The following is a 119,752-nucleotide window of genomic DNA, read 5'->3' on the forward strand; positions in this document are numbered from 1 at the left end:
GCCAGCAGCAAGGTTCAATTCCAGTACCAGCCTCCCCGAACAAGTGGCGGCTAGGGGATTTTCACAGTAACTTCATTGAAGCCTCCTTGTGACAATAAGTGATTTTCATTTCATTTTCATTTCACCTGAAACACTGGTTTGTGTGGTGGCTTGTCTTTTTGGATACTAGTGAGACAGGTCTGTGGAAACAGTGAGAACTCAACCCTCTTTCATTAAACAACAATAAAAGTCTTCAGTAAAGTAGATGAAAGATAATGAAACATTACAAAGAACAATCTTATACTTCGGCACATTAACAGTAAGCACTTAGTCTCTCAAAGACGGGGAACACAAAGGCATCTATTTCCCACATAATCCTCAACTCTACCGAGACCCCTCCTTTTACCAAACAACAACCATAAATCCATTGGTCAAATCTAGCCAGTAACTACCACACGGTACGGCCTAAGTGACCAGGACTTGGGAATGGTCATCGGTTTAGCAAAGAAAATGATCTTTTGCACAAACTGGCCTTTTGTCTTCAGCACTTCATCTGTAGCTGAGCTGTTTCCCTGGGGACGGCTTCCCCTCACTCTCTCTCTTACTTGTTTCTTCAACACCTCATCTGTGACCAGCCTGCTTCCTGGCTCACAGCGCTCTGCAATTGAGACATTTAATAGTCAAAGAACAGCCTGTTCCCTAATCTTTCCTGTTCCTTCTGCTCTCTTAGTTGCTGCCCAGACATGGTTTACAAAGTACTTGGCTGTTTGATTTTACTTGTGCAAAAAAACAAGACATTCATTTTAATAGCATCCTACCATCCAGATCTCAGAATGAGCAGAAAGGGTTAATGACCATTAACACGGAACTAAATGGTCCTGTTAGTGAGATACAGGATACAGCTGAAAAAAATCCAATCCACTGGACTGAGATCAAAAGACCAGTCACAACCTCAGAACGATTGGTGTAAACTGATTGGTGAAATGTGTGGAAGATTCAAAGTATCAGAAAGAAAATGCAAGATCCAAAACGAAGAGGCTGTTGATGTTGCTCAGAAATAATTCAATGGAATCCAATCTAAATGGGATCAGGAGAAACTGACAGATTGAGAATTGTTTAAAGCTCAGACCAAACGAGAATATCAAACCTTTCTGCTTGAGCAGAAACAGCATCTGGATGATGTTCTTAAAGTGGCCCAAGGAAGATCTTGGCCAAATAAAGAACCAGTTCTTGGTTCAAAACGCAGCCATTTTGAACTTATCTCAAAAAGAGAATTTAAGGGCGGCATGTGGCTAAGTGGTTAGCACTGGGACTGTGGCGCCGAGGTCCCAGGTTCGATCCCAGCTCTGGGTCACTGTCCGTGTGGAGTTTGCACATTCTCCCCATGTCTGTGTGGGTTTTAATCCCACAACCCAAAGATGTGCAGGTTAGGTGGATTGGCCACGCTAAATTGCCCCTTAATTGGAAAAAATGAATTGGGTACTCTAAATTTTTTTTTTAAAAGCCAATTTTAAATGTTTAAGGCTGGAAAATGAACTTTAATCTGAGACTATGAATTAGGAACAGCAGCCGGCCATTCGGCCCCTCAAGCCTGCTCCGCCATTTGATAAAATTATGACTGATCCGATTGTACTTCAAGCTCCACATTTCCCCTGTAACATTTGATTCTCTTACCTAACAAGAATCTAACTACCTCTTGTTAAAAATATTCAGTGACCCGTCTTCAGCGGCAGAGCGTTCCAAAGTCACACATCCCTCTGAGGGACAAAAATTCTTGGCCAAGTCCTAAAAGGGTGACCCCCTAATTTTAAAACAATGCCCCCTATTTCAGGACAGACACACAAGAGGAAACATCCTTTCCACGTCCACTTTGTCAATACCGTTCAGGATCTTATTTACTTCAATCAGATCAACCCCTCACTCTCCTAAACTCCAGCAGAAACAATCCCAGTCTGTCTATATGACTGTACGACAACAGGTAACGAAGAGAGGGAGAGACAAGTTAACTATGGAATTAACGAAGATGTTTTTTGTCGAGTTGAAAGATGAGGACGTGTGAGATAGGAGCAGAAATAGGCCATTCAGCCCCTCGAGCCTGTTCCACTTTTCATTGAGATCATGGCTGACCTGGTACTACCCAATGACCTTTGATTCTCATGCCTAATAAATATCTAGCTACCTCCTAAAAAATATTTAATGAACCTGCCTCTACCTTCTGAGGCAGAGAGGACCAAAGTTGCACAACCCTCTGAGAGAAAAGGGACAATAAAGTTCAAATCTGAAATCAGCAGAGTCTGTTTTGAAGACTGAGATTCACCTGTGCAGAACAACGAGGAATGTTCAGTTGCACTCGGACCTTTGACTGGATTGACTGGAAGTAGCAAACTCTCAGAAACCAGGTGAAAAGTGACATTTTTCATCTTAAACTGGACGTGGAACTCAGCAGAGAGCTGGAAGATGAGTGAATTTCATTGGACAATGGAGGAATGACCAATGTGTATTTAATGCTGTTTCTCTCTGATTCGTATCACCCGATGCCATTAATCCTTCTCAAACACTCTGATTAGAAACATCAGGTATTGTTCAGGGGATACAATAATGTCCTGATTGAGTGAACTACACATCCACTGAATTGTAAACCAATTGCTTTGTTTTGCTCCCTATCCAGTTGTATTTGTGCATTTTTTTGGAAGGTTTACCCCACATAAAGGATATCTCACCAGAGACTACAGTCCCGATAAAGTGACTGACTCCAGCTATGCTGCATGGAACCCCCACTCTTTTTAATGACTTCAATGTGTTGATATCACAAAACTGAAACAAGAAGAATTTTATACTCCTGAACCTTGTGTCGATCTTCACCATGAGGTGAATCTGGTTAACATTTCCAACAATCTGATCCACATACTGTTGAGGTGCAGCCACCGTCTAACACAGCACAGTTGAATGAGTCTGTGTCAACACACTCATCACTGGATCACATCATGCTGACCTTTCAGAAGGCCTTTGACAAGGTGTCACATGGCAGATTACTGTGTAAAGTTAAAGCACAGGGGATTACGGGTAGTGTTTTGAGATGGATAGAAAACAGGAAGCAAAAAGTTGGAATAAATGGGTCTTTTTCCGATTGGCAGGCAGTGACAATGGGGTACCGCAGGGATGTGTGCAAGGACCCCAACTGTCCACATTATATATTAATGATTTGGACGAGGGAACTAAATGTATTATCTCCAAATTTGAAGATGGTACAAAGTTGGATGGGAGGGTGAGCTGTGAGGAAGATGCAGAGATGCTTCAGTGGGATTTGGACAGACTGAGTAAGTGGGCATGTGCATGATATGTGCAGTATAATGTAGATAAATGTGAGATTATCTGCTTTAGTAGCAAAAATGGGAAGGGCAGATTATTATTTGAATGGATGTTAATTGAAAGAGGTGAATGCTCAGCAAGACCTTGGTGACCTCATACATCAGTTATTGAAAGTAAGCGCGCAGGTACAGCAAGCAGGCAGTAAAGAAGGCAAATGTACGTTGGCCGTCATAGCAACAGGATTTGAGTATAGGAATAGAAATGGTTTACTGCAATTGTATAGGGCACTGGTGAGGCCACACCTGGAGTATTGTGTGCAGTTTTGGTTTCCTTATCTGAGGAAGGATGTTATTGCTCTGGAGGGGAAGGTTTACCAGGCCAATTCTATTCATTGGAGTTTAGAAGAGTGAGAGGGGATCTCATCGAAACTTACAAAATTCTAACAGGATTAGACAGGGTAGATTCAGAAAGAACGTTCCCGATGGTGGGCGAGTCCAGAACTATGGGTCATAATTGGAGGATAAGGGGAGGATAAGACCTTTTAGGACTGAGGTGAGGGGTAATTTCTTCACCCAGAGAGTGGTGAATCTTTGCAATTCACGATCACAGAAAATAGTTGAGGCCCAAACGTTGTGTAATTTCAAAAAGGAATTAGATACAGCTCTTGGGGCTAAAGGGATCAGTGGATATGGAGGGAAGGCTCAGGGTATTGAACTTGATAATCAGTCATGATCATAGACATCCAATAGATCATCTTTCTTGTAAACCTCATCAATGAAACCCTAATGGAAAATCCAAACTTTAATCAGGATCCAACTGACGGGAGCCCAGCTCCCAGAATACTTTGCTTCTGATTTGCCTTTTATTAGGAAGTGAGAATGCCGAGGCCAGACCTTGTTTCCTCCTTGGTGGGGACGTAACCAATGTCCACATCTCCACTTCATTCTTCCACTGGTCGTATGGCTCAGATTCCGAGAACATCGGCGAGCAATCAGACCCTGACAATTTCCACTTGCTTCAGTTATTTCTCACAAAAACCACTGGGATTAGAACATAAGAACTAGGAACAGGAGTAGGCCACCTGGCCCCCCGAGCCTGCTCCGCCATTCAATGAGATCATGGCTGATCTTTGTGGACTCAGCTCCACTCTCCGGCCCATGCTCTCCGACCCATGCTCTCCGATTGTGGGATTCTGTCTGAACTACTATTTTTCAACCTTCACCATCCGGCAAGCGTTCTGTGTTCCCATGTTATAATCCTGAGAGCTTTATGGTGAAGGAAGAAACTGGAGCCAATCTGTACTTGGTATGCATTTATTCACAGAGTGAAACATTACAGGTAGATACCTCCTGACCCCACTCCACTCCATGTCAGTCAGTGTTTCTTGTTACAGAAAGGAGGGGAATTAATTTAAACAGCCCTGATTTCTCCTCTCTCTACTGGTCAGTAAACAGAATGGAGGTTTTGATTCCTGATTTCCCCCTTTATAAGTGGTGGCATATTTTTCTTCACCTCGAACCTCCATTAATAATCCAGCCTTAGGGTGGACTCAATCTCTATTTGGTGTGGATTTGTTCAGAGTGAAATGTTCCATTTATACACCACCTGACACCACCTGATGTCAGTCAGCGTCTCTTTCTGCGCCTTTAAAACAAACAATAACATTGACTGGGCAGTGAAACAAAAATCAAATTACCAAAGTAAAGTTATAAAACTTGAAACTAAAATGTTATCTTGTGAGTCAATGATGCAGCCCAACCCCCGCAGTGCCCACCGGGCAAGAAGAATGGCTCTTTATATTTGCTCAAGTAACCATCCAATCAATACTGTGGATACTGAAACCCAACAGATACAATTAACACCACAGTCAGAGCATCGAAAATGTCTCTAATCAGTGTGACTGCCCCGGTGTCTCAGCAGCTCAGATGAACAAATAAATCCCATCCCACACACAGAACAGGTGAACGGCCTCGCTCCACTGTGAACTCACTGGTGTGTCTGCAGATGGGATGACTGAGTGAATCCCTTCCCACACGCGGGGCAGGTAAAAGGCCGCTCCCCGGTGTGAATTCGCTGGTGAGCCTGCAGGTGGTAAGACTGAGCGAATCCCTTCCCAAACTCAGAGCAGGTGAACGGCCTCTCCCCGGTGTAAACTCTCTGGTGTCTCTGCAGAGTGGATGAATCAATGAATCCTTTCCCACACATGGAACATGTGAAAGGACTCTCCCCACTGTGAACCCACTGGTGTGACAGCAGGTTGGATAACTGAGCTAATCCCTTCCCACACGCAGAGCAAGTAAAAGGCCGCTCCACATTGTGAATTCGCTGATGTGTCTGTAGGTGGAATGGCGGAGTGAATCCCTTCCCACACTCAGAGCAGGAGAACGGCTTTTCCCTGGTGTGAATTTGCTGATGGTTCTGTGGAGTGGATGACTCAATGAATCCCTTCGCACACTGAGAGCAGGTGTATGGCCTCTCTCCAGTGCGAACTCTCTGGTGTAACTTCAGGTTGGATGACTTAGTGAATCCTTTCCCACACTCAAAGCAGGTGAATGGCCTCTCCCGGGTGTGAGTTCGCTGGTGTAACAAGGTTAAGTAACCGAGCAAATCCCTTCCCACACTCTGGGCAGGTGAATGGCCTCTCCCCAGTGTGGCTGCGTCGATGACTTTCCAGCTCGGATGGGGCTTTGTATCCCTTCCCACAGTCCCCACATTTCCATGGTTTCTCCATTCGGCAGGTGTTTACGTGACTCGCCAGGTCTGGCAATCAGTTGACGGCTTGACTCACACACACAGAACACGTATGGTCTCTCCCTGCTATGAATGGTGTGATGTTTTTTTCAGGCTGTTAAGTTATTTCCACAGTCAGTTAACTGGAACACTCTCACTTCGGTGTGTGTCTCAGTGCTCTTTCAGTCACACTGATGATTAAAATCTTTTGAAGTAGTCAAAACAAACATTTCTCCCTCGAGACTCAAAGACCAATGACATTCAGGCTCTGTGAATCTGAATGTCTTTGGCAGATGCTGACATGATGTCTGGTTTGAGATTTCTGTCTGTAAATCCTCCTCTTTAAACATCCTGTAAAAGGAGTTTGCAGGAGACAGGAGGAGGTTTCAGTCTGTGTGAAGCTCAATCATTCACACAAAGCCCGCGCGCTGATTGGCTGGAAGACGAGAGTCCTTCCGGTTCCACAACTCTTTCCAATGGTCTAAACCTCAGAAGGAAGGTCAGGAGGCGGGCTCTCCCCTGCACCTGTGCAACTTCCCCTCTTCCTTGGGACATGCGCAGGCCCGGGCCAGGTTGAGCTCACCGAGCTGCTTCTCGTTCTGGCTGGAGCCGTCAGCCGGTTTCTTGGAAACCTTTGTCTCGAGGAGGTACAGGAGGGAAACTGGTGGGGGTGGGGCTCCCGTGTCCGCGTGCCGAGCCTGCGCACTGAGACCCCAAAACGTCACAGTGATTCTTATTGGCTGATTCACAGGGTTCTCGTGACGTTACAAAGCGGAAGTTCGATGAAATCTCCGCCTGTCTCCAACATCTGTGAGTAAAACACTTTCCTTTCTCCCCCTTTCCATTTCTTTTCTCATGCTGACCTTCAATTGGTCACTTGCAGCAACTGAAGGGAAAGGAAGTGAATCCAGGGAGGGTGCAGACCCTGGAAAGCTAGGCCCACGTCTCTCTGAAAGAGATTGACATTCTTTGCTCCCAGAGCTTGACACATTTATTTGTCCGGCTAGAAATCATAAGTCTGCACTGACCCTCAGAAAAATCACTCACAGAGGCAGACTCCCCACCCTATCCCCATAATCCGGTGTATTGATTATCGTCAACCCACCTAACCTAACACCTTTGGACACTAAGAGGCAATTTAGCATGACCAATCCACTTAACCTGCACATTTTTGGACTGTGGGAGGAAACCACGCACACACGGGGAGAACGCGCATCTCCACACAGACAGCCACTCAAGGAATCGAACCTGTGACCCTGGCTCTGTGCGGCAGCAGTGCTAACCACTGTGCCTTACTCTGGGCTCAGTTGAATTGAATTCACTGATGGAAAGTCCTGGAGGAGCAAGTCAGCCAGATTGGAGCACATGTATTTGAGATAGGGGTCTCATAATTTAACATGCATCAGACTTAGAATGAAGTAGACATTAAAAATTGCAATGGGATACATTCCGTAATCAGTCTATGCCAGTTTTGGATCGAGGGAGAACTGATTGGCCTGCTTCCATATCAAGCCTGATGGATGTTGAGCCTATCCTAACCAAATTCCGTGTGAACCTAAGATGAGAGGCCAATTGATAAAGCCTGATATTCGGGAGACACAACCTCCCTTAGCTCCTTAACAAACTTGAGGTGAGGTTTCTTTTTGTTGTAGATAAATGTTCTAATCATTCCATTAATTTCCTTAATGACTCTGGTTGACAGCAGTATCAGCAGCATTTGCAGAGGGTACAACAGTCTGAGCAGCACATTCATTTTAATTAAGGCGATCCTCCCTCGCCATGAAATCGGAAGAGCCGACCACCGGGCAAGGTCCCACCTAATAGTCACCATCAGCTGTGGAAAGGTGGCCCCATATAGCTGTCTGAAAGAGGGGTCATTGACATTCCCAGACATTTAAATCCCAAGAGGGGAGCACCTGATTGGAAACTTAGCAAGAGGAGGGGGCTTACACTTCAACACCACCCTCCCCCCACCAGCATGACCTCTGACTCAGTAAAATTCACCTTCTCACCAGAGAAGTCACTAAATCTATCCATAATCGGGTACAGCTGGTTAAGATGAACATTTTGCTGTGGTTTTTATTTTTATCTCCATGCCTAATGGTCTTTTTGCTGAAATTGTTCTTTATGGGGGTGGATAGGTTGGTTTAATCGTTTGTGTGGGCAGATAAGGTGGCAAGCCTTATCGCCAAAACATAAGATCACAGTTTCAAGTCAACATTCAAAAGAGAGGGAACTTGTGACGGGGATGTGCTGAGTAGTCGCACATCAGGTGGCTCTCTTCCATACAACAGAATAATAGGCACTGTCGGCCGAATTTAGCCGCAAAATCAGACTCACCCATCCCCTCACCCTCAGCAATAGTGCGGACAACAAAATGCTAGGAAGCAACAGCTCGAAAGGCTGCAGGGTCACAGAAACTGCGACAAAGAACAAAGAAAAGTACAGCACAGGAACAGGCCCTTCGGCCCTCCAAGCCTGCGCCGACCATTCTGCCCATCTAAAATTGTTGACACTTCCGAGGTCCGTATCCCTCTATTCCCATCCTATTCATCTATTTGTCAAGATGCCCCTTAAACGTCACTATCGTCCCTGCTTCCACCACCTCCTCCGGCAGCGAGTTCCAGACACCCACTACCCTCTGTGTAAATCATTTCTGGAGATTCAGAGTTGATTTTTATAAAGAAACTTCAACCTTGTTGAATACATGTAAACTGCTGCCCGTCAATCTGCGGAGAGTACAGTATTCACACAGGAACTGAAAGAAATACAAAAAGGCGTCTTTTATTCAAGCCCAGATTTTATCAAGGTTTAAATCGGATTAGAAAATGCAATACTTTTGCACTTAAATCATGTGCCGCCATAATAACATTGGGAAATCTTATATACAGCTGTGGAAGGAAGAGCGACGATGTTCAGAACAGGTCAGCAGGTGGATTAAGGAACAGCAGATGCGAACCAGGGACAGAAGCGGCGAGCAAGCGGGTCGGAGTCCCCACGAGGTGAGTGGTCTCCAGTCTTCCCGAGAGAGGGAGACCGGCGACCCAGAAAACAAGCACCCCCTCCCCCCGACCAGGCGATGGATGGAGGATGCTCCGGACCAAGGAACTAAACGCAATGAAGGGTGACATTAAGGCTGAGATAAGGGTGACGGTCAAGCTGGCGGAGGTGCTAGCCGCCATGCAGAAGGTGCTCAATGGCATGTGGAGGAAATTGGAAGCGCAGGGGGGCACAGTTCGAGAGCTGGAAAAGGTTGTGGACCAGTAGAATCGGTCAAGGAGGCAGAACAGTCGGATAGTGGGCCTGCCAGAGGGGATCGAGGGCAGGGACCCAATCGACTACGTGGCCCAAATGCTGGGCAACCTGATTGGGAGGGACAGCTTCCCCAAACCGCCAGAGATCGACAGGGCTCACAGGTCGCTCCGACTGCGTCACCTCACAATGAACAGGGGAGCCAGCTCATAGGAGGGAGGGGGCGAGGGCAGCAGAGCGCAGGAGAGGGTGAGGAGGAGACAGCAGGGACACAAGCAGAGCGAGAGTAGGAGGGAGTCAGATCGATCCTGGGTGGGGGGGCCACACACCAGCGGGAAAGCTAATACCAGGAAGTATGGGAGAGAGCGGGACCGCGGCACATCTCCCACTGGGAAGAGATCATCTGGGAGGGGGGGGGGCAGATAGAGGAGCGGGATACGGTGGGGTGGGGTGGGGTGGGGGGAAGATAGAAGGGGGGGGAGATCTGGTGGGGTGGGCGGGAGATAGACAAGGGGGGATGCGGTCTGATCATGAGAGGGGGAACTTCACAACTGTTTACAGTATCCATTGACTGACAGATCAATCCCAGAACACGGAAAATGACAGGCACGGCGAGGGAACTGGGAACGTTCATGGAGCAGACGGGGCAGTGGATCCCTGGCAGTTCATGGAGCAGATGGGGGCAGTGGATCCCTGGCGGTTCATGGAGCAGACGGGGGCAGTGGATCCCTGGTGATTCTTACACCAGGATGAGAAGGAATTCCCGTTCTTCTCACCAGTACACAAGGTCTACACTCACATCGGCTTCTTTGTTGTGGGGAAATCGGTGCCTCCAGAAATAGTCAGAGTGGAATAATCCATGATTGTAATCTCAGACCACGCTCCACATTACATGGATGTGAGGTTGGAGACGGGACAAACCCAATGCCCCACATGGAGGTTGGACACGACGCTCTTGGCCGACAAGGTCTTCTGCCAGAAAACTTCACCGGCCATCGGCAAGTACATCACTAACAACCAGAACGGGGAAATCTCACCTTCCACGTTCTGGGAGGCACTGAAGGCTGTGATTAGGGGAGAAATAATCACCAAAAGGCTTGGAGAGACAGGGAAGAGAGAGCGGTTAGGCAGCAACTGATCGACTCCATTCTGGAGGTTGACAGACGATACTCCGAGGCCCTGACCATAGAGCTTCTGCTGGAGAGGAAGAAGCTGCAAAAGAATTTTCACCTGCTATCCACCAGGAAGGCAGTGACCAACTCCGCCAGACACGGGGGACCTTTTATGAGCACGGAGAGGGCTAGCCGCCTGCTGGTTCACCAGCTGAGAAAGAAGGCAGCCACGAGGGAAATAGCCCAGGTAAAGGATAACAGAGGCAGACTGGTATAATAATAATCTTTATTATTGTCACATGTAGGCTTACATTAACACTGCAATTAAGTTATTGTGAAAATCCCCTAGTCGCCACACTCCGGCGCCTGTTCGGGTACACTGAGGGAGAATTCAGAATATCCAATTCACCTAACAGTATGGCTTTCGGGACTTGTGTGAGGAAACCGGAGCTCCCGGAGGAAACCCTTGCAGACAAGGGGAGAACGTGCAGACTCCACACAGACAGTGACCCAAACCGGGAATCGAACCTGGGACCCTGGCGCTGTGAAGCAGAATTGTTGACCATTGTGCTACCGTGCTGCCCAACCATAGCCGTCCCGTAGCCCAACCAAAAAAGGTCAACCAAGCATTCGAGGCCTTCTACCGGGGACTGCACACCTCCAAGGACCCCCCTCCCTCCCTTCTCCCGGAGAGAATTCGGAATCTTCTTGGGCTACAAACTCAACCTGGGCAAAAACAAAGATTTCCCGGTGAGGCAGAGAGGGGGAGGGGCAGAGTGGAGGGCCTCCCAGTTAAAATAGCCCAAAACAAATTCCGCGACCTGGAGATCCAGGTTTCCCACGAGTGGACACGGATCCACAAGTGGAAGCTGACCAGTCTGGCGGAGGAAGTCAAAAACGACCCACAGAGATGGGATAGATTCCTGCTTTCCCTGGCGGGGAGGATGCAGACGATCAAGATGAACGTACTGCCCAGGTTCCTCTTCCTGTTTCGATCCTTACCGATCTACATCCCCAAGGCCTTTTTCCATTCAATAGATAAGGTGATTATGGCCTCTTTGTGGAGGGCAATCCAGGAATCCCTAAAACAGTACTACAATGGAGAAGAAACATGGGAGGCCTCCACCTCCCGAACTTGCAATACTATCACTGGGCAGCCACGGCCGAAAGAGTGAGGAGATGGGTAAAGGATCCAAACATGGAATGGGTGAGGATGGACGAGACCTCATGTACAGGAATGACCCTCCGGGCCCTCGTCACGGCAACACTCCCATCCCCGCCAGCACCGGTCCAGTGGTGGTAGCTACCCTGAGAACCTGGAACCAGATGTGGCAGCATTTCAGTCTGACCGATGTGTCCATCATGGCCCCCATCTGCGGCAACCAGATTTGCACCAGCCATTCTCGACACCACCTTCAAGAGATGGAGGCAGGACGGGGGAACCTGATGGTCAGGGACTTTTACACGGGAAATAGACTAGCGACCTTAGAGGAGCTGACGGAGAGACGGGACCTACCAAACAGGGATGAGCTCCAGGTCAAAAACTTTCTCCACAAGGAGACACCAGCACACCCAGGAACCCTGAGAAGCACAATGCAAGAGGGGTTACTGGACGCAGACAGTCTGGGGAATGGAAACTGTGGGGACCTGTACGGACAACTCTTAATAAGGATACGCTCCTTACTTGACCAAACCCAGGAAAAATGGGAGGAAGAGCGAGGGAGGGAAATAGGGTGGGGACTCTGGAGCGAAGCACTGAACGGGACCAATTCCACCTTCTCCTACGCAAGGCTAAGCTTCATGCAGCTGAATGTTGTGCACAGAGCACACCTGACACGAACCTGAATGAGCAGGTTCTTCCCGGAGATGGAGGACAAATGTGAATGGTGCCAGCGGGGCCCAGCAAACCATGCCCACATGTTCTGGGTATGCCCCAGACTTGTCGAATTCTGCACAGCCTATTTAAAGGCTGCAGACTGGCTGGCAGACTTATCGGAATTTCTCCACCTGGAGAAGATCAAGCTCACCGTCTGAGGGTCAGAGGATGGTTCCCACAAAGTGTGGAGACCATTCACCAACTTGTTCCAGGACCTGTTTGAAGCCAGCGGCCAATGAAACACTGGGGAGGGAGGTGGGCGTACGGGAGCCAACGGGATCACAGGGAGCAGGCAGGAAAGGGATGTGGGGAGGGGGGGTTGCTACTGGGAAAAGGAGGGAGAGGCCAGAAACCAACTGACACAGAGACCAGAGAGCACAGAACAAAAACACAAGAAGAGGAACCCCCAAGGGAAGGTTTAAAACAGGACAGGGAGTGCGTGGGGCGGAAGGGGGGAGGCCCATCAATGGGGGGAAAGGGAGGGCACCGTCCACTTGTAAATAACAGAACTCCCATTGTACAGTGAAGGGCCCAGGAAAGGACCCAGCAACGACGAGTGAAGGGGGCGGAGGGGAGGGACAGGAGATGGGGGGACCGGCACAAAGGAAATTGACATGCACATTGTAATCGGCAGAGTTAGCCTGACTGCTTGGATAGTGTATAATAAGCATTGCCACAACCCTGCTACTCGATGAAAAAGAGGTGAAAAAAACTGCCCCAACCAATCCCGCCTCAATTTAAAGTGTTCCTCATAATCCAGATGGGTTTCCTGTAATAAAGCTATGTCGACTTTCTCCTTAAGAAAGGAGACAATCTTTTTTCCTTCTGATAGGGTGATGGATGCCCCGTACATTCCCTGAGAAAATTTGCAGATTAACTGCCGCCATTAGTTAGGCGACAGAGAGAACAGGAACAGATTTTCACACCACAATCGGGCGTGCGCCATTACCCCCTCCTCCAACTCACTTTACACCAGAGGCACCAAAGTCTCCCCAAACAGCTCCTTTCACAGATAAAAGCCCCGTCTGTACCAGAGTAGGATAAAGTCAACAACACATAAACCCTCCCGTAATAACAAAAATACAAAAGAATCACCACCACAATAGATCCAAGGGGACATTCCTCAATAAGACTGAGGACCCGGAGGATTAACCCCACGGCCAGACTGTCGTTACCCTCAGGATACCTTCTCCAAAATGAGGAGAAAAGTAACTTTTGTAAATTGTTTTTACAGGATATTAGAAGAGGAGGAATTACAGACAGAAATCTCAAACATCACATCTCAATCTGACTGAGTCTCTCAATTCCTTGGAACTGAACATCACCGGACTTTGAATCTAGAAGGAGAAATGTTTGTCTTTTCTGTCCGCTTCAAAACATCAGTGTGACTGGAAAAGCCCCGAGAGACACACACCCGAGTGAGAGTGTTCCAGATCAGTGACTGTGGAAAGAGCTTTAACCAGTTACACAGCCTGAAAAAGCATCACACCATTCACAGCGGGGAGAGACCGTACACGTGTTCTGTGTGTGGACGAAGCTTCAACTGATCGACAAACCTGGAGAGACACGAGGACACCCCCACCCTGGAGAAACGATGGAAATGTGGGGACTGTGGGAAGGGATTCAGGGTTCCATCTGCACTGGAAGCTCATCGGCGCAGTCACACTGGGGAGAGGCCGTTCACCTGCTCTCAGTGTGAGAAGGGATTCATTCAGTTATCCGCCCTGCAGTCACACCAGCGAGCTCACACTGGGGAGAGGCCGTTCACCTGCTCTCAGTGTGAAAAGGGATTCACTCGGTTATCCAGCCTGAAGTCACACCAGCGAATTCACACGGGGGAGAGGCCGTTCACCTGCTCTCAGTGTGAGAAGAGATTCACTACATCATTGAGCCTGCGGATACATCAGCGAATTCACAGTGGGGAGAGGCCGTTCACCTGCTCTCAGTGTGGGAAGAGATTCACTCAGTTATCCAGCCTGCGGAGACATCAGCAAGTTCACACTGAGGAGAGGCCGTTCACCTGCTCTCAATGTGAGAAGGGATTCACTCACTTATCCAGCCTGCTGGCACACCAGCGAGTTCACACTGGGGAGAGACCGTTCATCTGCTCTCAGTGTGAGAAGAGATTCGCTCAGTTATCCAACCTGTGGATACATAAGCGAGTTCACACTGGGGAGAGGCCGTTCACCTGCTCTCAATGTGAGAAGGGATTCACTACTTCATCGAACCTGCTGGCACATGAGCGAGTTCACACTGAGGAGAGACCGTTCATCTGCTCTCAGTGTGAGAAGAGATTCACTTGGTTATCCACCCTGCGGAGACACCAGCGAGTTCACACAGGGGAGAAGGCGTTAACCTGCTCTTAGTGAGAGAAGGGATTCAGATTATCCATACACCCTGCGGGAACACGAGCGAGTTCACACCTGGAAGAGGCCATTCACCTGCTCTGAGCAGGGGAGACATTCAATGATCGGTGCCAACTGCGGAGACACTACCGAGTTAATTCTGGGGAGAGACCATTCATCTGCGCTCAATGTGGGGAGGGGTTTGGTGATTCATCACACCTGTTGTGACTCCAACAAGTTCACAATAAATTACAGATGTTGGCTCCGTTGTGATTGTTTCTGCTCTCACTGACATCCAGGACTGCATTTTGTTCATTCTGACATCTGGTGAATGGTGATGATTGGAGGGTTTCTTTCTGCTGGACTGGCCGGTCTAACACCTCTGCCTCCGGTGGGCTGACCATTTTTGAGCCTCGTTGCGATTACCTGGTTCCAAGTTTGATGAGGAGCACAGAATGAAAAGGTGTTTGCATGTTGAAAGATATTTAGTTCCCAAAGCAGCCATGTTGCCATGAAGATGGGCTATGGTGGTTACAGGGTTCTTCTGTCTAATTTATCTGGGTGTTTCACACTGAAGGAAACTGTCATGGTATGAGGGGCAAGTTGTCTGTGGTAGATTGGGAAATTACAATCAGCGTATCACTGAAAGTGGCAACGCAGGTGGATAAGGAGCTAAGGCGGCAGACGGCATGCTTGTCTTCATTGGTCGGGGCATTGAGTATAAAAATTGGCAAGTCATGCTGCAGCTGTACAGAACCTTAGTTAGGCCACACGTGGAATATTGCCTATAATTCTGGTCACCACATTACCAAAAGGATGTGGAGGCTTTGGAGAGCGTACAGAGGAGGTTTACCAGGATGTTTCCTGGCCTGGAGGGTATTAGCTATGAGGAGAGGTTGGGTAAATTTGGATTGTTTTCTCTCAAGCGACGGAGGTTGAGGGACAACCTGATAAAAGTTTACAAAATTACGAGTAGCATGGACAGAGTGGATCGTCAGAAGCTTTTTGCCAGGTTGGAAAAGTCAATTACCAGGTGCCATAGGTTTCAGGTGCCAGGGGCAAAGTTTAGAGGAGATGTGCAAGGGAGGTTTTTTTTTACACAGAGGGTGTTGAATGCCTTGAACTCGCTGCGGGAGGAGGTGGTGGAAGCATGTACGATAGTGACGTTTAAAAGGCAACTTGACGAATACATGAATAGGATGGGAATAGACGGATACAGACACTGGAAGCACAGAAGGTTTTAGTTTAGTCAGACATCATGATCCGAGCAGGCTTGGTGGGCCGAAGGGCCTGTTCCTGTGCTGTACTGTCCTTTGTTCTTTGTATGACGATAGACAATAGACAGGCAACCACTCGCATTTTATTTACATAAAATATAGATTCCTTTAAGAAGCAAAAATTAAACCTCAAAAGTGAAGACATCGTGGCTGACAAGAAAAGTTAAAGATTCCATTAGATCAATGGAGGAGACTCATAAAGTGGCCCAAATAGTAGTGAGCCTGAGGATTGGGAACTTCAGCAAAGGACCAAGAAACTGCTAAAGAAAAAATAGAATATGAGAACAAACTGGGGAGAACTGGAAAAGCTCCTATAGGAATGTGAAAAGGAAAAGATTAGCAAAGACCAATGTGGGTCCATTCCAGGCAGAGACAGGAGAGTTTATAATGGGGAATAAGGAAATGGCAGAGAAACTAAACAATGTGTGTCTGTATTCACTGAGGAAGATACAGAAATTGTCCTAAAAACACGAGAGAACCAAGAGACTAGTGAGCACGAGGAACTGCAAGAGATTAGTATTAGTGAAAAAGCAGCACTGGAGAAATTAAGGTGATTGAAAGTTAATAAATCCCCAAAAGCTGCTGCTCTACATCCCAGAGTGTTGAAAGAGGTGGCCGTAGTGATAGTGGATACATTGATGATCAACTTTCAAAATTCTATAGATTCTGGAATGGTTCCTGCAGATTGGAAGGTGGTAAATGTAACCCCAATATTAAAGGAGGGTGAGAGAAAACAGGGAACCACAGACCCATTAGCCTGACATCAGTAGGAGGGAAAATGCTACAATCTATTATAAAGGATGTGATAACATACGAATTAGGAGCAGGAGTAGGCCACTCAGCCCCTCGAGCCTGCTCCACCATTCAATAAGTTCCCGGCTGATCTGATTGAAACCTTAACTCCAAAGAGGCTCCTTAGAAAAGAAATCTTGGGAGAGCGTAATTATATTCTTTATTATAATCATCTTTATTATTTTCACAAGTAGGCTTACATTAACACTGTAATGAAGTTACTGTGAAAAGCCCCTAGTCGCCACACTCTGGCACCTGTTCGGGTACACAAAGGGAGAATTCAGAATGTCTGATTCACCTAACAAGCACGTCTTTTGGGACTTGTGGGAGGAAACCGAAGCACCCGGAGGAAACTCACACAGACACGGGGAGAACGTGCAGACTCCTCACAGACAGTGACCCAAACCGAGAATTGAACCCGGGTCCCTGGAGCTGTGAAACAACAGTGCTAACCACTGTGCCTCCATGCCACTGTGTCAGTTATGGAGAACAAAGAAATGGCAGAGGAGTTAAACAGATATTTTGCGTCAGTCTTTATGATGTAAGATAAATCGAATATCCCATTAATACTAAAGAATACGGAGGGAACAATTAAACACCATCACTGGAGAAGTCATTTTGGACAAACCGATGGGAATAAGATAAGTCCCCTGGATGGCTGCATCCTAGGATCCTAAAAGAAATGTCTACAGAGATAGTGGATGCATTGATTGTAATTTTCCAAAAATCCTTGGATTCTGGAGAAGTACCAGAGGATTGGAAAACTGCCAATGTGACAACCCTCCGATTCAGAATGGGAGGGAGGAAAAAAATGAGACACTATAGGACAATTAGACTAACATTTATTGTTGAAAAAAATGTTGGAATCAATTATTAGGAAGTAATAGGAGCACATTGAGAAAATCATTATCTAATCAAGCAGAGTCAGCATGACTTTGTGAAAGGGAAACCGTGTCTGACTAATTTATCAGAGTGTTTCGAGGAAGTTTCAACCAGAGTGGATAGAGGGGGACCAGTAGATGTGTTGTATTTAAACGTCCAGAACACCTTTCACAAGGTACCTCACAAAACGTTAAGTCATGAAATAAGAACCCATGGTGTTGGCATGGATAGAGAATTGGCTAATGAGCAGGAAACAGCGAGTGGGGATAAGGGATTCTTTTTCAGGTTGGTGACCTGTAACCAGTGGGGTTCCACAGGGATCAGTCCTGGGATCACAACTGTGTACAATTTATATTAATGACTTGGAGGAAGGAAGTGAACGTACTGTGCCCAAATTTGCAGACAACACAAAAATAGATGGAAAGGCAAGTTGCGAGGGGGTACAAACAGTTTGCAAAGAGATTGAGAGGTTAAGCAAGTGGACAAAAAGTTGCCACATGGAGCATAATGTGGGAAAATGTGAAGTTCATTTTGGAAGGGAGAACAAAAGAACAGTATTATTTAAATGGAGAAAAACTGCAGAAAGCTGCAACACAAAGGGACTTGGGGGGAACTTGTGCACGAAACACAGAAAGCTCACAGACAGGTGCAGCAGGTAATCAGGAAGGCTAATGGAATGTTGGCCCAGATTCCAAGGGGGTTGGAGTATAAGAGTCGGGAAGTCTTGCTGCAGCTGTACAAGGTGCTGGTGAGACCACGTCTGGAGAACTGAGAGCAGTTTTGGTCCCCTTATGTCACAAAATATATTATTTCATTGGAGGAGGTTTAGAGAAGGTTCACGAGGATGATCCAAGGTATGGAGGTGTCTGAGGAGCAAAAGGTAAACAGGTTGGGACTCTACTCATTGAAATTTAGAACAATGAGAGGTGATCTCATTGAAACATGCAGGATTCTGAAGGAGCTTCACCAGGTAAATGCTGAGAGGATGTTTCCCCTCATGGGAGAATCCAGGACCAGAGGGCATCGTCTCAGAATAAAGAGATGTCAATTTAAGACTGAGATGAGGAGGAACTTCTTCTGAGTCTTTGGAACAGTGAGAGTTGAGGGAACAGAGTCCTTGTGTATATTTAAGGCTGAGATAGATTCTTGATCATGGAGGTAACCGAGAATTACAGGGAAAGGGCAGGAAAGTGAACGTGTGAAATGTCAGATCAGCTGTGATCCAATGGAAAGATGGACCAGGCTGGAAAGGCCAAATGGCCTACTCCTGTTTCTATTCCGTCTGGTCTTAGTATGGTCTTATTCCCGCCTACCCACCCGATAACCTTTCACCCCCTTGCTTTTCAAGAATCTATCCAGCCTGCCTTCAAAATATTCAAAGTCTGCTTCCACTTGCTCTTTGAGAAAGAGAGTTCCAAAGACTCCAAACCCTCTGCCTTAAATGGGCAAGTTGTTACTTTTAAAATGACTCCAATTTCTAGATCCTCCCACGAGAGGAAACATCCTTTCCACATCCACCCTGTCAAGGCCCCTCAGGATCTTATACACTTCAATCAAGTCACCTAAACTTCGTCGGACACAAGCCGAGCGTGTCCAATCATTCCTCATAAGATCAGCCTCCAATTCCAGATATGAGTCCAGTAAACCTTCTCTGAACTGCTTCCAACACATTGACATCATTCCTTAAATGAGAGCAATACTGTACACAGTGCTCCAGATGTGGTCTCACCAATGTCCTGTATAACTGAAGCATAACCTCCCTACTTTTGTATTCAATTCCCCTCACAATAAACAATAACATTCTATTAGTTTTCCTAATTACTTGCTGTACCTGTATACTCACCTTTTGTGATTCATGCTCTTGGACACCCAGATCCCTCTGAATCTCAGAGCTCTGCAATCTCTCACCATTTAGATCATAAGCTTTTTTATTCTTCAGGCCAACATGCACAATTACACATTTTCCCACGTTCTCCATTTGGCAGATCTTATTCCACTCATTTAAAATATACCTTTTTAACCTCCTTATGTCCTCATCACAATTTACTTTCCTGCTTATCATTGGAACATCTGAGCAGGAGTTTGCCATTCAGCCCGTCGAGCCTGCTCCACCATTCAATACGATCATGGCTGATCATCCACTGCAATGCCTTTTCCCCCACACTATCCCCATATCCCTTTGTGTTATTGGGATTTAGAAATCTGTCAGTCTCTGCTTTAAACACACTCAATGACTGAGCTCCCACAGCCCTCTGGGGTAGAGAATTCAAAGAATTACAACTTGTCGATCTCTGTAGATGCCCCGTTCTATCCCCATATTCCTGTCAGTTTATTTCCCTCAAAGGCCCTTCCAATTTCCCTTTGGAAACAGTCCAACATCTCTGCTTCTACCCGCATCTCAGGAAGTGGCTACCAGGTATTTCCCACTTCCTTCAAATGCAAATGAATCTCAGAGAGCCCAGAAAGAGGCCATTCTGTCCACCGTTCCCATGCTAGCTCTTTGAATGAACTATCTAATTAATCCCATCGCCCGGCAAGTTTCTTTTTCTACAGAATCTGTCCAGTTCCCTTGTTAAAGTTATAGTTGAATTTACTTCCTGCACCTTTGTCAGGCAGTGAATCCCAACAACTCGTTCTGTTTTAAATCTAATACTTTCATGATATGCTGTGTTTGGATTTTCACAGGGGATTTGAAATGGAAAGAAAGATATGGTTGTTGCACAAAATCAAGACTCAGTCTTTATGAGTGATCTTCATGAATGGGCAGAGTGTGAAATACCCAGGTTTGCAGTGCCAGTCTGGCAGTGCCAAGGTGCACACGTTCCAGGGGCTGGACCGGGGAACCACCCTGCCCTATCCCTGACCACTCGGGGGGGGCCTCCAATGGCCTGGGAACCCCTCGGGTACCGTGACGCCTGGTCCTTGTCTGTGAGGGCCAATACTAATCGGCGTCCATGTGACCAACTGGGGAGTCGCTTAAATCAAGGGAGGCCTTGAGATAGGGGGTCCTTCCCGTTAATGGGATGGAGATCATCCTTAGTCCGGCCAATGGGAATAGGCCGGTTAGATCGGGAACCGATTGGCGCTTGGTGCCCAATTTCAGACTCTCCTGCGATCTAACTGGCGCACTTGGAATCGTGCCTTGCGCATCGTGGCCATTAGATCGTGCCCTGATTCTCATTTGCTGTAAAAATGTCAAAGGTTAATTGCTGTGTATAAAGAAAGTGCAATGAGGATAAATGTACTGACAAGAGAGACCTTCAAGCTCTGATTAGCCTCAACATTTGAATCTGTCTGAATACGGGATTGTATAGAATCAGATAAAGGGATAGTCTGAAACAGTTCTATTGTATTCCTGTCTAAGATAATGAGAGGTGGTGTCAGCAATTGGGGATCCAATTAAATAAATCTATTGTCCAAATTGACCAATGATCATATTACAACAGACCCAACTCTGATGTGAGGTATTGGTCACTTTTGGGATAAAAGTAGAGGTTCTGAAGGTCTTCCTTGCTGGCCAAGTACTGAAGACTCACGAGGCCGAGTTCCAAGGAAATTACTGTCAAAGAAGGAGCCAGACTCCCGAGGCTGAATTCCACAAGAATTACTGTCAAAGAAGGAGCCAGAGAGGGTTACACTTCTACAGACCGATCACCCACTTGAAGTTGTAAAAGTCAATGTCTTAAAGTTATTCAGTAAACCTTTTTGATTTAATAAACTTATTTTTAAATTTGCTATCCAGAGAATTCTGCCTTTGTCTGAATTGGTTAAAGTCTGGTCTGAACCAAAGTGAATTTATTAAATGGTAAGTTGGGAGTGGCTGAAATCAATTGAGTTCCAGATAACATCAGGTAACATAAACCTTCAATTTAAAACTAATTTGTATAGCACCTTTCACAACCACAGGATGTCCCAAAGTGCTTTACAGCCAATGAAGTACTTTTGAAGTGTAGTCACTGTTGTAATGTAGGAAACACAGCAGCCAAATTACACACAGCAAGATCCCACACACAGCAATGTGATAATGAGCAGATGATCTGTTTTTAGTGATTTTGATTGAGGATAAATATTGACCGGGACACCAGCGATAACTCCCCTGCTCTTCTTCAAAATAGTGGCTGTAGGAACCTTTACACCCACCTGAGAGGGGCAGACGGGGCCTCAGTTTAACATCTTATTTGAAAGAAGGCTGTTCTGACAGTGCAGCACTCCCTCGGTGCTGGGACGAGGAATGTTGGAACTGGTTTTTGTCCACAGGTCCCTGACTGGGATTTGATCCCACAACCTTCTGACAGGTGAGAGAGCTGCTTACTGAGTCACGGCTCACACGATAAACAATACAAAGTTAGAAAGGGAAAGTTACCTTTTAAATCCCCCACCCTTTGCCTCCAGTGCCTAAATCTAATAATAAACCCCCCAGTATAAATAGCATGACAAATGTTGAAGTGTTGATTTGGAGACACAAGTTTTAACTTCCCATTTGAGCCTCGGGCACTTCTCTGTGTCTATTGCCCATGTCAATGACAGGCAGGAGACGGAGCTGTGGGCTGAATTGGATTGGATTGGATTTGTTTATTGTCACGTGTACTGAGGTACAATGAAACGTATTTTTCTGCGAGCAGCTCAACAGATCATTAAGTACATGGGAAGAAACGGGAAGAAACAAAAAACATAATAGGGCAACACAAGGTATACAATGTAACTACATAAGCACTGGCATCGGATGAAGCATACAGGGTATAGTGTTAATGAGGTCAGTCAGAGGGTCATTTAGGAATCTGGCAACAGCGGGAAAGAAGCTGTTTTAGAGTCTGTCCGTGCGTGTTCTCAGACTTCTGTATCTCCTGCCCGATTTAGCTGAGAATAACGGGGCCTGCGCACCAATTGGGAAACTGCCATGGGCATCGCACTAATAGAGAGACAGGAAGGTGCTGGAGGACTGACTGGGAAATGGGTCTCCAACCAATTGTTATATCAGTCACTCAGAGCTGAAGAGAAACTTGTCCCTTTAAATACATATACAGGAAAGAGGCTGCAATGAAATCTGTCCCTTTTAACCTGCACAAAAGCAGCAGGCTCAGATTCACAGGCTGCAGGAGGAGACCATTCAGCCCATCGTGCCCCTGCTATCTCTTTAAAAGGATTCTCTGATTCATCCAACTGCTCTGCCCTTTCCCCACAGCCCTGCAAATTCTTCCTTTTCAAGTATTTACTCTTTGGAAAGATACAATTGAATCTGCTTTCAGGCAGATCAGAACAACTCGCTGTGTCAAAAAATAAAATAAAATCTCATCTCCCCCTCAGGCTACTTTGCCAATTATCTTCGAGGGACTCACTTTCTGTTGAAGAGCCTGTCAACCCCTCTCACCCACTTTCCTTAAAGTGCATCAATCTAATCATGAAAAGTCCAGAAAAATCAAATATTTTTCCTGATACAAGTTTATTAATGAAACCGAACATGGTTTAAAAAAAGCAGAAAATGGCTTGAGGATCAAAGACAACCAGAGTAAAAGGATGTTCACAATGTTCTGGACCCAACTGGGTTCTCTTTGGCTCCTCTGTACCCTGTTCCTGTGACTCCCCACTTTGGGCACCGGGGCACATTCAGCCTGTTTGGGGATCGATGAGTATGGAAGCTCTACGTGTTTAGGTTTGGTGATGTCAGTACATTGTAGTAACTAAAAAGAGCGGTGATTCCATGGAGAATAGCTGGAGTCAGCCATCAGGATCAGTTAGACATCACCTCATTAACACGTTTATGTAATTAATAAATTGTACTGTACGTAAGCTCGGTGATGAAATGTCTTCAGTGGCATGTCTCTTTAAGTGTCGAATACTGTACTGTAGCTTTAAGAATTAAAAAAAACTGGTATTAAGGTCAGGAAGGGGTCAGATTACCAGCTATTCCCGGACACCCTGTTTGATACAAGTTTTAGTTCATCGTTAGAAGAGGCTTCAAGCTGATTGCTTCAATTTGTTGTGGGGAAGCTGGTAACACTTTTCCCATTGGTCAAGAGTCAGAAATATTTGATGAAAAAGTTGTTTGTTTTGATCAACAGCTGCACAGATTCAGGTTCAATGTCACAAAGTTACCTTCAACAAGGTCTATTCAGTAACTGGTGTCCATGCTGACTGTAGAACAATCCAGTCAGTCCCATTCCCCCTCGATGTCCCCGTTCCCCTGCAAGTTTATTTCCTTCCAGTGCCCATCAATTTCATTTTGAAATTGGTCATTATCTCCAATTCCTCCACCCCCTTGGGCAGAGAGTTCCAGGTCATTACCACTCGCTGTGTAAAAATATTCTCCCTCACACAGGGTGCTCTCGGGGGGAGTGGGTGGGAGTGGGGAAGATCTTGGAAACTTACCAGGTGATGCAGGAGGAGGAGGAGGCCTCGGTGGTGGAGTTGAAAGGTAAGTGGGAGGAGGAGTTGGGAGAGGAGATCGAAGAGGGGACGTGGGCAGATGCCCTAGGGAGGGTGAACTCTTCCTCTTCATGCGCGAGGCTCAGCCTCATACAGTTTAAGGTGCTGCACAGGGTACACATGACCGGGACAAGGATGAGCAGGTTCTTTGGGGGTGAGGACAGGTGTGTTAGGGGCTCAGGGAGCCCAGCAAATCACACCCATATGTTCTGGGCATGCCCAGCGCTGGAGGAATTTTAGAAGGGCGTAGCGAGGACGGTGTCGAGGGTGGTAGGACCCAGGTCAAACCGGGCTGGGGGCTCGCAATATTTGGGGTGGCAGAGGAGCCGGGAGTGCAGGAGGCGAAAGAGGCCGGAATTCTGGCCTTTGCGTCCCTGGTAGCCCGCCGAAGGATTCTCCTTCAGTGGAAAGATACGAGGCCCCCAAGCGTGGAATCCTGGATCAGCGATATGGCAGGGTTCATTAAATTGGAGAGGTTGAAATTCGCCTTGAGGGTCGGTACAAGGGTTCTTTAGGCGGTGGCGACCGTTCTTAGACTTTCTGGCAGAACGCTAGACATTGGTCAATGGCAGCAGCAGCTCGGGGGGTGGGGGGGGGGGGGGTTACTTTATTTTTGTTTATGTTATTTACACTGGAAGGGTCTGAGGGATTGTATACACCTGTTGTCTTAAGTCGGGGTGTTAATGTTAATTTATTATTCAGGTACGGGGGGGGGGAGGGGTTTGGGGGGTTGCTTTTTTTAGATTGTGTTTTGTACTTAACCCTGTTGGGTTCTTTTTTCTTTCTCATTTTGTTCTGGATATTTTATGAAAACCTTTAATAAAAATTATTTTTAAAAAAAAATTTTTAAAAATATTCTCCCTCACATCCCCCTGAAACACTTACCCAAAACCTGAAATCTGTGTCCCCCTCATCCTTGTCCCATCAGCTAATGGGAATAGCTTTTCTTTATCCACCTTACCTAACTCTATCATAACCTTGTCCCCCTCTATCAAATCTCCCCACAACCTCCTTTGCTCCAAGGTGAACAACCCCTGCCTGACATCGATAATAAAGAATAAACAAACAGAATATGTTAATACCTGGGATCAGATGGGAATGTTTGATTGTCCTGGACAGAAAGGAATTGGAATAACTCACCTTGGATGTAGTTAACTGGAATGTAACAATCTGGTGTCCACCTATATTCCAGTGAGATTCAGGGACTTGTAGATGAGATGAATAAGTTGCCTTTTTCTTGATAATATTTTGATCATTTGCCTCTGAAACCTTAAAAGGAAAACCATGGGTGGGATTCTCTGTCCCGCTGCACCAGTTGTATATGCGCCGCCCCTGCTGGCAGCGGGATTGTCCGACCTGGGAGTCCCTGAATGAATAAGGAGAGATCACAAACAGCAGTTCTTAAAGATACACTGTTAACCCAGCAAATCAAAGTTCCAACTATCCCACATCAAGAACATGATACAGGGAGTTCAACGCAAATCTGGTTCATTGGACTTAAATCCAGAGCATTAAACTACAGCCCAGTTACAGTGGTCTCTAACATCAGCAAAAACGAGCCCCAACCTTTCAAATGAATAAGGTTTGGTCCTGAACAGCAGCAACAAGAGCAGAAACCTTCTCCCTCTTAACCAATAAATCTCTGTCACCCACACACTCGCTATTGATTGTGACACTAATTCATCCCACTATGTTATCTTACTTTTCCCCAATTCTCCTCCCCTAAAGGTGGTGACTCTCGGGTTCAGTTTCACATTCACCCATTGCCCTTCCCAATATGTCATCTAGGTATCTAAATCTTTACACCTGAAGTTAAGAAACTGTTTTACTAAGGGGGGCGTCACAATCAAATCCAGTGACCACCCATATGTACGTTGTGTCAGAGTGACGCTATTCATTCCAATCCCAGGAGACTGGGCTCCGGGTGAGCAATGGCGGACGGGCCTCCCACAATGCCGCACGATGGGTAAACCGCTCTATCCGCCGCACGGGCGGACAGCCCGGGACTGCATGAGGGGCAGCTGCGCATGTGCAGGATAGTGCTAATCCCATTGGCCAAATTGTCCGCGTTCCAAAGTCAAAAGTTCTTCCAGCGCCACGTGACATCGTTGCCCATTGTTTTCAGGCTGCCGGCAACCAATGGAAAATATTGGAGAACCGGAAGGACTCTGGTCCTCCAGCCAATCAGAGCGCGGTTTTGTTTGAACAAAGATTGACCTTCACACAGACTGAAACCTCCTTCTGTCTCCAACATCTGTGAGTAAAAGACTTTATTTTCTCTCCTTTCCATTCATTTTCTTATTCTGACCTTCAATTGGTGATTTGCAGCAATTGAAGGGGACGAAAGGGAATCGAGTCTGTATGTTAACCACATTTTTAGATGTGGAGATGCTGGCGTTGGACTGGGATGAGCACAGTAAGAAGTCTGGGACCTGGGATTCATGTCGCATTACATTCATCCCCCACCATCTGGCCTGCGAAATCCTACCAACTGTCGTGGCTTGAGACAATTCACACCTCTTTAACCTGGGGTTACCCCATCTCTGGATCTGTAAAGATTTAATCACCTGCTAATGCTCGTATTCCAAGCATTGTCTGGCACCTTTGAATCTGTCTATATATATATGTTTCTGGAACATACCTCTTCATTCACCTGAGGAAGGAGCAGCGCTCCGAAAGCTAGTGACATTGAAACAAACCTGTTGGACTTTAACCTGGTGTTGTCAGACTTCTTACTGCACATTTTTAGAGGCAGAACACATTTTTTAGAGGCAGTCTGGTAGCATAGTGGTTAGCATAGTTACTTCACAGCTCCAGGGTACCAGGTTCGATTCCCAGCTTAGGTTGCTGTCTGTGCGGAGTCCATACAGTCTCCCCGTTCCTGCGTGGGTTTCCTCTGGGTGCTCCGGTTTCCTCCCACAGTCCAAAGATGCAGAATCATAGAATTTACAGTCCAGAAGGAGGCCATTCAGCCCATCGAGTCTGCATCAGCCCTTGGAAAGGGGACCCTACCTAAGCCCACTCCTCCACCCTATCCCCGTAACCCAGTAATCGCATCAACTCTTTTTGGACACTAAGGGCAATTTATCATGGCCAATCCACCTAACCTGCACATCTTTGGACTGCGTGAGGAAACCGGAGCACCCGGAGGAAACCCACGCAGACACGGGGAGAACATGCAAACTCTGCACAGACAGTGACCCAAGCCAGGAATCGAACCTGGGACTCTGGAGTGGTGAAGCAATTGTGCTGACAACTGTGGTACCATGCTGCCGTGTCGGTTAGGTGGATTGGCCATGCTAAATTGCCCTTAGTGTCTAAAAAGATTAAGTGGGGGTTACTGGGTGACAGTTACGGGGACAGGGTAGAGACGTGGGCTTGAGTAGGGTGCTCTATGTAAGGACCGGTGCAGACTCGATGGGCCAAATGGCCTCCTTCTGCGCAGTAGATTCTATAGTTTTTAGTCCAGTAATATAGACATATATCTGTCTGAATCTCGATCCTGTACTGAAAGTGATAACTTTTGTACATTGTTTTTCCAGGATATTAGAAGAGGAAGAATTACAGACAGAAATCTCAAATGTCATGTCTCGATCTGATAAGATTCACTCGTTTCCTTGCGACCGGCATATCATCAGCCTTTGAAGGCGGGAAGGAGAAATGTTTTCTGTTCTGTCTGCTTCAAAAGATTTTAATCATCAGTGTGACTGGAAAAGCACCAAGACACACACACTCGAGTGAGTGTTCCAGTTCACTGACTGTGGAAAGAGCTTTAACTAATTAAAAAGCAGAAGAAATTTATCACATTCTTCACAGCGGGGAAAGACCGTACACGTGTTCTGTGTGTGGATGACATTTGAACTGATTGTCCAACCTGCAGAGTCACAAATGCATCCACATCATGAAGAAAGTGTGCAAATGTGGTGGCTGGGAAGGGTTTCAGATCTCCATCTGTGCTGGAAACGCATCGTCGCATTCACACCGGAGAGAGGCCGTTCACCTGCTCTCTATGTGGGAAGGGATTCACAGCCCCATCTAAGTTGGAAATTCTTTGCCGCAGTCACACTGGGGAAAGGCCGTTCACCTGTCCTCAATGTGGGAAGGGATCAGTCATTCATCCAACTTACAGACACACTGACGAGTTCATACTGGGGAGAGGCTCTTCACCTGCATTGAGTGTGGAAAAGAATTCAATCGGTCAACTTATCTACAGATACACAAGCGAGTTCACACCGGTGAGAGGCCATTCACCTGCTCAAGTTGTGGGCAGAGATTTAGGAATTCTTCCAACTTAGTTACACATCAGCGGGTACACACTGGGGAGGCCATCCGTCTGCTCTGAGTGTGGGAAGAGATTCAGTGATGTATCGGCCCTGCGGACACCAGCGAGTTCACACTGGGGAGGGGCCATTCACCTGCTCCATGTGTAAGCAGTGATTCACTCAGTCATCCAGCCTGCTTGTACACCAGGTCACTCACACTAATGAAAGACCCTTTAAATGCTCGGAATGTGGGAAGGGCTTCAAAAATGCTGCAGTTCTGAGGGTCCACCAGCGTATTCACACCGAGAACAAACCATTTAGCTGCTCTCACTGCGCAAAGAGATTTAAAATGTCGTCCGGCATTCTGAGACATCGGCGAGTTCACACCGGGGAGAGCCTGTTCACCTGCACGGAGTGTGGGAAGGGATTGACTCACTCACGCCACCTGCTGACACACCACGAGTTCACAAGTGATGACAATGGTTGGATTCAGATGCGCTTCTGCTTTCAATTGGAGAGACTGGAGGTGATGAAATTTCTCTCTTTAGTATGTAGGTTTATGAGGGTAGAGAATGGAGCCACTCGGAACCAGGCCATGCTGGCTCTGCGTAGAGTAAACCAGTCAGTTCTATTTCCACGTTCTATCCCTATATCTCTGCAGGTATATTTCCCTAAAGTACTGATCCAAGTTCCATTTATAACCATCCTGTCATCCAGGCTTCTCCCGGCCTCATAGGAAATGGGTTCCAGCTCATTACTACTCGGTTTAAATGCACACGAAGCTCAGAGTGCACAGGAGGCCATTCCGCCCAACCGGCTCATGCTTTGGCTGAGCTATCCAATTAAAACCATCACCCTGCAATTTTCCTGTCCGTTCAAGAATCTGTCCAGTTCCCTTTTGAAAGACAACAGTTGAAACTGCTTCTTGCGTTGTTTTCAGGCGCACATTCCAAATCACAACAACTCGCTGTGTTTTTAAGCAAATCATTCAGGACACAGTGTTTGGATTTTCACAAGAGTTTTCAAAATGGTGACAATTATATGGGTATCACAGAAATTGAAGAGTGAAATTTTATTAATCATCTTGATGAAGGAATTGAGTGTAATATATCTAATTCCTGGACAACTTAAAATTTTGCACATGACGTCCTAAAATGTTTCACAGCCAATGAAGTGTAATCACCGTTGTAATTTAGCAAACTGTATGTAGGCTTCGGTAATCAATCACTTAAATAACGTATTCGCTGTCATAAAGAACAAGGTCAAGGAAGCTAACATAGATGTATGTATTTTTAAAAATAATACCTAAATGTTCTGAGAAACAGCAGAGACACCAGATATTATTTAAACGAAGAGAATATTTCCTAATTTTAATAAACTGCATGACATCATATTCTGTCAAATTCTGTGTCAAGAATAAGGCTCATTGCTGAATCCATTCAAGATTAGTAAGAAAAAAAACTATTATTTTCCACAAATTGTTTTTTTGAACCATCGGATCTTATATTAACCAAATGTATTAATTGAAGATTAGTGTATTAATTAACTACTAGTCAACTCATCACCGCTCGTGGCTGTGCAGCCTCTATTGTGCCTGTAATGAAGCAGGACAGGACTATACGCATTTACAGAGATTTTAAAACAACCATCAATCCGTTTTTTTATGTGCGGATCAATACCTGCTACTGTTGATTGAGGTTTTGTTCATCGGCCTAGCAGGAGGACAGAAACTCAGTAAAATTTACCTATCGCAGGCTTACCTGCAAATGAATGTTGAGGCTGAATCTCCACATTTGCTCACCATTCTAAGAGAAGGCAGCTAAGAATGTGGAGGCTATCATGGAGGATCCATGATCAATGAATGTAACACAGTTAAGATCATTCCTCAGGTTAATTAACCAATATGAGAAATTTGATTCAAAACCCTGCTTAAACCATGACCTAATTTGTTGTGCATAAAACAGGCATAGCAATGGACAGCAGAGTGTGAAAAAGCACATCAGTCAGTTAAAGAAACACTGAAGTATTCAGGAGCGTTGGTCCATTTCAACCCAAAGTTACCACCACAACTTACCAATGATGTCTCGCCGTACGGTGTTGGGATGGTGGTGTCACACATACCACCTTCAGGGGAAGAAAGACCAATAGCTTCTGTCACATACCTTAACAAGTGCTGAATCAGATTACGTCCAGTTGGAGAAGGAGGCACTGAGTATTATTTATGGTGCGAGAAGATTTCACCAATATCTCTGTGGTCGTCACTTCACATTGCTAACGGCCCACAGGCCCTTAACTATTTTGGGCCACAAAAGGTTTTCCTTCATTAGCAGCAGGGAGACTTCAACCATGGTGTTACACATTGACTTTGCAGGGCCATACGAGGGGCACATGTTGATGGTTGTCATAGATACACACTCCAAATGGCCTGAGGTGGTCCTAATGAAATCAACTGCGGAACAAACCATCGAAAATCTCGATGTGATTTTCCCGCCAGATTTGGGACACTAGAACAAATTGTGAGTGATAATGGTCCACAATTCACAGCTCAGGAGTTTGAGAACTATCTAATGATGAGTGGTATCCAACGCTTAAAATCAGCACCTTACCACCCATCCACAAATGGTTCAGCCGAAAGGTTTGTCCAGTCCATGAAGATGCACTGAAAACCTTCAAGGACCAAGTTTCATTAAATTGCCGACTAAACAGTTTCTTGGCAACGTCTCGCAACACACACGACCACTCAGTTCCCCAGCTTTACTACGACTGAAGAGGAAGCTGAGAATGACATCTGATCAACATTTCCCCTGGAGACATCTGAGATAGTGGAACACAATCAGCAGTCACAAACCTGAAGAAGAGAAAGGAATCCCAAAAGATGCTTTTTTGGACAAGGAGAGCAGGTTTTGGTCTGCAGCTGCTCCACCAGCGAGAAGAGGGTCCCTGTAACTGTGTTGTCTGAAACTGGCCCTGTCTCCTACACTGTGCAAACTGAAGATGAGCGAGTGTGGAGACGACACAGATCAGTTGTTAGTGACACCCATCAATGTGCCAGTACCGTGTGAGCTAGAACTACCTCAGGATGAACCGCCATCCATACTACCCGATCATGTGACTGCGACTTCTGGTCAATCCGCAGAAACCGAGATTGCTGAAGAACCCCTTGCTGCTCCTAATCTTCTGTCTGCAAAAGAGACTATAACACCTTCCAGGGGATAGACATCTTCTGAAGACCAGGAGAGGACATCAAAGGGTCCGAAGAAACAAATCCCTTAAGTGAGCAGGCAACCAGTGCAGAATAGACACAGGCTAGATCGTCTTTTCTATTGACTGTATAATTCTTTGCCTGCCCTTGTGTATATGTTTTGATGATGATGTAAATGTAGTTTTTTTGATTGGATTGGATTTATTATTGTCACATGTATTAAGATACAGTGAAAAGTATTGTTTCTTGCATGCAGTATAAACAATGCATACCGTAAATAGGGAAGGAAGGAGAGACTGCAGAATATAATGTTACGTTGTCGCAAGATGTAGAGAAAAGATCAACTTAATACAGTGATGGGGCGTAACGTGGCCAAGTGGTTAGCACTGGGACTACGGCGCTGAGGACCCGGATTCGAATCCCGGCCCTGGGTCACTGTCCGTGTGGAGTTTGCACATTCTGTGCCTGCTTTGGTTTCACCCCCACAACCCAAAGATGTTCAGGTTAGGTGGATTGGCCACGCTAAATTGCCCCTTAATTGGAAAAATAAAATGGGGTACTCTAAATTTATTTAAAAAATTTTTTTTAAACGTAATACAGTGGTTGAAGCTTTCTTAACCGGCCGAATTTTACAGGGGTCGGTTCTACTCAGTTTTGTCCCGGGCGCTCAGACGTTCACTGAAGGCGCAGAATTTTAGGGCAGCCCGATTTTGTGTAGCAGCAAACACCAAAAGGTTCATAAGTGTAAATAGCATGTGGGATCAGCCAAACATGACCTCGGAAAAAGAGGAAAGAGAAAGGGAAGTGGAATGAGTCGGGTGATGGGTTAAATACATTCTGCATCCCAGTACCAAACTGTGGAGCAGGCTCCCCTCAATAAGTTCACAGCTGATCTGATTGTAACCTCAACTCCTCATTCCTACCGACCCCCCGATAACCTTTCACTCCCTTGCTTATCAAGAATCTATCCAGCACTGCCTTCAAGATGGTCAAATCGAGGATTTGGATTCTCACCAGCTGATTATGGGAGGGGGTGGTGTGGATTTCAATTGTATAAGGGAGCCAAGGTTGGATAGGTTCAGCCCTAATTTTCACAGTAACTTCATTGCAGCGTTAATGTCAGCCTACTTGTGACACTAATAAGACAGAGGAGCCGAATTAGGCCACTCGGCCCATCAAGTCTGCTCTGCCATTCAATCATGGCTGATATTTTCTCATCCCCATTCTCCTGCCTTCTCCCCATAACCCCTGATCCCCTTATTAATCAAGAACCTATCTATCTCTGTCTTAAAGACACTCAGTGATTTGGCTTTGATTGATAATGTCCAATTAAATTCGCTACCTTGATGGCGGGGCTTGTCCCAACCGGCCATGTCGTTGGTGTCCGAGGCACGTGGGCCTTCCCAAATGAGGAAAACTCAAATGCGGCAAAGAGTTCCACAGATTCACCACCTCTGGCTGAAGAAATTCCTCCCCACATTTGTTTTAAAGGATCGTCCCTTTAGTCTGAGATTGTGTCCTCTGGTTCTAGTTTTTCCTCCAAGTGGAAACATCCTCTCCATGTCCACTCTATCCAGGCCTCGCAGTATCCTGTACGTTTCAATAAGATCCCCCCTGATCCTTCCAAACTCCAATGAGTACAGACCCAGAGTCCTCAACTATTCCTCATTCGATAAATAAAGGGTTGAGCAAGGTAAATGGGCTAAATGGCCGACTGCAGCTCCTATTTGTTCTGATCTCTGTGTCCAGGACAGGAAGCAGTGAGCAGGGATCTGTCAATCAGCCTGAATCAGCACCTTCAGGAGAATTGGGAGGGTGAATATTAGATACAGTGAGTGGAGGGAGAGTGTGTGGGACGGAGATTTACAGCTTTTGGGGAATGAGATATAAGAATGTTCCAGAGAAACTAGAACTGTCTGTTCGGAGTTTCTCTCCTGTACTGACAGAGATGTATTTTGTAAATTGTTTTTCCAGGATATGAGAAAAGGAGGAATTACGGTCAGAAATCCCAAACATCACATCTTGATCTGACAGAGTCACTTGATTCTTTGGGCACACACACCCGAGTGAGAGTGTTCCAGAGCACTGACTGTGGAAAGAGCTTCAACCAGTTACAGAGCTTCACAGTGGGGAGGGACTGTACACGTGGTCTCTGTATGAGTAAGGCTTCAATTGTCTAACCTGGAGAGACACAAGGAGACCCAAAACATGGAGAAACAGTGGAAATGCCGGGACTGTGGGAAGGGATTCAAAGCCCCATCTGCACTGGAAGCTCATCGGCGCATTCACACTGGGGGAGGCCATTCAGCTGCTCTCAGTGTGGGAAGAGATTCAATCAATCAGCCAGCCTGACGTCCCACCGGCGAGTTCACACGGAGGAGAAGCCGTTCACCTGCTCTCAGTGTGGGAAGGGATTCAGACATTTATCCACCCTGCGGAGACATCAGCCAGTTCACCCCGGGGAGTGAGCATTCACCTGCACTCAATGTGGGAAGGGATTCTGTGTTCCCTTGTACCTGCTGAGACACCAACAAGGTCACAAGTGATTACAGGGGTTGGATTCTGCTGTTATTGTTGCTATTCTCAATTACACCCAGAACAGCATTGTGTTCATTCTGTCAGTTGGTCAATGGGGAGGGTCGGAGGGTTTCGTTCTGCTGGACTGGCCGGTCTCACGACTTTGCCTCCAGTGGGCTGATGCTCTTGAGCCTTGTGGCAAATATTTGGCTTCAAATTTCACAAGGATCACAGAGTGAAAGGGTGTTTGGAAGGTAGATGACAGATAGTTCCTGTTTCTATTTGGAACCCCAAAGCATGCAGGTTTAGATGAAGATAGGCTATGGTGGTTACATTGTGGTTACATGGTTCTGTCTCAGAAGGAAACGGTCAAGCTATGAGAGGCAAGTTGATTGGGAACTTACAATAAAATGTGTAATGATACATAGGCAATCGCATTTAAGGAATTATCACATATTTACATAAAATATAGATTCCTTTAAGAAACAAAAATCCAACAGGAATAGTGACGCAACCGTGGCTAACAAGAAAAATTAAAGATTCCATTAGGTCAAAGGAAGAGGCTCATTGATCGATTACAGATTTATTGCTTCACTGATTTATTGGTATCTTGAAGAATCGATGCAGTATAATTCTTAAATTCAGTATACATACAGACAGAAAATGGAATATTCACAATGCAAAGTCATTGTTTCAGATAAAAATATGAGAATTGCTGCACAGGAACTTAATATGTATCAGAATCTAACACGGTTTCTAGAAAAGTTGCATAAAAGCCCTCGTAATGAATAAAACATTGTTCTTCAAATACATCTAGTAATGAAAAAGTATCGCAGCCTGAGCAACAGAAACATTTACAAAATGTAGCAAAGGCTTAGCAACAAGCAATGTTATTGCAGAACACCTTATCTTCAGAGGATTGGTACACGTGGCGGGAGCATGTAGATATTTAATTAATTTGATAGACATTAATGAATCTTAAGTAATGACCATTGCCTGGATGACAAATCATGTTCCATGTGACAGAGAGTTTTTTAAATAAATCAGGAAGCCTCAGCTGAGAATTTGAAACCAATCGGGGTTAGACCATTGACAAGAATTTATTTAAGAATAAAGTTTCATGATTAAAGTTTGTTCTGTATTCATGCTTTAAGAAATTCTGAACCATCTATTGATTTCCTAATATTTTCTTATGTTTTTGTTCAACTATCTTTATTATGTTTTGATGTATTCCTTGATCTGAATTTGATTTATTTTTATAGAAGAGAATCAAGGGGGATAATTAGCAATAAAGTTGTATTTTTGGACACCTCCAATCAACCAGATCTTGGGGTCATTTTTGAAGATAAAATACGAGATCTTATCACTCATATAGTTGCCAAAATAACTGGAACCCAGAGGATTGGGAACTTGTTCTAGAATTCAGCAAAGGAGGATCAAGAAACTCAAAGAGAAAATAGAATATGAGAGCAAACTGGCGAGAAACATAAAAACGACTGGAAAAGCTCCGATAATGTTAATAAATCCCCAAAAGCTGATGCTCTACATCCCAGAGTGTTGAAAGAGGCGGCTGTCGAGATAGTGGATACATTGGTGATCATCTTTCACAATTCTATAGATTCTGGAATGGTTCCTGCAGATTGGAAGGTGGTAAACATAACCCCACTATTTAATGAGGGAGAGAGAAAACAGGGAACCACAGACCCATTAGCCTGACATCAGAAGGAGGGAAAATGCTAAAATCTATTATAAAGGATGTGATAACATACGAATTAGGAGCAGGAGTAGGCCACTCGGCCCCTCGAGCCTGCTCCGCCATTCAATAAGTTCCCGGCTGATCTGATTGTAACCTCAAATCCACATTCCCGCCGACCCCACGATAACCTTTCACCCCCTTGCTTATCAAGAATCTATCCAATTGTGTCTTGAAAATATTCAAAGACTCTGCTTCCACTGCCTTTTGAGGAAGAGAGTTCCAAAGACTCCCAACCCTCTGCGAGAATAAAGTTCTCCTCTGCCTTAAATGGACAAGTTGTTACTTTTAAAGTTACTCCAATTTCTAGATTTTCACACAAGAGGAAACATCCTTTCCACATCCACCCTGTCAAGGCCCCTCAGGATCTGATACGTTTCAATCAAGTCACCTAAATTCCATCGGACACAAGCCCAGCCTGTCCAATCATTCCTCATAAGACCAGCCTCCAATTCCAGGTATGAGTCAGTAAATCTTCTCTGAACTACTTCCAACACATTGACATCATTCCTTAAATGAGAGCAATACTGTACACAGTGCTCCAGATGTGGTCTCACCAATGTCCTGTATAACTGAAGCACCACCTCCCTACTTTTGTATTCAATTCCCTTTGTGATTCATGCTCTTGGACACCCAGATCCCTCCGAGTCTCAGAGCTCTACAATCACTTACTACTCAGATCAGAAACTTTTTTATTCTTCTGGCAACATGGACAATTTCTCATTTTCTCACATTATTCTCCATTTGGCAGATCTTTTCCCACTCACGTAACCTACCTCTATCCTTTGTAGTCTCCTTATGTCCTCTTCATAATTTACTTTCCTACCTATCTTTATACCATCAGAGCAGGAGTTGGCCATTCAGCCCATCGAGCCTGCGCTGCCATTCAATACGATCATGGCTGATCATCCACTTCACGGTAGCACAGTGGTTAGCACAGTTGCTTCACAGTTCCAGGGTACCAGGTTCGATTCCCGGCTTGGGTCACTGTCTGTGCGGAGTTTGCACTTTCTCCCCGAGTCCGAGTGGGTTTCCTCCGGTTTCCTCCCACAGTCCAAAGATGTGCAGGTTAGGTGGATTGGCCATGCTAAATTGCCCTCAGTGTCCAAAAAGGTTGGGTGGGGTTACTCTGATAGGGTGGGGGTGCTCTTTCCAAGGGCCGGTTCAGACTCAATGGGCTGAATGGCCTCCTTCTGCATTGTAAATTCTATGATTCTATGATTCAATGTCTTTTTCCCCACACTATCTCCATATCCATTTGTGTTATTTTAAAAAATATATATTTTAATAAAGTTTTTCGATCAAAATTTTTTCCATTTTTACAACTTAGTAACAAAATGTACATTGACCGTTATTTAAATAATATATTAAACTAACAACAAATGAAGAAAAAAATAATAATACAGAAGAAGTAAATATAAACAACTAGCATAAAAAGAAAAAGAACAAAAAACAAAACACAGAATAAACCCTCCCCCCTGGGTTGCTGCTGCTGTCTTTCCTGTTTTCCGTTATCGCTCCGCGAGATAGTCAAGGAACGGTTGCCACCGCCTGGTGAACCCCTGAGCCGATCCTCTTAGTGCATATTTTATTCGCTCCAGTTTTATGAACCCTGCCATGTTGTTTATCCAGGCCTCCACGCCCGGGGGCTTTGCTTCTTTCCACATAAGTAGAATCCTTTGTCGGGCTACTAGGGATGCAAAGACCAAAACGTCGGCCTCTCTCGCCTCCTGCACTCCCGGCTCTTCTGCAACCCCAAATATAGCTAACCCCCAGCCTGGTTTGACCCGGACCCCCACCACCTTTGAGATCACTCTTGCCACACCCACCCAGAACTCATGCAGTGCCGGACATGACCAGAACATGTGGGTGTGGTTCGCCGAGCTTCCCGAGCACCTCCCGCACCTATCCTCCACTCCAAAAAACCTGCTCAGTCTTGCTCCCCTCATATGCGCTCTGTGTAGAACCTTGAATTGGATCAGGCTAAGCCTGGCACACGAGGACGAGGAATTTACCCTACTTAGGGCATCTGCCCACAGCCCCTCCTCAATCTCTTCCCCCAGCTCCTCCTCCCATTTACCCTTCAGCTCCTCTACCATCGTCTCCCCCTCGTCTCTCATCTCCCTGTATATAATCGGACACTTTACCTTCACCAACCCATGCCCCCGAAATCACTCTATCCTGGATCCCTTGCGTCGGGAGCTGTGGAAATTCCCTCACCTGTTGCCTCGTAAATGCCCTCACTTGCATATATCAGAAAGCATTCCCTGGTGGCAACTTGTATTTTTCTACCAATGCTCCCAAACTCGCAAATGTCCCGTCCACAAACAAGTCCTTCAGCTTCCTAATTCCTGCTCGCTGCCAAGATTGAAATCCCCCATCTATCCTCCCCGGGACGAACCTGTGGTTGTTCCTTATCGGGGACCACACCGAGGCACCTGTCACTCCCCTATGTCGTCTCCACTGCCCCCAGATCTTCAAAGTCGCCACCACCACTGGGTTTGTGGTGTATCTTTTCGGGGAGAACGGTAACGGTGCCGTCGCCAGCGCTTTTAGACTTGTTCCCTTACAGGACGCCATCTCCAGCCTTTTCCACGCCGCCCCTTCTTCTTCCCTCATCCACTTACAAATCACAGACACATTGGCGGCCCAATAGTAGTCACTCAGACTCGGCAGTGCTAGTCCCCCTCTGTCCCTACTGCGCTGCAGGAACCCCTTCTTTACCCTCGGGGTCTTTCCAGCCCACACAAAGCTCATAATGCTCCTGTCTACTTTTTTGAAAAAGGCCTTTGTAATCAGGATGGGGAGGCACTGAAACTTAAAAAGAAACCTCGGGAGGACCACCATTTTAACCGCCTGTACCCTGCCCGCCAATGACAGGGGCACCATATCCCACCTCTTAAAGTCCTCCTCCATCTGCTCTACCAGTCGCGTCAAGTTAAGTTTATGCAAGGTTCCCCAGTTCCTGGCCACCTGAATCCCTAGGTATCGAAAATCCCTTGCTACTCTCCTCAGCGGCAGATCGTCTATCCCCCTGCCCTGTTCCCCGGGGTGCATCACAAAAAGTTCGCTCTTTCCCATATTTAATTTATATCCCGAGAACTCTCCAAACTCCCTGAGTATCTGCATTACCTCTGGCATCCCCTCTACTGGGTCCGCCACATATAGCAGCAAATCGTCTGCATATAATGACACCCGATGTTCCTCTCCTCCTCTGAGCACCCCCCTCCACTTCTTAGAGTCCCTCAGCGCTATGGCCAATGGCTCGATTGCCAATGCGAACAGTAATGGGGACAGGGGGCACCCCTGTCTTGTGCCCCTATGTAATCGGAAATAGTCCGACCGTTGCCTATTTGTAACCACGCTTGCCACCGGGGCCCCGTACAGGAGCTGAACCCATCTGATGAACCCCTCTCCAAACCCAAATCTCTTCAGCACCTCCCATAAGTAGTCCCACTCCACTCTATCAAATGCCTTCTCTGCATCCATCGCCACCACTATCTCCGCCTCCCCCTCCTGTGGGGGCATCATCACCCCCAGCAACCTTCGTATATTGGCATTCAATTGCCTCCCTTTAACAAACCCTGTCTGGTCGTCATGTACCACCCCTGGGACACAGTCCTCTATCCTTGTCGCCATCACTTTGGCCAGCAACTTGTCGTCTACACTTAGGAGAGAGATGGGCCTGTATGATCCGCACTGCAGCGGGTCTTTGTCTCGTTTCAGGATCAACGATATCGTCGCCTCCGACATTGTCGGGGGTAGTGTCCCCCTTTCCTTAGCCTCATTGAAGGTCCTCGTCAGAAGTGGGGCCAGTAGGTCCACATATTTCCTGTAAAATTTCACCGGGAACCCATCTGGTCCCGGGGCCTTTCCTGCTTGCATGTTCCCAATTCCTTTAATCACCTCCTCCACCTCAATCTGCGCCCCCAGACCTGCTACCTCCTGCTCCTCCACCCTCGGGAACTCCAGCTGGTCCAAAAGGTGTATCATTCCCTCTTTCCCCTCTGGGGGTTGGGACTTGTACAGCCTCTCATAAAATGACTTAAACACCTTGTTCACCCTCCCCGCTCTCTGCTCCATCCTTCCCGCCCCGTCTCTAACTCCTCCGATCTCTCTTGCCGCCCCCCTCTTCCTAAGTTGTTGGGCCAACAATCGGCTCGCCTTTTCCCCATATTCGTATTGTATCCCCTGTGCCTTCCTCCACTGCGTCTCCGCCTTACCCGTGGTCAGCAGGTCAAACTCCGTCTGTAGTCTCCGTCTTTCCCTGTATAGCCCTTCATCCGGGGCCTCCGCATATTGCCTATCCACCCTCAGAATCTCCCCAATCAGTCTCTCCCTTTCTTTACCCTCTTGTTTCCCCTTGTGGGCTCTTATGGAAATCAGCTCCCCCCTAACCACCGCCTTCATCGCCTCCCATACTACTCCCACCTGGACCGCTCCATCATCATTGACCTCTAGGTATCTTTCAATACATCCCCTCACCCTTCCACATACCCCCTCATCTGCCAGTAGTCCCATGTCTAGTCTCCAAAGTGGGCGCTGCTCCTTCTCCTCTCCTAGATCCAGATCCACCCAATGTGGGGCGTGATCTGAAATGGCTATAGCCGAGTATTCCGTTCCTGCCACTTTCGGGATCAGCGCCCTTCCCAGGACAAAAAAGTCTATCCGGGAGTATACTTTATGGACGTGGGAGAAGAAGGAAAACTCTTTACCCATTGGTCTGGCAAATCTCCACGGATCTGTTCCTCCCATCTGCTCCATAAATCCCTTAAGCACCTTGGCCGCTGCCGGCCTTCTTCCGGTCCTGGATCTGGACCGGTCCAGCCCTGGGTCCAGCACCGTGTTGAAGTCCCCCCCCCATTAACAAGTTTCCCATCTCCAGGTCCGGGATACGTCCCAACATACGCTTCATAAAACCCGCGTCATCCCAGTTCATGGCATATACGTTCACCAGCACCACCGCCTCACCTTGCAATCTGCACTCACCATCACGCACCTGCCCCCACTATCCACCACTATGGTCTTAGCCTCAAACGATACCCGTTTCCCCACCAGTATTGCCACCCCTCTATTTTTCGCATCTAAGCCTGAGTGGAATACCTGTCCCACCCATCCTTTCCTTAATCTGGCCTGATCCGCCAATTTCAGGTGCGTCTCCTGAAGCATAACCACATCCGCCTTCAGTCTCTTTAAGTGCGTAAATACCCTTGCTCTCTTAATCGGCCCATTCAAACCACTCACGTTCCACGTGATCAACCGGGTTGGGGGGCCCTTTACCCCCCCCCCCCCCTCGTCGACTAGCCATCCCCTTTTTTAAACCAGCTCCTCACCCGGGTCCCACGCACCCGTCTGTCCCCCAGACGGCGCCCTCCCGTCCCGACCACCCCATCTCGTATCAGCTCCCCCCTACCCTCAGCAGCAGCAACCCAGTTAATTCCCCCCCCCCTTGCCGGCTAGATTCCCCTCTAGCTTGATTGCTCCCCCCATATTGCTTCCGGGAGCCAGCAAACTCTGGCTGACCTCGGCTTCCCCCGTTTATCCTTGGCCTCCCTGCGTGTGAGGCCCCTTCCTTCCTGCGCCCATTTTGCCCGCCGCAATTTCCATATCGCGGGAAAAAACCCGCGCTTCCCTTGCGGCCCCGCCCCTAATGGCGCAGTTCCCTTGTTCCCCTTCCCCACCGGCACCCACATTTCTTCGTGTGTGTCCCCTCGGGGGGGGGGGGGGAAATTCCCCCGTCTAACATTGTTACAGATTAGCCCTCCCCTCTCCCCACTTTACATTTCTGTGCCACCACCTCGCTACCTCTTTCCAAACATCAATTCCTCAAGTCTAGTCCAATTTCTCTTCTTGAATAAATGTCCATGCCTCCTCTGCCGTCTCGAAGAAGTGGTGTTTGCCCTGGTGTGTGACCCACAGTCTTGCCAGTTGCAGCATTCCGAATTTTACTTTCTTCCTGTGGAGCACCGCCTTGGCCCGATTAAAACTCGCCCTCCTTCCCGCCACCTCCGCACTCCAATCTTGATATACGCGTATCACCGCGTTCTCCCACCTGCTACTCCGTGTCTTCTTAGCCCATCTCAGGACCATCTCCCTGTCCTTGTAGCGGTGGAACCTCACCATTATTGCTCGCGGTGTTTCCCCTGCCTTTGGTCTTCTCACGAGGACCCGGTACGCTCCCTCCACTTCCAGGGGGCCCGTCGGGGCCTCAGCTCCCATTAAAGTATGGAGCATCGTACTCACATACGCCCCAACATGAGCTCCCTCTGTCCCTTCGGGAAGACCCAAAATCCTTAGATTCTTCCTCCTCGAGCTGTTCTCCAGGGCTTCCAGCCTTTCTATGCATCTCTTGTGAAGTTCCTCGTGCGTCTCCGTCTTCACCACCAAACCCTGTATCTCGTCTTCGTTCTCGGCTGCCTTTGCCTTCACTCCACGGAGCTCCATCGCCTGGATCTTTTGTGTCTCCTTCAATCCCTCGATTGCCAGTAACATCGGCGCCAGCAGCTCTTTCTTGAGCTCCTCCACACATCGTCGGAGGAACTCCTGCTGTTCTGGGCCCCATACCATCTGGGCTCCCTCAGCCGCCATCTTGCTTCTCCCTTCTCTTCTCGGCCGCTGCTCCAGAGGATCCTCCGCAATCTGGCCACTACTGTTGTTTCTTTCCATCCACACCCGGGGGGGACTCCTTTCTTTGTCACCTCCATAAGACCATAAGACATAGGAGCGGAAGTAAGGCCATTCAGCCCATCGAGTCCACTCCGCCATTCAATCATGGCTGATTTCAACTCCATTTACCCGCTCTCTCTCCATAGCCCTTAATTCCTCGAGAAATCAAGAATTTATCAACTTCTGTCTTAAAGACACTCAACGTCCCGGCCTCCACCGCCCTCTGTGGCAATGAATTCCACAGACCCACCACTCTCTGGCTGAAGAAATTTCTCCTCATCTCTGTTCTAAAGTGACTCCCTTTTATTCTAAGGCTGTGCCCCCGGGTCCTAGTCTCCCTGCTAATGGAAACAACTTCCCTACGTCCACCCTATCTAAGCCATTCATTTTCTTGTAAGTTTCTATTAGATCGCCCCTCAACCACCTAAACTCCAATGAATATAATCCCAGGATCCTCAGGTGTTCATCATATGTTAGGCCTACCATTCCTGGGATCATCCGTGTGAATCTCCGCTGGACCCGCTCCAGTGCCAGTATGTCCTTCCTGAGGTGTGGGGCCCAAAATTGCTCACAGTATTCTAAATGGGGCCTAACTAATGCTTTATAAAGCTTCAGAAGTACATCCCTGCTTTTATATTCCAAGCCTCTTGAGCTGAATGACAACATTGCATTTGCTTTCTTAATTACGGACTCAACCTGCAACCTCACACTGGGTTTGGCCGTAAAGAATTTCCGTTGGGGCTCCCGATAGGAGCCCAAAAGTCCGTTAAAACGGGAGGTGCCGAAACGTGCGGCTTAGCTGGTCATCGCCGCAACCGGAAATCTCCATTTGTGTTATTGATATTTAGAAATCTGCCTTTGGGTGGCATGGTGGCCCAGTGGATAGCACTGTTGTCTCACGGCACCAAGAACCTGAGTTCGATCCTGGCCCCGGGTCACTGTCCATGTGGAGTTTGCACATTCTCCTAGTGACTTGTGGGTCTCAGATCCACAACCGAACTTGATGTGCAGCATTGGTGAATTGGCCACGCTCCACTGCCCCTTAATTAGAAAAAAATAATTTATTAAACAAAGAAACAGAAATCTGTCAGTCTCTGCTTTAAACACACTCAGTGACTGAGCTCCCACAGCCCTCTGGGGTAGAGAATTCCAAAGATTCACAACCCTCTGAGTAAAGAAATGTCTCCTCCGAGACCAATCCTAAGTGCATTCCCCCTTAGTTTGAAATTGTGTCCCCTGGTTCCAGATTCCCCAACCAGGGGAAACATCTCACCTGCATCTTCCCTGTCTATTTCTTTATGGATTTTGTAAGTTTCAATGAAATCCCCTCTCATTCCTTGAAACTCCAAAGAAAAGAGGCCTAGTTTCCCCAATCTCTCTTCATAGGACAGTCCTGCCAAACCCGGAACAAGTCTGGTGAAACTTTGTTGCTGTTCCACTGTGGCAATACCTTTCCTAAGGTAAGGGGAGTAAAACTGCACACATTACTCCAGCTGTGGTCTAAGCATTTCATAATGATCGATGTCATTGAGGCACATTGCCTGGTTCTTCTTTGGCACTGGTATGATGGTGGTCTTCTTGAAGCAGGTGGGAACCTCAGAACGGAGTAGGGAGAGGTTGAGGATGTCCGCGAACACACCCGCCAGTTGGTCCGCACAGGATCTGGGTGCATGGCAGGGATCCCGTCAGGACCTGTCGCTTTCCGAGGGTTCACTTTCAAGAAGGCCAATCTGACTTCGGAGGCTGTGAAGGTGGGCATGGGCGTGTCCAGGGCTGCTGGGGCAGATGACAGAGGTTTGTTGGTTTCCTGCTCGAAATAAGCATAGAATGCATTGCGTTTGTCAGGAAGGGGTGCACTGTTGCTAAAGATTCTACTCGGCTTTGCTTTTTAGCGCATTATGTTGTTTAAGCCTCGCCACAATCGATGAGAGTCCATGATTCTCGCTTAGTCTGGACAACTCTTCTGTTGTCGCTTGGCATCCCTGTTGGCTTTGCAGGGGTTCCTAGATCTTTTTGTATAGGTCACGGTTGCCTGACTTGAATGCCTCAGACGTGGCCTTCAGTCGGGAGTGAATCTCCCGATTAAACCATGGTTTCTGGTTGGGTAACGTACGTACTACCTTCTTTGACACACAATCCTCCACACACTTGCTGAAGTCTGTGATGGTGCTGGCATACTCGTTTAGGTTAACTGCCGAGTTCTTGAATATGGACCAGTCGCATCGGAGCTCTTCTGTTGCCTCAGACCAGCATTTGCACAACTTTCATAACCAGATTCTCCAGCTTAAGTTTCTGCTTGTACGCCAGGAGAAGGAGCACCATCTTGTGGTCCGATTTTCCAGCAGTGCAGTCAGGGGATGGATCATCAGGCGCCCTTGATGTTTGTGTGGCAGTGGTCAAGGATGTTGGGGCCCCTGTTGGGACAGGAGATGTGTTGGTGGAATTTTGGCAGTACACTCTTGAGGTTGGCCTGGTTAAAGTCCCCGGCCACGATGAACAAGGCCGCCGGGTATTCTGCTTCATTGTTATTTATAGCGGTTACAATTCATCAAGCGCCTTCTTCACTTCCGCCTGGGGTGGGATGTAGACCGCCGTGATGATGGCAGAAGTGAACTCCGTGGAAGGTAGTATGGACAGTACTTCACAGTCGGGTATTCCAGATCCGGGGAGCAGTAGTTCGTCAGGGTCGCCACATCCGAGCACCAGGAGTTGACGAGGAGACAAACCCCTCCACCCACTCCAGGTTTAGTCCTGGATGTGATTAACAGCAGGAATAACAGCAGAATCCAACCCGTCATCACTTGTGAACCCTTTGGTGTCTCAGCATGTTGGACGACTGAGTGAATCCCTCCCCACAGTGAGTGTAGGGGATTGGCTTCCTTTCAGTGTGAACTCGCTGGTGTCTCCGCAATGTGGGTGATGTTTGAAATCTCTTTGTGCAGTGAGAGCAGCTGAACAGTTTCTCCTCAGTGTGAATGCGCTGGTGCAACATCAGTACCCGAGAGCTTTTAAACCCACTCCCACAGTCGGAGCATTTAAAGGGTCTCTCATTGGTGTGAGTGACATTGTGTTTCAGCAGGTTGGATAATTGAGCAAATCCCTTATCACACACAGTGCAGATGAACGGCTTCTCCCCGGTGTGAACTCTCTGGTGTCTCTGCAGGCTGGACAACCGAGTGAATCCCTTCCCACAGTCAGAGCAGGTGAACGGCCTCTCCCCGGTGTGAACTCGTTCGTGTTGCCGGAGGCTGCCAATGTCAGTGAATCCCTTTTCACACTGAGAGCAAGTGAAAGACCTCTCTCCAGTGTGAACTCGTTCGTGTCTCCGCAGGCTGCCAATGTCACTGAATCTCTTTTCACACTGAAAGCAGGTGAAAGGCCTTTCTCCAGTGTGAACTCGTTCGTGTCTCCGCAGGCTGCCAATGTAATTGAATCTCTTTTTACACTGAGAGCAGGTGAAAGGCCTCTCCCCAGTGTGAACTCGTTCGTGTCTCCGCAGGCTGCCCATTTCAGTGAATCCCTTTTCACACTGAGGGCAGGTGAAAGGCCTTTCTCCAGTGTGAACTCGTTCGTGTCTCCGCAGGCTGCCAATGTAATTGAATCTCTTTTTACACTGAGAGCAGGTGAAAGGCCTCTCTCCAGTGTGAACTCGTTCGTGTTGCCGCATGTTGCCAATAACATTGAATCTCTTTTCACACTGAGGGCAGGTGAAAGGTCTCTCTCCAGTGTGAACTCGTTCGTGTTTCCGCAGGCTACTAATGGCAGTGAAATCCTTTTCACACTGAGAGCAGGTGAAAGGCCTCTCCCCAGTGTGAACTCGTTCGTGTTTCCGCAGGTTGCCAATGCCATTGAATCTCTTTTCACACTGAAAGCAGGTGAAAGGCCTCTCTCCAGTGTGAATTCGTTCGTGTGTCCGCAGATTGCTAATGTTAGTGAATCCCTTTTCACACTGAGAGCAAGTGAAAGGCCTCTCCCCAGTGTGAACTCGTTCGTGTCTCCGCAGGTTGCTAATGTCAGTGAATCCCTTTTCACACTGAAAGCAGGTGAACGGCCTCTCTCCGGTGTGACTGCGTTGATGCCTTTCCAGCCCGTACGAGCCTTTGAACCCCTTCCCACAATCCTCACATTTCCATGGTTTCTCCATGGTCCGGGTGATCTTGCATCTCACCACGTTGGACGATCAGTTGAAGCCTCGTCCACACACAGAACACCTATATAGTCTCTCCCTGCTGTGAATGGTGTAGTATTTTTTCAGGCTGTGTCACTGGTTAAAGCTCTTTCCACAGTCAGTGCTCTCTAACAGTCTTACACGGGTGTCTGTGTGTGTCTCAGTGCTTTTCCAGACACACTGATGTTTAAAATCTCTTGAAGCAGACAGAATAGACAAACATTTCTCCTTCTAGATTCAAAGGCCAATGATCCCAAGAATGGAGTGACTCAGTCAGTTCTTGACGTGATATTTAGTTTGAGATCTCGGCCTCAAACTCCTCTTGTTCGAACTTCCTGCAAACAGATTTTACAATAGTAATCATTGTTAGTACAGGACAGAAACTCAGAACAGACAATTCTAGTTTCTATCGAACATTCTTTCCTCTCTCTTTCCCTGAAATGCTCTAAATCTCAATCCCACACACTCTCCCTCCATTCTCACTCTGCTGTATCTAATATTCCCCCTCCCAATTCTCCTGAAGGTGCCGATTCAGGCTGATTGACAAATCCAAGCTCACTGCTTCCTACCCTGGACAGAGAGACCTATATTCACTTACTTTCCCTCCCAATTTTCCTGAAGGTGCTGATCAACAAATCTAAACTCACTAAAACCTGTACAAGAGTAGAGAATCTCCATATAAATACATTTACTGATTAGAGATAGGGAAATTCTGAGGAAGAACTTTATTTAGTCATGGAGTGGTCATGACAGGGAACTCACTACCCACAAGGGTTGTGGAAGTCGAGATGATCAATAATTCAAAATAATATATGAAGAAAATAAGCTTTCAGGGGAACAGGGATATCGAGGGGGAATGGGACTGACTGGATTGCTGTACAGAGAGTCAGCATTGACTTGAGTTCCCAAATGGATTCCATAAGTGCTGCAATGACTGTATGACTGGAAATATATAACGTAGGTAGAACTAATAATACATGTATTTCATTACAGAACCATCAATAATATATCTAATACATTCCATACAACACTAGATATATCTCTGTGCAATATAACATTTTTAAAAATTCATTTACGGGATGTGAGAGTCGCTGGTTCAGCCAGCATTTATTGCCCATCCCTAGTTGCCCTTCAGAAGGTGGTGATGAGTTGCCTTCTTGAACCGCTGCAGTCCTTGAGTTATAGGTACACACCCTGTGCTGTCAGGGAAGGAGTTACAGGATGTCGCCCCAGCAACAATGAAGGAAGGGCGATATATTTCCAAGTCTGTCTGGTGAGTGACTTGGAGGTGAACCTCCAGGTAGTGGGGTTCTCAACTATCTGCTGCTCTTGGCCTTCTAGATAGTAGTGGTTGTGGGTTTGGAAGGTGCTGTCGGAGGAACCTTGGTGACTTACTGCAGTGTATCTTGTCGATGGTATACACGGCTGCCACTGTTCGTCGGTGGTGGAGTGTTTGAATATTCATGGAATGTGGAGCAGTCAAGCGGGCTGCTTTGTTCTGGATGGTGTAGAGCAGCATGTTGGAGCTGCACTCAACCAGGCAAGTAGTGATTATTCTGTTACATGCCTGACTTGTGCCTTGTAGATGGTGGAGAGGCTTTGGGGGTCAGGAGGTGTGTTACTCGCTGTAGCCTTTGGCCTGCCCTGGTGGCCACCATATTAATATGGCTAGTCCAGTTCAGTTTCTGATCAATGATAACCCTCAGGATGTTGGTTGTGGAGGATTCACCAATGCTAATGTCAAGGGGCAGTGGTTAGATCCTCCTTCGTAGGAGATGGTCGTTGCCTGGCGCTTGTGTAGCACAAATGTGATTTGCCACTTATCAGCCAACATCTGGATACTGTGCAGGACATGCTGCATTTGGACATGGACTGCTTCATTATCTGAGGAGTCATGAATGGTGCTAAAGATTGTGCAGTCATCCACAAACATCCCCACTTCTGGCCTTATGATGAAAGGTAGGTCATTGATGAAGCAGCTAAAGATGGTTGGGCCTAGGAGTGTGCCCTGAGGAACTCCTGGAGCTGAGATGATTGACCTCCAACCACTACAACCATCTTTTTTTGTGCCAGGTATGACTCCAACCAGCGGAGAGTTTCCCCCGATTCCCACTGACTCCAGTTTAGCTGGGGCTCCTTGATGCCATAGTCGGTCAAATGCTGCCCTGATACCAAGGGCAGTCACTCTCACCTCTGGCATTCAGCTCTTTTGTCCATGATTGAACCAAGGCTGGAATGAGGACAGGAGCTGAGTGACCCTGGTGGAACCCAAACTGAGCGTCCGTGAGCAGGTTTTGCTGAGTAAGTACCACTTGATAGCGCTGTTAATGACCCCTTCCATCACTTTGCTGATGGTGGAGAGTATTCCGACAGGAAAGTAATTGGTTTGGTTTGTCCTGTTTACTGTTCCCTTTAATGTCAGCCATCTCCTGGGGAAACCAGCCCTTTAAATGTGAACATTAGGAAAGAGACCATCATTTTAGCCAGACAAATAAATGTGTCAAGCTGAGGGAGCAAAGGATGTCAATGTCTTTCAGAGAGAGAGACCTGGGCCAAGCTTTTCAGAGTCTGCACCCTCCCTGGATTGACTTCCTTTCCCTTCAGTTGCTGCAAGTGACCAATTGAAGGTCAGAATGAGACAAGAAATGGAAAGGGGGAGAAAAGAAAGTGTTTTACTCACAGATGTTGGAGACAGGAGGACATTTCAGTCTGTGTGAAGCCCAATCTCCTTTCACATGAAGCCCGCGCTGATTGGAGGACCAGCGTCCTTCCGGTCCTAACTCTATCCATTAGCCAACACCTCACAGGAAGGTCAGGGGCTGGGCTTTCCTCCACACATGCGCAGCTTCCCCTCACCCTTGGACATGCGCAGTACCTGATCACCCGCCCGTGCGGCGGATAGAGCGGGTTCCCCAGCGCGGGGGATTGTGGGAGCTACGGCCGACACTGTCCAAACTCCTGGGGTGAAAAGTGGAGGAGGCTTGGGCGGTTGTGTGCGAGCTTGGTGTCCGCCCCCGGGCCGATTCGAAAGGCAGGCCGCCTCTGGGAGCTTCCTGGATGGGGTGAAACAGCAACTCGGCGCCCATTGCTCCTGGTCCCCGAGGGAAGGGGAGAAGACCGGTTTTGGAGTACTGCGACCAGTCGTGTTTCAAGTCAGCGGTTGAGCTGCGGAGACGCTGCTTTGGACTGCGAGGTTTGCTGTCGGCGGGTTTGAGTTCGCCCAATGGAGGACAAAGGAATGGAGGAAGGATGGCAGCTGGATAGGCTGCTGGAAATGGCGGGTCAGAACCGGGAGTGGATACCCGATGGGCGGCCCGCGGCCTGCAGCCGGGGTGGGTTGCTGCCGTTCCTGGGGTCTCCAGGGGTTCGGCCCCCCTGGACGCCCTGTGGGCGGTTGGGACTGACTCTGGGACTTTCTTCCCTGTTGTCGACTGTTGCCAACATTGGAGCGACTCTGGCCGCTGCCATTGGAGGACTTTGAGGACATGTTGTTCCTTGTGAAATTTCGGCTGGAGCGCTGGGGTCATGATGTGGAACGTGCAAAATTAATGGACTCTTTTTTTATGGACTTTTCTATGAGTACTAAGGGATTTTGTTTTCATGTTTTCTTTGCTTTCGTTTTCTTTAGCAGCCTATGACATTCAACTCATTTCGGGTTTCCCTGAAATGGTAATTAGTAATTGTGGTGGAACGCTAGTTGGTGCAAAACTGCTCTCCCTCCGAATGGTCCCGAGCCTTTGGGCGGGGTCCACAGGAGGGGGGAACCCTCTCTCCTCCGCTGCGCCTGGGTCTGGCTCTCCGGTGGTCTGTGCTCTTAGCGAGGAGGGGCCTTTCCCCCGGGGTGTCGGCTGCAGGGCGGGGTGAACGGGGGTGGGTGAGCGGGGATTAGTGTTCGGTGATTGATTCTATCCTGTTAAATCTTTTCTGGGGTGAATTGAGGCCTGGTGCCTGATGATTGGGTTTGATATGACACTGTTAAAATGTATCGAGGCCCTGTGGGTCATACTTGTTTCCGAAGCGGCCGTATTGTATCGGGGCCTTGTGCCTCGCGACTGCTTGTCTTATGTGTTTAGAGGCCGTTACCTCGAAATGTACTCGTGTCTTGTGGTTTTTTTGTTCCTTTTTTCTTTGGAATGGTCGTTGGGTTTCGAGGCCTTGTGCCTCACGACTGTTCGTGTTATGTGACTGTCCGATTGTTACTTGAACTATGTGTAGGGCCTGTGCCTTGCGGCTGGTTGTGATAAATGACTGGTTAATTGGTATCTGGAAACGAATTTCGGCCCTGCGCCTTGCAGCTGTTTGTGTTCAATGACTGTTACAACGTTATTGTGAAATGTAATTGGGCCTTGTGCCTTGCAGCTGTTTTGTGTTAAGTGACTGTTTAATCATCAATTTGACGTGTGTTTAATCGTCAATTTGAAGTGTAATGAGGCCTGGAGCCTTGTAAATTGGTTTCTGTAATAATTGTGACGACAATAAAAGAGTTACTCACAGATGTTGGAGACAGGAGGAAGGTTCAGTCTGTGACGTCCAAGCTCCATTCACACAAAGCCCGCGCGGATTGCCTTGGAGGACCAGAGTCCTTCCGGTCATCCAACCATTCCCATTGGTCAACGCCTCAGCAGGAAGGTCAAGGGTGAGCTTTCCCTCGCACATGCGCATTCTCTCCCTCAGACATGCGCAGTCCCGGGGTGGGGAGAGGGGAATCACCGAGAGACTTCTTGTTCTGGCCGCAGCCGGTTGCCTGGAAACCTTGTCTCGAGGAGGGGGAACAATGAGTGAGGCGGAGGAAAGTTGTTGACCAATGGGAAGAGTTGGTGAACCGGAAGGACTCTCTTCCACCATCCAATTACCTTCCCGTTTTCTGAATGCGGAAGCTGGACAATGAGCAAAACTGGGGCCTCACACAGACTGAAAACTTGTTTTTGTCGCCAACATCTGTGAGTAAAACAGTTTCTTTTCTCCCCCCTTTCCATTTATTTTCTCATTCTCACCTTCAATTGGTCACTTGTAGCAAAGGAAGTGAATCCAGGGAGGGCGCAGACTCGGCAAAGCTTGGCCCAGGTCCCTCTCTCTCTCTGAAACACATTGACATCCTTTGCTCCCTCAGCTTCACACATTTATTTGTCTGGCTAAAAGGATGGTCTCTTTCCTAATATTCACAATAAAGGGCTAGTTTCTCCAGGTGATTGCTGACATTTAAGGGGACAGTAAATTAATACCAGACAGGCATGTCTTATATGGTACACATCAGATATATTATTTATGGTTCTGCGATAAAGTGCAATCCAGTCATCTCTTCCCTTGGAGGGTTATTAGTCTCTGGATTTCTCTTCCACAGGGACCAGTGGGGTGTGGAGTCATTGAATATATTCACAGATGAGTTGGACAGATTTTTAATTACTTGTTATGTTTTAAATAATTTTTAAACTATGAATGCAACAGAGTAACAGAAAAAATCGTGGCAAATGGGTACAGAGCAGAACAAGAGATATTGCCAACATACATCCAAGCAACACATTGCAGAATTAATTTGGAACAGGATATTTGAGGGAGCAGAGCCTCGAGATGAAATGCCAGATTAATTGAAGAACCAGTTTACAGGTTAAAGTCGTGAGTGGGGAAAGAGGGCAAGATTATATAACAATTCAGTTTGTAAACCCCAAAATATTACAAGCAGACTAACAGCATAATCAAATTAAAATGAATAACACAACACGGATAACATAGAACTATAGTGCAGAAGGCCATTCGCCCCTTCAAGTCTGCACTGAGTCTCAGAAAAAGCATTTCACTGAGGCCCATTCCCCATCCTATCCTCGTAACCCGTTGCATTGATCATGGTCAACCCAGCTAACCTACACATCTTTGATACTAAGGGGCAAATTAGCGTGACCAATCCACTTTCACTGCTCATCTTTGGACAGTGGGAGGAAACCGGAGCACCCGGAGGAAACACACGAAGACACGAGGAGAATATGCAAACTCCACACAGACAGCCACCCAAGGCTGGGATTGAACCTGGGTCCCTGGCGCTGAGGTAGCAGCACTAATCACTGTGCCCTACTCCCGGCCTAAGTTGAATTGAATTCACTCATGGAAAGCCCAGGAGGAGCAAGTCAGTCAAATGTAGGAGTCCCATCCTTTACCCAATGCATAAGACTCAGAATGAATCACGGACATTAAAAATTGCATGGAGATGCATTCCATAATCAGCCTATGCTGGTTTTGGATCGAGAGAGAACTGACTGGTCTGCTTCTGTATTGAGCCAGATGAATGTTGGCTCCATCCTAACCCAATCCCTTATGAACCTAAGATGAGAGGCCAATTGATGAAGCCTGATTTTCGGAAGACCATACCCTCCCTTATCTTGGTGATTGGAGCTGAACAAACATTTTGTTCCAGGTAGAGTTATAGATGTTTACAGCATGGAACCAGGCCCTTCGGCCCAGCTTGTCCATGCCGCCCAGTTTCTATCACTAAGCTAGTCCCACTTGCCAGCATTTGGCCCATATCCCTCTACCCACCCTGCCCATGTAACTATCTAACTGCTTTTTAAAGGACAAATTTGTACCCGCCTCTACACTGAAAGAAGGTAAAATCTCTGCTCCTCAGGTGCAAAGTGCTCTAAACACCTACATAACCCACCTTCTCACGGTTATGATCCCGGACCAGACCCCAACAGTGGCTCGGATACTGGGCACAAACCCCAATATTTTATTTGTGTTTTGTCAGACTGTGAGGCAAGGATACCTCACTCCAGGAGTGATTTCACACAAAATAGGGCCATGCTATGTGAAAACAAACTTTATTATTGACACAATATTCAAATATATAACATCACACCAGAAAACAGCTGACAATTAGCCCTTAAACAATGCTAATCAATACAGTGAATACAGTAACCCTTAACTGCTACCTTTATTCCCACTCAAACAGCAAAAACACATCTCAGCTCTCAATCCACCGTTAAACACAGTTAGCCCTCAGCAATACCTGCTTTACACAGATGTTCTTTGAGAAAGAGAGCTCTTGTGTCACCACTTTAAAGACAAGATCTCAAACCTGTCAGAACCATGAAGAAACTTGGGAAGCTGTTTCAGCTTGTTTCAGCTTGCCTTCGAATGACACTCTTCTGAACTGCTTGGAAAGAAACTGCTAATCTAGCTGCAGACATATATTTTCAACTGAACTGAGATGCTTGACCTCTGCTCACATCTTGAACTAATCCTCAACTAAAACACTGCTTTGCTGCAAAAAGCCTGAAACAGTGGCTCCTCCCAGTACTGACATCATCTTACCAAGCTGAAATCTAATTAACTCCACAGGGAATCCCCTTCATCCAAACATCATTCCATTAGCCCACACTTTTTACGATGCTTTAATTACACCTCTGGATGCAAAACTTAGTTGTCCTTCAAAAAGAATAAATTTAGAGTACCCAATTCTTTTTTTTCCAATTAAGGGGCAATTTAGCGTGGCCAATTCACCGACCCTGCACATCGTTTTACATTGTGGGGGTGAGACCCAAGCTGGCACAGGGAGAATGTGCAGATTCCACATGGACAGTGACCCGGGGCCAGGATCGAACCCAGGTCCTCGGCACTGAGGGGCAGCAGTGCTAACCACTGCGCCACCGTGCTGCCCCCGGCAATGAATTTAAAGACAATGTGGTGAAGCTTTGGGATTCTCTGCCCCAGAGGACTGTGGAGCCTCAGTCATCAAGTATTTTTAGACCAAGAGTGATAGGTTTCTCGATATTGAAGATATCGAGGGATATGGGGGATAGTGTGGAAAAATGGTGCTGAGGTAGATCCGCCAATGATCTCATTGAATGGTCGAGTAGGCTTGATGGGCTGAATGGCCGACTGCAGCTCCTATTTGTTATGATCTGTGTGAAGGACAGGAAGCAGTGAGCAGGGATCTGTCAATCAGCCTGAATCAGCACCTTCAGGAGAATTGGGAGGGTGAATATTAGATACAGCAGAGTGAGAATGGAGGGAGAGTGTGTGGGATAGAGATTTACAGCTTTTGGGGAACGAGAGAGGAAAGACTGTTTCACAGAAATTAAAATAATCTGCTCTGAATTTCTCTCCTGGACTGATTGTGATGTCTTTTGTAAACTCCAAAGGAGAGGATTTACAGACAGAAATCTCAAACATCACGTCTGGATCTGACAGAGTCACTCGGTTCATCGGCCATTAAATCTAGAAGGAGAAATGTTTGCCTGGCCTGTTGACTTCAACAAAGTTTAAACATCAGTGTGACTGGAAAAGCACCGAGACACACACACCCGGGTGAGAGTGTTCCAGAGCACTGACTGTGGAAAGAGCTTTAACCAGTTACACAGCCTGAAAAATCATCTCACCATTCACAGCGGGGAGAGACCGTACACGTGTTCTGTGTGTGAACAAGGCTTCAAGTGATTGTCCGACCTGGAGAGACACGAGGAGACCCAAAACATGAAGAAACCGTGGAAATGTGGGGACTGTGGGAAGGGATACAGATCCCCATCTGTGCTGGAACTTCACCGACGCAGTCACACTGGGGAGAGGCCATTCACCTGCTCTCCGTGTGGGAAGGGATTCACTGAAATATCCAATCTGAGGAAACACCAGCGAGTTCACACTGGGGAGAAACCATTCACTTGCTCTCAGTGTGAGAAGGGATTCACACGGTTGGACAGCCTGAAGTCACACCAGCGAATTCACACTCTGGAGAAGCCGTTCACCTGCTCTCAGTGTGGGAAGGGATTCACTAAATTATCCAGCCTGCAGACACACCAGCGAGTTCACACTGGGGAGAGGCCGTTCACCTGTTCTCAGTGTGGGAAGGGATTCTGTGTTTCCTCGTCCCTGCTGAGACACCAACAAGTTCACAATTGATTACAGTGATGGATTCTACTGTTATTGTTTCTGCTTCAATTACACCCAGGGCTGCATTTCGTTCTCTCTTCTCTTTCAGTGAATCTGAGACAGGAAAAGTGATGCAACTGTGGCGAACAAGAAATATTAAAAATTCATTAGATCAAAGGAAGAGGTTCTTAAAATGGCCAAAATAAGTGTAAGCTTAAGGATTGTGAACTTGTTTTAGAATTCAGCAAAGAAGGATTAATAAACTGATCAAGAGAAAATAGAATATGAGAGCAAACTGGCGAGAAACATAAAAACCGACTGGAAAAGCTCCTATGGGAATGTGAACAGGAAAAGATTAGCAAAGACCAATGTGGGTCCATTCCAGGCAGAGACAGGAGAGTTTATAATGGGCAATAAGGAAATGGCAGAGAAATTAAACAATGTGTGTCTGTTTCACAGAGGAAGATACAGAAATCGTCCCAAAAACACGAGAGAACCAAGGAACTCGTGAGCAGGAGGGACTGAAAGAGATTAGTATTAGTGAAAAAGTAGTACTGGAGAAATTAATGGGATTGAAAGTTAATAAATCCCCAAAAGCTGATGCTCCACATTCCAGAGTGTTAAAAGAGGTGGCTGTAGAGATAGTGGATACATTGGTGATCATCTTTCAAAATTCTATAGATTCTGGAATGGTTCCTGCAGATTGCAAGGTGGTAAATGTAACCCCACTGTGTAAGGAGGGAAAGAGAAAACAGAGAACCACAGACATTAGCCTGACATCAGTAGGAGGGCAAATGCTACAATCTATTATAAAGGTGTGATAACATACGAATTAGGAGCAGGGGTAGGCCACTCGGCCCCTCGAGCCTGCTCCACCATTCAATAAGTTCACGGCTGATCTGATTGTAACCTCAACTCCACATTCCCGGCGACCCCCGCGATAACCTTTCACCTTCTTATCAAGAATCTATCCAGCTCTGTCTTAAAAATATTCACAGACTCTGTTTCCACTGCCCTTTGAGGAAGAGTGTTCCAAAGACTCGCGACCCTCGGAGAGAAAAAGTTCTCCTCTGCCTTAAGTGGACAAGTTATTAGTTTTAAAGTGACTCCAATTTCTAGATTCTCCCACACGAAGAAACATCCTTTCCACATCAAGGCCCCTCAGCATCTTCTACGGTTCAATCAAGTCACCAAAACTCTTATCGGACACAAGCCCAGCCTGTCCAATCATTCCTCATAAGACCAGCCTCCAATTCCAGGTATGAGTCCAGTAAACCTTCTCTGAACTGCTTCCAACACATTTACATCATCCCTTAAATGAGAGCAATACTGTACACAGTGCTCCAGATGTGGTCCCACCACAATGTCCTGTATAACTGAAGCATCACCTCCCTACTTTTATATTCAATTCCCCTCACAATAAACAATAACATTCTATTAGCTTTCCTAATTACTTGCTGTACCTGTATACTTGTCTTTTGTGATTCATGCTCTCGGACATCCAGATCCCTCTGAGTCTCAGAGCTCTGCAATCTCTCACAATTTAGATAATAAGCTTTATTATTCTTTGTGCCAAAATGGACAATGTCACATTTTCCCACATAATACTCAATTTTACAGATGTTTTCCGCACTCACTTAACCTATCTATATCCCTTTGTAACCTCCTTATGTCCTCTTCACAATTTACTTTCCTACCTATCTTTGTATCATTGGAACATAGGAGCAGGAGTTGGCCATTCAGCCCGTCGAGCCTGCTCCACCATTCAATACGATCATGGCTGATCATCCACTTCAATGCCTTTCCCCCCACACTATCCCCATATCCCTTTGTGTTATTGGTATTTAGAAATCTGTCAGTCTCTGCTTTAAACACACTCAATGACTGAGTTCCCACAGCCCTCTGGGGTAAAGAATTCCGAAGATTCACAACTTGTAGATTTCTATTGATCAAATGATTGCCCTGTTCTATTCCCGTATCCCTCTAGGTTTATTTCCCTCGAAGGCCCATCCAATTTCCTTTTGGAAACATTCCATCATCTCCGTTTCTACCCCGCTCCTCGGAAGTGAGTTTCAGGTAATTCCCAAATACTGCCAAACTCTGGTTCAAGTCTAAGATTTTCTTCAAATGTAAACAGGAATCAAAGGGCAAAGAAGGAGGCCATTAAGCCCACCATTCCCATGCTAGCTCTTTGAACGAACAGTCTAATTGGTCCCATCGCCCTACAAGTTTATTTTCCTGCAGAATCTGTCCAGTTCCCTTTTGAAAGTTACAGTAGAATTTACTTCCTGCACCATTGTCAGGCAGTGAATCCCAAATCACAACAAGTCATTCTGTTTTAAATCTAATACCTTCATGAGATACTGTGTTTGGATTTTCACAGGGTATTTGAAATGCAGTGAAAAACATGGTTGTTACATAAAATCAAGTCTCAGTCTTTATGAGTGATCTTCGTGAGTGGACCGAGTGTGATATATCCAAGTTTGACAAGTTGTAAAAATAAATTACATTTAATTGAGCGGCTCAGTAGTTAGCACTGTTGCCTCACCCCACCATGACCCACGTTCAATTCTGACCTTGGTCACTGTCTGTGTGGGGTTTGTACATTCTCCCGTGTCTGTGGGTTTCCACTGAGTGCTCTGGCTTCCTCCCACAGTCCTAAGATATATGGGTTAGGAGAATTGGCCCTGATAAATTGCCCCTCACTGTCCAGGGATGTGCACGTTAGGTTATGGGGTTACGGGTGAGTGGATAAAAGCTAATTACTGTGGATGCTGGGATCTGAAACAAAAGAGAAAATGCTGGACAATCTCAGCAGGTCTGGCAGCATCTGTAGGGAGAGAAAAGAGCTAACGTTTCGAGTCCAATGACTCTTTGTCAAAGCTAACAGACAGAGAAAGTGGGAAATATTACCCCGTTTCCCTGGGTTTCTGTGGCTATGACTCATCTTTCATTCTCCACAGTATAAATATTCCCCACATTCTCTGATTGTTAACTTTGACAAAGAGTCATTGGACTTGAAACGTTAGCTCTTTTCTCTCCCCACAGATGCTGCCAGACCTGCTGAGATTTTCCAGCATTTTCTCTTTCGTTACGGGTGCGTGGATATGGGTAGATTGCTCTTTGGAAGAGTCGGTGCCGACTCGATGGGCTGAATGGCATCCTTCTGCACTCAAGGGATTCTATATCTATTTCTACAACACCTTTCATGACCACACAATCTTCTAAAGCTTTTTACAGCCTTTGAAGTAGTTTTGAAGTTTAGTCACTGTTGTAATGTCGGAAATTCTGGGTATGCCTCATTAATAATATTTTGTTTAAAAGATCAATCACTCGTCCAACTTCACTGTTATAAGTAACAAGGTTAAGGAAGCCATGTTAAATTCTGAAACTGGACCTTTATTTTAAAAATTCATTCTGTATAAACCAAACTGTTTCTAGAAACTGCTGAATGAGGCGAAACTGTTTAAAGTAACATTGTTCCAAAATTTTGTAAAGCTACAGGGTATCATCCTGCCAAAGTCTGGCTCAAGTCTAAGACTCATTGTTCAATCCAATCAAAGTTAGTAAGAAAGAAAGTGATTGTCTTCCATAAAAGTCTTTTTCAACCAGTGGATATTGTATTAACCAAATGTATTAATTAAAGATCACTGTATTAATTAGCTACCAGTCAGTAACAGATGACTGATTCAGTAATGAGCCTTAATTGAGTTACAATAAAATAATCAATAATGAATCAGTAGTTACAGTAAGAGATTGAGTTTTATTTGCTGTAAAAATGTAAAAGCTTAATTGCTGTGCATGTGAAGAATGTGCAATGAGGATAAATGTACTGGAAAGAGAGACCTTCAACCTCTGATTAGCCTCAACATTTGAAACTGTATGAATAAGGGATTGTATAGAATCAGATAAAGGGATATTATGAAACCGTTCTATTGTATTCCTGTCTGAGATAATGAGAGACGGTGGTGTCAGTAATTAGGATCCAATTAAATTAATCTAGTGACCAAATTGACCAATTGTCATGTTACAACAGGCCCAACTCTGACGTGAGGTAATGGTCACTTGGGGACAAAAGTAGAGGTTCTGAAGGTCTTCCTTACTGGCCAAGTACTGAAGACTCCCGAGGCCGAGTTCCAAGGAAATTACTGTCAAAGAAGGAGCCAGACTCCCGAGGCTGAATCCCACAAGAATTACTGTCAAAGAAGGAGCCAGAGTGGGTTACGCTTCTACAGACTGATCACCCACATGAAGTTGGAAAAGTCAATGTCTTAAAGTTGTTCAGTAAACCTTTTTCATTTAATAAACTTATTTTTAAATTTACTGTCCAGAGAATACTGCCTTTGTCTTAATTGGTTAAAGTCTTGTCTGAACCAAAGTGAATTTATTAAATGGTAAGTTGGGGGGTGGCTGAAATCAATAAAGTTCCGGATAACAACATCAGATAACAGAAACCTTCAATTTAAAAACTTGCATTTCTATAGCACCTTTCACACCCACGATGTCCCAAAGTGCTTTACAGCCAATGAAGTACTTTTGACGTGTAGTCACTGTTGTAATGTAGGAAACACAGCAGCTAATTTACATGCAGAAAAATCCCACACACAGCAATATGATAAGGAGCAGATGATCTGTTTTTAGTGATGTTGATTGAGGGATAAATATTGACCTGGACACCGGGGATAACTCCCCTGCTCTTCTTCAAAATAGTGGCTGTGGGAACATCCACCTGAGAGGGGCAGACAGGGCCTCAGTTTAACATCTTACTTGAAAGAAGGCTGTCCTGACAATGCAGCATTCCCTCAGTGCTGCGACGACGAATGTTGGAACTGGTTTTTGTCCACAGGTCCCTGACTGGGATTGTGATCCCACAACCTTCTGACTCAGAGGTGAGAGAGCTGCCCACTGAGCCATGGCTCACGCTATAGACAATACAGAGTTAGAAAGGGAAAGTTACCCTTTAAAACCCCTACCCTTTGCCTCCAGTGCCTAAATCTAATCATAAAAACCCCCAGTATAAATAACATATTTCACTGACAAATGTTGAAGTGTTGATTTAGAGTCACAAGTTTTAACTTCCCATTTGAGCCTCGGGCAATTGTCTGTGTATTGCTCATGTCAATGACAGGCAGGAGACGGAATTGTGGGCTGAATTGGATTGGATTGGATTTGTTTATTGTCACGTGTACCGAGGTACAGTGAAAAATATTTTTCTGCAAGCAGCTCAACAGATCATTAAGTACATGGGAAGAAAAGGGAAGAAAAGAAAATACATAATAGGGCAACACAAGGTATACAATGTAACTACATAAGCAGCGGCATCGGATGAAGCATACAGGGTGTAGTGTTAATAACTGGGGCTGATTAGCACAGGGCTAAATCGCTGGCTTTGAAAGCAGACCAAGGCAAGCCAGCAGCACGATCCGATTCCCGTATCATCCTCCCCGAACAGGAGCTGGAATGTGGCGACTAGGGGCTTTTCGCAGTAACTTCATTTGAAGCCTACTTGTGACAATAAGCGATTTTCATTTCATGAGGTTAGTCCATAAGAGGGTCAATTAGGAGTCTGGTAACAGCGGGAAAAAGCTGTTTTTGAGTCTGTTCGTGCGTGTTCTCAGACTTCTGTATCTCCTGCCCGATTTAGCTGAGAATAACGGGGCCTGTGCCCCAGTTGGGAAACTGCCATGGGCGTCGCACTAATAGAGAGACAGGAAGGTGCTGGAGGACTGACTGGGAAATGGGCCTCCAACCAATTGTTATAGTGGTCACTCAGAGCTAAAGATAAACTTGTCTCTTTAAATACATATACAAGGAAGAGGCTGCAATGAAATCTGTCCCTTTTAACCTGCACAAAAACAGGAGACTCAGATTCACAGGCTGCAGGAGGAGTCCAATCAGCCCATTGTGCCCCTGCTATCTCTTTGAAAGGTCTCTTCTGATTCATCCAACTGCTCTGCCCTTTCCCCACAGCCCTGCAAATTCTTCCCTTTCAAGTATTTACTCTTTGGAAAGATACCATTGAATCTGCTTTCAGGCCGATCAGAACAACTCGCTGTGTCAAAAAATAAAATAAAATCTCATTCCTCCCTCTGGCTCCTTTGCCAATTACCTCAGAGGGACTCGCTTTCTGTTAAAGAGCCTGTCAACCCCTCTCACCCACTTTCCCTAAAGTGCATCAATCTAATCATGAAAAGTCCAGAAAAATAAAATATTTTTCTTGATACAAGTTTATTAATGAAACCGAACATGGTTTAAAAAAGCAAAAATGACTTGAGGATCAAAGACAACCAGAGTAAAAGGATTTTCACAATGTTCTGGACCTAAATGGTTTCTCTTTGGCTCCTCTGTACCCTGTTCCTGTGACTCCCCACTTTGGGCACCGGGGCGCATTCAGCCTCTTTGAGGATCGATGAGTATGAAAGCTCTATGTGTTTAGGTTTGGTGATGTCAGTACATTGTAGTCACTAAAAAGAGCGGTGATTCCATGGAGAATAGCTGGAGTCAGCCATCAGGATCAGTTAGACATCACCTCATTAACACGTTTGTGTAATTTATAAATTATCCTGTACGTAAGCTCGGTGATGAAATGTCTTCAGTGGTTGTCTCTTTAAGTGTCAAATACTGTACTGTAGCTTTAAGAATAAAAAAAACTGGTGTTAAGGTCAGGAAGGGGTCAGAGTACCAGCTATTCCAGAACGCCCTGTTTGACACAAGTTTTAGTTCATCGTTAGAAGAGGCTCCAAGCTGATTGGCTCAATTTGTTGTGGGGAAGCTGGTAACACTTTTCTCATTGGTCAAGAGTCAGAAATATTTGGTGCATAGATTCGGGTTCAATGTCACAAAGTTACCTTCAACAAGGTCCATTCAGTAACTGGAGTCCATGCTGACTCTGTAGAACAATCCAGTCAGTCTCATTCCCCCTCGATGTCCCTGTTCCCCTGCAAGTTTACTTCCTTCCAGTGCCCATCAATTTCATTTTGAAATTGGTCGTTATCTCCAATTCCTCCACCCTCGTGGGCAGTGAGTTCCAGGTCATTACCACTTGCTGTGTAAAAATATTCTCCCTCACATCCCCCTGAAACACTTATCCAAAACCTGAAATCTGTGTCCCCCTCATCCTTGTCCCATCAGCTAATGGGAACAGCTTTTCTTTATCCACCTTACCTAACTCTATCATAACCTTGTCCGCCTCTATCAAATCTCCCCACAACCTCCTTTGCTCCAAGGTGAACAAACCCAGCCTGACATCGACAATAAAGGATAAACAAACAGAATATGTTAATACCTGGGATCAGATGGGAACGTTTGATTGTCCTGGACAGAAAGGAATTAGAATAACTCACCTTGGATGTAGTTAACTGGAATGTATCAATCTGGTGTCCACCTATATTCCAGTGAGATTCAGGAACGTGTAGATGAGATGAATAAGTTGCCTTTCTGTTGACAATATTTTGATCAATTACCTCTGAACCTTAAAAGGAAAACCATGGGTGGGATTCTCCGTCCCGCTGCACCAGTTGTATATGCGCCACCCCCTCCGGCAGCGGGATTCTCCGTCCTGCCAGCCGGCCAATGGGATTTCCCATTGTGGGCAGCTCCACGCCATTGGAAAATTCCCGGGTGTCAGTGCACTGCCGGTGCAACGGAAAATCCTGACAGTGGAGAATCCAGCTCTATGCTTAAAATCCGAGATGCTGTCTGACATATCATGTTCATAAAGAGAGACATAAGCTAAGCTTTTGGGACAACAGTCCTGTGAAGTTTTGATAAGATTGTGTGACATGTTGAGGGACAACGATCTCAACCAGTGGAGAGACATGGTCACTGAACAAAGACACAAATATGACTGAATCTATGTCTGTTTAAGAGTGATGCCCTCGGACAAAAGGAGCGATCTGGTAGTAGATAGAAAACCTGCACCTCGTTATCACTGAAGATCCACCGAAGACGCATTGTGGGCCATACAGACAAAATTCAAAGAGAGCTGTACAAAAGCCATCTGCATTTCACATCCCAGGCTGTCCAACAGGAGTCTGCTTGTCTGCTAAGACAAAGAGCCCCACAGCCTTCCTTTCAATTCTTAATGGCTGAGACATTCAACAATCTCAGGGATACCCGATGAGGGATACAGGTCCTTTGTCAAACGCAGTGTGGAGAGATGTGGGTGATGTGACATGGCCTCTGGTTTGTGAAACCAGTAATATTGCCTTGCTGTACTACACAGTCTCAGTCTGCCGTTTTAACATTGATCCAGCAGCATCACATACAAGGGGCTCTGGCCCAGATTGGACATCTGGCTCCATCTACACTGCCTCTGCTGGACATTCTGTACCATCGGCAACAAGACTGATTCATCTCCTATCTCATTGTGTGAATTCAACACCACTCTGCTGCCACCTCTGCTGAGTCTCCTTGAATTTGGTCTCCCTTCTGCCAGATAGCTCCTTTTGTTCAAGTTCAAAGTGATTAATGTGGGTTGTGGGGGACAGAGATTCGTAGTTGGAGAGGGAGAAGGATGTTGTCTGATGGCTATGCATCCAACCTGACCCAGACAGGGAGGGGCAACACTTGAGGGACTCTCGATTCTCCCCATTCCATAACTTCCTGATGGATCATGGAGATCCCACGATTTGCAGCATAGAATCACAGAATGCTCACAGCACAGGAGACCATTCGGCCCATTGTGTCTGTCACCTCTCAGTAAGAGCGGCTCAGCTAGTGCCACTCCCTTGCCTTTCCCCCATAACCCTGCAAATTCTTTCCCTTTATAGCATTTACCCAATTCCCTCTTGAAAACGGCGATTGAATCTGCCTCCACCACACTCTCACCAGAACCTTCCACATCCTCACCCATCGCTCTGTAAAAAAAGGTTTCCCCTCATGTCGCCTTTGGTTCCTTTATCAATTTGAGTGTCAATGTGTGCGTGACTTTAAGGAGAAGCTGGATACGTCCATGAAAGAGAAAGGAACAGAGGGATTTGCAGATAGAAAAAAAGACTTGTATTTATATAACACCTTTCAGGGCCACTGGAATTCTCGATGCATTTTGCTGCCAATGATGTACTTTCTGAGGTGTAGTCACTGTTGTGATGTAGGAAACATGGCAGCAAATTTAGGCACAACCGGATAGGGACATATGAACAGGAGTAGGCCATTCAGCCGTTCGAGCCTGCTGCCCCATTCTATAAGATCATGGCTCATCTGCTTGTAATCTCAACTCCACTTTCCTGTTTCACCCCCATAACCCTTGTCGCCTCTGTTAATAATATGTCCAACGCTGCCCTGAATATATTCAATGACCCAGCCCCATTGCTCTCTGGGGAAGAGAATTCCACAGACTGAAGACCCACTGAGAGAAAAACATTCTCCTCAATTTCCGTCTGAATGGTGGACCTCATATTGATAAACTGTGTCCCCTGGTTCTAGTCTCTCCCAAAATTGGAAACAGCCTCCTGATTTTTACCCTATCAAATCCCCTCAGGATTGTAAATGTTTCATTAAGATCAGCTCTCCTTCATCTAAACTCCAGTGGGTACGGACCCAACATGTTCAACCTTTCTTCATAAGAGAAGCCCCTCATCCCAGGAATGTGTCGAGTGAACTTTCTCTGAACTACAGCTAACACAATTATATCTTTGTTTTTCAAACAAGGTGAAGATGCAGTGTACAATATTCCAGATGTGGTCTAACTAAGGCCCTGCATAGCTGTAGCTTCCATTTCCCCTTGTGAGAAATGCTAATATTCCAGTTGCTTTCCTAATCACTTGCTGTACCTGCACACTAACTTTTTGTGATTCCTATACCAGGACACCCAGATCCCTCTGTAACACTGAGTATTGTAATCTCTCTCCATTTAATTAGGATACTGCTTCTCTATTCCTCCTGCCTTATACTCCACCTGCAAATTTTTCACACTCATTGTCTGTACCTATTTGTAGACTCCCTACAAACTATCGACAATTAACAAAACCCCAGAAAGAGCAGTGTGATAATGAGCAGAAGATCTGTTTTTGTGCTGTTGTTCGTGATTGAGGGATAAATATTGACCAGGACACCGGGACAACTCCCCTGCCCGTCTCAAACATAACAACTTTTAAATCTAACGAAGCAGGTAAACTGGGCCTCACTAACATCTCATCTGAAGGATGGTAACACCAACACAGCAGCACTACCTCAGTATTGCACTGCAGTGTCAGCCCTGAGTGTAGTCCTCCAGTCCTGAATGGGGGCATGAGCCCAGAACCTTGGAACTCAGAGGTAGGAGTGTAACCCACTGAGCCCTGACTGACAGTGAAGGTGAATAAGACTGGGAGGAACCATGTGTGAAGCATCAAAGCCATAACAAAGCCATCTTTAGGGCAGCACGGTAGCATTGTGGATAGCACAATTGCTTCACAGCTCCAGGGTCCCAGGTTCGATTCCGGCTTGGGTCACTGTCTGTGCGGAGTCTGCACATCCTCCCCGTGTGTGTGTGGGTTTCCACTGGGTGCTCCGGTTTCCTCCCACAGTCCAAAGATGTGCAGGTTAGGTGGATTGGCCATGATAAATTGCCCTTAGTGTCCAAAATTGCCCTTAGTGTTGGGTGAGGTTACTGGGTTATGGGGATAGGGTGGAGGTGTTGACCTTGGGTAGGGTGCTCTTTCCAAGAGCCGGTGCAGACTCGATGGGCCGAATGGCCGCCTTCTGCACTGTACATTCTAATTCTAAATAGACCAGGTGGCCTGAATGGCATGTTTCTTCAATATCTATTCTATGTCATTTCAATCAATGAAACATTTCAGACTTGGAATTGTCAAATCCACACCTGAGATTTGTTTGGGTGCGATGCTGAACGCGAACTGTTTTGTAAAATAATTTCAGCTGAGAATCCCTGAATGAATGAGGAGAGATCACAAACAGCAGTTCTTAAAGATACACTGATAACCCAGTAAATCAGAGTTCCAACTGATCCCACATCAAGGAGATGATACAGGGAGTTCAATGCAAATATGGTTCATTGTACTTAAACCCAGAGCATTAAACTACAGCCCAGTTACAGTGGTCTCTAACATCAGCAAAAAATGAGCCCCAACTTTTCAAATGAATAAGGTTTGGTCCTGAACAGCAGCAACAACAGCAGAAACCTTCTCCCTCTTAACCAATACATCTCTGTCACCCACACACTTCCTATTGATTGTGACACGAATTCATCCCACTATGTTATCTTGCTTTTCCCCAATTCTTCTCCCCTAAAGGTGCTGACTCTCGGGTTCAGTTTCACATTTACCGATCGCCCTTCCCAATATGTAATCTAGCTATCTAAATCTTTACACCTGAAGTTAAGAAACTGTTTTGCTAAGGGGGGCGTCACAATCAAATCCAGTGACCACCCATATGTACATTGTGTCAGAGTGACGCTTTTCATTCCAATCCCAGGAGACTGGGCTACGGGTGAGCAATGGCGGCCGGGCCTCCCACAATGCCCCACGCTGCGTAAACCTCTCTATCCGCCGCACGGGCGGGCAGCCCGGTACTGAACGTCCAAGGGAGAGGGGCAGCTGCGCATGTGCAGGATACTGCTAATCCTTTTGGCCAAATTGTCTGCGTTCCATGAGACAAAAGTTTTTCCAGTGCCACGTGACATCATTGCCCATTGTTTTCAGGCAGCCGGCAACCAATGGAAAATATTGGAGGCCGGAAGCACTCTGGTCCCCCAGCCAATTAGAGCGCGGGCTTTGTTTGAACGAAGTTTGACCTTCACACAGACTGAAACCTCCTTCTGTCTCCAACATCTGTGAGTCAAAGACTTTATTTTCTCCCCTTTCCATTCATTTTCTTATTCTGACCTTCAATTGGTGATTTGCAGCAATTGAAGGGAAAGAAAGGGAATCAAGTCTGTATGTTAAACACACTTTTAGGAGCAGAACACATTTTTTTAGGGGCAGCCTGATAGCATAGTGGTTAGCACAGTTGCTTCACCGCTCCATGGTCCCAGGTTCGATTCCCAGCTTGGGTTGCTGTCTGTGCGGAGTCTGCAGTTCTTCCCGTGTCTGCGTGGGTTTCCTCTGGGTGCTCCGGTTTCCTCCCACAGTCCAAAGATGTAGAATCATAGAATTTACAGTGCAGCGCAGAAGTAGGCTATTCGGCCCATCGAGCCTCCACCGGCCCTTAGAAAGGGCACCCTACCTAAGCCCACTCCTCCACCCTATCCCCGTAACCGCATCAACCCTTTTTGGACACTAAGGACAATTTATCATGGCCAATCCACCTAACCTGCATATCTTTGGACTGTGGGAGGAAACCGGAGCACCCGGAGGAAGCCCACACAGACACGGGGGGAACATGCAGACTCTGCACAGACAGTGACCTAAGCCGGGAATCGAACCTGGGACTCTGGAGCGGTGAAGCAATTGTGCTAACAACTGTGGTACCGTGCTGCCGTGTGGGTTAGGTGGATTGGCCATGCCAGATTGCCCTTAGTGTCCAAAAAGATTAAGTGGGGGTTACTGGGTGACAGTTACGGGGATAGGGTAGAGACGTAGGCTTGAGTAGGGTGCTCTCCGTAAGGGCCGGTGCAGACTCGATGGGCCGAATGGCCTCCTTCTGCACAGTAGATTCTATGATTTTTAGTCCAGTAATATAGACATATCTGTCTGGCAGCCTGCATTTAAATTTTCATGTTTCTGTGTCCAGGACAGGAAGCAGTGAGCATGGATCTGTCAATCAGCCTGAATCAGCACCTTCAGGAGAATTGGGAGGGTGAATATTAGATACAGCAGAGTGAGAATGGAGGGAGAGTGTGGGGGAGGGAGATTTACGGCTTTTGGGGAATGAGAGGGGAAAGAATGTTCCAGAGAAAATAGAATTGTTTGTTCTGAACAGATGGAGGAGGACTTTAAGAGATGGGACATGGTGTCCTTGTCACTGGCAGGGAGGGTGCAGGCGGTTAAAATGGTGGTCCTCCCGAGATTCCTTTTTGTGTTTCAGTGCCTCCCGGTGGTGGTCACGAAGGCTTTTTTCAAAAGAATTGAGAAGAGTATTATGAGTTTTGTGTGGGCCGGGTAGACCCCGAGAGTGAGGAGGGGATTTTTGCGGCGTAGTAGGGACGGGGGGGGGGGGGGGGGGGGGGGGGGGGTGGTGGCACTACCGAGCCTAAGTGAGTACTACTGGGCCGCCAATATTTCAATGGTGTGTAAGTGGATGGGAGAAGAGGAGGGAGCGGCATGGAAGAGATTGGAGAGGGCGTCCTGCAGTGGGACTAGCCTACAAGCTTTGGTGACGGCACCGCTGCCGTTCTCACCGAAGAAATACACCACAAGCCCGGTGGTGGTGGCTACATTGAAAATTTGGGGGCAGTGGAGACGGCATAGGGGGAAGACGGGAGCCTCGGTGCGGTCCCTGATAAGAAATAACCATAGGTTTGTTCCGGGGAGAATGGATGGAGGATTTGGAGCATGGCAAAGAGCAGGGGTAGCACAATTGAGAGATCTGTTCGTAGATGGGACGTTTGCGAGTCTGGGAGCGCTGACGGAAAAATATGGGTTGCCCCAAGGGAATGCATTTCGGTATATGCAACTGAGGGCTTTTGCGAGGCAACAGGTGAGGGAATTCCCGCAGCTCCCGACGCAGGAGGTGCAGGATAGAGTGATCTCAGAGACATGGGTGGGGGATGGTAAGGTGTCGGACATATATAGGGAAATGAGGGACGAGGGGGAGATCATGGTAGATGAGCTGAAAGGGAAATGGGAAGAAGAGCTGGGGGAGGAGCTGTGGGCTGATGCCCTACGTAGGGTAAACTCATCGTCCTCGTGTGCCAGGCTAAGCCTGATACAATTTAAGGTGTTACACAGGGTGCATATGACTGGAGCACGGCTCAGTAAATTTTTGGGGGTAGAGGATAGGTGTGCGAGATGCTCGAGAAGCCCAGCGAATCACACCCACATGTTCTGGTCATGCCCGGCACTACAGGGGTTTTGGGTGGGGGTGGCAAAGGTGCTTTCGAAGGTGGTGGGGGTCCAGGTCGAACCAAGCTGGGGGTTGGCTATATTTGGGGTTGCAGAAGAGCCGGGAGTGCAGGAGGCGAGAGAGGCTGATGTTTTGGCCTTTGCGTCCCTAGTAGCCCGGCGCAGGATATTGTTAATGTGGAAGGAAGCCAAACCCCCGGGTGTGGAGACCTGGATAAACAACATGGTAGGGTTTATAAAGTTAGAACGGATTAAGTTTGTATTAAGGGGTTCGGCTCAAGGGTTCACCAGGCGGTGGCAACCGTTCGTCGACTACCTCACAGAAAGATAGAGGGAATGGAAAAGAAGAAGACAACAGCAACAACCGGGGGGGGGGGGGGGAGGAATCGGACGGACTCTCAGGGATGTTATTGTATATGTATAGGCATTTGTTATAGGTAATTGTACACTGGACTGTTGGATTGTATCTTTGGAGAGTATTAATTTTTGACAAGGCAGTTGCCAATTAGTTTTGTTTTTGTTTCTGTTTATATATTATTTATTTATTTGTTTAAAACTGGCCACTGTTATTTATATTGCTTTATTGTTGTGTAAAAGAAACACTACATATTGTTATGTTTGGCCAAAAAATCTTGAATAAAATATATTTAAAAAAAAAAGAATTGTTTGTTCTGGATCTCTATCCTGTACTGAAAGTGATAACTTTTGTGTATTGTTTTTCCAGGATATTAGAAGAGGAACAATTACAGACCAAAATCTCAAATGTGTCTCGATCTGATAGATTCACTCGTTTCCTTGAGACCGGAATATTATCGGCCTTTGAAGCTGGAAGGAGAAATGTTTTCTGTTCTGTCTGCTTCAAAAGATTTTAATCATTAGTGTGACTGGAAAAGCACCAAGACACACACACCCGAGTGAGAGTGTTCCAGAGCGCTGACTGTGGAAAGAGCTTTAACTAATTATAAAGCAGAAGAAATTTATCACATTCTTCACAGCGGGGAGAGACCGTACATGTGCTCTGTGTGTGGATGACGTTTGAACTGATTGTCCAATCTGCAGAGTCACAAATGCATCCACATCATGAAGAAACCCGTGCAAATGTGGTGGCTGGGAAGCGTTTCAGATCTGGGGCTGGTTTAGCACACTGGGCTAAATCGCTAGCTTTGAAAGCAGACCAGGCAGGCCAGCAGCACGGTTCAATTCCCGTACCAGCCCCCACCCCGAACAGGTGCCGGAATGTGGCGACTAGGGACTTTTCACAGTAACTTCATTTGAAGCCTACCTGTGACAATAAGCGGTTTTCATTCATTCATTTTCATTTCATCTCCATCTGTGCTGGAAACGCATCGTCGCATTCACACCGGAGAGAGGCCGTTCACCTGCTCCCTAGGTGGGAAGGGATTCACAGCCCCATCTAAGCTGGAGATTCTTTGCCGCAGTCACACTGGGGAAAGGCCGTTCATCTGTCCTGAATGTGGGAAGGGATCAGTCATTCATCCAACTTACCGACACACTGACGAGTTCATACTGGGGAGAGGCTCTTCACCTGCACTGAGTGTGGAAATGAATTCACTCGGTCAACTTATCTACAGATACACAAGCGAGTTCACACCGGTGAGAGGCCATTCACCTGCTCCAGTTGTGGGAAGAGATTTAGGAATTCTTCCAACTTAGTGAGACATCAGCGGGTACACAATGGGGGAGGCCATTCGTCTGCTCTGAGTGTGGGAAGTGATTCAGTGATGCACCGACCCTGCGGACACCATCGAGTTCACACTGGGGGGGGGGGGGGGCAATAACCTGCTCCATGTGCAGGCAGTGATTCACTCAGTCATCCAGCCTGCTTGTACACCAGGTCACTCACACAAATGAACGACCCTTTAAATGCTCGGAATGTGGGAAGGGCTTCAAAAATGCTGCAGTTCTGAAGGTCCACCAGCGTATTCACACCGAGGACAAACCGTTTAGCTGCTCTCACTGCACAAAGAGATTTAAAATGTTGTCCGGCATTCTGAGACATCAGCGAGTTTACACCGGGGAGAGCCTGTTCACCTGCACTGAGTGTGGGAAGGGATTCACTCACTCACGCCACCTGCTGGCACACCACGAGTTCACAAGTGATGACAATGGTTGGATTCAGATGCGTTTCTGCTTTCAATTGGAGATACTGGAGCTGATGAAATTTCTCTCTTTAGTGTGTAGGTTTATGAGGGCAGACAGTGGAGCCACTCGGGACCAGGCCATGCTGGCTCTGTGTAGAGCAAACCAGTCAGTTCTATTTCCCCATTCTATCCCTATATCCCTGCAGGTTTATTTCCCTAAAGTATTGATCCAAATTCCATTTCTAACCATCCTGTCATCTAGGCTTCTCCCGGCCTCATAGGAAATGGGTTCCACCTCATTACCACTCGGTTTAAATGCAAACGAAGCTCAGAGTGCACAGGAGGCCATTCTGCCCAACCGGCTCTGGCCGAGCTATCCAATTAAAACCATCACCCTGCAATTTTCCTGTCCTTTCAAGAATCTGTCCAGTTCCCTTTTGAAAGACAACAGTTGAAACTGCTTCTTGCGCTGTTTTCAGGCGCACATTCCAAATCACAACAACTCGTTGTGTTTTTAATCAAATCATTCAGGACACAGTGTGTTTGGATTTTCACAAGAGTTTTCAAAATGGTGACAAATATATGGGTATCGCAGAAGTTGAAGATTGAATTTTTATTCATCATCATGATGAAGGAATTGAGTGTAATATGTCTAAATTCCTGGACAAGTTAAAATTTTGCACAGGACGTCCTAAAATGTTTCACATCCAATGTTTAAGGGCACCAGGGTAGCACTGTGGATAGCACAATTGCTTCACAGCTCCAGGATCCCAGGTTCGATTCCTGGCTTAGGTCACTGTCTGTGTGGAGTCTGCACGTTCTCCCCGTGTGTGCGTGGGTTTCCTCCGGGTGCTCCGCGGAGTTTCCTCTCACAGTCCAAAGATGTGCAGGTTAGGTGGATTGGCCATGCTAAATTGCCCTTAAGTGTCTAAAATTGCCCTTAGTGTTGGGTGGGGTTACTGGGTTCTGTGGATAGGGTGGAGGTGTGGACCTTGGGTTGGGTGCTCTTTCCCAGAGCCGGTGCAGACTCGATGGGCCAAATGGCCTCCTTCTGCACTGTAAATTCTATGTTCTATGTTCAATGAAGTGTAATCACCATTGTAATTTAGCAAACTGTATGTAGGCTTTGGTAATCAATTCTAGTTTTAAAATCAATCACTTTAATAACGTATTCGCTGTCATAAATAGGTCAAGGAAAATAACATAGATGAATGTGTATTTTTAAAAATAACATTGCACCTAAATGTTCCAAGAAACAGAAGAGCCACCAGATATTATTTGAACTAAGAGAATATTTCCTAATTTTAATAAACTGCATGACATCATATTCTGTCAAAGTCTGTCAAGAATAAGGCTCATTGCTGAATCCACTCAAGATTAGTAAGAAAGAAAGCTATTGTTTTCCACAAATTGTCTTTTTGAACCATCGGATCTTATATTAACCAAATGTGTCAATTGAAGATTAGTGTATTAATTAACGACTAGTCAACTCATCGCCGCTCGTGGCTGTGCAGCCTCTATTGTGCCTGTAATGAAGCAGGGCGGGACTATACGCATTTATGGAGATTTTAAAACAACCATCAATCTGGTTTTATGTGCGGATCAATACCTGCTGCTGTTGATTGAGGTTTTGTTCACCGGCCTAGCAGGAGGACAGAAATTCAGTAAAATCGACCTAACGCAGGCCTATCTGCATATGAACTTTGAGGCTGAATCTCCACATTTGCTCACCATTCTAACAGAAGGCAGCTAAGAAGATGGAGGCTCTCATGGAGGATCCATGACCAATGAATGTAACACAGTTAAGATCATTCCTCGGTTTAATTAACCAATATGAGAAATTTGATTCAAAGCGCGCAACCCTGCTTAAACCATGACCTAATTAGTTGTGCATAAAACAAGCATAGCAATGGACACCAGAGTGTGAAAAAGCACATCAGTCAGTTAAAGAAACACTGAAGAATTCAGGAGTGTTGGTCTATTTCAACCCAAAGTTACCACCACAACTTACCAATGATGTCTCGCCGTACGGTGTTGGGATGGTGGTGTCACACATACCACCTTCAGGGGAAGAAAGGCCAATAGCTTTTGTCACATACCTTAACAAGTGCTGAATCAGATTACGTCCAGTTGGAGAAGGAGGGACTGAGTATTATTTATGGTGCGAGAAGATTTCACCAATATCTCTGTGGTCGTCACTTCACATTGCTAACGGCCCACAGGCCCTTAACTATTTTGGGCCACAAAAGGTTTTCTTTCATTGGCAGCAGGGAGACTTCAACCATGGTGTTACACATTGACTTTGCAGGGCCATACGAGGGGCACATGTTGATGGTTGTCATAGATACACACTCCAAATGGCCTGAGGTGGTCCTAATGAAATCAACAACTGCGGAACAAATCATCGAAAATCCCGATGCAATTTTCCCACCAGATTTGGGAAACCAGAACAAATTGAGAGTGATAACGGTCCACAATTCACAGCTCAGGAGTTTGAGAACTATCTAATGATGAGTGGTATCCAACACATAAAATCAGCACCTTACCACCCATCCACAAATGGTTCAGCCGAAAGGTTTGTCCAGTCCTTGAAGATGCACTGAAAACCTTCAAGGACCAAGGTTCATTAAATTGCCGTCTAAACAGTTTCTTGGCGACATCTCGCAACACCACACACACGACAACTCAGAGTTCCCCAGCTTTACTACTAGGGCAGTGGATGTTGTCCATATGGACTTCAGTAAGGCCTTTGACAAGGTCCCTCATGGTAGACTAGTACAAAAGGTGAAGTCACACGGGATCAGGGGTGAGCTGGCAAGGTGAATACAGAACTGGCTAGGTCATAGAAGGCAGAGAGTAGCAATGGAACGATGCTTTTCTAATTGGAGGGTTGTGGCCAGTGGTGTTCCACAGGGATCAGTGCTGGGACCTTTGCTGTTTGTCGTACATATAAATGATTTGGAGGAAAATGTAACTGGCCTGATTAGTAAGTTTGCAGACGACACAAAGGTTGGTGGAATTGCGGATAGCGATGAGGACTGTCAGAGGATACAGCAGGATTTAGATTGTTTGGAGACTTGGGCGGAGAGATGGCAGATGGAGTTTAATCCGGACAAATGAGGTAATGCATTTTGGAAGGTCTAATGCAGGTCGGGAATATACAGTGAATGGTAGAACCCTCAAGAGTATTGAAAGTCAAAGAGATCTAGGAGTACAGGTCCACAGGTCACTGAAAGGGGCAACACAGGTGGAGAAGGTAGTCAAGAAGGCATACGGCATGCTTGCCTTCATTGGCCGGGGCACTGAGTATAAGAATTGGCAAGTCATGTTGCAGCTGTATAGAACCTTAGTTAGGCCACACTTGGAGTATAGTGTTCAATTCTGGTCGCCACACTACCAGAAGGATGTGGAGGCTTTAGAGAGGGTGCAGAAGAGATTTACCAGAATGTTGCCTGGTATGGAGGGCATTAGCTATGAGGAGCGGTTGAATAAACTCGGTTTGTTCTCACTGGAACGAAGGAGGTTGAGGGGCGGCCTGATAGAGGTCTACAAAATTATGAGGGGCAGACAGAGTGGATAGTCAGAGGCTTTTCCCCGGGGTAGAGGGGTCAATTACTAGGGGGCATATGTTTAAGGTGAGAGGGGCAAGGTTTAGAGTCAATGTACGAGGCAAGTTTTTTACGCAGAGGGTAGTGGGTGCCTGGAACTCGCTACCGGAGGAGGTGGTGGAAGCAGGGACGATAGTGACATTTAAGGGGCATCTTGACAAATACATGAATAGGATGGGAATAGAGGGATACAGACCCAGGAAGTGTAGAAGATTGTAGTTCAGTCGGGCAGCATGGTCGGCGCGGGCTTGGAGGGCCGAAGACGAGAAGGGAATCCCAAAAGGTGCTTTTTTGGACAAGGAGAGCAGGTTTTGGTGTGCAGCTCCACCACCAGCGAGACGAGGGTCCCTGTAACTGTGTTGTCTGAAACTGGCCCTGTCTCCTACACTGTGCAAACTGAAGATGAGTGAGTGTGGAGACGACACAGATCAGTTGTTAGTGACACCCATCAATGTGCCAGTACCGTGTGTGCTAGGACTACCTCAGGATGAACCGCCATCCATACTATCTGATCATGTGACTGCGACTTCTGGTCAATCCGCAGAAACCGAGATTGCTGAAGAACCCCTTGCTGCTCCTAATCTTCTGTCTGCAAAAAAGACTATAACACCTTCCAGGGGAGAGACATCTTCTGAAGACCCGGGGAGGACATTCAAGGGTAAGAAGAACCAAATCCCTTCAGTGAGCAGGCAACCAGTGCAGAATAGACACTCGCCAGATCGTCTTTCCTATTGACTGTATAATTCTTTGCCTGCCCTTGTGTATATGTTTTGATGATGTAAATGTACTTTTTTTGATTTGATTTGATTTATTATTGTCACATGTATTAGTACACAGTGAAAAGTATTGTTTCTTGCATGCTGTACAAACAATGCATACCGTAAATAGGGAAGGAAGGAGAGACTGCAGAATATAATGTTACGTTGTAGCAAGGTGTAGAGAAAAGATCAACTTAATACAGTGATTGAGGCTTTCTTAACCGGCTGAATTTTAGGGGGGTCGGTTCTATTCAGTTTTGTCCTGGGTGCTCAGAGGTTCACTGAAGGGGCTGAATTTTAGGGCAGCCCGATTTCGTGTAGCAGCAAACACCAAAAGGCTCAGAATTGTAAATAGCATTTGGGATCAGCCAAACATGGGGCGAAATTCTCCCCCAACGGCGGGATGCCCGGCGACTGGCGCCAAAGCCGGCGCAAATCAGACGGGCATCGCGCCGGCAAAAAGGTGTGGAAGTCTCCGCATCTTTGGCGGCCTAGCCCCAACATTGAGGGGCTAGGCCGACGCCGGAGGGATTTCCGCCCCGCCAGCTGGCGGAAATGGCGTTTGTTACCCCGCCAGCTGGCGCGGAAATGCGGCGCATGCGCGGGAGCGTCAGCGGCCGCTGTCAGTTTCCCGCGCATGTGCAGTGGGGAGAGTCACTTCCGCCTCCGCCATGGTGGAGGCCGTGGCGGAGGCGGAAGGGAAAGAGTGCACCCACGGCACAGGCCCGCCCGCGGATCGGTGGGCCCCGATCGCGGGCCAGGCCACCGTGGGGGCACCCCCCGGGGTCAGATCGCCCCACGCCCCCCCCCCCCAGGACCCCGGAGCCCGCCCACGCCGCCTGGTCCCGCCGGTAAATACCAGGTTTGATTTACGTCGGCGGGACAGGCAATTCCTGGGCGGGACTTCGGCCCATTCGGGCCGGAGAATCCAGCGGGGGGTCCCGCCAACCGGCGCGGCCGGATTCCCGCCCCCGCCCAATCTCCGGGAGCGGAGACTTCGGCGGGGGCGGGATTCACGGCGGCCAACGGCCATTCTCCGACCTGGCGGGGGGTCGGAGAATGACGCCCATGATCTCCGAAAAAGAGGAAAGAGAAAGGGAAGTGGAATGAGTCGGGTTTTGGGATAAATACATTCTGCATCCCACAACCAAACTGTGGAGCAGGCTCCCCTCAATAAGTTCACAGCTGATCTGATTGTAACCTCAACTCCACATTCCCACCGATCCCCCGATAACCTTTCACTCCCTTGCTTATTAAGAATCTATCCAGCACTGCCTTCAAAATAGTCAAATCTAGGATTTAGATTCTCACCAGCTGATTATGGGAGGAGGTGGTGCGGATTTCAATTGTGTAAGGGAGCGAAGGTTTGACAGGTTCAGCCTTAATTTTCACAGTAACTTCATTGCAGCGTTAATATAAGCCTACTTGTGACCCTAATAAGGCCAAGGAGCCGAATTAGGCCACACGGCCCATCGAGTCTGCTCCACCATTCAATCATGGCTGATATTTTCTCATCCCCATTCTCCAGCCTTCTCCCCATAACCCCCGATCCCCTTATTAATCAAGAACCTATCTATCTCTGTCTTAAAGACACTCAGTGATTTGGCCTTGATCGATAATGTCCAATTAAATCCGCTACGTTGATGGTGGGGCTTGTCCCTACCGGCCATGTCGTTAGTGTCCGAGGCACGTGGGCCTTCCCAAATGAGGAAAACTCAAACGCAGCAAAGAGTTCCACAGATTCACCATCCTCTGGCTGAAAGAATTCCGCCTCACATTTGTTTTAAAGGATCGTCCCTTTAGTCTGAGATTGTGTCCTCTGGTTCTAGTTTTTCCTCCAAGTGGAAACATCTTCTCCATGTCCACTCTATCCACGCCTCGCAGTATCCTGTAAGTTTCAATAAGATCCCCCCCCGATCCTTCTAAACTCCAACGAGTACAGACCCAGAGTCATCAACCGTTCCTCATACGACAAATAAAGGGTTGAGCAAGTTTAATGGGCCAAATGGCCGACTGCAGCTCCTATTTGTTATGATCTCGGTGTCCAGGACAGGAAGCAGTGAGCAGGGATCTGTCAATCAGCCTGAATCAGCACCTTCAGGAGAATTGGGAGGGTGAATATTAGATACAGTGAATGGAGGGAGAGTGTGTGGGATGGAAATTTACAGCTTTTGGGGAATGAGAGAGGAAAGACTGTTCCAGAGAAACTAGAACTGTCTGTTCGGAGTTTCTATCCTGTACTGACAGTGATGTATTTTGTAATTTGTTTTTCCAGGAATTATACAGTCAAAAGGAGGAATTACAGACAGAAATCCCAAACATCACATCTTGTTCTGACAGAGTCACTTGATTTTTTGGGAGACACACACCCGAGTGAGAGTGTTCCAGAGCACTGACTGTGGAAAGAGCTTCAACCAGTTACAGAGCTTCACAGCGGGGAGGGACTGTACACGTGATCTCTGAATGAGTAAGGCTTCAATTGTCTAACCTGGAGAGACACAAGGAGACCCAAAGCATGGAGAAACAGTGGAAATGCCGGGACTGTGGGAAGGGATTCAAAGCCCCATCTGCACTGGAAGCTCATCGGCGCATTCTCACTGGGGAGAGGCCATTCAGCTGCTCTCAGTGTGGGAAAGGATTCAGTCAGTCATTCACCCTGTAACACACCAGAGGGTTCACACTGGGGAGAGGCCATTGAACTGCTCTCAGTGTGGGAAGAGATTCAATCAGCCAGCCTGACGTCCCACCGGCGGGTTCACACGGAGGAGAAGCCGTTCACCTGCTCTCAGTGTGGGAAGGGATTCAGACATTTATCCACCCTGCGGAGACATCAGCCAGTTCACCCCGGGGAGTGAGCATTCACCTGCACTCAATGTGAGAAGGGATTCTGTGTTTCCTTGTACCTGCTGAGACACCAACAAGGTCACAAGTGATTACAGGGGTTGGATTCTGCTGTTATTGTTGCTATTCTCAATTACACCCAGAACAGCATTGTGTTCATTCTGTCAGTTGGTCAATGGGGAGGGTCGGAGGGTTTCTTTCTGCTGGACTGGCCGGTCTCACGACTTTGCCTCCAGTGGGCTGATGCTCTTGAGGCTTGTGGCAAATACTTGGCTTCAAATTTCACAAGGATCACAGAGTGAAAGGGTGTTTGGAAGGTAGATGACAGATAGTTCCTGTTTCTGTTTGAAACCCCTAAAGAATGCAGGTTTAGATGAAGATAGGCTTTGGTGGTTACATGGTTCTGTCTCAGAAGGAAACTGTCAAGCTATGAGGAACAAGTTGTCTGCAGTTGAATGGGAACTTACAATAAAATATGTAATGATACAATCGCAGTAAAGGAATCATCACATATTTACATAAAATATAGATTCCTTTAAGAAACAAAAATCCAACAGGAAAAGTGACCAACCGTGGCTAAAAAGAAAAATTAAAGATTCCATTAGGTCAAAGGAAGAGGCTCATTAATCGATTACAGATTTATTGCTTCACTGATTTATTGGTACCTTGAAGAATCGATGCAGTATAATTCTTAAATTCAGTATACATACAGACAGAAAATGGAACATCCACAAGGTTAAGTCATTGTTTCAGATAAAAATATGAGAATTGCTGTACAGCAACTTAATATGTGTAAGAATCTAACACTGTTTCAAGAAAAGTTGTATAAAAGCCCTCGTAATGAATAAACCATTGTTCTACAAATACATGTAGTAGTGAAAAAGTATTGCAGTCTTAGCAACACAAACATATACAAAATGTAGCAAAACCTCAGCAACAAGCAAGGTTAATGCAGAACATCTTGGGGGCGATTCTCCAATATTGGGCCCAAGAGTTTGCGCCATCGTGAACGCCGTTGCAAACCGGGCCCGGTTACATACGATTCTGGCCCCCATAGGGGCCAGCACGGCGCTGGAGCAGTTCACACCGCATGCACGCGCAGTTGGGCCAGCTGAATCCTGCGCATGCGCAGTTGGGCCGTGCCATACTGTGCATGCACGGGGCCTTCTTTAGCGCGCCGCCCTCGACTCAAGATGGAGTCGGTGTTCAGGGTCCGGCCACGCCAGAAAGTAGGCCCTGGGAGGGAGTTGAAGAGGAGGCAAACCCATCCACCCACTCCAGGTTCTGTCCTGGATGTGATTAACAGCAGGAATAGCAGCAGAATCTAACTTGTCATCACTTGTGAACCCTTTGGTGTCTCAGCCTGTTGAACGACTGAGTGAATCCCTCCCCACAGTGACAGCAGGTGATTGGCTTCTTTCCGGTGTGAACTCGCTGGTGTCTCCGCAGTGTGGCTGATGTTCTAAACCTCTTTGTGCAGTGAGAGCAGCTGAACGGTCTCTCCTCAGTGTGAATGCGCTGGTGGGACATCAATACCTGAGAGCTTTTAAACCCACTCCCACATTGGGAGCATTTAAAGGGTCTCTCATTGCTGTGAGTGACATTGTGGCTCAGCAAGTGATGACCGAGTGAATATTTTCCCTGTCGGAGAGGTGAACGGGCTCTCCCCGGTGTGACCTCGCTTGTGTTTCATCAGGTTGGATGAGGTTCTAAAGCTCTTTGTGCAGTGAGAGCAGCTGAACGGTCTCTCCTCAGAGTGAACGCGCTGGTGGGACATCAGTAGCTGAGAGCTTTTGAAACCCTTCCTGCAGTCAGAGCATTTAAAGGGCCTGCTCTTGGTATGAGTGACATTGTGTTTCAGCAGGGTGGATAATCGAGCAAATCCCATATCACACACAGTGCAGATGAACGGCTTCTCCCCGGTGTGAACACTCTGGTGTCTCTGCAGGCTGGATAACCGAGTGAATCCCTTCCCACAGTCAGAGCAGGTGAAAGGCCTCTCTCCAGTGTGAACTCGCTGGTGTGTCTGCAGGTGGGATAACCGAGTGAATCCCTTCCCACAGTCAGAGCAGGTGAATGGCCTCTCTCCAGTGTGAACTCGTTCGTGTCTCCGCAGGTTGCCAATGTCAGTGAATCCCTTTTCACACTGAGAGCAGGTGAAAGGCCTCTCGCCAGTGTGAACTTGTTCGTGTCTCCGTAGGTTGCTAATGTTATTGAATCTCTTTTCACAATGAGAGCAGATGAAAGGCCTCTCTCCAGTGTGAACTTGTTCGTGTCTCCGTAGGTTGCTAATGTTAGTGAATCCCTTTTCACACTGAGAGCAGGCGAAAGGCCTCTCTCCAGCGTGAACTCGCTGGTGGATCTGCAGGCTGGACAACTGAGTGAATCCCTTCCCACAGTCAGAGCAGGTGAATGGCCTCTCCCCAGTGTGAACTCGTTCATGTCTCTGCATGCCGCCAATGTCAGTGAATCCCTTTTCACACTGAGAGCAGGTGAAAGGCCTCTCTCCAGTGTGAACTCGCTGGTGGATCTGCAGGCTGGAAAACTGAGAGAATCCCTTCCCACAGTCAGAGCAGGTGAACGGCCTCTCCCCAGTGTGAACTCGTTCATGTTTCCGCAGGCTGCCAATGTCAGCGAATCCCTTTTCACACTGAGAGCAGGTGAAAGGCCTCTCTCCAGTGTGACTGCGTTGATGCCTTTCCAGCTCGCACGGGGCTCTGAATCCCTTCCCACAATCCTCACATTTCCATGGTTTCCCCATGGTCCGGGTCATTTTGCGTCTCACCACGTTGGACAAGCAGTTGAAGCCTCGTCCACACACAGAACACCTGTACAGTCTCTCCCTGCTCTGAATGGTGAAGTGTTTTTTCAGGCTGTGTCACTGGTTAAAGCTCTTTGCACAGTCAGTGCTCTGTAACAGTCTCACATGGGTGTGTGTGTGTGTCCCTGTGCTTTTCCAGACACACTGATGTTTAAAATCTCTTGAAGCAGACAGAATAGACAAACATTTCTCCTTCTAGATTCAAAGGCCGATGATCCCAAGAATTGAGTGACTCAGTCAGTTCTTGACGTGATATTTAGTTTGAGATATTGGCCTCAAACTCCTCTCGTTCTAACTGCCTGCAAACGGATTTTACAAGAGTAATCATTGTCAGGACAGGATAGAACATAGAACAATACAGCGCAGTACAGGCCCTTCGGCCCACGATGTTGCACCAAAACAAAAGCCATCTAACCTACACTATACCATTATCATCCATATGTTTATCCAATAAACTTTTAAATGCCCTCAATGTTGGCGAGTTCACTACTGTAGCAGTGATAGAAACTCAGAACAGACAATTCTAGGTTCTATCGAACATTCTTTCCTCTCTCTTTCCCTGAAATGCTCTAAATCTCCATCCCACAAACTCTCCCTCCATTCTCACTCTGCTGCATCTAATATTCACCCTCCCAATTCTCCTGAAGGTGCTGATTCAGGCTGATTGACAGATCCATGCTCACTGCTTCCTGTCCTGGACACAGAGACCTGAAATGTCTATATTACTGGATGAAAAATGTGTGTAATATACAGATTGTATTCACTTACTTTTCCTCCCAATTTTCCTGAAGGTGCTGATCAACAAATCTAAACTCACTAAAACCTGTGCAACCGTAGAGAATCTCAATATAAGTACATTTACTGATTAGTGATCGGGAAATTCTGAGGAAGAATTTTATTTAGTCATGGAGTGGTCATGACAGGGAACTCACTGCCCACAAGGGTTGTAGAAGTCGAGATGATCAATAATTTAAAATAAAATAGGATGGTCACTTGAAGAAAATAAACTTGCAGGGGAACAGGGATATCGAGGGGGAATGGGACTGACTGGACTGCTGTACAGAGAGTCAGCATTGACTTGAGTTACCAAATGGATTCTGTCAGTGCTGCAATGACTGTATGACTGGAAATATATAATGTAGGTACAGTACTATTTACAAAACTAGAAATAATAATACATGTATTTTATTACAGAACCATCAACAATATATATAATACATATCATATAACAACACTAGACATATCTCTGTCCATTATTAAATTTTTTTAAATTAATTTACGGGATGTGGACAATGCTGGTCAGGCCAGCATTTATTGCCCATCCCCAGTTAGCCTTCCGAAGTAGTGGTGAGTTGCCTTCTTGAACTGCTGCAGTCCTTGAGGTGTAGGTACATCCCCTGTGCCGGTTTTTTTTCTTTATAATTTATTTTTTATAAATTTAAAGTACCCAATTCATTTTTTTCCAATTAAGGGGCAATGTAGCGTGGCCAGTCCACCTACCGTGCACATCTTTGGGTTGTGGGGGCGAAACCCACACAAACAAGGGGAAAGTGTGCAAACTGCACATGGACAATGACCCAGAGCCAGGATCGAACCTGGAACCTCGGCACCGTGAGGCAGCAGCGCTAACCACTGCTCCACCATGCTTCCCTACATCCCCTGTGCTGTTAGGGAGGGAATTCCAGGATGTTGCCCCAAGGACAGTGAAGGAACGGCAATATATTTCCAAGTCAGGGTGGTGTATAACTTGGAAACGAACCTCCAGGTGGTGAGGTTCCCAGGTATCTGCTGCTCTTGTCCTTCTAGATGGTGGTGGTTGTGGGTTTGGAAGGTGCTGTCTGAGGAACCTTTATGATTTATTGCAGTATATCTTGTAGATGGTATACACAGCTGCTACTGTTTGTCGGTGGTGGACGGTTTGAATGTTTGTGGAAGGCGATGCAATCAATCAGGCTGCTTTGTCCTGGATAGTGTCGAGCATCTTCTTGTTGGAGCTGCACTCATCCAGCAAAGTGGATCGTATTCCATTACACTCCTGACTTGTGCTTGTAGATGTCTGGTGGACAGGCTTTGGGACATCAGGTGGTGTGTTACTCACCGTAGGATTCCCAGCCTTGGACCTGCCCTGGGAGCTACAGTATTAATATGGCTAGTCCAGTTCAGTTTTGATCAATGGTAACCCCCAGGATGTTGGTTGTGGGGGATTCAGTGATGAAAATGCCACTGAATGTCAAGGGGTGGTGGTTAGATCCTCTCTTGTCTGGAGATGCTCATTGTCTGGCACTTGTGACTCCAGTTTAGCTAGGGCTCCTTGTTGCCTAACACGGTCAAATGCTGCATTGATTTCAAGGGCAGTTACTCTCACCTCACTCCTGGCATTCAACTCTTTCGTCCAAGTTTCAACTAAGGCTGTAATGAGGTCAGGAGCTGAGTGACCCTGGCGGAACCCAAACTGAGCATCCAGGAGCAGGTTATTGCAGAATAAGTGCCACTTAATAGCAACTTTGATGACTCCTTCCGTCACTTTGCTGATGATGGACAGTAGACCTACAGAGAAGTAATTGGCTGAGTTGGATTTGCCCTGTTTACTGTCCCCTTAAATGTCCGTCATCTCCTGGGGAAACCAGCCCTTTAATTGTGAACATGAGGAAAGAGACCATCCTTTTAGCCAGACAAATAAATGTGTCAAGCTGAGGGAGCAAAGGGTGTCAATGTCTTTCAGAGAGAGAGAGAGAGATCAGGGCCAAGCTTTCCAGAATCTGCACCCTCCCTGGATTCACTTCCTTTCCCTTCAGTTGCTGCAAATCACCAATTGAAAACAATAAATGGAATGAGGGAGAAAAGAAAGTGTTTTACTCACAGATGTTGGAGACAGGAGGAAGGTTCAGTCTGTGTGCAGCTCAAGCTCATTCAGGGTTGGAGGAACAACAGTTTTGCTCGGAAGAAACCGCCATGTCCAGCTTCCGCATTGGGACAATGGGGAGCTCTGATTGGCAGAGGAGCAGAGTCCTTCCGGTCCTCCAATCTCCCTATTGGTCAACACCTGAGCAGAAATGTCAGCGGAAGTGAGCTCCTCTACACATGCGCAGCTTCCCCTTCCCTTAGACATGCGCAGTCCCGTATCGGGGGTGGGGGAGGGCTTTCACCGACGGCCGGAAATGTCAGCCGGTTGCCTGAAAAACTTGTCTCGAGGATGTGTGGGGGAAGGAGAACAATGGGTGGGGGCGGGGCTCCCGCATCTTCGCGCTGGGCAGTGACGTCACCGCGGAGCGGGCTTATTCCTATTGGTTGATTAAGAGGACGAGCTCCTTTGTGATGTCACAATGTTGAGGTTGGACAATGAGTTTCAGACTAAAACTTCCTCCTCTGGGCAACATCTGGGAGCAAATCAATGTCTCCCCTTTTCATAAGGTCATAAGATATAGGAGCAGAATTAGGCCATTTGGCCCATGGAGAAGAACCCTTCAACCCGATTAAAAATCTGTCTAACTCCTCCCTAAATTTACTCACTGTCCCAGCTTCACCGCACTCTGGGGTAGTGAATTCCACAGATTCACAGCCCTTTGGGAGAAGCAGCTTCTCCTCAACTCTGTTTTGAATTTGCTGCCTTTTTTTTCAATAATCTTTATTGTCACAAGTAGGCTTACATTAACACTGCAACGAAGTTACTCTGAAAAGCCCCTACGCTACACATTTTGGCGCCTGTTCGGGCACACAGAGGGAGAATTCTGAATGTCCAAATTATCTAACAGCATGTCTTTCGGGGCTTGTGGGATAAACTGAAGCATCCAGTGGAATCATAGAATTTACAGTTCAGAAGGAGGGCATTCAGCCCATCGAGTCTGCACCAGCCCCTGGAAAGAGCACCCCACCCCAGCCCACGTCTCCACCCCATCCCCGTAACCCAGTGAACCCACCTAACCTTTTTGGATACTAAGGGAAATTTATCATGGCCAATCCACCTTTTATCATGGCCAATCCACCTAACCTCCACATATTTGGACTGTGGGAGGAAACCGGAGCTCCCGTACAAAACCTCCGAAGACACGGGCAGAACATGCAGACTCCACACAGCCAGTGACCAAAGCCGGAATCAAACCTGGAACCCTCGAGATGTGAAGCAACTGTGCTAAACACTGTGCTGCCATGCTGCCCATCTTATCCTGTGACGTGGAGATGCCGGCGTTGGACTGGGGTGAGCACAATAAGAAGTCTGATGACACCAGGTTAAAGTCCAACAGGTTTGTTTCAAACACTAGCTTTCGGAGCACTGCTCCTTCCTCAGTCTTATCCTAAGACTATTATCTCTCATACTAGAATGCCTGAAAGACGTGCTATTAGTGAATTGAACATTCTGGATTCTTCTTCTGTGTACCCTAACAGGCGCCGGAATATGGCGATGAGGGGAGATTCACAGTAACTTCATTGCCGTGTTTTTAAAAAAATTTAAAGTACCCAATTCATTTTTCCAATTAAGGGGCAATTTAGCATAGCCAATCCACCTAGGCTGCGCATCTTTGGGTTGTGGGGGTGAAACCCACTCAAACACGGTGAGACTGTGCGAACTCCGCATGGACAGTGACCCAGGTCTGGGATCGAACCTGGGACCTCTGCGCCATGAGGTGGCAGTGCTAATCACTGTGCCACCGTGCTGCCCCATTGCAGTGTTAATGTAAGCCTACTTGTGACAAAAATAAATATTATTATTAAGAGGGATAGCCGCTCCAAGGCAGCCTTCAGGACGCGCAACAATGCAGAATTGCTGAGCAGAAACCTATAGCCAAGTTCTGCACACATGAGTACGGCCTCAACCGGGACCTTGGATTCATGTTGCATTACATTCACCACCCCCTCCCCTCCCCTCCCCCCCACCCCCACCATCTGGCCTGGGCTTGCAAAATCCTACCAACTGTCCAGTCACTCTGTCTGGACCTGTAAAGACTTAATTACCTGCAGACTGGCATTCAAAAGTCTCGTCTTGCATCATTGACTTTATCTATATATATGTTTCTGGAACCCACCTCTTCATTTGCCTGAGGAAAGAGCTGCGCTCCGAAAGCTAGTGATTCAAAACAAACCTGTTGGATTTTAACCTGGTGCTATAAGACTTTTTACTGTGCTCACCCCAGACCAATGCCGTCATTACCACATTAAAGGGCAAAGTGGCAGCACAGTGACGCAGTGGTTAGTGCTTCTGCCTCACGACGCCGAGGTCCCAGGTTCGATCCCGGCTCTGGGTCACTGTCCGTGTGGAGTTTGCGCATTCTCCCCGTGTTTGCGTGGGTTCCACCCCAATAACCCAAAGATGTGCACGGGTAAATTGGGTACGCTAAAATTTTAAAAAGTAAAAGGGCAAAGTCTATTGATAGTTTAAGAGATACATTCCTAATAAAAATAGTGTTTAGGCATTGTGGTTTCTAGTTTTCTGCAGTAGAATTCATAAAACTTGAAGTTTTTGCCTTATGACTCTTTCATTTGTTCACTGGGTTTAGAATTTATCTTTTAAAGTTACTGATCTTTTCAGAAATCTTACACAGTTGATTTAGAGCTACAAGTTTCAACTCCCCATTAAGCCTCAGGCAACATCTGCCTCTCTATTGCTCATGTCAATGACAGCCCAGCAACAGAGCTGTGCGCTGGAGATGTCGTCACTCCTTGTAGGAGCTGGAATCAGTAGAAAGAAGAACCATAGTTTCTGGTTGAGCTTCGTGTTAGCTGTCTGACCATGATGACCATATATAAATAGCTAACCAAGTAATATGTTGTGATGAGGGTTTAGAAACAGACCCTGGGTAGACAAGTTCATTGAAGCTGTGGGCTTGTCAGCTGGGCAGTGAAACCAGGCATCCAACAACCACAGAGACCTCTAATATTGGACACTGGGTTTAACCCTGTCCTGCATTAAACAGACCTATCTGATACTGGGGGTGATATAGTTAATCTGACCCTTAATTCATTCAATTCCAAAAGTGAATAACATTGTTTCAAGTACAGTGATTACTCTGTTAATCTGTGAATAAAGTGGTGTCAGTTCATGCAGATCTCTGTCGGAACACAATTTCATTACTTATTTTTGTTACTAACTAGGGTGCCTCTCTCTCTCTCTCTCTCTCTTTTCTCTCCTCTCTCTCCTGCCTCTCTCGGTCTCTGGTGCTCCCTCTCTCTCTGGTGCCTCTCTCTCCCTCTGCTGCCTCTCTCTCCCTCTGCTGCCTCTCTCTCCCTCTGTCACTCTCGGCTGCCTCTCACTCTCTGTTATCAGTGCTTAGGAAGGCAGGTGGGATAGTTTCCTTTGGTAACCGAGGGCCAAGAATGTAAGAACATGGAGATTGTGCTGGAATTGATCAAACACCAGTTAGACCACAGCCGGAGCACTGTGGACAGTTCTGATCACCACATTACAGGAAGGATGTGATCACACGAGAGAGGCTGCAGAGGGGATTTATGATGATGTTACCCAGGATGGAGAATTTTAATGATGAGGAACGATTGGAGAGACTGGGGTTGTTCTCATTGGAACAGAGGAGGCTGAGGGGAGATTGAATTGAGTTGTGTGTAATTCTGAGGGGCTCAGACAGAGTGAATATTTCACTCAGCAAAGTCCAACCCCTGCAGTCAAACATGAAGTCGCTGGTGTGTCAGGAAGTGGGATAAGTGAGTGACTCTCTATCCGCACAGAGAACATGTAAACAGCAGCTCCCCAGTTTGAACTCGCTGGTGTGTCAACAGGCTGGAGGATTGGCTGAATTCCATCCCACTCCTGGAACATTTTCCAATGTCCTCTCCCCAGTGCCAGCAGGCTGCCTGACTGAGAGAAGCTCTGTCCACAGACAGAGCAGATGAATGACCTGTCGTTAATATGTTGATGCTGGTGTCATATTGATATTGTTCATTCCGGGGACTTCCGGTGACAACACGTCGGTGGATGTCGCACGTTAGGTGGCTCCTGCGAGAGTCTCGGATTTTTGGACATTTATGCCTGGTTTTGGGGTAGTTTTTACATAGGTTGTTGTGGGACGTCATAAGGAGGTTGAGGAATGTCGAAGTCCCAGAGGAAAGGTGCTGGAAAGAAGGGGGCGAGTGAAGGTCCGCCGGCGAGTGCTGCTGTGAGTCCTGCAGGAAGGAAGGTGGCGGGGGCTGGGTCGTCGGGTGGGGCCGCTCCCCTCACCGGGGAAACTCTGACCAAGGTGATGTCAGAGCTTCAGACATAAGTAGATATTACCCCTTTGAACTGAATTGGCCACATTCCTCTCGGAGGTCTGTTCTATTCTCTGAGCCTCACCCATTTGTCCCGGTTGATCCTCGGTCGTCGCTGAAACGGAATCTTCGATGCTTGGTTCTTATTCTCCTTCTGACCAGTGTCCCAGACAGGTCAAATTTACTCTACTTTGAACTGTCTAATGACATTTTTCTTCTAACCCTAGATCCATTCTTCAGACATTGTGGTTAAAGGTGTCAACTCAGGTTCTGCTCGGCATTTCACAATCTTTTCCATCAGTGCATTGCAGATTCTAAATAGGTCACCAGTCAAAAGGTAACACGTCTCATTTCAAGTTGACCAAAACCTTCCCATCATGCCTGCAATCAGTCATTTTAGCACAAACAGGGTCTTATCGCTACAGTGGAGTTTGAAAGGCTGTTTGCCAAGTGTTTGGAGGTTCTTCGGAGGGAGATGCCTGCTTCACTTTCGAGTGGGTGAAGGAGACGATTGCCCTGGTAAAGGCGGCAGAGATGAAGACTTCGGTCGAAGTGTGGGAGCAAGGACAGAAGTTGAAGGGGGGGACTTCCGGGTGCGGCGATGACCAGCTGAGTCGCACGTTTCGGCAGCTCCCTGTGAAACGGACTTTTGGGCTCTTGATAGGAGCCCCAACGGCAATTTTAACGGCTAAAAACACCGTGCGGTAAACCAGGAGGGTGTTCCCCCTGGACACGGATGGAAAAAGGAGAGGAAAGTGGCCGGATTGCAGCGGATCCTTTGGAACAACGGCAAGGAAGGCAAGCAAAAACCAAGATGGCGTCGGAAGGTGGCAGTTTCATATGGGGCCCTGAACAACAAGAGTTCTTGAAATGCTGCGTGGAGGAGATAAAAAAGGAAATGAAGAAAGAGTTGTTGGCCCCGATACTACAGGCGATCGAAGGGCTAAAGGAGGAACAAAAGACCCAGGAGCAGGAGCTTCGGGTCGTGAAGGCGAAAGCAGCCGAGAATGAGAACGATATACAGGGCCTGGTGGTGAAGTCGGAGATACAGGAGGCACACCAGAAACGATGTGTGGAGAGGTTGGAGGCACTGGAAAACAACGCAAGGAGGAACAACCTGAGGATTCTTGGCCTTCCTGAAGGTGTGGAGGGGGCGGACGTCGGGGCATATGTGAGCACGATGCTGCATTCGTTAATGGGAGCGGAGGCCCCGACGGGTCCATTGGAGGTGGAGGGAGCATACCGAGTGATGGTGCGAGGACCGAGAGCAGGAGAAACTCCCAGAGCCATAGTGGTGAGATTCCTCCGTTTTAAGGATAGAGAAATGGTCCTTAGATGGGCGAAGAAAACTCGGTGCAGGAAATGGGAGAACGCGGTGATCCGCGTTTATCAAGACTGGAGTGCGGAGGTGGCGAGAAGGAGGGCGAGCTTTAATCGGGCCAAGGCGGTACTTCACAAAAGGAAGATAAAATTTGGAATGCTGCAACCGGCAAGACTGTGGGTCACACATCAAGGGAGGCACCACTACTTTGAGACGGCGGATGAAGCGTGGACTTTTATTGTAGAAGAAAAACTGGAATGAGTGGATTATGAAAAAGAACGTTTGGACAAAGTGGTGGGGCGAATGGGGGGGGCGAAGAGGGGGTTTATGTTCTAATCCTGCGGTATGGTAACTTTTCTTTCTCCCACAGGTGGTGATGGGGGGAGGTGGGGAGGGAGAGGAGATGGGGCGTTGGCCATGGGAGGCGGGGCTGAGGGAGAGGCGCGGGCTTGGCTCCCGCGCTATGATAATTATGGCGGGAATAGAGAAGCAGGAAGGAGGGGGTGTCGCACGGTGCGAGCCGTGGTCACGGGGGGAAGCCGAGGTCAGCCAGAGTTTGCTGACTTCTGGGAGCAACATGGGGGGAGTAATTACGCTAGTGGGGGGTCTAGCGGGGGGGGGGGGGAGGGGGGAATTACTGGGTTGCTGCTGCTGGGGAAAGGGGGGAGTGGGTACGGGGGAGGATGGGCGGGGGGGCACCGCCTGGGGGAGATACAGCTGCGTGGGAACTGGGTGAGAAGCTGGAAAAAGATGATGGCTAACCGGCAAGGGGGGGGCGTGGGAAGCCCCCCAACTCGGCTGATCACGTGGAACGTGAGAGGGCTCAACGGGCCGATAAAGAGGGCACGAGTACTCGCACACCTTAAGAAACTTAAAGCAGATGTGGTTATGTTACAGGAAACGCACCTGAAACTGATAGACCAGGTTAGGCTGCGTAAAGGATGGGTGGGGCAGGTGGTCCATTCGGGGCTGGATGCGAAAAACAGGGGGGTGGCTATATTAGTGGGGAAGCGGGTAATGTTCGAGGCAAAGACTATAGTGGTGGATAACGGGGGCAGATACGTGATGGTGAGTGGCAAATTACAGGGAGAGATGGTGGTTTTGGTAAACGTGTATGCCCCAAACTGGGATGATGCCAACTTTATGAGGCGAATGCTAGGACGCATCCCGGACCTAGAGACGGGAAAGCTGATAATGGGGGGAGACTTTAACACGGTGTTGGAACCAAGGCTGGATAGGTCGAAGTCCAGGACTGGTAGGAGGCCGGCAGCAGCCAAGGTGCTTAAGGATTTTATGGAGCAGATGGGAGGTGTGGACCCGTGGAGATTCAGTAGACCTAGGAGTAAGGAGTTCTCGTTTTTCTCCTATGTCCATAAAGTCTATTCGCGCATAGACTTTTTTGTGTTGGGTAGGGCATTGATCCCGAAGGTGAGGGGAACGGAATATACGGCTATAGCCATTTCGGATCATGCCCCACACTGGGTAGACTTGGAGATAGGGGAGGAAACAGGAGGGCGCCCACCCTGGAGAATGGACATGGGACTAATGGCGGATGAGGGGGTGTGCCTAAGGGTGAGGGGATGTATTGAAAAGTACTTGGAACTCAATGACAATGGGGAGGTTCAGGTGGGAGTGGTCTGGGAGGCGTTGAAGGCGGTGGTTAGGGGGGAGCTGATATCAATAAGGGCACATAAAGGGAAGCAGGAGAGTAAGGAACGGGAGCGGTTGCTGCAAGAACTTTTGAGGGTGGACAGACAATATGCGGAAGCACCGGAGGAGGGACTGTACAGGGAAAGGCAAAGGCTGCATGTGGAATTTGATTTGCTGACTACAGGCACTGCAGAGGCACAATGGAGGAAGGCGCAGGGTGTACAGTATGAATATGGGGAGAAGGCGAGCAGATTGCTGGCACACCAATTGAGGAAAAGGGGAGCAGCGAGGGAAATAGGGGGAGTGAGGGATGAGGAAGGAGAGATGGAGCGGGGGGCGGAGAGAGTGAATGAAGTGTTCAAGACATTTTATAAAAAATTGTATGAAGCTCAACCCCCGGATGGGAGGGAGAGAATGATGGATTTTTTGGATCGGCTGGAAATTCCCAAGGTGGAAGAGCAGGAAAGGGTGGGACTGGGAGCACAGATCACGGTAGAAGAAGTGGGGAAAGGAATTAGGAACATGCAGACGGGAAAGGCCCCGGGACCGGACGGTTTCCCAGTTGAATTTTACAGAAAGTATTTGGACTTGCTCGCCCCGGTACTGACGAGGACCCTTAACGAGGCAAAGGAAAGGGGACAACTGCCCCCGACTATGTCTGAAGCAACAATATCGTTTCTCTTAAAGAAGGAAAAGGATCCGCTACAATGCGGGTCCTACAGACCAATTTCCCTCCTAAATGTGGATGCCAAGGTCCTGGCCAAGGTAATGGCAATGAGAATAGAGGAATGTGTCCCGGGGGTGGTTCACGAGGACCAAACTGGGTTTGTGCAGGGGAGACAGTTGAACACGAATATACGGAGGCTGTTAGGGGTAATGATGATGGCCCCACCAGAGGGTGAAACGGAGATAGTAGTGGCGATGGATGCCGAGAAAGCATTTGATAGAGTGGAATGGGATTATCTGTGGGAGGTGTTGAGGAGATTTGGTTTTGGAGAGGGGTATGTTAGATGGGTGCAGCTGTTGTATAGGGCCCCAGTGGCGAGTGTGGTCACGAATGGACGGGGATCGGCATATTTTCGGCTCCATAGAGGGACAAGGCAGGGATGTCCTCTGTCCCCATTACTGTTTGCACTGGCGATTGAGCCCCTGGCGATAGCGCTGAGAGGTTCCAAGAGATGGAGGGGAATACTTAGGGGAGGAGAAGAACACCGGGTATCTTTATATGCGGATGATCTGCTACTATATGTGGCGGATCCGGCGGAGGGGATGCCAGAAATAATGCGGATACTTGGGGAGTTTGGGGATTTTTCAGGGTATAAATTGAACATGGGGAAGAGCGAGCTGTTTGTGGTGCATCCAGGGGAGCAGAGTAGAGAAATAGAAGACCTACCGTTGAGGAAGGTAACAAGAGACTTTCGTTACCTGGGGATCCAGATAGCTAAGAATTGGGGCACATTGCACAGGCTAAATTTAATGCGGTTGGTGGAACAGATGGAGGAAGATTTCAAGAGATGGGATATGGTAGCACTGTCAATGGCAGGGAGGGTGCAGGCGGTTAAGATGGTGGTCCTCCCGAGATTCCTCTTTGTGTTTCAGTGCCTCCCGGTGGTGATCACGAAGGCTTTTTTTAAAAGGATAGAAAAGAGCATCATGGGTTTTGTTTGGGCCGGGAAGACTCCGAGAGTGAGGAAGGGATTCTTACAGCGTAGTAGGGATAGGGGGGGGGCTGGCATTACCGAGCCTAAGTGAGTATTATTGGGCCGCTAATATTTCAATGGTGAGTAAGTGGATGGGAGAGGAGGAGGGAGCGGCATGGAAGAGATTAGAGAGGGCGTCCTATAGGGGGACCAGCCTGCAGGCTATGGTGACAGCCCCATTGCCGTTCTCACCGAGGAACTACACCACGAGCCCGGTGGTGGTAGCTACACTGAAGATTTGGGGACAGTGGAGACGACATAGGGGAAAGACCGGAGCATTGGGGGGGTCCCCGATAAGAAACAACCATAGGTTTGCCCCGGGGGGAATGGATGGGGGATATGGAATGTGGCAAAGAGCAGGAATAACGCAACTGAAAGATCTATTTATGGACGGGAAGTTCGCAAGTCTGGGAGCGCTGACCGAGAAATATGGGTTGCCCCAAGGGAATGCATTCAGGTACATGCAATTGAGGGCTTTTGCGAGGCAACAGGTGAGGGAATTCCCGCAGCTCCCGACACAAGAGGTGCAGGACAGAGTCATCTCAAAGAAATGGGTGGGGGATGGTAAGGTGTCGGATATATATAGGGAAATGAGGGACGAAGGGGAGACTATGGTGGACGAACTAAAAGGGAAATGGGAAGAAGAGCTAGGGGAGGAGATCGAGGAGGGGCTGTGGGCAGATGCCCTAAACAGGGTAAACTCGTCGTCCTCGTGCGCCAGGCTAAGCCTGATTCAGTTTAAGGTATTACACAGGGCACATATGACTGGAACACGGCTCAGTAAATTTTTGGGGGTGGAGGATAGGTGTGCGAGGTGCTCGAGAAGCCCAGCGAATCATACCCATATGTTTTGGTCATGCCCGGCACTACAGGGGTTTTGGGTGGGGGTGACAAAGGCGCTTTCAAAAGTAGTAGGAGTCCGGGTCGAACCAAGCTGGGGGTTGGCTATATTTGGGGTTACACAAGAGCCGGGAGTACAGGAGGCGAGAGAGGCCGATGTTTTGGCCTTTGCGTCCCTAGTAGCCCGGCGCAGGATATTGCTAATGTGGAAAGAAGCCAAGCCCCCGGGGGTGGAGACCTGGATAAATGATATGGCGGGGTTCATAAAGCTAGAGCGGATTAAGTTCGTCCTAAGGGGGTCGGCTCAAGGGTTCACCAGGCGGTGGCAACCGTTCGTTGAATATCTTGCGGAAAGATAGATGGGGGAAAAAAGAAGGCAGCAGCAGCAGCCCAGGACTTGGGTGGGGGGGGGGGGGGGGGTGGGTGGGGGGGGGGGTATAGCCTGTGACAAGGCAGTTGCCAATTAGGGCTAGTTTTCATTTTTGTTATTTAATATTTATTTATTTGTTGTTTTTTGTTTATATAAAAAAAAAAGTCATTATTATCTGTATTGTTATAATGTTGTGTAAAGGATGCACAATGTACTGTGTTGGTTGACCAAAAATTTTCAATAAAATATTTATTTAAAAAAAAAAGAAGTTGAAGGGGGGGGGAGGAGACACTGTCACAACACAGTGACCAGTTCGCCTCGATGGGTGAGGAGCTGTGGAGAGTAACAGGAGTCAACAAAGGCTCAGAGCTAAGGTAGGAGACCTGGAGAACTGGTCAAGGAGGGAAAATTTGAAAATCGTGGGCTGCCTTGAGGAGTGGAGGGCCTGAGGCCGACCGAGTACTTTGCAAAGATTTTTGCTGTGTTGATGGAGGAGGAGGAACAACATTCCCGCTCTGAGTTGGACAGGCCACATCGGTCACTCAGGCCGAAGTCTGGAGTGAATGAGCCACCAAGGGCGTATTAGTCTGCTTCCACGGCTACCACGTAAATGAGAAGGTTTTGAGCTAGGCACCTTTCATGCCACCCAGGTGCCAGTCTGGTACTTCTGGGGTGCCCAGGTAGCACTGTCAAGCTGGCAGGGGTACTGCCAGGGTACCACACGGGCAGTGCCATGGTGTCAGGCTGGCATTTTGCTCGCACCGGGTTTGAAGCCCGGGGGTGCACTGCCCATGTGAGGTGGGGTGGGGAGACCCGAGGACTCTCTTATAGGTGAGTTGGGACATTGGAGAGTCAGGGGGTCAAGGCGGCTTCACTTAGCATTATTCCTGCATTGAGCAGCTTTCCTTTTGGAGATCCTCAGTGCAGGAATAATGCTAAGTGCAGCCTTGGGTGGCATTCCCCACCAGGGCAGTAATAAAAGAGCAGAATGCCATTAGTTAGCGGATGTGAAGTGGGAAGGTGTTGGTAGATGCAGATACCAAGAACTGATGGAGGATTGGTGAGAAGGCGGGCGTCCTTTGGACGGGTGAAGGGGGCATTGTATGGCAGCAGAGTGAGATTTAGAGTGGTCTACCCAGCAAAGCTGAGAGTCACTCATAACTCAAAGGACTTTTATTTGGAGGCGGCTGAGGCGTTCGTTCAGGCTGAAGGACTGAGACTGAGATGAGAGTTGGGATTTGGGCTTGGTTGGTGGGGACGGGGATTGCGTTCTATTATTGAGGGTTTTCTATTTGATTGGGGTTTTGTTTCTGTCTCTTAAATGGGGGGAGTTTATCTACGAATGTTGTGTTTTTTTCCTTATGGTGCGGTTCTGTATTGTTTCTTGGTTTCAGGGACGTGGGGCTCAGTTACTGAGGAGGGGGTGGAGAGGATGGGGGACTCTAGCAGGGGTCACCACACGAGGAAACGTAGGTTGCTTAGTGAACGGGAGTGTGGTGGGGGAGGGGTCACGGTCATTGGAACCTGGTCAAACAGGTTTCAATGGCCCTGGGAGGTATGAATGGTGGGGGGAGGGGCTCGATACTGGGTGAGGTGTTTGCAAGAGGAAGTGGATGGGGCAATTCTGGCAGGAACAGGAGGTGATCCCGTTTAAGGTCAAGGTGGTCGGAAGGAGAGTGAGGAACGCCAAATACTGCTAGAAGAGATTTTGGGATGGATGGGTGATGAGCGGGGAACGCGGACCCAGGGTTCCTGGTAACGAGGAAGGAGTTGGAGGCGAGGTTGGACCTATTGTCCACAGGCAAAGATGTGCATCAGTTGAGAAGAGCAAGGGGGACTGTCTGAGTATGGGGAGAAGGCAGGGTGTATATTGGCAGGTCAGCTCCGTAGGGAGGCCGCAACAAGGGAGATAGTTTGGGTGCGGGACAGGATGGAGGAGCTGGTGGTGGCTCCAGAACAGATTAATAAGGTGTTTGAGGAGTTCTATAGGGACTTGTATAAATCAGAACCACCAGAGGAGGAGCAGGAGATGAGGGAGTTTCTGGGTGGGTTAGAGTGCCCGAGGTTGGGGAGGTGGAGAGGGCAGGGTTGGAGGAGGGGATGGAGGAGGTGAAGGTGGCGATTGGGAGGATGCAGGCAGGGAAGGCAGCGGGGCCAGATGGGTTCCCAGTCGATGCTGGTGAGAAAGGGGGAGGGTCATGTAGAACAAAAGGGAAAGTCAGGGATTGGTTAGAGTGTGGGTGAGATTAAATGTCAAAAATGTCCTGGAACAAAAGGCAAAGGGAGAGGTAATGGTTGTGGTAAAGAAACAAAGTATTGGTCCAGAGGAATGGCAGAATAAAGGACAGCTCTGGCTGGAAGCAAAATAACATGAAAACAAGATGCAGACTGGCACTCGGCAAAAAAACAAATCAAAATGGAGGAGAGAGTTCAGTGTGTGAAGTTGTTGAACTCAATGTTGAGTCCAGAAGGCTGTAAAGTGCCTCTTGGGAAGATGAGGGGCTGTTGGTCCAGCTTGTGTTGGGCTTCTCCGGAACATTGCAGCAGGCCGAGGACTGAAATGTGAGCATGGTTCCGAGTACAGAAGCTGGGACATGTTGCTGTATTTATACAGGGCCTTGGTGAGGCCACACCGAGAATAGTGTGTGCAGTTTGGTCTCTTTTTCTGAGGAAGGATGTTCTTGCTCTCGAGGGAGTGCAGCGAAGGTTTACCAGACTGATTCCAGGGATGGCGGGACTGTCATAAGAGGAGAGATTGACGAGGTTGGGATTGTTCTCGCTGGAGTTCAGAAGAATGAGGGGGGGGATCTCCGAGACGTATAAAATTCTAACAGGACTAGACAGGACTAGGGTAGATGCAGGGAGGGTGTTCCCGATGGTGGGTGTGGCCAGAACCAGCGGTCACAGTCTGAGGATCCATTTCGGACAGAGATGAGGAGACATTTCTTCACCCAAAGAGTGGTGAGCCTGTGGAATTCATTACCACAGGAAGTAGTTGATGCTAAAACATTGAATATATTCAAGAGGCGGCTAGATATAGCACTTGGGGCGGCTAGATATAGCACTTGGGGCGTATGGGTTTGAAGGCTATGGGGATAAAGCAGAATTAGACTCTTGAGTTGGATGATCAGCCATGATCGTAATGAATGGTGGAGCAGGCTCGAAGGGCCAAAAGGTCTCCTCCTGCTCCCATCTTCTATGTATGAGAGAAAGGTGGTGAATTCTAATGGCAGCAAGCAGAAGGTCAGGATCATGCTTGTGGACTGAGCGGAGGTGTTCCACAAAGAGGGCAGGGAACAGGCTACAGATGAATTAAAGACAAACCGTTTGGGTTCATAACATTGTGAACATCCTTTTACTCTGGTTGTCTTTGATCCTCAAGTCATTTTCTGTTTTTTAACCATGTTCTGTTTCATTAATAAACGATTATCAGTAAAAATATTTGATTTTTCTAGACTTTGCATTAGGTTGATGTACTTTAGGGAAAGTGGGTGAGAGGGGTTGACAGGCTCTTTAACGGAAAGTGAGTCCCTCTGAGGTAATTGGCAAAGGAGCCAGAGGGGAGATGAGATTTTATTTTATTTGACACAGCGAGCTGCTCTGATCTGCCTGAAAGCAGATTTAATTGTATCTTTCCAAAGAGTAAAATCTTGAATGGGAAGAATTTGCAGGGCTGTGGGGAAAGGGCAGAGCAGTTGGATGAATGGGAGAGTCCTTTCAAAGAGATAGAAGGGGCACGATGGGCTGAATGGTCTCCTCCTGCAGCCTGTGAATCTGAGCCTCCTGTTTTTGTGCAGGTTAAAAGGGACAGATTTCATTGCAGCCTCTTTCCTGTATATGTATTTAAAGAGACGGGTTTCTCTTTAGCTCCGAGTGACCGATATAATTGGTTGGAGGCCCATTTCCCAGTCAGTCCTCCAGCACCTTCCTGTCTCTCTCTTAGTGCGACGCCCATGGAAGTTTCCCAACTGGTGCGCAAGCCCTGTTATTCTCAGCTAAATTCAGCCTCAGCTCCGTCTCCTGGCTGTCATTGACAAGAGCAATAGACACAGAAAGGTGCCCGAGGCTCAAATGGGAAGTCAATACTTGTGGCTCTAAACCCAGACTTCAACATTTGCCAATCAAATCCATGTTATTTAGACTGGGGTTTCTATTATTACCGTGCCACCCCTTTTCATGTCACATTGATGTACTTTAGGGAAAGTGGGTGAGAGGGGAGACAAAGGGTGGGAGTTTTAAAAGATAACTTTTCCTTTCTAACTTTGTATTGTCTATAGTGTCAGCCGTGGCTCAGTGGGCAGCTCTCTCACCTCTGAGTCAGAAGATTGTGGGTTCAAATCCCAGTCCAAGGACCCGAAAACAAAAATCACATCCAACATTCCTCGTCCCAGCACAGAGGGAGGCTGAAAGAACAGCCTTCTTTCAAATAACTGGTGTGCAAGCCCTGTTATTCTCGGGCAGCACGGTAGCCTTGTGGGTAGCACAATTGCTTCACAGCTCCAGGGTCCCAGGTTTGATTCCGGCTTGGGTCACTGTCTGTGCGGAGTCTGCGCATCCTCCCCGTGTGTGCATGGGTTTCCTCCGGGTGCTCCGGTTTCCTCCCACAGTCCAAAGATGTGCAGGTTAGGTGGATTGGCCATGATAAATTGCCCTTAGTGTCCAAAATTGCCCTTGGTGTTGTGTGGGGTTACTGGGTTGTGGGGATAGGGTGGAGGTGTTGACCTTGAGTAGGGTGCTCTTTCCAAGAGCCGGTGCAGACCCGATGGGCCGAATGGCCTCCTTCAGCACTGTAAATTCTATGATAATCTATGAAAATAAGATGTTAAACTGAGGCTCTGTCTGCCCCTCGCAGGTGGGTGTAAAAGTTCCCACAGCCACTATTTTGAAGAAGAGCAGGGGAGTTATCCCCACTGTCCTGGTCAATATTTATCCCTCAATCAACATCACTAAAAACAGATCATCTGCTCATTATCACATTGGTGTGTGTGGGATCTTGCTGTGTGTAAATTGGCTGCTGTGTTTCCTACATTAAAACAATGACTACACTTCAAAAGGCACTTCATTGGCTGGAAAGCACTTTGCGACATCCTGTGGTTGTGAAAGGTGCTATAGAAATGCAAGTTTTTAAATTGAAGATTTCTGTTGTCTGATCTTGTTATCTGGAACTTTATTGATTTCAGCCACCCCCAACCTACCATTTAATAAATTCACTTTGGTTCTGACAAAGCAATTAAGGCAAAGACAGAATTCTCTTTATATTAAATTTAAAAAGTTTATTCAAAGAAACTTTAAGACATTGACTTTTACAACTTCATGTGGGTGATAGTCTGTAGAAGCATAACCCTCTCTGGCTCCTTCTTTGACAGTAATTTCCTTGGAACCCGGCCTCGGGAATCTTCAGTACTTGGCCAGCAAGGAAGACCTTCAGAACCTCTACTTTTATCCCCAAAGTGACCATTACTTCCCGTCAGTATTTATTTTAAAATACTGTTGTAACATGACCATTGATCAATTTGGTCACTGGATTAATTTAATTGGATCCCCAATTACTAACACCACCTTCTCTCATTATCTCAGACAGGAATACAATAGAACTGTTTCATATTATCCCTTTATCTGATTCTATACAATCCCTTATTCATACAGTTTCAAATGTTGAGGCTGATCAGAGCTTGAAGGTCTCTCTAGCCAGTACATTTATCCTCATTGCACATATTTTACATACACAGCAATTAAGCTTTTACATTTTTACAGGAAATAAAACTCTCTTACTATAACTTACTGATTCATTGTTGATTATTTAATTGTCACTCAATTAATGCTCATTACTTAATCAGTCATCGGTTACTGACAGGTAGCTAATTAATACAGTAATCTTTAATTAATACATTTGGTTAATACAATATCCACTGGTTGAAATGAAAATCGCTTATTGTTACAAGTAGGCTTCAAATGAAGTTACTGTGAAAAGCCCCTAGTCACCACATTCCAGCACCTGCTCGGGGAGGCTGGTACGGGAATTGAACCGTGCTGCTGGCTTGCCTTGGTCTGCTTTCAAAGCCAGCGATTTAGCCCTGTGCTAAACCAGCCCCGTTGAAAAGATTGTTTTATGGAAGACAATCACTTTCTTTCTTACTAACTTTGATTGGATTGAACAATAAGTCTTAGACTTGAGCCAGACTTTGGCAGGATATGATACCCTGTAGCTTTACAAAATTCTGGAACAATTTGTTACTTTAAATAATTTCGTCTCATTCAGCAGTTTCGAGAAACAGTTTGGTTTATACAGAATGAATTTTTAAAATAAAGGTCCAGTCACGTTTCCGAGTTTAACTTGGCTTCCTTAACTTTGTTACTTACAACAGTGAAGTTGGACGAGTGATTTTTTAAAACAAAATATTATTAATGAGGCATACCCAGAATTTCTGACGTTACAACAGTGACTAAACTTCAAAAGTACTTCAAAGGCTGTAAAAAGCTTTAGGGGATTGTGTGGTCATGAAAGGTGTTATAGAAATAGATATAGAATCCCTTGAGTGCAGAAGGAGGCCATTCAGCCCATCGAGTCGGCACTGACACTTCCAAAGAGCACTCTACCCATATCCACTCACCCGTAACAAAAGAGAAAATGCTGGAAAATCTCAGCAAGTCTGGCAGCATCTGTAGGGAGAGAAGAGAAGTAACGTTTCAAGTCCAATGATTCTTTGTCAAAGTTAACAGTCAGAAAATGTGAGGAATATTTATACGGTGGAGTGAGAATGAAAGATGAGTCATAGCCACAGAAACCCAGGGAAACGAGGTAATATTCCCCAGTCTCTGACTGTTAGCTTTGACAAAGAATCACTGGACTCGAAACATTAGCTCTTTTCTCTCCCTACAGATGCTGCCAGACCTGCTGAGATTTTCCAGCATTTTCTCTTTCGTTTCAGATCCCAGCATCCACAGGAATTTGCTTTTATCCACTCACCCGTAACCCCATAACCTAATCTGCACATCCCTGGACAGTGAGGGGCAATTTATCAGGGCCAATCCCCCTAACCCATACATCAGGACTGTGGGAGGAAACCAGAGCACTCAGTGGAAACCCACAGAATGGGAGAACGTACAAACCCCACACACACAGTGACCTTGGCCAGAATTGAACATGGATCCCTGGTGATGTGAGGCAACAGTGCTAACTACTGTGCCATTGTGACGCTCAAATAAATGTAATTGATTTTTAGAACTAGTCCCCAAACTTGGATATATCACACTCGGTCCACTCACAAAGATCACTCATAAAGACTGAGGCTTGATTTTATGTAACAACCATGTCTTTCACTTCATTTCAAATACCCTGTGAAAATCCAAACACAGTATCTCATGAAAGTATTTGATTTAAAACAGAATGACTTGTTGTGATTTGGGATTCACTGCCTGACAATGGTGCAGGAAGTAAATTCTACTGTAACTTTCAAAAGGGAACTGGACAGATTCTGCAGGAAAATAAACTTGCAGGGTGATGGGACCAATTAGACTGTTCATTCAAAGAGCTAGCATGGGAATGCTGGGCTTAATGGCCTCCTTCTTTGCCCTTTGATTCTCGTTTACATTTGAAGAAAATCTTAGACTTGAACCAGAGTTTGGCCGTATTTGGGAAATATCTGAAATCCACTTCCTACGAAGGGGGTAGAAGCGGAGATGATGAAATGTTTCCAATAGGAAATTGTATGGGCTTTTGAGGGAAATAAACCGACAGGGGTACGGGAATAGAACAGGACAATCATTTGATCAATAGAAATCTACAAGTTGTGAATCTTTGGAATTCTCTACCCCAGAGGGCTGTGGGAGCTCAGTCACTGAGCGTGTTTAAAGCAGAGACTGACAGATTTCTAAATACCAATAACACAAAGGGATATGGGGATAGTGTGGGGAAAAAGGCATTGAAGTGGATGATCAGCCATAATCGTATTGAATGGTGGAGCAGGCTCGACGGGCTGAATGGCCAACTCCTGCTCTTATGTTCCAATGATACAAAGATAGGTAGGAAAGTAAATTGTGAAAAGGACATAAGGAGGTTACAAAAGGATATAGATAGGTTACGTGAGTGGGAAAAGATCTGTAAAATCTAATATTATGTGGGAAAATGTGACAGTGTCCATTTTTGGCACAAAGAATAAAAAAGCTTATTATCTAAATGGTGATAGATTGCAGAGCTGAGATTCAGAGCGATCTGGGTGTCCAAGAGCAGGAATCACAAAAGGCGAGTATACAGGTACAGCAAGTAATTAGGAAAGCTAATAGAATGTTATTGTTTATTGTGAGGGGAATTGAATATAAAAGTAGGGAGGTTATGCTTCAGTTATGCAGGACATTGGTGAGACCACATCTGGAGCACTGTGTACATTATTGTTCTCATTTAAGGAATGATGTCAATGTGTTGGACGCGGTTCAGAGAAGGTTTACTGGACTCATACCTGGAACTGGAGGCTGGTCTTATGAGGAATGGTTGGACAGGCTGGGCCTGTGTCCTGTAGAGTTTAGGTGACTTGATTGAACCGTATAAGATCCTGAGGGGCCTTGACAGGGTGGATGTGGAAAGGATGTTTCCTCTGGTGGGAGAATGTAGAAATTGAAGTCACTTTAAAAGTAATAACTTGCCCATTTAAGGCAGAGGAGAACCTTTTCTCTCAGAGGGTCGCGAGTCTTTGGAACTCTCTTCCTCAAAGGGCAATGGAAACAGAGTCTGTGAATATTTTTAAGGTAGAGCTGGATAGATTCTTGCCAAGAAGGTGAAAAGTTATCGGTGGGTCAGCGGGAATGTGGTTTTGAGGTTTCAATCAGATCAGCCGTGAACTTATTGAATGGTGGAGCAGACTCGAGGGGCCGAGTGGCCTACTCCTGCTCCTAATTCGTATGTTATCACATCCTTTATAATAGATTGTAGCATTTTCCCACCTACTGATGTCAGGCTAATGGGTCTGTAGTTCCCCGTTTTCTCTCTCCCTCCTCAAATAGTGGGGTTATATTTACCACCTTCCAATCTGCAGGAACCATTCCAGAATCTATAGAATTGTGAAAGATGATCACCAATGTATCCACTATCTCTACAGCCGCCTCTTTCAACACTCTGGGATGTAGAGCATCAACGTTTGGGGATTTATTAACTTTCAACCACATTAATTTCTCCAGTACTACTTTTTCACTAATCTCCTTCAGTTCCTCGTGCTCACTAGTCCCTTGGTTCTCTCGTGTTTTTAGGACAATTTCTGTCTCTTCCTCCGTGAAGACAGACACACATTGTTTAGTTTCTCTGCCATTTCCTTATTCCCCATTATAAACTCTCCTGTCTCTGCCTGGAATGGACCCACATTGGTCTTTGCTAATCTTTTCCTTTTCACATTCCCATAGGAGCTTTTCCCGTCGTTTTTTGTTTCTCGCCAGTTTGCTCTCATGTTCTATTTTCTCTTGATCAGTTTATTGATCCTCCTTTGCTGTATTCTAAAACAAGTTCCCAATCCTTAAGCTTACGCTTATTTCGGTCACTTTATGAGCCTCTTCCTTTGATCTAATGTAACCTTTAATATTTCTTGTTCGCCACAGTTGCATCCATTTTCTTGTATCAGATTCCCTGAGAGAGAAAGAGAAGACAGAACGAAATGCAGCTCTGGATGTAATTGAAGCAGAAACTATAACAGCAGAATCCAACACTGTAATCAATTGTGAACTTGTTGGTGTCTCAGCAGGGATGAGGAAACACAGAATCCCTTCCCACACTGAGAGCAGATGAACGGCTTCTCCCCAGTGTGAACTCGCTGGTGACTCTGCAGGCTGGAGAACTCAGTGAATCCCTTCTCACACTGAGAGCAGGTGAACGGCCTCTCCCCAGTGTGAACAAACTGGTGTCGCCGCAGGTTGGATAAGTGAGTGAATCCCTTCTCACACTGAGTGCAAATGAACGGCTTCGCCCCAGTGTGAACTCGCTGGTGTGTCTGCAGGCTGGATAACTGAGTGAATCCCTGCCCACACACAGAGCAGGTGAACGGCCTCTGCCCAGTGTGAACAAGCTCGTGTCTTCGCAGGCTGGGTAAGTCATTGTATCCCTTCTCACACTGAGAGCAGGTGAACGGCTTCTCCCCAGCATGAACAAACTTGTGTCTCCGCAGGTTGGAAAAGCGAGTGAATCCCTTCCCACACTGAGAACAGGTGAACGGCTTCTCCCCTGTGTGAACTCGCTGGTGTGCCTGCAGGTTGGATAACCGAGTGAATCCCTTCCCACACTGAGAGCAGGTGAACGGCCTCTCCCCAGTGTGAATGCGCCGATGAGCTTCCAGTGCAGATGGGACTCCGTATCCCTTCCCACAGTCCCCACATTTCCACCATTTCTCCATGTTTTGGGTCTCCTCGAGTCTCTCCAGTTTGGACTATCAGTTGAATCTTTGACCACACACAGAACACGTGTATGGTTTCTCCCCGCTGTGAATGGTGTAATGTTTTTTCAGGCTGTGTAACTGGTTAAAGCTCTTTCCAGTCAGTGCGTGTGTCTCGGTGCTTTTACAGTCACACTGATGTTTAAAATGTTTTGAAACCAACAGGTTGGGCAAACACGACTCCTTCTAGATAATGGCTGATGAATCGAGTGACTGTCAGATCTAGGCGTGATGTTTGAGATTGTGGTCTGTAAATCCTATCCTTTTAACATCCTGTAAAAGGAATTTACAAAAGACATCACTGTCAGGACAGGATAGAAATTCAGAACAGATTATTTTAATTTCTCTGGAACATTCTTTCCTCTCTCGTTGCTCAAAAGCTGTAAATCTCCGTCCCACACACTCTCCCTCCATTCTTACTCTGCTGCATCTAATATTCACCCTCCCAATTCGCCTGAAGGTGCTGATTCAGGCCGAGTGACAGATCCATGCTCACTGCTTCCTGTCCTGGACACAGGGATCATAACAAACTGAAGCTGCAGTCGGCCATTCAGCCCATCGATCCTGCTCAACCATTCAATGGGATCATTGGCCGATCTACCTCAGCACCATTTTCCCACACTATCCCCCATATCCCTCAATATCTTCAATATTGAGAAACCTGTCAATCTCTGTCTTGAAAATACTTGATAATTGAGGCTCAACAGTCCTCTGGGGTAGAGAATTCAAAAGCTTCACTACTTTAAATTAATTGAAGATCCTGGCCACGTGTCACTGTCCGTGTGGAGTCTGCACATTCTCCCAGTGTCTGCGTTGGTCTCACCCCCACAATGTAAAACGATGTGCAGGGTCGGTGAATTGGCCACGCTAAATTGCCCCTGAATTGGGAACTCTAAAAAAAAATTTAAAATAAATAAATGTACGGGATTTGGGTGTCGCTGGTTAGGCGAGTATTTGTTGGCCATCCCTAGTTGCCCTTCAGAAAGTGGTGGTAAGTGGCCTCCTTGCACATGCACTGTGCTCTTAGGGAGGAAGTTCCAGGATGTTGCTCCAGCGACAGTGAAGGAATGGCGATATATTTCCAAGTCGGTCTGGTGAGTGACTTGGAAGGGAACCTCCAGGTGGTGGGGTTCCCAGGTATCTGCTGCTCTTGTCCTTCTAGATAATAGTGGTCGCTTTGCTGAGCACCTTCGGTCTGTGCACATTCAGGACCCTGACCTTCCAGTTGCTTGCCATTTTATTTATTTATTTATATGAATTTGGAGTACCCAATTAAAGGGACAATTTTACCGTGCCAATCCTCCTATCTGCACATCTTTGGGTTGTAGGGGCAAAAAGGCAAGCAGACACGGGGAAAATGTGCAAACTCCACATGGACAGTGATCCAGAGCCAGGATCGTACCTGGGACCTCGGCGCCCTGAGGCAGCAGTGATTAACCACTGTGCCACCGTGCTGCCCCTGCTTGCCATTTTAACACAAGACCCTGTTCCCAAGCCTGTCCTTGGCTTGTTGCAAGGTTCCAGTGACGCTCAACACAAACTGGAGGAACAGCATATCATCTTCCGGTTAGGCACGCTACAGCCTTCTGGTCTCAACATCAAATTCAACAACTTCAGATGATTAGCTCTACCCTACCTCAACCCCTTTGTTTTCTTTCCGTTTCATTTTAACTGTCCATTACCTTTTATTTCTTTGTCTTTCTTCATATATATACTTCCCCCTCACTCTTTCCCCCTATCTTATCACCCCATTCTTTACTTTTCATTCCCTTTGCTTCCCCCCTTTTTCTCATTTTACCTCTCTGCCAACCATGCCCCCCTCTCCCCACATCTGTCACAGCTTATCCTCTGATTTTAGTTTCTCTGCTGTTTGTCTTTCACACCTTTTATTCTCTCTGGGGACTGCCATTATAATCTTTATTTTATTAATAATCTTTATTGTCACAAGGAGAATTACATTAACACTGCAATGAAGTTACTGTGAAAAGCACCTAGTCGCCACATTCCGGCACGTGTTCGTGTACACGGAGAATTCAGAATGTCCAAATTATCTAATAGCACATCTTTCGGGACTTTTGGGAAGGAACCGGAGCACCCAGAGAAAACCCACACAGACACGGGCTGAACGTGCAGACTCCGCACAGTGACCCAAGCCGGGATTTGAACCTGGGACCCTGGCACTGTGAAACCACAGTGCTAACCACTGTGCTACTGTGCTGCCCTTTAGCACTCTTTTACCTTTGTTTCTGTCTCATCTTTCTTTCCTTCACCCTACAGTATAAATATCTCCCACTTTCTATCCTTTTTCCCTTTGACAAAAGGTCACCTGGACTCGAAAACATTAGTTCTTTTCTGTCCTTGCAGATGTTGCCAGACTGGCTGAGATTTTTCAGCATTTTCTCTTCTGGAAATATATAACGTAGCTCTACAGTACTATATTACACAACTAGAAATAATAATAAATGTGCTTTATTACAGAACCAACAATATATCTAATCTGTATGATATAACACTACACATATTTCAATCCTACATTAATTTACTGTCCCCTTAAATGTCAGCCATCTCCTGGGGAAACCAGCCCTTTAATTGTGAACACTAGGAAAGAGACCATCAGGGGCAGCAAGGTAGCACAGTGGTTAGGCCAGTTCCTTCACAGCTCCAGGGTCCCAGGTTCGATTCCCGGCTTGGTTCACCGTCTGTGCAGAGTCAGCACGTTCTCCCCTTGTCTGCGTGGGTTTCCTCTGGGTGCTCCGGTTTCCTCCTACAGTGCAAAGATGTGCAAGTTAGGTGGATTGGCCATGCTAAATTGCCCTTAGTGTGCAAAATGTTTAGGTGAGGTTACTGGGTTTCGGGGATGGGGTGGGCTAAAGTGGGATGGTCTTTCCAAGGGCCGGTGCAGACTCAGTGGGACAATTGGCCTCCTTCTGCACTGTAAATTCTATGAATCCTTTTCGCCAGACAAATAAACGTGTCAAGCTGAGGGAGCAAAGGATGTCAATGTCTTTAAGAGAGAGAGAGAGAGAGACCTGGGCCAAGCTTTCCAGAGTCTGCACCCTCCCGGGATTCACTTCCTTTCCCTTCAGTTGCTGCAAGTGACCAATTGAAGGTGCGAATGAGAAAATAAATGGAAAGGGGGAAAAAAGAAAGTGTTTTACTCACAGATGTTCCGCACAGCAGGACGTTTCAGTCTGCATGAAGCTGAAACGTCATTAACACAACGCCCGCGTTTTGATTGGCTGGAGGACCAGAGTCCTTCCAGTCCTCCAAGTTTTTCCATTGGTTGCTGGCCGACTGAAATAAATAAGCAACGGATGTCACGTGGTCATGGATGCCCTTTTGACCTCAGTTGGAATAACCTTCCGTGCGCATTCGCATCTTTTCTTCTCCTTTGGATAGAGCGATTTACCCGGCGCGGGGGACTATGGGGGATTCAGCCGCTAGTACCCATCCGGAGCCCAGTCTCCAAACTCCAGGGACTGGGATAAAAGGGAGTGGGGGGAGGGCGCAGTGACCCCGCCCTGACACAAAGTACATGTGGGTAGTCACTGGGTTTGATTGTGACGTCCCCCTTCAGACACCTGGGTGACATATTGGGGAGGGCAATAGGTGAGAGAGAAACTGAACCCGAGAGTCAGCATCGTCAGGGGAGGAGAATTGGGGAAAAGCAGGAGGAGGATAGTGGGATGAATTAGTGTTACAGTCAATAGGGAGGGAGTGTGTGGAGGCAGAGTCAGAGAGAAGCAGTATTTTCTGTCACATGATCATGAACTTGGACAATTTTACCAAATCATCTGTGAAACCCGGATTTACAATGTCCCTGTGAAACACCTTGGGATATTTAATTACATTAAATGTGCTGTATAAATGCAGATTAACCTGATATTGAAGGCTGTCACTTGAGCTCCTCCACTACCCTGAACACCAAGTCCCCGATCATCAACAGTCTGATTAACCAGCTTATTCACACAGATCAGACCAACCCAGCCCACCCATTCTCAGTGAATCTGCTTTTCTCAGGCTCCCTTGTAACTCCATCCCTGCTCTCACTGCGTTGAGTGCAAGTGTGAGCAAAGCATTTTTGTCTTCAGATTTTTACTGTGAGAGGTTACACCTATCAGGAGACGATGAATAGGCTGGGTCGCTGCTCTCTTCAAAATACAAGGCTGAGGGACTAATGGAGGGCTGTAAAGCATGAAAGATTTTGATACACATGGAAAATGTTTTCACTTGTAAGGGTAAGAGAAAAACTAGAGGCTATCAATGTGAGAGAATCTAATCAGGAACTCAAGACAATCTTCTTCCCCAGAGAGTGGTGGGAATGTGGAACTTGCTACCACAGGGATTGGTGGAGGTGAATATCATCGATATATTTATGGGGAAGCTGGTTGAGCACATGAGGGAGAAATGAACAGACGGATACATTGATAGAGTCAGATGGGAAAGCATGAGAGGAAGCTCAAGTGAAGTACAAACACTGGCATGGATTGGTTGGGCTGTTTCTATGTTGTATATTCAATGTAATTTAGCCTGGTATTCCCTTTAACTCTCCCATAGTCGATTCCGGGTTAAAGAGAAACAGTTTCACTCCCGGAAAAACATTTCAGCTCATTGTTTCCAGCTATTGTCCAATCAGTGCCTCTTGTCAGCCAGGTATCCGTGTGAAGAGTCAAGGTATTCAATTCAACTACAAATATCTCCTGTAATTTGTCCCAATATATCTGTGAAGAGCAGATCTTTTTTTTCAAATGGGCTGGATTAGTTAAATTTAATAGGTTTTAATCAATTCTTAAAAGTGCTTAATTATCAGTCTTACTCAAATCGTAGAGTTTGTTTTATACAAGACAAAGCAGACACTGGATCAGCACCCCATTCACCATCTACAAACGGCACAGTAGCACAGTGGTTAGCACCATTGCTTCATAGTGCCAGGGACCCAGGTTTGATTCCCGGCTTGGGTCACTGTGAGGCGTCTGCATGTTCTCCCTATGTCTGCGTGGGTTTCCTCCGGGTGTGCTGGTTTCCTCCCACGAGTCCTGAAAGATGTGTTGTTTGGTGAATTGGACATTCTGAATTTACCCTCAATGTACCCGAACAGGTGCCGGAGTATGGCGACGAGGGGATTTTTGCAGTAACTTAATTGCAATGTTAATGTGAGCCTCCTTGTGACATTAATAAAGATTATTATTGTAAAGAAGTTCTGCATCGACTTATCAAGCATCCTTTGACGGCAGCATCCAAACAGGGTTACACCCATTTTCCAACATTAGAGGTCGCTGTGACTGTTGGATAGAATCAATGTGGGAGCTTTAGTGAACTAGTCTGCCCAGGGTCTATTTCTCAAACCTCATCACAACATATTGCCTAGTTAGCCACGAACTGACAGAATTATTGTTACATTTCAGGATGCTCTCCTCCTTCTGGGTGGGTAGGTTTCGGAGGACGACCTGCCTCCTGCACGGTTCGCGTTATTTGGCTGTGGTTCCCCTCCCCAGTCTCACCTCACCAGCTTCTGCCCCTCATCGACCCAACCCTGTGCAAAGAGCAGCAAAGACAGGAGCACGGAGTCGAGATGCAGATCAGCCAGGAACTGACTGAGTGGAGATTCTCTAATTAATCTTCATGTTTATTGGCGTTTCAATGGGGACTGGGACCAGTTCTAATGTTTGTGTCTCTCTCTCTCACTCAAAGATTTTAACGTGTTTACATAAAGCTTCATCATCTCAGATACACAACAAACCCATTGAATGTCCCCATTTTATTGACCTGATCCAGGTTTGACTTGTTTATTAAGTAAACACCTTATTATCTTCCAGGTCTTAATAATAAACAGATGTGCCAGATTAAACTGGATTTCCTTTGGTTCCTCCCACCTTTCCCAGATATCAAAAGGAAATTGGATGGGGACTTGAGGGCAATAAACTCACAGGGGTACGGGGATAGAAGGCGCGAATGGGACTGAATGGATGATTTACAGAGGGTTAGCATGGACCCGATGGGTAGAATGGCCTCCTCCACTGCCCTAATGACTCTGTCTCTGTAGAGATTGATAACTTATTAAATGAAAGGAATCTCCAATGGAGCGAAAACCAAAGGACACAATTTCACATTTTCAAACTTTCACTGTCACAAACCAACTAAAATCGACACAAACATGAATTAACAGGGACTGGATATTTCACAGAACAAGAGAAATTTCACTTTAATAGTCAGTACAACAAAGATACATCTCACGTCGTTATGAGCCCTCACATTACTTCCTGTAGAAATGTTGCACCATGGACAATCTCGGTCTTCCCAATCTCACTCTGCAATGTCGGATCCCTCACTTCCCACCCAATGGACTTGGCCTTTGAGTCACTTCCACCAACAGCCGAATTCTATCCAAGGTCCGTGAATATTGTGAACACCAACAAACTGCACGTCTGTAAATGCTCTCTCTTTCGGATTGTGACTTCCTTATGTCCCCAGAAACTCAATTTTTGGATCTCTTTAAACAGTATGGTTGGATTTCGCATAACTAAAATAGAAGCAAGTGGTCTTATCCAATCCACAACCCCCTGCTCTCCTAGACTTCAGCTAGCCGTCCTTTCCAACTGTGTAACACATGATGTAACACAGTCCTTGCTGTATTCTCAGTGCACTGCTTCAATACCCAGACCTGTTGGAAGCTCCACGCTCTGTTTGGAACTGCAGGTTCCCTTATTAAATGTGTCTGTCCTTTACCCCCCAGCAACCAAACCTGGTTCAGTCGGATGGAAAGTGTAACTGAATACACGATTATCTGTCTATTCAGTCTTTGCTTCTTTAGCTTTTCATTCCTGGTCATTTCTTGGAACTGATGACCTCAGAACCAGGAAATCAATTCCTCTCCTTCAGAAGAATCTCCAGTTTCACTTTAGGTCTTAAAGGTCTTTTCCCAAAATAATAATAAAACAATACTAATAATAATTATTAATTTTACTATTAAATTATTATTAAAGGTATTTTCCCCAGAGTACAAGGGTCATCACATGCCCCCCCATCCCCAAGGAATAAAGCTTCCCGAAGTAAGCATGTTTTCAGAATCCTTTCATGCTACAACACATTTGAACATTATAAACACTGTAACAAGGACCTGATTACACATTGTACAGATCATGGTTTCTCTTTTTCCCATTTTACAATGAAACATATCACCTTGGCAAAACTATCAGCTTAACCCTAAACAAAACTAACCCAATGTGACAATGAGGTTTTAAAGTTCAGCTTGCTCGAGAGTCCCAATGCTCTTGTCAACAAAATCCATTTTACTATTGGTTGAACCTTCCCAAGAGATCTTCTTTCCCAAGTCACAGTCTTTCCAGTTTTCCCATGTCCATGTCCTTGGTTAAGGGATAGGATTTGTGACAGCTTCAAAGGTTTTCCATATCTGAGGTCTGGTTAACTTGGTCAGGAACCGCACTGCTGATTGCTGGCGATCCATCTGGATTTTGAGAGCTGCCTGTGGGAATTGGACTTCGAGAGGAAATTCCGTCATGTTGCTTTTTCCGGGCAGCACGGTGGCCTACTGGATAGCACAGCTGCCTCACGGCGCTGAAGTCCCAGGTTCGATCCCGGCTCTGGGTCACTGTCTGTGTGGAGTTTGCACATTCCCCCGTGTTTCCATGGGTTTCGCCCCCACAACACAAAGATGTGCAGCCTAGGTTGATCGGCCAGGCTAAATTGCCCCTTAATTGGAAAAATGAATTGGGTAATCTAAATTATTGTTTTTAAAAACTTGGTCAGGAACCACACTGCTGATTGCCGGCGATCTATCTGGATTTTGAGAGCTGCCTGTGAGGAATTGGACTTTGAGAGGAAATTCCGTCATGTTGCTTTTTCTGGGCAGCACGGTGGCCTAGTGGTTAGCACAGCTGCCTCGCGGCGCTGAGGTCCCCGGTTTGATCCCGGCTCTGGGTCACTGTCCGTGTGGAGTTTGTACATTTTCCCAGTGTCTGCATGGGTTTCGCCCCCACAACCCAAAAATGTGCAGAGTAGGTGGATTGGCCATGCTAAATTGCCCCTAAATTGGAAAAAATAATTGGGTAATCTAAATTTATTTTCAAAAAAAAATGTTGCTTTTTCCCTTCGGGTTCAGCAATTTGTGTGGACAGTGGGATCTGTGTACACAGCAGCACAGTGTACACAGGGGAGGGAGTGACCCTGGAAGTACTCAACATTGACTCTGGACTCCAAGAGGTCTCGTGACATTGGGTAAAATATGGGCAAGGGAACCTCCTGCTGATTATCACCTACTGCCCCATCCCGCTGGTCAATCAATATTCCTTAATGCTAAACATCACTTTGAGTCAAGGACACAATGTATTCTGGGTGGGGGATTCCAATGTCCATCATTGTCTCAGTAGCTTCACTTCTAAGTGAGCTGGCTGAGTACTAAAGGACATAGCTGCTCGACTGGGCCTCCAGCAGGTGGTGAGGGAAGCAACAAGAGTGACAAACCTCCTGAACTTCATCCTCACCATGAAAAAGAAATGAAAATCGCTTATTGTCACAAGTAGGTTTCAAATTAAGTTACTGTGAAAATCCCCTAGTCGCCACATTCCGGCGCCTGTTCAGGGAGGCTGGTATGGGAATTGAACCGTGCTGCTGGCCTGCCTGGGTCTGCTTTCAAAGCCAGCTATTTAGCCCAGTGTGCTAAACCAGCCCCTTAAATCACCAACCTGCCTATCACAAATAGATCTGTCTGTGACAGCATTGGGAGGAGTAATCACCACATGGTTCTTGAGCAAAGTATGATCTTCACATGGAGAATAATGCCCCCCCCACCCCCCAACATTGTGTTGTGTGGCACTACCACTGTGCTACATGGGATAGATTTCAAACAGATTGAGCAACTCATAACTGGGCATCCATGAGATGCTGTGGACCATCAGCAGCAGAATTGAATTAAATCGCAATCTGCAATCTCATGGCCGGGAATATCTCCACTCTACCATTACAATGAAGCCAGGGAATGAACCCGGTTCAATGAAGAGTGCAAGAGGCAATACTAGGAACAGCACCAGCCATACCTGAACGTGAGGTGTCAACCTGGTGAAGTGATAACAGAGGATGACTTACCTGCCAAACAACAAAAGCAATCTTTGACAGAAAGGGCTAAGAGATCCTACAACCAAGGGATCAGATCTAAGCGCTGCACTCCTGTCACACCCATTGGGAATGGTGATGGACAACTAACAGGAGGAGGAGGCTGCACAAATACCCCCATCCTCAATGATGAGGAAGCCCAGCACTTCAATATCAAAGACAAGGCTGAAGCATTCGCAACAATCTTCAGCCAGAGGTGCCGCATTGATGATCCATCTCGATCTCCTCTTGAGGTCCCCAACCTCTCAGACGGCAATCTTCAGTCAATTCAATTCACTCAGAAGCTGAACTGAACCAACCATATCAATACTGTGGCTACAAGACTAGGTCAGAGGCTGAGAATCCTGCAGCAAGGAACTCACCTCCTCAATCCCCAAACCCTGTCCACCATCTGCAAAGAACAGGTCAGGGGTGTGATGGATTATTCTTACTGTCTGGATGAGTGCGGCTCCATCAACATTCAGGAAGCCCGACACCATCCAGTACAAAGCAGACCACTTGATTGGGACCAATCTAACACTTTCAACACTCACTCCCTCCACAACCATCACACAGTGGCAGCAGTGTGTGTACCACCGACAAGATTCACTGCAGGAATTCACCATGGCTGTATCACCAGCAACTTCCAAACCCACGGCCTCTGCCACCTCGAGAAGGACAAGAGCTACTGACACATGGGAACCCCATCATCCGCAAATTCCCCTCTGAGCCCCACATCATCCTGACTTGGAAGCAAATCGCCGTTTTTCACTGTCGCGAGGTGAAAATCCGAGAACATTATTAAGGAAGTAATATCAGGACATTTGGAAAGTCAAAACACAATCCATCAGAGTCAGCATGGTTTTATGAAGGGTAAATCATGTTTGACTAATTTGCTCGAGGTCTCCGGAGATGTAAGAAGCCAAGTGGATTATGGGGATCCTGAAGATGTAGTATCTCTGGACTTCCGAAAGACATTTGATAAAGTGCTGTGAAGAAGGTTTTTTTTTTTTTATAAATGTTTTATTGAAAATTTTTTCCCAAACAACAATTTTTCCCCTCTTACAAAGCAAACGCAACAATAACAATACAGAAATTTTAAACAATACACAAGTAACAAAACCCCTTTATCTTTGACCTAAACTAAACCCCCCCTCCCCCCCCCCCCCCTCCCCCTGGGTTGCTGCTGCTGGTCATCTGTCTTCCCTCTAACGTTCCCCTAGGTAGTCGAGAAATGGCTGCCACCGCCTGGTGAACCCTTGAGCCGATCCTCTCAGGGCAAACTTTATCTGCTCCAGTTTAATGAACCCCGCCATATCATTTACCCAGGCCTCCAGTCCGGGGGGTTTCGCCTCCTTCCACATGAGTAGGATCCTGCGCCGGGCTACTAGGGACGCAAAGGCCACAACGTCGGCCTCTTTCGCCTCCTGCACTCCCGGCTCTTCCGCAACTCCAAATAGAGCTAACCCCCAGCCTGGTTTGACCCGGGCCTTCACCACCCGCGAAATCACTCCCGTCACTCCCTTCCAATACCCTTCCAGTGCCGGGCATGCCCAAAACATATGTGCGTGGTTTGCCGGGCTCCCGCCACACCTCCCACATTTGTCCTCCACTCCAAAGAACCTGCTCAATCTTGCTCCCGTTATGTGTGCTCTATGTAGCACCTTAAATTGAATCAGGCTAAGCCTGGCGCATGAGGAAGAGGAATTTACCCTGCTTAGGGCATCAGCCCACATACCCTCCTCTATCTCCTCCCCTAGTTCTTCTTCCCACTTTCCTTTTAGTTCGCCCACCGACTCCTCCCCCTCTTCCCTCATCTCTCGGTAAATCTCTGACACCTTGCCCTCTCCGACCCACACCCCTGAAAGCACCCTGTCCTGTATCCCCTGTGTCGGGAGCAATGGAAATTCCCTCACCTGTTGTCTAGTAAATGCCCTCACCTGCATATATCTCAAGAAATTTCCCCGGGGCAACTTATACTTTTCCTCCAATGCTCCCAAGCTCGCAAAAGTCCCATCTATAAATAAATCTCCCACCCTCCTAATTCCCAACTGGAACCAGCTCTGAAATCCTCCATCCATTCTTCCTGGGGCGAACCTATGGTTGTTCCTGATTGGGGACCCCACCAGGGCTCTCCGCACCCCTCTCTGTCGCCTCCACTGTCCCCAGATATTCAATGTTGCCGCCACCACCGGGTTCGTGGTAAACTTTTTAGGTGAGATCGGTAGCGGCGCCGTCACCAGCGCCTCTAAACTCGTCCCTTTACAGGACTTTCTCTCCAGTCTTTCCCACGCCGCTCCCTCACCCTCCATCATCCATTTACGTATCATTGCCACATTGGCGGCCCAATAGTAATCGCCCAAGTTCGGTAGTGCCAATCCTCCTCTGTCCCTACTACGCTGAAGGAACCCCCTCCTTACTCTCGGAACTTTCCCTGCCCACACGAAGCTCGTGATGCTCCTGTCTATTTTATTAAAAAAGGTCTTAGTGATTAGTATAGGGAGACATTGAAATACAAATAAGAACCTCGGGAGGACCATCATCTTAATTGCTTGCACCCTGCCCGCCAGCGATAGAGGCTGCATGTCCCACCTCTTGAAGTCCTCCTCCATTTGTTCTACCAACCGTGTCAGATTAAGTCTGTGCAAGGTTCCCCAGCTCCTAGCGATCTGAATCCCCAGGTATCGGAAGTTTCTTTCCACTTTCCTTAGAGGCAAGCCTTCTATCTCTCTACTCTGGTCCCCTGGATGTATCACAAATAATTCACTCTTTCCCATGTTTAGCCTATACCCCGAGAAATCCCCGAACCCCCTCAAAATTCGCATAACCTCTATCATTCCCCCCGCTGGGTCCGACACGTATAACAATAGGTCATCCGCATATAACGAGACTCGGTGTTCTTCTCCCCCTCTAATCACCCCTCTCCATTTCCTGGAGTCTCTCAACGCCATGGCCAGAGGTTCAATTGCCAACGCGAACAACAATGGAGACAGCGGGCATCCCTGTCTTGTTCCCCTATATAGTCGGAAATACTCCGATCTATGTCGACCTGTAACTACGCTTGCCGTTGGAGCCCCATAAAGAAGTCTAACCCAGCTAATAAACCCGTTCCCAAACCCAAACCTCCTTAACACTTCCCATAAATACTCCCACTCCACCCTATCAAATGCCTTCTCTGCGTCCATTGCCGCCACTATCTCTGCCTCCCCCTCCACTGGGGGCATCATTATCACCCCTAATAGTCGTCGCACGTTAACATTCAGTTGTCTCCCTTTTACGAACCCTGTCTGATCTTCGTGCACCACCCCCGGGACACAGTCCTCTATCCTCGATGCCAGTACCTTTGCCAACAATTTGGCGTCCACGTTCAACAATGAAATGGGTCTATAGGACCCGCACTGCAACGGATCTTTATCCCTCTTCAAAATTAACGATATCATCGCCTCCGACATCGTCGGGGGTAGAGTCCCCCCTTTCCTGGCCTCATTGAACGTCCTCACCATCAACGGGGCCAACAAGTCCACATATTTTCTGTAATACTCCACCGGGAACCCGTCTGGTCCTGGGGCCTTCCCTGCTTGCATGCTTCCCAGTCCCTTAATAACCTCGTCCACCCCAATCGGTGCCCCCAGGCCTACCACCCCCCGCTCCTCCACTTTCGGGAACCTCAATTGGTCCAGGAACTGCCGCATCCCCTCCTCTCCCTCTGGGGGTTGAGACCTATACAGTTCCTCATAGAAGGTCTTGAACACCTCATTTATCTTTCCTGCCCTTCGCACCGTGTCTCCCCTTTCGTCTCTAATTCCTCCTATTTCCCTCGCTGCTGCCCTCTTTCGCAATTGATGAGCCAACAGGCGACTCGCCTTTTCCCCATATTCATACCTCCTCCCCTGTGCCTTCCTCCACAGTACCTCCGCCTTTCTGGTGGTCAGAAGGTCAAATTCCGTCTGGAGTCGTCTCCTCTCCCTGTACAATTCCTCCTCCGGGGTCTCTGCAAATTCCCTATCCCCCCTTAAAATCTCCCCCAGTAATCTTTCCCTTTCCTTGGCCTCTGTTTTCCTTTTGTGGGCCCCAATGGAGATCAGCTCTCCTCTGACCACCGCTTTTAGTGCTTCCCATACCACTCCCACAGGGACCTCGCCGTCGTCATTGACCTCCAGGTATCTCTCAATACACCCCCGCACTCTTGCACACACTCCCTCATCCGCCATCAGTCCCACATCTAATCGCCAGAGTGTTCTCTGCTCCCTTTCCTCTCCTAATTCCAGGTCCACCCAATGTGGGGCATGATCCGAAACCGCTATGGCTGAGTACTCAGCTTCTTCCACCCTAGAGATCAACGACCTTCCCAAAACAAAAAAATCTATCCGGGAGTACACTTTATGGACATGGGAGAAGAAGGAATACTCCCTAGCCCTAGGTCTAAGAAATCGCCATGGATCCACTCCCCCCATTTGGTCCATAAACCCCTTAAGTACCTTGGCCGTTGCCGGCCTTCTTCCGGTCCTTGAGCTGGATCTATCTAGCCCCGGGTCCAGCACCGTATTAAAGTCCCCTCCTAAAATCAAGTTTCCTACCTCCAGGTCCGGTATACGCCCCAGCATCCGTCTCATAAATCCCGCATCGTCCCAGTTTGGGGCATACACGTTAACCAACACGACCTCCATTCCCTCCAGCCTGCCACTCACCATTACATATCTACCTCCGCTATCTGCTACGATGTTCTTTGCTTCAAATGCGACCTGTTTCCCCACCAAAATGGCCACCCCTCTATTCTTTGCGTCCAGTCCTGAGTGGAACACCTGTCCCACCCATCCTTTCCTTAGCCTAACTTGGTCCGCCACCTTTAGGTGCGTCTCTTGGAGCATAACCACGTCTGCCTTTAGTCCTTTCAAATGCGCGAGCACTCGGGCCCTTTTTATCGGTCCGTTCAGGCCTCTCACGTTCCACGTGATCAGCCTCACTGGGGGGCTACCTGCCCCCCTCCCGTGTCGACTAGCCATTACCTTCTCTAGGCCAGTCCCATATCCCGCCTCCGCGCTCCCGCTCGCTCCCCCAGCGTCGCACACCATCCCCGCCCACCCACTCTTTAGCCATTTCCTTTTGGATTTCCGCAGCAGCAACCCAGTTGTCCCCCCCCCCCTTCTCCCTCCCTCCTCCCCTCCCCGCTAGATCTCTTTCTAGCTTGATTGCTCCCCCCATATTACTTCCGTAAGTCAGCTGACTTCAACTGACCCCGGCTACTCCTGCTCACTCCTCGACCTCCCCATGTGGGGAACTCCCATCCGCCTTGCGCCTGTCTTCCCGCCTTATTCTTTCTGGTGCGGGAACATCCCTTTACCTGACCCGCCTCTTATGGCGCAGCTCCCTTTCCCCTCCCCCTCCCCTTCCCCATTCTCCAACTATGTCCCGTCTTTCCCCCCTCACCGGCGCCCACATTTCCCCAATGTCTCCCCCCTTCCCTGTTTACTTCTCAATTAACTTCCACCGTAACATTAACAATAACATTTCCTGCAGCATCAGTCCCTCAGTTCCGATCCAATTTCTCTTCTTTGATGAAGGTCCATGCTTCCTCCGCCGTCTCGAAATAATGGTGTCTTTCCTGATACGTGACCCATAGTCTTGCCGGCTGCAGCATCCCGAACTTCACCTTCCTTTTATGCAACACCTCTTTGGCTCGGTTGAA

General features: G+C 47.1%; 3 protein-coding genes and 3 long non-coding RNA genes across 6 annotated transcripts; 2 read left to right on the top strand and 4 right to left on the bottom strand.

The window, feature by feature from the left end:
* Nucleotides 1-13,805: 13,805 nt before the first annotated feature.
* Nucleotides 13,806-21,289, top strand: LOC140418013 (uncharacterized; the record flags this gene model as incomplete). The annotated part of the gene is made up of 1 exon (XM_072501444.1): nucleotides 13,806-21,289. A coding segment is annotated over one exon (819 nt), but the record flags the coding sequence as incomplete, so codon positions are not given.
* Nucleotides 21,290-22,987: 1,698 nt separating this feature from the next.
* Nucleotides 22,988-25,732, bottom strand: LOC140422290 (uncharacterized). Its single transcript, XR_011947364.1, has 3 exons — nucleotides 25,680-25,732; nucleotides 25,118-25,343; nucleotides 22,988-23,401 (listed from the first exon to the last, which is right to left on the bottom strand). It is a non-coding gene; the product is annotated as an uncharacterized lncRNA (long non-coding RNA).
* A 15,448-nt stretch (nucleotides 25,733-41,180) lies between these two features.
* LOC140420337 (uncharacterized) lies at nucleotides 41,181-51,161 on the bottom strand. Its single transcript, XM_072504356.1, has 2 exons — nucleotides 51,038-51,161; nucleotides 41,181-46,880 (listed from the first exon to the last, which is right to left on the bottom strand). The coding sequence occupies exon 2, from the start codon at nucleotides 46,519-46,521 to the stop codon at nucleotides 45,175-45,177; it is 1,347 nt and encodes a 448-aa protein (XP_072360457.1). The 5' UTR covers nucleotides 46,522-46,880; nucleotides 51,038-51,161; the 3' UTR covers nucleotides 41,181-45,174.
* A 23-nt stretch (nucleotides 51,162-51,184) lies between these two features.
* LOC140420338 (uncharacterized) lies at nucleotides 51,185-59,724 on the top strand. The gene is made up of 2 exons (XR_011946300.1): nucleotides 51,185-51,485; nucleotides 54,678-59,724. It is a non-coding gene; the product is annotated as an uncharacterized lncRNA (long non-coding RNA).
* Nucleotides 59,725-79,284: 19,560 nt separating this feature from the next.
* Nucleotides 79,285-84,442, bottom strand: LOC140420339 (uncharacterized). Its single transcript, XM_072504357.1, has 2 exons — nucleotides 84,335-84,442; nucleotides 79,285-81,773 (listed from the first exon to the last, which is right to left on the bottom strand). The coding sequence occupies exon 2, from the start codon at nucleotides 81,424-81,426 to the stop codon at nucleotides 80,239-80,241; it is 1,188 nt and encodes a 395-aa protein (XP_072360458.1). The 5' UTR covers nucleotides 81,427-81,773; nucleotides 84,335-84,442; the 3' UTR covers nucleotides 79,285-80,238.
* Nucleotides 84,443-99,796: 15,354 nt separating this feature from the next.
* Nucleotides 99,797-108,259, bottom strand: LOC140420340 (uncharacterized). The gene is made up of 2 exons (XR_011946301.1): nucleotides 108,121-108,259; nucleotides 99,797-105,231 (listed from the first exon to the last, which is right to left on the bottom strand). It is a non-coding gene; the product is annotated as an uncharacterized lncRNA (long non-coding RNA).
* Nucleotides 108,260-119,752: the final 11,493 nt, after the last annotated feature.

Source organism: Scyliorhinus torazame, chromosome 5 (assembly GCF_047496885.1).
Source record: "Scyliorhinus torazame isolate Kashiwa2021f chromosome 5, sScyTor2.1, whole genome shotgun sequence".
Taxonomy (NCBI): Eukaryota; Metazoa; Chordata; class Chondrichthyes; order Carcharhiniformes; family Scyliorhinidae; genus Scyliorhinus; species Scyliorhinus torazame.

Excerpts from the sequence above, each read along its gene's own strand:
- LOC140420337 (XM_072504356.1), bottom strand. The coding sequence starts at position 46,521 with ATGGAGAAACCATGGAAATGTGAGGATTGTGGGAAGGGGTTCAAAGGC.
- LOC140420339 (XM_072504357.1), bottom strand. The coding sequence starts at position 81,426 with ATGACCCGGACCATGGGGAAACCATGGAAATGTGAGGATTGTGGGAAG.